At 39.2% G+C, this 127,468-nt stretch overlaps 4 protein-coding genes and 1 long non-coding RNA gene across 8 annotated transcripts; 3 read left to right on the forward strand and 2 right to left on the reverse strand.

Annotated features, from left to right (window-relative positions):
• Positions 1 to 4,131: 4,131 nt before the first annotated feature.
• xxylt1 (xyloside xylosyltransferase 1) lies at positions 4,132 to 37,466 on the reverse strand. Its single transcript, XM_044201116.1, has 5 exons — positions 36,893 to 37,466; positions 35,587 to 36,227; positions 28,725 to 28,872; positions 20,543 to 20,675; positions 4,132 to 7,966 (listed from the first exon to the last, which is right to left on the reverse strand). Exons 2-5 carry the CDS (start codon positions 36,121 to 36,123, stop codon positions 7,570 to 7,572), a joined length of 1,215 nt encoding a protein of 404 aa, XP_044057051.1. The 5' UTR covers positions 36,124 to 36,227; positions 36,893 to 37,466; the 3' UTR covers positions 4,132 to 7,569.
• A 1,236-nt stretch (positions 37,467 to 38,702) lies between these two features.
• Positions 38,703 to 47,966, forward strand: LOC122878377 (serine/arginine-rich splicing factor 11-like). Of its 3 annotated transcripts, none has more exons than XM_044201111.1 (12): positions 38,703 to 39,065; positions 40,567 to 40,700; positions 43,451 to 43,560; positions 44,879 to 44,968; positions 45,175 to 45,221; positions 45,303 to 45,436; positions 45,718 to 45,799; positions 45,957 to 46,070; positions 46,388 to 46,477; positions 46,639 to 46,710; positions 46,803 to 46,980; positions 47,173 to 47,966. In XM_044201111.1, the coding sequence occupies exons 1-12, from the start codon at positions 38,944 to 38,946 to the stop codon at positions 47,380 to 47,382; spliced, it is 1,383 nt and encodes a 460-aa protein (XP_044057046.1). In that variant the 5' UTR covers positions 38,703 to 38,943; the 3' UTR covers positions 47,383 to 47,966. The 3 variants fall into 3 exon arrangements, with proteins under 3 accessions (XP_044057046.1, XP_044057047.1, XP_044057048.1); XM_044201112.1 differs by lacking the exon at positions 38,703 to 39,065 and adding an exon at positions 40,932 to 43,189 and having other exon boundaries at positions 40,562 to 40,700; XM_044201113.1 differs by lacking the exon at positions 38,703 to 39,065 and adding an exon at positions 43,070 to 43,189 and having other exon boundaries at positions 40,571 to 40,700.
• Positions 47,967 to 48,433: 467 nt separating this feature from the next.
• Positions 48,434 to 78,214, reverse strand: LOC122878376 (ankyrin repeat domain-containing protein 13C). Its single transcript, XM_044201110.1, has 13 exons — positions 77,497 to 78,214; positions 75,342 to 75,383; positions 68,948 to 69,052; positions 63,043 to 63,128; positions 61,583 to 61,628; positions 60,427 to 60,493; positions 58,830 to 58,974; positions 56,990 to 57,121; positions 55,816 to 55,977; positions 52,038 to 52,117; positions 51,438 to 51,536; positions 50,851 to 50,951; positions 48,434 to 50,670 (listed from the first exon to the last, which is right to left on the reverse strand). The coding sequence occupies exons 1-13, from the start codon at positions 77,873 to 77,875 to the stop codon at positions 50,540 to 50,542; spliced, it is 1,575 nt and encodes a 524-aa protein (XP_044057045.1). The 5' UTR covers positions 77,876 to 78,214; the 3' UTR covers positions 48,434 to 50,539.
• Positions 78,215 to 81,316: 3,102 nt separating this feature from the next.
• Positions 81,317 to 92,896, forward strand: LOC122878378 (cystathionine gamma-lyase-like). 2 transcript variants are annotated; one of them, XM_044201115.1, is made up of 13 exons: positions 81,356 to 81,625; positions 82,961 to 83,022; positions 83,772 to 83,853; positions 84,031 to 84,126; positions 84,259 to 84,368; positions 84,486 to 84,620; positions 84,756 to 84,813; positions 85,334 to 85,411; positions 85,956 to 86,108; positions 86,688 to 86,809; positions 87,526 to 87,578; positions 87,992 to 88,130; positions 91,860 to 92,896. In XM_044201115.1, the coding sequence occupies exons 1-13, from the start codon at positions 81,550 to 81,552 to the stop codon at positions 91,875 to 91,877; spliced, it is 1,182 nt and encodes a 393-aa protein (XP_044057050.1). In that variant the 5' UTR covers positions 81,356 to 81,549; the 3' UTR covers positions 91,878 to 92,896. The 2 variants fall into 2 exon arrangements, with proteins under 2 accessions (XP_044057049.1, XP_044057050.1); XM_044201114.1 differs by lacking the exon at positions 82,961 to 83,022 and having other exon boundaries at positions 81,317 to 81,625.
• Positions 86,116 to 86,523, forward strand: LOC122878380. Its single transcript, XR_006378465.1, has 2 exons — positions 86,116 to 86,379; positions 86,471 to 86,523. It is a non-coding gene; the product is annotated as an uncharacterized LOC122878380 (long non-coding RNA).
• Positions 92,897 to 127,468: the final 34,572 nt, after the last annotated feature.

The following is a 127,468-nucleotide window of genomic DNA, read 5'->3' on the forward strand; positions in this document are numbered from 1 at the left end:
ATATTAAGGCTTAAAGTTATGCAAAATTTTAAGGACGTGGCCCCTTTGAGTGACAGGTGGGTGCCCTATCAGGTAGCCAGCCGGTGGTTTCAGCAACCAGGCTTTATTCGGCCCACCTCAGCTCCATCTATTTGCCCATTTTTGGATTAGCCGAAGTCAGTGTCTGCCAAGATGGCGACAGCCGGACCCACTGGATCCGCCCACTTTGAGCTTCACAACGCTCTTCAGAAACCCATGGGTGACATCACGGACATTACGTCCATGTTTTCATATGCTGCATTTGAGACAACTCGGAACTTGAAAATTTCCGACCTCCTGCTAGAAAATGTACAATGGAATGCCACTTAAAGTCGGAGTTCCTACTTGTGAACTCGGGGCAAATTCATCTACCCCGACTTCATGAAGAAGCAGTTGTCTGATGTCACATAACAATGACAGCACCAGTGGAAGCTCACTTTAGGCTACATTTCAATCAATAGGGGAGGGGGGGTATGATGTATTTGTAGACTACAGTATTGTATTCGGCTAGTGAATGGAATATGAAGATAAGTTTCCGAGTATGAAAGTGCCGTAAAATGTATAATGGCATTTGTTCATGCGTTGTTGTTTCCTCCTCTCATTCATTTATCTATGCAAGGAGGCTGCACTGCTGAGAGTTCAATGTTTGATGTTGTGCATCTGGAATGCTTTCAGGTTGGAAGTTGGAAATTTCAACTGGGAAATTCTGACCTCAGACATCGTCTGGAACGCAGCATAAGACAGCTTTGTAATTATTGGAAGGTACCTTTCAGCTAGGTTAGCTGTTCTCCTGCTTCCTGTCTTTGAGCAAAGCTAGGCTAAACATGACTGTACTGAATACACATAACTGATGTTCAGTCAATCTTTTAATCAAACCCTGGGCAAAGCAGCAACCAAGAATATTTTTAGAAATGTCCCTGGACTTATTTTCAGTTCCAAAAATATATATAGACAGTAAGAGAGAAGAAAGTAGAGTGCATAACAAACACTAACCCAAACAGAGAAGTGAGCGATGTGTACTGATAGATGAAGGCCTCTCATTGTTCAGCCTTTTATTGGGCAGACTGCCCACTATCTGGGGAAGTGGGTGGTGGTGGGAGAGGAGAGAGACAGAGAGAGAAAGTGAGTGAGAGAGAGGGAGAGGCTGGAGGAGCACTCAGGAATATACTGGCCTACATTTTGTCCAGTGGAGCACTGTGTCAGCTACACACACGCATACAGGTACAAATTCATTTGTAAACCACAGGCACATATTAAAGGTGGGTTATGCGATTCTAATCCAATACACCTCTTTTTGTCAAATTCAGCGAATATCTCCTCACGGTCCGCAAGCTGTCTGTTCTGTGTGTAGCCCTGGCTCTGTAAATGGAACAAACAAAGTGGCTCAGACCGAGCCACACAACACTATTCCAGCCATGATTTGTGTCAGGTAACGTTAAATGACTTGCCCACGGACATTCAGCTTACTTTCTAGTTTGCAAAGATATGCTGTTGTTGTGATGTTAGCTATAGTAGCAGGAGAGTTGTGAGTATCGCTGTCTGGAGCTGGTGTGATGGCTCTGGGAAACCGTCTCATCTTCTCTGGCTGTTAGCTTTGCAGCAGCAACTGTAGCGACAGTTTGCAAACCCACAACCTAGCTAATGTTAGTTATATTACTTGCTGTGTTGTTGTTCCCTCTATATCATGGAATTTGCCAAGGCATTGGATTTCTCCAGAATTGCATACCTCACCTTTAAAGTATGTCCACTGAAAAAAAAAGAGGGAAGTTCCTCACAGAGATCATGTAGAGCTCCTGTCAGCTAAATGTGTTTGAGAAGCATAGAAGGCAATATATTTTAGATTTGACATAGTCTAAATGTTAAAATTGGACTGACTGTCAGCAAAGTGTAGAATTTCAATTAGTGTCCTCTTTCTGCCAAAGCAGTTTTCAGCATAAGCAAGCAGTTTGATGTTTGATGTTGTCATTGTACGTTATCATGTTTTATCTTTAATCAAAAACTGTTGGTGTGAAGATGGGAATTAAATAAGCTGCTATTATACTAATACAAACATATGTCAGGAGCAGTTTCTCTCTTTGTAATGCATCAGGCTGTTATTCTGTCTGATGATACAAGAGGCAAAACAAATGGTACACTGCCAAAATAAAAAATACTTTTTTAGTTTTTTCTCTGAGTACAGCTATGACGGCACTGAGCCAGGGCTCTTCTAAATGCCCTTTCATCGCCACACAAGCCAAATAAAAAATTTAAGGGACAGTAACAAATTTGAGTAGTGCTATTCCCAATTGACTGAAGTGTAAATTATTTGCAATCGTCATAACTGTAATTGTACTAAAATTTAGTGGAACAGTTTTTTTGAAATGGTCAGTATTTTGTCCAACATTGTTTTGTATTGTATTGGACTTAACATTTTTTAAATGCCTTGACTAGATTGTGAAACATCTGTTTTTTGTCACCAAAAAATACTGCCGTCATTACTATAAAATGCAACATGGCTAGTAGATTAGCCAAGTTCAGGAGTGTCAAATTGTAAGACAGAACAGTCACAGCCAACAAGAACAAGAAGGCAGATATCTTTTTCATTACAAGATAAAGAAAGTTCAAGAAAGTTAATGTTGTGTCCATACTGTCTGCTAGCAGTGCCAAAATATAAATATGTTAAAAGCAAGACACTTTCAGAAAATTGAACATGCATTGAAAAAGAAATTTATAGTGACATGTATTTCCAGCTACTCATTGGTAGAGGCACTGAGTGCATAGTTCCTGTCCAAGAGTGTGCACCTCCCAGTGATTCACAGGCAAAAACCAATAGGTCACCTGTTTAAACACAGTTTTTGACTTGTTGCCATACGGACAAGCGTAGGTTCCTACATGTGTCCATATGCTCTTCACTCTGTGTGCATGTCTGTAGGAATATCATCATGTGATGTTTCTGTTGGCTATGAATGTGGTGCTGATTTAGTGAGTCATCTATGATTAGCGGTTACAGCACCAATAGATTCTGCAGAGCATTTGTCTGCTCTCCACTGTCAATCTGTAGGAAACAGAGCTGCACAGAAACACTAAGTGTCACTAAACTCTAGACTGAACAGTTTGTTTCTTTAAGACATTAATGCTGCTGCTGTATCAAATCCATACCAGCCTGCGGGTTCTACTGCTCGCCCTGAAGGTAAATATGCTCAAAGTGTTTGTCGATGAATCCAGGCTGAGGGATTTTAGAAATCACAGCACACTAATCAGCTACATAGCCCAGGGTTATTATGCCCAACCTAATATAATTTCATCAACGTAGGAGCTGTAATACAAGGCCAGGCACTGGAAGTTCAAAGTGTAAAAAGCCAGTGCAGTCTGTTTTAGCAATATGGGATGAACAGTTCAAACATTGTTGCTTGTTTACCCGTGCTAAAATAATATAATATCCAAGCAATCACGGATAATTGTGAAAATGGGCATTTGGGCTTATGTATGTATGTAATTTCATGATGACTAAAAAACAAATGTATGACATGTATGACTCTGAAACTGTCCACAATTTCGGTAGGTGCTGTTTTATTCATTCTGCAGAGGCACAGTATCTGCTGTCAGATAAAAAGTTTTCATGTGCAAGAAAACATCATTCAAAAGAATTTAAATGTTACACAGACATGTGAACCATCAAAGTCCCAGACTTAAAAAAAAAAAAAAAGAGCAATACCTGATTTAATTGCAGACAAAGAAAATATCATTATATTCCAGCATATGTTGACAGAAGATACATTTTAGTTTCAGGTGTAAATTGGATTATTTTAATGTCAGCACATTCAGGGGTCAAGGCTGACTGATGTTTTTCTGTCTATGGAGTGTTAGCTGCCTGTTTTTGCAAATTTGAGTGACAGAAATAGGTCATGTCTAGTTTGTAGCAGACAAACAGGAACACAGTCACAGGTTTGTATAATGAGAAATGTGAGGGCACACCATTAACATACATTTGTTTTTACCATCTCATTCCAACCCTTAAGTGACTAAAAATGTTCCCTTTTTCATGAGGAGTGTTATCAGCTCTCCCTCCCTCATGCGAGCTGTTAAATAACTGAAACAAGAACAAATCATAAAACAATAACACCATAAAAAAGATGAAATGTATCATATAATTTATTTAGGAATGCTGAACACAGTTCTGAAATAATGCAGAGACAAACAGTTGAACAAAATGTATGCATGTAAATGAATGCATGTAAAGCTGCTTTCACATTTGCTTTTGGCATGTCATTGAAAGAAACATGTCTACTTGAGTCTAACACTGAACACAGCATCTTTCTAATCTGTCAAGTGAGATATGGAACATTTATTGTACACTTATTTGCAAACATGTTAGCCCTTTAAAATTATCATTGCACATTCAACTTACTGATACAGAACAGTCATTTACCCCTTTGAAGCAACAAACTAGGAAGTGTTTGCTGTTGGTGGGTGAACATGGGTTACTACCTTTTTATAACATTTATCAAGTTAAACCAGATTATTCTCACTATACACCATCTTGAATCTCCAGCTATTTACAAAATCCCATGTTATACACTAGGAGTGTTTGAAGGGGGTAAAAGTAACACATAAAACACCATGCTTTATATTACAGGTCCATAATTTACTAATAATTTACACTTCCAATTAATTATACCTATTAATATATTACCTATTATTATACCTGGACATGCAAAATGGGACATTTGTCTACAGGCAGGAATACAATTCAACATATATAAAGAATAAAGTTTCCAATGATAAATGAACAATGAATGAATATTTACTTTGATTTTTAAAAAAAGAAAGAAAAGAGAGTAGTTCTTTCGAGGAATTTTCTCTTTTTCCTATTATTATTAACAAATTTCACAGATATTTCCAGGAAACTTCACAGCAACTATTATTAGGATAGCAGTGGCAGATTACAGACCCGTAATATAAATTGGTATCAAACTGATGGCACATATGTGGATATATACAGTTGACAAAACACAAAAAAGGGATTTATTTTACAGGATGATACCAATGGATTTGCATGTTTTAGCCCATAATCTACCATTTTGCAATATGCCAACCAGAGCAACAAGTACATTTTTAGATAGATTTTCTCTCTTCCACGCAGTTAATGGTTTCAGTTCTTTTAAGATATTTAAGCTAGATAATCCATCACATTGAACAATGTGAACAAACAAAGGCTGAACAAGGCTGCAAATTGTGAGCAGTGGTAACTCACTCTACCTGTGTAAAAGGACGCTCTCATCAAAATTTTAGAGTTGGCTGTTGAACAGCAACATTTTTAAATTGAAGGAATGATCAAATTCATCCTTTTTGCAGTGTCCATGTCTGCATATTGTTTTTACTTCTGGATTTGATTTTTCAACAAAGTTAACAGATGCAATGTTCTTCAGCAGGTAATTATCCCTTCAGAGACATTGAGGTGTCTTTGAAAGCACCACTATGAAGAATTTTGAAATGTCCCACTTGCAAATGAAATGCTACATAATCAGGGTGAAATTTTCAGGGTGGGAAATTAACTTTTTAAAATGTAAATATCTACCAGCCACTGACAGATAAAGAAAGAAAATTCCTGCCTAAAGAGTAGGAAATCAATCAAAAACGACATTTATAGTTAATGGGCCAAAATGTACAAAACCATTGATAGGGTCTTTAAAAACAAGGAACACATAATAATACAAGTAAGTAAGTAAAATAAATCTAATCATCGTCTAGTCAACATAACCCTTGATGATAAAGCATGTGTTTTGAAGTTGTAAAGTGCAATCAGGAACTGAGAATGGAAGTAATTTTTCAGTGTTTGGGGCGCCTTTGGTAGCTCACCTAGTAGAGCGTGCACTAAGGCTGAGTCATTACTACAGCCCCCACCCAAAACCCCCAACCCCACCCGTCTCTCTCCCCTTTCCTGTCTCTTCACCTGTTCCTATCCAATAAAGACAAAAAATAATAATAAAATAAAATTCAGTGTTTACTGTGATTCAATGGTTCTTTTTCTTGCTAACAATGTGTTTTAGAGCTATTGAGACAAAAAAAGTGTTGTTGTGAAAGAGGCAGAAAAATATTGATCAGCTTCTGTGTGAATTCAAGGAAAGCGTACTAATTTGGCATAATGTTTATTCTCAAGTGTCTTCAGTAGCCTTTCCCCGAATCCATTGATGGTGCATGGCATTCAGCTGCTTCACTCTCACGACTGATGAATATTGAGTGTGACATTTCTTTGAATCAGAGTGTCAGTGTAGTGAGCACAGCAAGAAAACTCAAAAGTGGGTCAGTGTCTGCAGTCACGTTTCCGGCCGCTTCACTCCTTCTGAAACGTGTGTGCTTGGCCTCAGCTAAAACGCAAATACTGGGCAACGAACAGCAGCTATCAGTGCTATCACTGTTAACCATTATCTCCCCAACGCCTCCTCCACTGTCTGATGTGATTTTTTTCCCGTCTTCCTACCTGCAGAAAGATGTGTTTGAAAGGAACTGTGGCAGTGTGCTGTGCCCTGCACCCACGTGGATCTGGAAAGATGGAGTCCACTGGTGGTAAACAAACCCCTTCTGTTCTTCTACAAGCCACAGAGAAGTGGGGGAAGTAAATGGCACCAGATTATTGTGGTGTTGCAGGGAGTTAAGGCGACGCAGGGTGAACTTGGGCCACTGATGGGAAACTTGAGGTGCTGGAGACAGAGTGAGCAGAGGAAGGGGAAGTTTTGTTTATGGATGCCAATTAACATTTGCTGACCCTATACTATTCATTGTAGACAACATTTGTTAGCAATATGAATTCCTAGTGAATTGTTAACTCAAAAATACTGTCGCTTACACCACTGTGTAATGGATAGTGGTCTTTTAGATTCTCCTCAAAACAAATACCAAAACGTAATGAAATCAATTAATATATAAGCAAATGAAAAGAATAATTACTTGACAGCGACAATGAATGCTGCATTAGGCTGCATTCATTCTGACATTAGTACCCTCATTTGAATGAGGCCAGAACTGATGTAGCAGGGTGCCACGCAGAGGACACCTGCAAAAAAGTTTAACTTTTGCCGCAACACAACGTGATGTCATCCAGCAAGGTGCTGTGTTGGCCAAGCAAATACAGGCAAGAACACGTTCCTGTACCTTGTAACGTCTACAGTGTATTTCTACTGTTCAGCCTTCAAATTAATAGATCTGTTACTCAAACTGAACTTCATAGACCATATTTCTTCTTTTCATCATCTCGGTACCTGAAGAAACACAGCCCCACTATTGCAGCTCCTCGCATTACTGTAACGCAAGGCTGTTTTTGGCCTGAATGCCAGAATTAATTCTAAAATGACACAGATGAACACCATATTTGTAGCAGCTTTGCATGGGCAGGTCCTCCAGTAGCCTCTTGACCAGCAGGGGCAGGAGTCTGTGACTACATAGGCAGTACAGTGGTCAACTGCCTTAAAAGTCACTATCCTCCCTCCCAAAAAGCAGGAAAAATATTTCCCTTAAACTATATTGTAGATGTCATCAGACTCTTTCAGTTCCAGCATCAGTCCAGTACATGCATCAGTCATCTGGTATAGGGGAGTTACAGTTCCCATGGTAGATATAGACGGGTCCACCACAACGATAATACAACTGAAACACGTCTCCGTATCCATGGTCCCTCCACCAGGTGCACAGCTGCCGGTTCCAACCACAGGCCAGGGAATAAAACAGTTCAGGATGCTCCATGCCGATCATGGTGAAGAAGTCCTGGTCACCCAGGTGGCCCCTGAAGCGATACTGGTCTGCTAGTTGGGCCACATTGCTAGGCTCCAACAGTTGGTTGTAGAGAGCTGAGGCCCTCATAGCACCGAGGTCCAATAACATCACACCGCTGTTGAATCCTGGGAGGCCGTCAGGAGGAGGCTCACCTACTCTGGTCTGAGGGTTCTCCTTACGATACTGCCAGAAGGTGTGTCTGAGGAAAGAAGGAAAGAGGTTTACATGACATTGTCAGTGGGCAATGCAATATTTTGAATTTCAGTTTTGTGATGCATTTGGTTTGTAACTGTTTTGTGCCATCCTATTTTGTACAACCCTGCTCTGTTGGTGAATTAACTGCTCCACAAAAGAGGCATGGTTTTCTGTCAGTTGTGAGACAGGAGCCAAGATACAAATATGTCTCTTGAATAAACTATTTACTTATTGTGCGGTTAGCAATTGAGCTAGCTAGCTTTCTAACTGGCAGGTTAGCTCGCCGGGCACAGTAGCTTGCCAGCTAGCCCTTACCAAGCTTCCAGCACCACCAATTCTGCAAGGACACTTGAGTGAATTTTGCTTTGCCCCTTTATGGTGTCACTGGGCACTGGCTGATCTGATTGCCAAAGTAATTTTTCTATAGGGTTTACTGATGACCACCAAACCCAAGCAGAAAGGTAGCATGTGGCACAAATATTTCATAAAGAGACTCATTCAAGTGGTTAAAAAAAATATACTTCAACATAGAAAAATCAGGAACATGTCTTTCACATCTACCTGTAAAACACAATCACTTTTCGTGTTGGTGATTAAAAAGAGTATCTTTCTGAATCTGAACTCATCCCTCTGCAGGGTCTGGAACTTGTACACCAGTGGTGAAATGCCTCACTCATTTATGTATGTTTGGGCTGTTGTACATTTAGAAAAATGAGGGTCAACTCCGTTTCAGTCCACGTTTGCTGAACAAATAGCACTGTGGCCAAAAACAGGATGAGAGCTGGTCCAGGAGTGTCAGAGCATGTTGGAGTGCCAGAGGCTTGCGCCAACTCAGCACCCTGTCCTGCCAACACACCAACTCTGAAGTAGCTAAATGACAGACAGAGCTTCATTCAAAAAGCATTTGTATGCACAGATGTGTGTGCACACAAGACCTTTTGTGGGATTTGTTAATATTATCTTAGTTTACCTTGGAAAGAAAAGTTTTAGTTTAGTGTAATAGATAGAGCTTGCTTTATATTATGTAATGCACAGAGTAATAAGGGGTCACTATTTTTGGCACGCTTGACTAACACGCGTGCAAAGAAGAGTCCTGCTGTATTTGCAGTTTGCAGGCTGCGTAAGTTACATCCCTGACATAATAGTTAATTATTACGATATTAGTATTTACTTTATTCGTCCAACACTTTTGCCACATCTAAAATACTGAAATGCAAAGAGATGATGCGATGGCATTAACAGAATATATGGAAGGTGTCTGTTTAAAACATTCAGTTTCTAAACTGGGACAAGATGTTCAAAGTACACTGAGCTACAGGGGAGGAGCTACACTTGTCAGAACTAGAGTTGTGAGAAGCCCAAAGAGGGAAGTGAGAATTGGGGTAAGGGCCAGTTCAACTGACCTAAGGTGGGACAGTCCTTCTGCATCAGAAAAAGCACTGAGTGTTTGTTTGCCTATTCAACCCCTGATGTATGAGTATGTATGAGTTATTTATCTTATTTCTCAAGAGGAACAGACAAAACCCATATGGTACAAATAAGAAATGCAGGGAAAAAACAGGGTCCTGTCTACATCTGTCATTTTCTTACTGCAGTACTTTCATGTTTCTTCTATCAAGTCTATGGAGACCACTGGTTTCTATGCTGTGGGGGTAATGTTTTTATTTTTTCGGGGGTGATGGGTTTGCTTCAAGAAAGTACAAAATGTCCTTTTCTGTATACTGACTAACAGCCGGTGCAGTGATGTTTCATTCCTACTGTACACAAGGATAAATGGGAATGGACCCTTTCTTACACGCATGTGTACATGCACACACTCTCAGAATTAAGATTATTCCTAGTATTGGCCAAGCCTGAGGAAACCTACTGTAGATTAAATATTAATGGAGAAATGTGTTGGCTTAAAACACATGGGGATGGAGGACAGACAAAGCTGTTGCAGGGCAGTCAGTTTTGTCAAAAAATACAGTCATGTTAATAAATTGGTGAAATTGAGTTCTGCCTGCTCCCATGGCGCAGATGAATGCACGTGGGAAAATTGTGTAGAATAATTGTGCTTCATATTGTAGTCTCTCTCTCTCGCTCTGTGTGTGTGTGGGAGCAGCAGATTCTTTGAATCACGCTTTGATATTATTACTGACCTATATTCAACAGCTGTAGCTCGTCCACACAGTTTTATACAGTCTGTTGGTTTGGTTGCTGGGGACTTGTGGCCCCTGTGGAGCATTTATCATTTTTAAGACATACACTGGGTCTACGTGCCCGGAGACACATTCAGGGTGAGCACAGTCAGTAAGGGAACATTTACAAAGACTTTTCCATTCTGCTGTTTTGACATAAAGTGGAACAAACTGCATTTGTTCAAGTATCATGATGGCCATAATGTGACTGACAGCACACTGGTTATGAGACATGACACACTGTAAAGCTAGCATTAACAGAGGCATTTGCAACAGGTTTTTGTAGTTAAAAATTAAGAGCTGTGACACAATTGACCTTAATTAACATTATATATTGCTACTTATATAGAATTTTTACAAATAATGCTGCAGCTAGGCTTTTAATAAACCTGATTATTAACATTTTATTTTCTTTCTGGCTGCCCAAGGACAGAAGGAAAGTTTAGTTTCAGTAAATTGGTTACGAGTACAGCAAAGATTTCAAAATAAAATCTGTATACCGATGGGTATCAAACAATTCAGTACTAGTGTATATATTTTTTAACATAACAAACAAACATGTTTGATAAGAATCCCTTAAATTTGCAACTTTGTTTTGAAAGGTGCTATATAAATAAAGTTATTATTATTATTATTATTAATAAATTAGATATAACGTGGTAATTAGTGAGTTTTAGAGGTGCTGCTAGGCGGATTTTGTTACTGCTGGACAGTGCCAGGCCAGGCTGTTTCCGTGTTTCCAGTCTTTGTACTAAGCTAAGCTAACTGGCTGACAAATATTTAGTATCAATCTTCTCACATAAACTCTCAGCAAGAAAGCAAATGTGTATTTCCAAAAATGTCACACTTTGTTTCTTTAATAAAAAAATAAAATACATTATGTAATGGTGACACTGTTTCTAAATGACCTAAAACATGTCTGTGGCATTTCTGTTCAGATAAACTTGCATTTTTTTAAATTATACTTTTTATGATGTCAATAAAATGCATCAGCAGCATAAAATATGCATGAAACTATTTCCAGTCAACTTCTTACTTAAATAACATCAGGAACTATTTACAGAAGAAGTGCAGGCTTGGTGCACAAAGGCATGTGTTTACAATTACTTGCTAAACTACACCCCTCTCTCATATCAAATACTTCTGTGTTGTTATAGTCATACTCATTTCGAGGCACAAAAAACCTGGAAAGAGTTTGACCAACATTACATTATAACTTGCGTGCTTACATAAAACACATGGGATAACTTCAATATATAAAGTTTGTGCATCATTTTTCTTAAATTCAAATTAATAAACTGCACAACAAACATGTTTTTCTGATGTAGCTACTCTTGCTTCAGTACTTAATGAAACTGGTCACTTTGGCCTTTGAGAAGTTGTGAGAGTACAGCATGCAGCTCTGTTCTCTGTCACAATGACTTCAGTTTTTTTCTGTTCCTTTGTACCAGTACACTCAAACCAGACTCAGTCAAACTAGACATATAACCTCTTAGCTTAGATCAGTGCTACTACAAGTCTCTTCTCCTGCTCTGATAGTTTACAGCTCCATCGTCTCCTGCCTCAGATTCTCACTGCCAGCCTTTCAAGCGAAGTGTCTCTCTCTCACTTGTGAAAGAATGAAAAGCATTAACAGGTGACGAGGACACTCTGTGCTGATATCCCATCCAAATGTTTCCTCCACTTTCTTCAGGGCAAGAAACAGCCTGCTCTCTGAAAGCTGCGTAAAACACTCGCTGACAGAGGGGAGTCTGGTTCTGGGGTACATAAACGAAATATCTGGTCCTTTTCATCGCAGAGTAGTTTGGCAACATGTAGAAGGTATATTACAGAAAATTCCAGCATTGATGGGAAAGAGGAGCGTTCAAATAAGAATGCCTACAGTGCTGCTACAGATTTAAAATCCAGGTTTACCGAATCAGACAGACAAGTACGTCACAGTGAGAGTGCTACACAGCCACCAGACTGTAAAACATAGGACATACGTGATCATCACAAAATGAAATATTTCACATTCAACATTTGATTCCATCTTAGAGCAAAAACCGTGAATCCGTGGGATGTATCACACAATAGAGACTCAATACACAAAGCATAAAGAGATCGACTCGCTTCTTGCTAATGTCTCTCATTGTGCGTTTGTGGCTTTGACTGTGACACTTATGCAAGTCGGTCTTGTCTCTTGGGTTTTAAAACATTACAAATGTAGCTGCAGGGAAAAGACATGGGGCATTTTTTCCAATAATGAACTTTTCAGTGACAGGATGTGCTCTGAATGCAGCTGGTGGGAGGATGCTTTTTCCTGCATAATGCTCCATCCATTAGCACCAAAACAGAGTGGGAGCTGAGAGCCCTCTCCACTCAACAAGGGAAAACACTACAGGTGAGAGAATTTACGCAATGCATTGCTAATACAAAGTTTCAAAATTAAAATATTACAAGGTCCATTGACCACTGGCTAATGGCTAACAAGCTGGTAGCAGATTTGTTTCTCTGTGTAACCATTCTGGTTTGTTTTGGGGTGCAGTGCAGCAGCAATGAAATTCCAGCAGACTCTCGTATTGCTCTGAATAAAAGACAACCCTGATTATAAGTTATGTTTTCCCCAGATACTATTAGTCCAAGGATAACATAGACCTCATTCATGAAGTCTTCTCTCTCATTAAGTGAAACATGAACTATGTCTATTAAAGCATAACGTAAATTCCACATTTGTCTGGCTCAGGCTCTTAGAAGCAGCCAAAATAGTTTTCTTTGGCTGTTATTATGTCTTTTATGATTGTCTTTTTGAGCTCACCGTCATGAAATTCCAGCACACCTACAATTTTTACCTGCTTGATAAATGATTCAGTTCCTGGCCCTCTTTTACAGTAAAGGATGTTGGGAGATGCTTTCACTCGTTTATTTTCTTCTTATGTAACTGTGTAGTCCTCAAACATAATACAACCCCCACTTTTTACAAACATAATTTTTAGAAAAAAAATCAAAGCACGTTAGTAAAGTATGCCAAAAGCCTATTCGGGCCAATACTGTGAATGTCGCTCAACCTCCCAGTCAATACTACACATTTCATTTTTCATGGAACACTTGGATTTGTATCCAGTTGTATCCAATTGCACCTGACATGACTAGTCGCCACAGTTTCAGCAAAAACCCACCAAAAAAAGATGTGTTATTCTTTTAACTATTACAGCCAATCTGTAGACCACTACTGACTCGGCGGATAGCAATATCCTTGAGCGCCTCAGTGACGTAAATCCCTGACTGCAAAATTTCTTTTAAAAAAAAGAGAGAAGAAAAATCTGTTGCTGGACCTGGAATGTGCTTCAAAACACTGAACTTGAAAATTCAATTATGCTGGTGGAATGACTTGTCCTTCATGGTACTGCATATTCTGGACTTTCACACAAAGACATCCCCACACACGTTCATACACACCCATACTTGTCTACAAAGACAGACAACCAGTTGTGACTGTTTGTGTGAAAGGTTTTCAACCAGTAAGGCTGGGCATGCTAAGAGGCACGATCTCCTGCTATGTTGCCGTGTGTTTTAAATTAGTGCGTCCGGGCCCACGGGAACAACATTAACAGCGGATTCCCAGGGTTAGTAACCCATTGAGCCAGTACAGTGGCAGGGCAGAGATACAGATCTGTTTGGAGATGCTGGTGCCAACTGGAGTCTGGCAGGAAAACTACAACTCCATTTATAAAACTACTTACGCAGAAACCTGACATCACCAACATTTACAGTTATGCAGACTATGCTTTACTGTCTCACATGTATACACAAATACTACCTTTCTACAGATGACACTTATTTTCCAACTTTGTATACCATGACAACCATGTCATCCAACAAATCAGGGGGAGAAGAAATATATATATTATAGTGTATATATTACTACGGATGTCCTAAACACGTTTTTTTATTGGCCCCAATCCCTGATTAGAATCCTTTAACACTGGGTATCTGCTGATTCAGAGTCTGATCCGATACTTACATTTAGCTAAATGTTGATTAAATATGTATCTGACACACTGAAATGATAGCTGCAGACTCCTAAATTTGGCACACCATATTTTTCACAAGCTTTGTGATCCAAATACTGGAGGTCCCGGTTAAACTCTAAATTTGATGAAGTTAAATTGATATGATATTAAGGAAAGTTTAACAGGAAGTATACGACTCCTGAAATGATTTGGCTGTACAGAGAGTCAGACAGCAGCTGCTCATGGCTGGTTAGATGTCTGTCGCTCACTCTGGTCGGTGTCTCACTGCCTCTCCTTGTGGCTGCTGGATGAGACGTAAAGCCAGAATATTTCAGTGAATTAAGGGTTTATGAGATGTTGGTGCTCTAGTGCGACATTTAGTGGCAGTGAATGTTGCTGATAGCTCCTTTAATTAGCGACAGACAGTTGATATGATCTGCTGCCGGCAACATTTGTCATTTTAACTGGAAAGCAACATTCAATCCTGGCTGAAAATGAGACGCTGCTACCTTACTGTTTCCTACACTGCTACATTAACTCGTAGCTAATCTGTGTATTTTGCCAATCTGGGTGTCAGAACCAAGAGACAACCTCCGGGGCTGAAAAATGAAGCCAACGTGGAAGTGCCAAAAACTGCAGTTCCTCGAATGGCCACTTGAGGCTTGCTCCAAAAGTGAATTAATCCCCATAGACCCCGATGTTAAAATGCCCGACTTTACAGCAGAAATAAACATGTTTACAGCCTGGTACAAAAAACAGTTTTGGTCTCTATAACTAATAATTTTTTATTTAATTCACCTGTTAAAATTATATTAAAGCTTAAAATTATGCATAATTAAGGGCATGGCCGCTTTGAGTGACAGGTGGGTGCCATCACAGGTGGCTTGCCACTTGGTGGTTTCAGCAACCAGGCTTCATTCGGCCCGTCTCAGCTCCATCTCTTTGCCCATTTTTGGATTAGCCGGAGTCGGGCACTGCCAAGATGGCAACGGCTGGGAAATTCTGACCTCAGACATCGTCTGGAACGCAGCATAAGACAGCTTTGTAATTATTGGAAGGTACCTTTCAGCTAGGCTAGCTGTTCTCCTGCTTCCTGTCTTTGAGCAAAGCTAGGCTAAACATGACTGTACTGAATACACATAACTGATGTTCAGTCAATCTTTTAATCAAACCCTGGGCAAAGCAGCAACCAAGAATATTTCTCGAAATGTCCCTGGACTTATTTTCAGTTCCAAAAATATATATAGACAGTAAGAGAGAAGAAAGTAGAGTGCATAACAAACACTAACCCAAACAGAGAAGTGAGCGATGTGTACTGATGGATGAAGGCCTCTCATTGTTCAGCCTTTTATTGGGCAGACTGCCCACTATCTGGGGAAGTGGGTGGTGGTGGGAGAGGAGAGAGACAGAGAGAGAAAGTGAGTGAGAGAGAGGGAGAGGCTGGAGGAGCACTCAGGAATATACTGGCCTACATTTTGTCCAGTGGAGCACTGTGTCAGGTACACACACGCATACAGGTACAAATTCATTTGTAAACCACAGGCACATATTAAAGGTGGGTTATGCGATTTTAATCCAATACACCTCTTTTTGTCAAATTCAGCGAATATCTCCTCACGGTCCGCTAGCTGTCTGTTCTGTGTGTGCGCAGCTTCACAAACATCTGATTAATATGGTGGCAAAATTATATGAGGAAAATTTACACACACATTTAAATGTGCAGAAGATACTGAAAGATAAGGATGCCTATGAGTCGGAAACTATGAAAGAACAAACAAAGCTGAGTTATCTTAATATGCCTTCTAGCCAAAATCAAATGTTCTGATTCAGTGTTTCATTCACAGACTTTAAAACCCCAGAGGAAACCACCTTGCTGTATGTTTATCCCAGTAAGCAGCTGCTACAAGAAACCGCCACCTCACCTTGCCTCATGTAGTCCTACACACAAACACACACACACACACGTCCTGTTTTGATGCTGTGCCTGGGTGGAAAACAGTGAAGTAGTCTAAACGAACCAGGCATGTTTGTTTTACTATCTTGGAGAGGGACGGAAAAATCAGCTGAGGAACAAAGAGCTTAAAGGCAGGAGTCCCTTGTTTGCGTGCACACACACACACACACACACACACACACACACACACACACACACACACACACACACACACACAGTTCATTCCCAGTATTAAGTATGAAATATGGATGAATAACAGCTGGTGTTATTATTGAGTGGATTGTGTGTATCTTCATTATCTTATTCCGATGGCTCTGATCAAAAGTCAATATGAGAAAGAAAAACTGGCTGATGGGACAAGTGAAGTGGGATGGACAGTAAAGAAAATTGATCTGTACCCATTCACAAAACACAAAACTTCTTTCTCAATAACTTTCCAGACTGATATGAATAGACCGGAGTGTGCCAACAGAAGCACAAGTTTATCTGTAGGAACTTTTTTTCTCCATTCAAGAAAACATGCCAAACTTCTCAATGTCTGACAACTTTTGCATCAGTGTTTAAAGTTGTCTTGACACAAGCAGCCGTAAAAGAACATTGCCTAAATAAAATTTTGAAAAAACACACTAAAAATGACAAAGACTAAGAATCCAACTAAGCATTTGATGCTAACTTTCGATACTTGTGACTCTTCCACGCACATCCTTCCAGTGTGTGCACATTGCTAAGGTATGAGCTGTTTGAGGATGAAAACAATGGTCTGAGAAGTCAGCCTATTCTTCCTTTTGAACTGGTGTGCAGGGTTGAGGATGAGAGGAGGGAGGAGTTAAGTCTCAAGCTCTGCAGTGCCACCACGGGGCGCCATAACCTAAAGTCAAAGTGGGTTCAATAAGTTTACTTGATTGATGTCAAGTTCCCAATGAAGTCGACTTGTAGGCCAAATAATACAGCCAGTTAGAGAAGGTTATGTGGATCCTATCAGTGTGTTTGTCAGCACATTGTTTATTTACTCCAGACAGGCTGACAAAGAGTCAGGAGACACATCTGAATCACGGATTCAAGGATGAGAACAAAACATTTCCTGACAAGAGGTATTTCTCTGCTTAGCTTCTACAAAATCCTCAGTTATTTATCTGGCATGAAGGACTTAAAATAGCTTATTCATGAAAACATCACATCATACTCTTAGCAGGGTCCAAAATTAACTTTTTGGTCAAAAAGTTAAACTGAAAAAATTTACCGGCCAAAATATGTTTCAACCGGCCATAAAACTGCATAAGATATGTCATTAAAACAATGTAATTACTAATTGCCCATCCATTAACCTTTTAAAAAGGGAACTATAATAATGGAAATTTCAGATGCTGTTGTAAGGAGACTCAACTTTTATTTTAAAATGTTAATTGAGATTACTGTATCATCTCACACACACACACACACACACACACAGTCATTGTAGTAGGTAATGTCGCAGTTGCTGACGTCTTGACACAGCTAATGTGGGCTATTGAGTTTGTGGTCTTTAATCAATTATGTTTTCATCCACTGAGTTACGAAGCGTAACCGTGGTGATGGTGGACAGCGAAGGTCAATCAAAGAATAGCAACAATACAATTACTGACAGCCATACGTTGCATGCCAACACCAGTGTGCAGAGTCGATGCAAAACAAAACGGTCAATCAACTTATGTGTTGTAGTGATGACAGTTTGTAGTAAAGTAGGTCTATTTCAGCAACCCGCCAATGGTGGCTGACCTAATTTATTTTATTCACCAATGATTTGTACTTGCATTTGGCAAGTGCTAATTTTGGACCGTGACTATCAGTGTTGCACTATCTTGCAACTGTGACTTTACAGCTGCTATCATGGATCACTATCTTGCAGCACTGGCTCTAGCTGCCAGGTAAAAGGATGGTTCTGAGCAGTTTGTGGTTTGTGGCTGGTTGATTTTATACAATGGTAATATATTCCTTTGCAAATGACACCACAATTTCTAGTTTCATTCAAAGTCCAGACAGCTGCATCATGCAAGCAGCACATTAGCAATACTTCTGCTATTCAGTCAGTGTTCAAAGGACTTCCATTCAATTACATTTTCTGTCGCACAGTCATTAGATTCTGCCTGGAAATGATTATGATTCAGGTGTGAAAGAGCTGAAGCATCATACTATACAGATTTAGGAATGTGGTGTTACTGCTTAAACAGAGTGGCATTTCCATTAAAAAAAAAAATCCTTATTGGTGTGGGTTATAAAATATCAGTTATTTTACATAAAAAAATCTAAAAATGTAAAACAGGGGTAAAGACATGAATAGGCCTAGTATATTCCACTTGAGAACTACAAAAAATGAATCAACCTCCCAACTTTGTATTTGAGAAGGATATGATAATTTACATCCCTGTTATTATCCCAGTTTTGATGTTAGAATTTACCATTATTGAAACACATCTTTCAGGTTTTCCAGATATTGAGTGGTAACAAAAACTTTGCATTTCATTTATCATGATAATCCTGGACTGACAATCATTACATGGATCATCAGAAAGGCACTAATTGTTTCTGATAAATGCTGCATAATAACTTTTTAATTTTTGCTTGTAGCTGGGAAATGACAGACTGGTAACACTGCTGAGGTTCTTGTGAATCAGAGTCTGTATGAGAGACTTCTGATGTTCTTTCTCACCTAGAAGCTGTGAGAGAAAATAACTGTGAATGTGCAAGTGAGGCCCATGAAAACTAAACTCCATCTGGGGTCAACAACAGTGAGTGAGATTAGTATGGTGGCTTTTAACCCATTAGTGAGAAGGAGATGGGGACAATAAGGATATTGCTAATGTGGCTGCTCTCAACAATTCCATGCATAAATACAGCATAGAAAAATAAACTTGACACCAAGAGATATTTTTTATCATTTTAGAAATGTTGAAGCTAAACAATTTGATGCCGTTTCCAACTTTTTAAAGCAAGATTAGGCATGGACCAGCACATAGGGAAGACACTCTGAGTGACCAAAACAAGAAGACAATGCTGTAATCAGTTTACATTTTAGTCTGTCTGACCATGTTGTAAGCAAAATGATCAAATCTATGAATTAAATCAAGAAATATCTGTCCAAAGAATATGAAAACACGACACGAAGTCTGTGCATTGGACACATTTCAGTCTGTACTCACAACGTATTGAGGTTTGATACTCAGCCCTAGTCACAAGTGAACTTGGACACTTGGACAAATTGTAATTTACATTTTCAAAAATCACCTCTATTAATGTATAACAGCCAAATGTTGGACTCCTGTGACTCACTCCGCAGTCCAAAACTTAACTGTGTCCACAGACTTTTGGTTGGACACATTTTTTTTTAATCACAAATGATGTCTTCCTGTTTAAAGGCAAAGCCCCAAAGTCAGGACTTTTCTCTTGACAGATGCAGGCCCTGCAGATCCAATCTTAGCCAGAAAACGTCTCGACAGTGAGTGGACACTTCAAAGCTGAGGCACCAAAATGAATGCAGAGACCTCGGTCCAGTTATTCATGTGCATTTCAACACAAGTAATAGATTTCAAAGCACTGTATCATCTGGCACTTAAATATTGCACACACAGACTTTTAGTGTTTTTGTATGGCCCTGACAAATTCACTAATAGCTGATGTGTTGTGCCCATAGAGTGTATAAAAGAAGTGGACATAGTCACCCATTGGTTTGTGGACTACCGTTTTAAAGCCTCAAATTTGGCTTTTAGACCGTCACTGTCTTGGTTTTTTGCAACCAGTAACCGGAGGTGACCGGGAGTTATCAGCTAACACTAGCACTAGCTAGGTTAGCAAGGTGCATCTGTAATTCAAGTTAACTGTGAATTGGGATGCTAATTTTGGCTAGTGAAAAACAGGATTATAACAAAATGTACTTACCTCAAAAAATGAATAGCCAACTTCTAGAGTGTCTTTTAGTACAACAGAACGCTGAACAAGACATTTGTAGGTGACCAAAATGTTACAATTAACTTGCATGAACTGAAAAAAGGGTCTTAGACAAAAACACCGACAGCACCCAATATCAAGTTCATGGCTATGTCAATGTACACAGTGCAGTGGATACGCATCACCTCTATCCTGATTGACAGGTCGTCATGGTAGCGACTTGTCAATCAAAAGACAGCCCCGCCCTAAAGCATACCCTGCTTTATCGTCTATTTTACTCTAAATGTGACCATAATTTACAAAATGAACATCATGCTGTATTGAAGAAAACTTGAAACTAACGGTTGAGACCATAAACTCATTAGGAAAGCGTTTACTGAAGTAATAAATCAAGTGAGAATTCAAGTGAAAAATCTACAATCAGACATCTTTTTGCAATCAGTAATCAGAAAGAATGCAGGTTTAAGGCACTGCCGCATTGGCTTTACTTTTCAGACCTGGAGGTTGCAGCTTGGTTGTGCCACACTGCCTACCTGTAGACTGGCTGCATCTCTCTAGTGATGCCTATTACTGCTCCAGGAGGAAACTGGTCAAATTCTTGGAAGAGGTCCCTGATGTTGGTCCTATATTTCAGGTCCAGGTCAAGCTGCACTATGCGTGTCAGACCTGAAAGAAGAGCACAACACGTTGATTATGCAGCACCAAACTTTAGAAAAACATTAAAGATTATTCTAAATGTGTAAACTACTAAAAGAATGGTGGCTGTTTGACAAAGAACAAGCGACCTCTGTCCACCCCATGTGAATTGATGATGAATAATAACTTCTTTTTAACCAAGTTAAAGAAATGAGTTCTCCATTTTTAAAATTAGGGTGAATTTCTCTGACCACTCGCATATCATCCAGTGACTGACTGCCTGCCTAATCACTTCTAAGAGTCCTTTCAGGAATACACAGAGGAAAAAAGAGCAGACTCTGACAAGACTCTTGAAAAACAATTAAATGGTTGCTCTCTAGTGGCGTTTTGACCTTTTCTTTCTGTAATGTCACCATTTACCTAAAAAAACCAAAATTGCATAAAAATGTCAAATTGTGGGGAGAAATGTATAGAAAGTTGAGCATGACTATAAAAAAAGTGCACATTTGGCAGTTGTGAATGTACATCTTGTTTGTAGATGAAATCGGCAGTATCCAGGATATTCAGGCCCTCATCTGTTCATTGTTTCAACTTCCTATGTTTTGCTGGTTGGCATGGTGATGAAAGGATGGGAAATGCTCAGGAATGGTGTGCCAGCAGCACAACATGATTATTGGACTGATGAAAACACTTGTCAGCTTAAGACATGCTGTCAAAGAGGACAGCCTCTTGTTTGAGGGCAGTAAATATTTATTGACAACGCAAAAGGCTGGTTTGACAGCAACTGTGGAAGTTGGTACAACTGGTGCTAAAGGACTTAAAAGATGAGGGTACTTAAAAATAATGAGCTGAATGGGTTTGTGTATGCATCATGGACGTTCAGAGCTCAATTCAACATGAATTCAGATCTGTTTCACTTCTTCAAAGACTTGTTGAGATCGAGCAGCCAGCAAGTGTAAAACTTTTAAGATAATTCTGGCAGCACAAAATGTGCACTATTATATAGGGGAAAATGTGATTTTGTTTTTCTATTTCTGTTGCATCATCCATCCAGTATGTAAAATATTTATTAGAAGGAAAATAAAGAGGCTTCACTGTTAGTAAGTTGGCATTTGGACCATAATCAACTTAAAACTTAATAGTCAAAAATGTTTCAAAGTAATTTAGATGTAATATGTTGTCACTCATGTTACAGTTATTGTGAAAGTTGCAGGTTTTATACATAATTGAATGACTCAAAAGGGGCCAAACATCACAAACGAACAACCTAATTTGGGGAATAAAAATCACAACTTTGGCCTCAACAAAGCCAACTGAAATGCTAAACAATAAAGGGTGTACATGTCACTATGAGGAGATCATAGCTGGACTACAAGTTTGTGTTGCAACGATATTTGAGTGGCGGTTTCTGTTGAAACAAGTGACAGAAAAAGAAGACTCAGCAACACAGCACTGACCTGTTTTCTGTGCTCTCTAAACAAGGAAGCTGCCATCACAATGCCTTCATGTACTGTGGCAACATAGCGGGGCTCGGAAGAGTAATCTCCGAGTGGTCGGCGCTGTTTGTTTGCACTAACAGGGCTCAACTAGTGGGAGTAGAACAGGAAGAGGGCGTTAAGTTGTTACAACACTGATGTGGTGGGTTTGATGTTAGATCAATGACTCAACACAAAGTCCTGTGAAGGTGAAAGTAGGGCTATGTGGTTTTATTACAGCATATTAGGATTATGATTTCACTATAAATGTGATTTAAATGTATTACGAGACTGTTGCTGCTTGCTCCACTTTCTCATGACACCTTTGGGATTTATTTTTGGGTAAATACTTGCCATTTGGTATTACATTTCATAAATCTAGTGTTTTCACCACTGCCTTAAAGCCATCACTCTCAACAGTATGAATGGGCAGCATTTTTAAGTTAAGGGTAGAAAGGGCTGGAATGGGGCAGAAAGATCAAGGCAATAGTTGTTTTTTTTTGTGAAATGGAACTTCCTTCACGACATACCATACGATTTTCAATATGCAATAATATTTGTTGCTTTGCATCTATGACACTGTGTCCTTGTTCTGATTCATTTACTTTATTTATAAAGATTAAACATGACAATTAACTTTAGTTTTTGTTGTTATTTGATAAGTGCTAATAAATAAAATAATTTGTTTAGGGGCAAGTAAAAATTGACATAGGGCAAGTAGATTTCTGAACCACTTAACGTTGAATCCTGTTTTTGGAGGTGAAAATACAGTTAAGGCTCATTGTTTTCCGTTTTTTGGCGATTTCCAATGAAAAATACATGGATTTTTTCACTGACTGTTTAAATTGACTTTCACTCAGACATTTTTAATGATGGCAGACCTCTGCTGAATTCTAGGTCTTGCAAGGATGAAGAACATAGACAATATGAAGTAAAAGAAACTGAATGTACTTAGATAAACAGGCAGAATCTACTGAAGTGAAGACAGTGGAATGAACTGAATAAGAGTCCACATAAATCACTGTTTTATTTAAATAATCCCTCAAATATAATGTTGTTTGGAGAAGAATGAGCCCATGAAATGGATTTTTGGTTTTTATTTTTTTTTTATTTTACAACTGCTATTGAATGTAATGAGGGGATTAAAATCAATCGTGCGCGGGTGTTACAAATTTACTGCAGGAATAATGTCGTTAGGGTGGCTTAGAGCTCGCCTGAGGCTCTGGTTAGGTGAGACAGTCCTGTTTGACTAAACCTCAACTCAGCCACAGCAACAAAACAACAAAGACACTGTTGTCTAACATCAAATATTTTTCAGGAAGAAAGTGGGTCAACCTCATTAAGTCCTAATGTCAGTCTAGATGTGAGCACTTACAGCCTGTTAGTAATTGTTTTCTGCTTTTACGAACATTCACTGGAAAACACCCTGGATTTTTTGAAAGAGGAGATCACTTAATTCATTTTCACCCTCATTATGTTCACATGCATCCAAAGGTTGACGTGTTTCCTGTTGCAAGAAAAAACTGGGTCCTCTAGTCCAGAAAAAACTGGGTCCTCTAGTCCAGTGTTTTTCAACCACTGTGCCGCGGTACACTAGTGTGCCGTGAGAGATCGTCAGGTGTGCCGTGGAAAATGATTCAATTTCACCTAATTGGTCTAAAAAACATTTTTTGAAAACTAATGAATTATTGTCTGCAAATAATATGCCATTGTCGAGTGTCTGTGCTGTCTAGTGACTGGCAGAGTAACCATGTCATACTCTTCCATATCAGTAGGTGGCAGCAGGTAGCTAATTGTCTTGTATTTTGAGACAAGAGAATTAGTGATGCCTGGATGCGACAGGTGGCAGTGACATTGTGGCTAGCGAGACTACGGTGACAGTGATGGAGAAGTTTTACAAAAGGAAAAATGTAAACTCCGAACAGGGCCCTGGACAAAATTCGGACCCAGTTGAAGGCCCTAGTATGAATGGAGGTCAAAAGAAAGCAAAGACGGTGACCTCGAGGCAATACAGCGAAAGCTAGATTTCATTTGGATTTACTTTCACCGGGGATGCAATGACACCGACTCCGTTGTGCTTGGTGTGTGGTGAAAAGCTAGCCAACAGTGCTATGGTCCCAAGTAAGCTTAAACGCCATCTCCTGCCAGAATATCAGCTCTGTGTTCATCCAAACAGGCCCAGGTTTCACACTGAGTAGGTAGAAATATGAAAGATCATAAAAGACTTTTTTCTTTGTGTTTATTTGATTCCTATTCAAGACATTTTGATAAGAATGACTGTATATTGTTAATATAGGCTACAGAGTTTCATTTTTTAACATTTTCGGTTGGTGGTATGCCTTGTGATTTTTTTCAATGAAAAAATTTACCTTGGCTCAAAAAAGGTTGAAAAACACTGCTCTAGTCACAAGCACTGGTAAGAAAATGCTTCTAGAAACATACAGTGAAAACAAAAAAACACAAAGAAGCTTCAGATCATGAGTTTATCATTAAATAAAAATCAATAGTTACAGAGTTTGTTATTATCCACATTGTATTTTTAAATTCATTAAATCTATTTTTAATTTTTCATATAGGAGTAGATTATTCATTTATATATATTTTTCAAATAATAGACAATAGTAGATTTTTTAAATAACAAGACAAGGCAATACTAGTTTTGCTGCAAGCAAACCATGTTTAGACTTAAATCAAATTGCTGAATGTTACTCTTTTCCAGTATGATGCTGTTGCTTTAACTCACAACTATTGACCATTAAAAATATTTTATTTTAATATATTTTAATATTTTCTGTGGACACTTTGCTACCAGTTCATTAACCACCACGAAACAAATAACAATTCATTTAAAAATGTACTCAAAATGTTAGAATTGGTATTAATTGGTTTTTGGTCTTGTTTTTGGAAACTTTGATTCAAAGTAAGTAATTTCCATCAGATATTAATTTTTTTAGGTTTCATTGCGGATTCAAGGGGTGCCTATTTGAATCTGTTGCACATGTGCATTTCAATCAGAAAGGGACACTGACTCGTTGAGACTGCACTGCATTTGTTGTATATAGTACATCCGTATTGCTATGAATGTTGGGTAGTCCCCCTTTCAATGTGCGGTGAAGTCTGTCCTCGAATGGATTTTATAGTAGTACAAATCAAAGTTTGCTGTGTGGACCTGATCAAGTGTATAACTGGGCAGCTGGAGCTGCCGCAGACTTCACCATAATGTGCCTGTTATGCCCACTGGTCCACTAGTGAGAGGAAGTCAGGACACATGTTTTAGTGCTTCCAGGTACCATCTTTCTTACTTAGCAATTCACACATTAGCGGTCCCACTTCTACCTAATGTGGAAAATAGAGGTCAAGGTTGTAGGAAAGACTCAAGTCCCAGCATGTTGAGACCTCTAGAGGGGATACAAAACATGGAACACCTCTCCACGAACAAAAAACAGTGTTTCTTAGGAACCTAATCATTAATTACAACAGGTTTCCATTGTGCCATTTTATTTACATCCTCCAAGGACAGGTGGTGTCAAAATAGAGTCCATGATCTATAAGCTTTAAACACTGTTACATTTACTGTATATTTAAATGTCTTCCCTTAGGCTACACTGAACAAACGCTATAAGACAAACAAGTTTGCAAACTTTAACTGGATAAATAGTAAATAGTTCACATTATGGCTGCACGATATTGGGAAAAAAAATGACATTGCGATATCTTTTTTTTTCAAGATATATATGAATTTATATTATTCATCTACAAATATACAATTTACAATCATAATTTTCATCATTTGGGTACTTTAAAAGTCTATCCTCTTCTAACAAAACAAAACCCCCCTCCTACTTCTACCACACTTGGTTCAGCCCTCTGCCACCCCTCCAGAAGAGGTGGAGAGGTATTTGGGGAAAACATGTTTCTTAATAAACTTTACAAATGGACTTGTGTGTCGCAGTTGTGTTATTTGCATGCAATATACAATTTCTAATGATGTTCAAATGTATGCTTAACTCTCAAACTCAAGCAACAAACACATTCAGATATGCTGGCAAGATGTAAGTACAGATAGATCTGGATACTGCATGTTTTGTGTGTGTGTTAAGCGTTTCTTATATTAGGGCACAGTACAACCCCATTACAGTAACTTTATAACTTTCAACCAGCAGCAGGTCGAGGTGCCTGCCGCTTATAACGGGAATACATGCACGCCTTGCATCACTGAACACCTGCCTCTAACATCCAGGCGACATTATCTGTGACAGTAGCCGCATCGCATGCATGTTACAGGCAGGTGATACGCAGACTCTGCGCACAGCGATCAGTTCGCTATGTGCTCTGGTTAAGGGTTGCACAAATATCAATATCAGTATGAGCCTCACAAATCCAGTACTGGTCATGGTTTATATGTCTCTAATAAACTTTTCTTTCACGTGATTTCATTTTCCTACATATAAATCTTACAGGTGTGCATTAGATAACACTTAGTTCGTTTCAACCGTCTATAAAATGCTGACACTGAAAGCTTTTCCTAATAAACCATAATAAATAAATAGAGCATATGATAGATTGCAATGAGTATCATATACTGAACATTTGTTTTTATTGTGACACTACTGTTACTATAAGCAAAATATTGTGGTGGTATTGTACAAGAAATCACCGTATGATCTCCACCTCTATTTGGCTTATATAAAAATATTGTTGAGTACAAAATAGACTGTTTTAATGACAGAAATGTCCATTTCTGAGTCTAGACTCACAGGTCTAATAAAAATAAAATACAGACCTCACAAACATTCTAACTTCCCATTTATACTGAGCAAACACTTTCCTATTCAGGCTGCGTAGCTGGCTTAACACTGAGCCCAAAGTGCTGACAATTTCTTCTACATCTTCCTTCTCTTTTGACAACCAAATTAAACTCGCTGAAATCACAACATCTCCCACTTCACAAGTTATAGGATGTTAAATTTCCAGCCCTCCCACTTGCAGCTGCTATTTATTTTTGTGTTTCACTGTGTCATTAATCATAAATGATGTTCTGTGTCTGCTCGCTGAAAGAAGAGAGTTTTAGAAAAGTAGTTAAATCAAAGATGGATTGTGTGAAGAAAATAACACTGGTGTAGGTTTGTGCACCATGTACCCCCACTCTCTCTGTTAAGACAACCACATGCCCTTTACAGATAAAAGCATTCTTTAAATAGAAATGTGTGACTACTTGGACACACAGAGCAGACAGGTGACACATGGTTGATCAATAAGGACACAACATGACACACCATCAGACACACACCCCTAGTTTATACAAGGGGCTGCTCTAACAAAATGCACCCAATGCTACATTGGCAATATGTTTCAAATCTAGTCAAAACAACTTTGTACTCCACAAACAAAATTACTTTTCAGAACTGACAGCGGAGTGGCGACCACACACTCAAACATATCCCCCCAAGCACAATCTTTTATTTATAATCCTGTTTTGCCTTAAGACATTCATCTTTTTCTTCACTGTTTTCCTCTTCTGCTCTCTAATTGATATCAGGTTTTAAATGTGTGCGTCTGGTGACTATTGACTCAAAGCCCAATGGTTTGGTTCATTTGTGGAGTGATGCCCCACGCTGCACATCCGCTGAAGTGAGCCACAACAGTGCACAAAAGAGGAGATCGCTGCCATCGGTCAGCACCAACACAGGGGGCACTAAGGTGGGCAGCAGCAACATAACACATCCTTCCTTCCTCACGCCCCAGGGCTTCTGCAGCATGCCACGTGTCTCTCAGATACCTGCCCATACTGACTTTTCCAGCTGTGCACCAGCAGTGCCAGGATACAGAAGTGAGCATCTAAGTGAATTTAAAACATGGTCTGCTAGAGAGTCAAAGCATAATACTAAGTTTAAAGCTATATAAAGTAAGATACAGTATTTATGTAAAAAAAATAAATAATATGCTTTATTTAGATGTAATGCATAGGCCCTTTTCAGCCAGCAGGTAATTTAAGTAATTTAATAACTGAAACACTGAAGATTTTTCCCAAATTATGGTGTCTGCTATGTACAATTTCCTCCCCACAGAAAGTGACATTTTGAAACTTTAAGGCACAATTCTTGATCCAAATTTGAAGGATAGCTCTAATAACAAATTTTAAAATACAGCATTGGAACCTGCTATCACTTTCATGTTGAATGACAGAATTTCAATACATGGAAAGATGCTAAACGTTAATCAAATCTATGTTTTTTTATGTTTTCTGTTAAAGATGTGTTTACATCAATAATGCCTGTACATATTTCAATTATGATCTGTTAAAACACACCCAAAAAGCTATACATCTATTTGACATCTATGGGACATTGTTTCTAGAAAGATGTTTTTCTGTAAATGTCAATTCTTAATGCTTAGAGCTCCATTCAACTCTCTCTCTGCAAATAAAACTAAAGCAATCTGCATGGATAGTTACCACTAGGTGTAAGAGAGAAAATATACATCAGTGATTAAAATTACAGCAAGTCACCAACAACCTATTAGAGGTAATCTAATCAGACACTCATGGATCAGTTCTAAATCTGTAGTTATTTAATGGACTAAGAAATGCATGTGCTTTTCTTACTTTCAGGCATGATGTGATGCATGGCAACAGACAGGAAGAAGATGGCGTCGCTGTAGTAAGCCCCGGAGCCAGCGCTGAAGTGCTTCTGCATGGCCTCGACAATAGGGAACAGCTTCTGTGTGAGAGCCACCACGTCATGGAACAACACCTGCAAGGCAGATCAACACAGTGGTGTCACGTTAGTACAACAATGTCCAAACTGCAGTAGAGCTGGGAAATATACAGAACTAGTAAAGACATAATTTTAAGAGACTATTGGTACATATTGTCTGAGATTTTTCTTATTGTAATATGGCTTAACATTGTGTCTTCCTCATCTTAAAGGCTACGTTCCAGTTTGGATTTTATCAAAATCTAAAACTTTTATAATTTTTTACCTGTGGGTAATTATCTTTTTAAGCACAAATATGCATTCCCAAAACATGACTACATTATATTGAATTGCATCTACATTATATTAAGGTATTTGGTCAAAAGTATCACAATATTTTAATCTGTCAGAATGGACCAGCCTTTTACTGCAGGGGGCTGCGCTTTGTGATAAGAATCAGAGGTGTATGGGACATCTTTCTAAACAAAATCACTTTGAAGAATATGTGGCCAACACATGAATTAGTGTCTCAGACACTCAAACTGAGCAAATCATAGTCACTATAATGTTGCATTATGAAATTAAATTACAATTTGTCATTTGAATGACAATGTGGCATTTCCAGCTTTAAACACAGACTCCTTTTCGTGTGTCCTTTAAAATCAGAACAAACCACTGATGACAAGTCTTACACATAGGAAAGGAAGGTTCTGTTCAAAAGTGGGCAGATTTGACCATAAACATAAAGTGAGAGAAGAATCCGGCGCTTGCAGTCCACTACCGACAGCTACTTGCCTTGTGCAACCTCTCAAATAAACCTTTTACTGTTAACAATTAGTAGTGAGAACCATGGTGTCTTAAGAAAAAGAAAAATAGATATGAGGGTAAACAACAAATTTTTGTTTTTTTGACTACAGATGATGCTTCATATACACAGTAGTACTGATCTACAACCCAATTTCGTCTTTTTGTGTCCAAGTTTCCTGCGTCTCTGTGCTGCTCCTCTGAGCTTTAAATCCCACGACAGCTGCAAGGCTGCAGTTTCTGCTTTGATCACGTACAGTAGATATCTCTACAGATTACTCAAAGAGGATTTTCTTTTAAATATAGTAAGCAGACCGTATTTCCTGAGGAGAATCCGGCCTTTTCTGGTGAAGCCTGGCATTAGTAAGTGTGTATGTTAGAGGCTTCAGATAAAACCTGGACAACATGGCTGCCATATTATGAATCAGGCCTGGCAGATTAAGGTAAACCATCGGCCGTTTGTGGAAATCAGTGTCCTGGACTGCTGTCGGTAATATGATGTAATGCCAAATAAATCACTGCTGTGGGTAAAATACGTAACATTGCCTGTCCTTTAAATAAGCACTGGGACTGCAAAGGGCACATTTACATTTTATGGATTTATTAGGTTTCCATAACTCCTCCAACATAACCTACTGTGGTAATACGAGCTGCTTCACAGTGCTAATATCAGAATCTATGTTCAGTGTTTCATATGAAAGTACCACAGGGGGCATCTCATTTCTACTTTCCACGTTTCTCTATGCAGAATCAAACTTTCAACCAAAAGCTAATGCTCTCTGTGTTTTCATCATGACAAAGCTACTGTCAATCCCAACCAATTAAAGCCAAGAGACAAACCACAGGGAGACAAGTAAGTAAAATTAAGGGAAAGCATGCTCAAAGTTGTTACATGATGTCTTTTGCTGCAATGAATATGACCTTGGTAAAACAGGATTAACAATAACTATGAACAGAGAAAATAGTTGAGGACAGACAAACCTAATTCCATCTTTTATAGCATGTATATTTCTGGAAGATTCTTGTATATTTTATGAATTATTTTGTATGGCTTGCCATTAACAATTCATGAAGGAAACTCAGCTAAACCATAATTTTACTACTTTCCCCAGCTGGCCACAATAAATAATGCAACAAGGTCTTAACTTTTGATTTCAGTTTTATTGTTGAGGTGGATGATTACCTAAAAACAGGGCATCAGCAAATACAGAGACTAGGTATGAAGACTGACACAGGGAAAGCTCATCAGTGCACAGTAAAGGCTTACGTTGGAGTATTTCTAAGGCCTAAAAGATCGACTGACCACACAAGTCCATCGGTTTGACTAATATACTGTGTGCTGTACTGTACTTTTTTTAGGCATACAGTTTATTTGGGCAGCCCACCCAACTCCAACTGCCACAACCCAAAAAACAGATTTCTTTTTGTGTTTATATTTTCCATTTAAAAGTGCAAATTAAACACAGTTGATGGCAGACGGCTATTTTGTCATGTTAGCAGATGATTGCACAAGAAGACCAACAGTCATAGTTTTATCTGTGCCATGTAAAGAATTACTTTAAGATGTTTTTTGAAATAGATTAATTTTAGAAAGCACTAAATGTAGCCATTTTCTTCGATAAAGGGACCAGAACCAGAGGAGTTTAACGACTAACCAGCCTGGGAAACCGAGATGCTTGAACACACAATTGAAGCTCCGCTGTTTTAAAGTAGCAGCAAAGTTTAGTCTAAGTACTAGTTACTATTTTATACTAAAGGACCTGTAGTGTGTGAGGGACAAGTTAAGGACCCACCCTTTACTTGAGCACAAATGAATTCTCAACAACTGAGAAGCAGTTTGACGTATTCTGAAATGTTGCAATTAAGTTAGAATATTTTGCTCACAGACTGTTGCTTTTAATGTGCTTAAGAGATCACTTTGTATTTCAACAGGAACGCTCCTCCCCACCCTGCTCCAACCCAGATTTTTGGACACATTGACAAGCGGCAAGTAGCCAAACAGCTTCATTTATCCAGTGATAAAACAAATACTGTTCTGTTCCGTTATCTATACTTCTGATACTTTTGGCATTCAGTGTATTTGGCCAAGTAATATTATTTGTTCACAAACAAAACTAGCTGCACAAAGTTAACTTTAGAGGCTCGACATGTTTGGCAGTCATTGGCAAGTTGTACTGTTTTTTGAAGGGACGCTAGTACTGAGCAAAATTTCCGTTATTGACTTTTGTGGCCAGACTTGCTTGCCACGACTTCTACTGAACAGAGGATGAGAGGGGGAAATTGAGATGTTTAAGCCTGTATACTCTTAAATACCGAATGAAAAATATTACCAGGAAAAGCTTTTTATGTACATAACTTAAAAAACAACAGTATCCTTTTATTTAGACAATTATTTCCCTATCAATAACATGTATTGTCTTTGTGTGGGCAGGTTTTTAAATAAAAATCCACAAAAATCATGCACACATCTTTTAAACTAATCAAGGTTGCAGGAACAAAACAAAAGTTTACAAAGTACAGTGAGAACACCTGTCCACCACAGACATTAAGTGTGGTTCTGGATCCACATACATGGTCCTAAGGCCCCCCAAAGGCCTTTATAACAACGTGATTCTATTTTTTTTTTTAAATTGACAGTTGTTTTTGTATTTACTGGAGTCTACTAAATTACCTGTTATGTTATAGCAGGTCCCTGTTGTCAGTTACATAATATTTTAAAATATACACTCCTTAAAAAATTATATGAAAGTGAAACATTTCATGAAGTGATGGCTCGAGTGCAGAAAGACTGCAGTATGTTGTGTCATAAGGACTGTGTGAACGCTGGTCAGCAGTAATGAGTACAGCCCCTGGGCAGTGTGACTCAGGGCAGGCTGTTTGTTGCGAATGTCAAGTGGGTCAGTGAATTTACCACAGCTGGTGAAGTGATGGCTGCTAAAATTCTTGCATAACCACTGTCTCTAAACCTCATACTCCTTTAAGATAAATTATTAAAAGGAATGACACTCAAGATGAGCAGACAAGGATGCCAACATGCTCATATACACGGCCTCTGTCGGCCCCTGGGGAAGTCCCCGTCCCATCTGTAACTTTGGCAGGACTTCTCTCTCTGTGTGCCTGTTTGTATGCACATCAGGAGAGACAGAGGAGGCAGAGGCTGTACTTGTGTCAGAACAATATTTCATTTAATTATCTCAAACCATGATGTTTAAAAAGCACTGGTCTGGGTTGACACCATGAGAATGATAAAACCACTGGGCATACAGCCTGCCGGTTCAATCCAGGCACAGTTTGAACTTAGGGAGCATGTAACTTTGATTTAAAAAAGCACAAAGTTGTGTAAGAGATTTGTAAAAACATGTTTCCCTGGGCCACTATGTACTAACTAGAGCCTGACTGATACATCAGCATTGATATTTTCAGTCACTTTTAGCTTATCACAGATACAGATACAGATGCAGTATACTGGCATCAGCGCACATGTCAGCTGATAAGTAGAAAATACTGCAGTACAGACGGCTAAAGATATGTCTTTTTAATTAGGGTTTTTGGGGCATTTATTGCCTTTACTTGAGAGTGGACAGTAGACAGATCACAGGAAACCAGGGGACAGACAGGTGTGGAACGAGAACGGCATGCAACAAAGGTCCCTGGCCAGAGTCGACCCGGGGACATTACCCCCAGCCAAAGATATGCTGGAGATAATTTAGAAGCAGTTGCCTTTTCATAATTTTTTTTATAAAACATTTTATTTTTCAACTGTAAAAATGTGCTGCTCAATACATATGTTGGTCACAATTCTTTAATAACCATTCTTATTAAAATTATAGCCCAACCGCTACTGAATTTGAGGCAGATACTGATCAATATTTTGATAATAAAAATATCAGCAGATTGCATTTTTTTAAAACAGAAACGCATAACATAAACAAACAAACAATCTTGATAGGGATCCCTTAGATTTGTTTTTTGTGATCAAGCTACATACTGAGTGGACATTTTACAGTTGAAAAATCAACATGTCAGTGCTCTCTGGTGGACAAACTACATAACAGAGACACTGTTTCTAAACTACCTAAAGCCTAGTTTGGCATTTCTGTACAGCAATTTCTTGTTACTTATCGGCTTACATATTCACCAATACCTGTATACCCAATATATGTATTTGCAATAAGCCAATATCTGCCTCGCAGATTTATCAGACTAGCTCAAAGTGAAATGTTCCAGTTTTAGTCAGGCTCTGTGATGTGCACTTGAGAGCACACTCTACCAATAACTAACAGCACCATAGCCTTAGGTAGATCCTCTTCTAAACTTGAAATATTTCACAATATCTACACTGAGCTCAGTCTGAGTAGAGAGACTGAAATGAACAGGAAGCAATCTGACCAACAGGCTCAAAAAGTGCCAAGATGCCAAGCTGAGCAAACCAAAGCAGGCATGGGATCAGCCTAAGCTAATACAGAGCTGTAACATCCACACCAGATGTTGTGGATGATAAGACATTCCTGGGGGAAAATGCCTAGCTGGTGAGGAAGATTTGGAAAGGGATAAGTCATTTGTAACAAGTTTATGATCTTGTGTTCTGTGAGGAATACAAAAGAGGAGAAACGGGGCAGCACATTTCATGCAACAGAAAGAGCAACACAGAGGGGACATAATCCTCTGTTTTGGCGGAGAGAACACAGTAGGTTAGGGATATCCCCATTAGTGAGGGATCAGTTTGGCAAGCCAACACTGCCCCCATGTGTTTCAACTTTAAACAGCACGATGTCTGAGTTTGTATGCTTCAAACGAAGTGCTTGTCAGATTGTTGAACAGCGTCTGAAACCCCATCATCCTCACACCACCTGGCCAAGTGTATGGAGGCGTGAAAAAAAGTCAGGACTTCAACTTCTCTCATAAGCGCTCTAAAAAAACTATTTCTGTCGCTTTTAGTGTGAACAAACGAGTGTAACACTATGAATGCCTTCCAGCAGAGACTGTCCAAAAGTGTGTGCCGTTATCCTTATTTGTATGACTATTGGGTCTCACCCCTGTCTGTGACGTCAGGCTTTTCACCTCGCCTTCGAGAACACTTTTGTCTTCAGGCGAAGTCAGACGACGTGTCGCACAACTAGTTTGTTTCAAGAATACACTGAAACACTGAAATATTAAAATTTGTTTTCTATACATTAAAAATAAAAAGCTAATTGTTTTTAAAGATGTCGTTATTTCTGTCTAACCCATTTAGAGCTGCCTCCATCTCAAAAAATAAAATACACTACATAAATACCACGCTCAAATAAAAATAAGAACTTGAGGACTCTCTAATTGCTGGATCATGAGAATTTTGGGAGCTAAAAATTGGGTCACATGCCAAAAAAAGTAAAAGTAAAAAAAATAAAAAATTTAAAAAAAAAAAGTGTTAACCAAATGTAACATTATTTTGACCACACCCACCCAATGTTGGCAAAATACAGTCAGTAAAAATGGTGTGTTTAGGTGCTAAAATGTCTCTCCTAGTCAGAAGTTAACTTGTGAATGCCCTTTTACATTTGATTTAATGTGTTGAATGTTGAACTAACAAAACTAAATAAATCTGCATCCTCTGAGAAACGCTGACTCTGCTACTGGTCCGTCAGACAGCGTTGTGCAGTTAAAATACAAGACAGATGCAACAATAAACCAAATAGTCTAATAGACGTGCCTCTTGGGTGCTGGTAAAGTACAAAGATCTTAATACTAATACTAGTTTCCTTTTATCTGCCCTCACTTAGCTCAATAAATACATACTTTATAATGTAAAAAAAACTAGCCCACTATCTCAATAGCATTACTCAAGTGATTTCAGTGCACATCAAATGCAACTTTATTAGAAATGAAACCATCATTAAGTGAAACATTGTGAGGATTTCTTCTTCTCATCTTGAAATCAATAGATAACAGAGCTATGGTGTGGTGCAAACACATTTTAAGACTGCCTACCTCATACTTAAACGTTGCATCAAGGAGAAATTCCTGCAACATCTTCTCTCCCAGTTCTTTGCTGGCCTGGTCGCTCACAAAATGAAGAACCAACACCTCTCCTTCCAGGAAGTTTCCGTGCTTAACCATAGACAACATGGCCACCCTGAACTTGTCCTGCAGGCTCCGGCTCTTGTCCACCTTGGTGAACATCATGAGTGCGTGGTAGCGTTGGTCAGCAGCGTCACCGTCCCTTTTCCTGGACATGAATCCCTCGCTCTCTCCACCTACATCTCGCTCTTCCTCTCCTTGCTCCTCAGACCCAGCTGGGTGTGAGAGCCCAGTGTCCACAGTTAGGTCTGCATCGTTTCTGTTGGTGTTGTGGCTGGCCTGGGTGTGCTTGATCCTCTTTGTGGTGCTGGAGAAGTTCTGCCTCTCTGAGCCAAAGTAGTAAAAAGCTACAACAGCAAGTGCAGCAGCCAGGAGAAGCACAAACTGATAGGACCTGAAAGTACTGATCCTACCCATGATTCTGGCTACCAGTCTTAGGATGCCCATATCTCCCTGTTGGTGTCATGAGAATGGGGGTGTACATGGGAAAACATTCACCATTTTGTGTCCTTCCAGTTCATAGTTATTTTTTATAAGTTGCCAACATTTTCCTGTAAGAGAAAGAATGCTCATTTTAGTCCTTCTGGCATGTTACCTATACACCGACTTTAAAATAATTACAAGTATTTATTCAGTCACTGAATTTTAGCAAAAAAAGATTTAGTGTTGAAAACATTCCTTGTATTTTTTGTTAAACTGAAAAGAAAACTTCAAAACATCCTTTTTAAATGCTCCCCATACCAAACGGTTTGACATCCACAGCTTTATTACAATCCAAACTTCACTTTGAATAATTTCCTGTACTGGCCAACTCAGGTATAAACAAAACAGCCAATTTAATTGATATCATTTCAGCTGTGGGTAATCACCGCTTCTTCTCTCTTCCTACTATTACACTATCCCAATACATGCTTTTTTAACTAAGCAGTTTAAAGATGGAAATGGGGTGCTCCTTTTATGGTTGTTGTTTTTTATTCTATTCTAGTCATATTTTACATATTGTTTTTTAAGCATTGCCAATTACACTTTTGCCTCTCTATATATCATACATAATACTGGTTTCCCAGAGCTCTGCGGGCAGTGTTTTCATACATTTCGCGCCAGTGTTGCCCCGTACACACTGACGCCTACAAAGCTAAACTCCTGTTGTTACCATGCACATGCAAAAAATATAATTCACCTTAACAGAAAAAAGGGCAGAAGTGCATCTACTTGCCTGTCTCATGTCGCTGATCTCTGCAGTTCCATCCTGACAGCTTGTTCGGGGATTATACCGTCCTGAGTTACTGGATCCTCACGTTTTCGAAGCAATACAACATTAGCTAACGTTACACCGACATTTAACGACACCGTTTACGTTCATGGGAAGCCATACAATCAAAATATCTGCAGTAACAAACACTACAGCAACCTGTTGACATGCCAACTGGCAACGAGGATGCTAAGTTAGCAAGTAACGACTTAGCGCCTAGATGTGGGTCGTTGAGTTGCCCTCTAACGCTGTTTGTTTAACCCGAGCACAAAGCCAAGCACGGTTTGATTGTCTAAAATTACCGATGTATCTTTTCCATACATCTGTCGTTTTTAAACTATTACGGTGTTTGCATGGCTTTGTGATTTCGAAAGGAAAAACGGCACAAAAAAAGACCTTTTGGAGAAAGCACTAGCTAGCAGCCTAGCAACAAAATACTGTGACACAACCTTAACCACACCCACTTTGGGTACAGCCGTATTCCGAGCCATGCTGCCTTCAGGTACAGTTGGACAAAATGTCAGTTGTGATTTTGACATATGAAAGACTCAGAAATTATGAGACTTGGCTGTAAAGGAATTTAATGTTCATTTATTAATTTCTTTATTTTTAATTAACGATATTTCCCCCCCCGTTTGTGTTCATTTAAGATTCTACAGTTTGAATCACACTTTTAAATCGTGTCTGATAGATTCTACTCAGTATTTAGAATTACCAAAAACTTCATTTTGTATCCCAAACATTGTCTGAAAATAAATAGCTGTTCAGGTTGTTTCTTCTAACTGTTATAGTTAAAAACAGAAAAAACAATAACATAAACAATTGATCATATACTGCACATGATGCAGTATCATAGGTGGAAGTCAACTAAGTACATTTACTCAAATATTATACTTTATTTGACAGCTATAGTTATAGTATTTTACTAGAGCTAGACCGATAAACAGGCCGATATATCAGCCGATACTAGCTTATTGAAAATATATCAGTATTGGTGTATATGTCTGCCGCTAAGTAACAAGAAATTGCAGTAACGTTGTTCCCATAGACTGTAAAAAACAATAAATAATTCTTGGCTATTTATGCGCCATCCAGGCGAAAATTAGCGTGTCTACCCGGGTGTCATGTTTCTATCACTGCCAATCGGAGCTGGAGCCGATAAATAGCCGTGACTACTGCAAAGTAATTTGACCCGGGAATGAATGCTGATTGTACCCTTTCCCACTGAAGACAAAAGCCAGATGTTAGTGGGGGGTTTTGTCCAACGTGAAAGGGGCTAAAGTCACGATTCATAGAAAATCTAAGGGATTTGTATCAAAATTGTTTTTAATGTTATGTGTTTATGCAAAAAAAAAAAATAATCTGCTGACATTTCGTTATTGGATGTTTTAAACTCACAAATATTGACATCAGTATCAGCCTAAAAAAAAACAATATCAGTCAGGTTATAGATTTTACATATAAAACACAATATTATCTTTCGGGGGTGCCTGACTGTGTGGCAGCCCCATCACTCTAACACCTCTCCCCAACAACTGCATGTCTGTGAGTGTGTAAATAACAATGGAGTGAAAAAAAGTGTCATTTCCCCCAAGGGGATTAATAAACTGGTTATTCTTCTCCTAAGATATGATGCTAAGAGTATTTGTAAATGGGGATATTACTACTTTTACTTCGCTAAAGGATCTCATTACTTCTTTTCTCTTCTCCACTTGAATGGGACAATGCGTGTTTGCTGGGGTAAAATTCATAAGTACGAGCTTACAAACTGCACGTGAAAGCAGCATCGTTGCCTCACGACATTTTCGGCAGCGGCATTGTTGCGCTCTGCTCGCGGCCGTCGTGTGCTTGTCCGCAGCAAACGTTAAACACCGTTTATCTACAGGAAAGATGCTAGCTTTTGCATTCGCCTGATGTTGTTTTCCTCGTAAACGATACCTAGCTCGACTTTTTTTGTTTTAAATTCAGGCACGTTGCTAGCATAAAGCGAGCTAGCTTGATTAGCTCTCGCGAACATGAATTCCAACACGCACGTCATTCAGGTGACAAATGTCTCCCCGAGCACAACATCCGAACAAATGAGGACTCTGTTTGGATTCCTCGGAAACATAGAAGAGCTCAAACTGTTTCCACCTGAGTGAGTATCCTGAACTATTAACCTAATAGGTAAAACGTTGTCTTACCTAGCTTACGCGGCTCACGCTAGGCTCCTCTTGAGGCCTGTAGGGTCGAGTAGGCCTCACTGCACAACATGCGAATGCTAGTGTTTGCCCGCGCCTTAAGTGAATGCAGCAGCAGTCAGTCCCCCCTAACGTTACCGCATGACCAACATATATTGATATTTTTTCCTTTTCTCGTGTGTTTACGTGAGTGATTTAGCACAGATTAAAATTCCCTCTTTTTTCATAGACGCCGGGATGTAATTCAAGTTTCCGAAACAGTTAATCGACTAATCGTTTGACAGAACATTAATCGGTTAAACTTTGGTAATCTGCTAATTGACTCCGTTAAAAAGAATAAATACTAGGTCTTCAACTAAAGATTGTTTATCGTCTGTTAATCTGTCAATAATTTTTGACGAATTGTTTGGCCCATCACAAGCTCCAAGGTGAGGTCTTTGAATTACTTGTTTTGTCTGACAAACCGTCAAAACCCCAAAGATTTAAGTTCACAATGATAGAAAACACAAATAAAGCAGGAAACCCTCACGTTTGAGTAATTGAAAATTATGTAACCTTAAGCACATAATTTTTCATTTGATAAATTACTGTTACACGATTATAATTGCTTATCAAAATTGATGCCAACTTGTCAGTTACTTGACTAATTGTTTCAGCTCTGTAAAACATTAAACATTAGCCTGTTTAAGCATCTTTGCCCTTTTCTGTTTCACATGACTGTAAATTGAAAAATTTGTGCATTTTCTCTTATCCCCAACATTTTACAGACCTAAACAATTAACTGAGTAATTGGAAAAGTAATTGTCAGACAAATCAAGAATATCAAACACTTGCAGTCCTGGATATAAGGGCTACAGCATTTTCTTAATGTGTAAATGCTAATTTAAACAAAGTGGGGAAAACAAATTATCTTAACGTTAATATTGTTTTGTCAGTGACTTCCTGTTTGCAATCCCTTGGGTTCCCTATATCCACTTAGGATGCTTATGAGCTACTGCAATACATACTTTACAGTATTTCAACATTGACCATAATAGGAAATAATTTTTCTCTGCTTTGTATTTTCCTCTATCGATTTACACCTGGCTTCTCGGCAGGTAGGACATGTCAAGGACTGTGACAACAACATAGTAACAATTTAAACATAATTTCACTTACAAGGCAACCAGTGGGGAAAAAGATAAAGGTTCACAGCATCAGTGATCTTGTTTCTCAACAGATTGTCGATGAAGAGTTGTGCTAACACTGCAACACTCTATAAATTAATATTTCTAAGATACCTTGTTGGTCTAAGCAGAGGATGTAGAGATCAGTGAGTGGACAAGTATGTATAGCCCACAATCCATTATTAACTTAGTTGTCCCTGAGGACACACAACTCATTCAAGTCAGTTTGAAGAAGGTATGTTGGGTCTCCTTGTTTGTATTCTTTGCGCAACATATCTGTATCTTTTTCCAGTGACTCTCCCTTGCCTGTGACTTCACGTGTGTGTTTTGTAAAGTTCCTTGAGTCTGAGTCGGTGGGAGTTTCCCAACACCTGACGAACACCGTCTTCGTGGACAGAGCCTTGATCGTGGTCCCTTTTGCTGAAGGTGGGTGTCTGTTTAATTCCTGTCTCACTCACATGGCTATCTCTGAACAAACATCACAATGTGTAGGTTGTTTTAATAGAATTACAAACACTACCTGACCAAGCAAAATTAGCTATGCTTTTCAGTGCTTGGCATTTCTACGTATGTAAAAGGGAAATGTACATTTGTGTCCATGTCTCACAATCTAGCTGTAAACTTCTCTCTCTGTTATTTGTGTTGTGGTTTTCATAGTGGACAAGTCATTTGCAGAGAGCCCCTTCCTTGCTGGCTGAAAGTGGTCCTCTGCTGCCATCAGGAGATTAGAAAAAATAATGGCACCAGGCTCGCAAGCCCCCTTCTCTCTCTTGTTCAGCAGTAAAATATTAACTCTTTATTTTTTTTCTCTCTGTTAAAGGCATCGTTTCTTTAAAAAATAAATGCCACACAACTCTAAAGCAAAATGAGGGGGTGGGGGAGAGGGTGCAGGGCAATCTCAATTCTTCACATGTTCAAAGGATTTGAATATTTTTTTAATTTTTTAAATAAAATGTATGTCGAATAGTAGGCATGCACCAAACTAGGGATGCCCCGAGCAGATGTGCTGGATCGGTATAGAGGCCGATCAGGACATTTTCTAATTAATTGGTATCGACTTCAATCTTGAACAACTTCTGATCCTCTGTTTATATTTTAACCTTTTGCCCGCTGGGTATGCCAGTTGCCAAAATGTCCCATTGTGCTTGAACCAATAAACATCAACAATGAGAGCAACATCAACGCTGACAGCATGCATCAGTGAGAAACGCCACTTTAGGTTTTTTGTTTTTGTTTTTTAAAACTATTGCTTTTCCTCTATCAGCAACATTTTGCAGGTGTTATACACCTCTAAAAGATCTGCAATTGAAAACTGCATTTAAACTTGGGTATACTGTGTAATTTATGTTACGTAGCATACATGTAGTTGATTTCCTGCCACAACAGATCCACACTGACACTCCTTTGTCCATTGATATTATGTGCAACACTGTAGGAAACCAACCCTGCACATACACACTGGTGTTTTCAGTTACTGGCTGATTAGACCTAATTTTAGGTTTTCAAGTTGTTTGCTTAGGTCACCAAACTCCAGGTGTAAGTAACCCCGCCCTAACAGATGCAACAAAACTTAGCACTAGGGTGAGGGACATGTCAATCAAGCACAGTCTTACAGGTCCACACAGTCCCGAGGAGAGGTCTAATCAGCCAAATAACTTTGCACTACAAAGGAAAATGTAAATACTGGATCGGGACTTGGTATTGGCTGAATCCTAATATTAAATGGCTCAGATCGGGGGGGGCGGGAGATAATGTTCGGGACATCCCTACACCAAGCACAAAGCATGCAGGATAGATTAACTAATCAGCTGTGCATGCTAGAATAGATTTTGAAGGTGTGTGCCATCATCTACAGTTACTTTCAGCAGATGTGGTGTAAGTTAATTAGCGCATAATTTGGTTATTAATAATGATAAGCACACAAACTGCCTTTGGCATTTACTTGCTTCATGTGCCAAAGCCTTGTATTATTTTACACTGTGCATCTGTATTTCCAAATTTTCACTAACACACAAGAGATAGAAGTAATTTTAAGCCTCTGCTTGATGTTGCAGTAAAAATGCTTTTTTATTGACCCTCTCCACACATGACTCTGAAAGAGTTGAGTGACTCTCACGTTTAACAGTGGTGTTTCTTTTGTTGTTGTGTTTTACAGTTCTTTTTCCTGGTTCAGCCAGCCCTATATACCAGGCCCTGCTGAAAATGCCACCAACAGTTTTGTCTTCTGCAGCCTTATCCTGTTTCTCAAGTGTCCTTTCTGTTGTGTGTGCGTGTGTGTGTGTGCGTGTGTGTATGTCTCTCTCTCTCTCTCTCTCCCCTTTTTTTTTTACAATGTCAAATGTCAGATTAAAAAATAGCCTGTTTTCAGATTGCACAACCATGGATGATCATCCCCATAAGATTTTCCCTTTGATTTTACTGTTTGGTTTTTCTTCAGCTTTGGGCACTTTTTTCATGATTTTATCACAGCTTTTGCTGGCAGTAGCCCATAACTGTTTAGTGCCGTTTGTTTGACATTGTTTAGTGTTTTTTTTTTTTTTTTTTTTTTTAGTGACATACTGTTGGCTAATACCTAGCAGTACTGTAGCTTGTTAGCAGTACTTTATCTGGTTGCCAAGTAAGTTTTGTTGTGGTGGAATTGTACAAAGTAACCACCAACAAAAGCCCAGAAAAGGTAATATGACTGAACCTTTTCTGTTGTTGTAATGGTAAGTGATGTTGAAATGTACCCTTGTGTCTACACCCAAATCATGAACTTTGTTCTCTGTATCTCAATGTTTTTGTGTGCTTTATAGCGAAGCAGCCGGCGCGAGTCGCTTGTTCATAAAACATCTAATGAAAGTTGAGAGCACATCCCACGGGACAACTGGCTGTGCTTGCTTACGTTTGGTTCATGACTTAAAAAACAAGTACAGGTGATAAAATCTTGGCAGTGTTGACCACAGTGTGTTATTGTGACTTTTAAATTCATAGCTGCTAATCCTACAATCATACTTTCACAAAAAAAATCAGGGATCAAGATTTACAGACAAGACAAAAAGTGGATTTTTTTTATTATTTTTTTATTTTTTTACTACAGAGTAGTTAGACTGAGGTGGCTTGTCTGCAAGTCTTGTCTGAGTGTTTATCGATGTCTTTCTTGGAGCACGTACTGAAATGTTGTTGTTCTTCTCCAGGAGTCATTCCTGATGAATCTAAAGCTATGTCGCTGCTGGCTCCAGCCAATGCCGTGGCAGGAATGATGCCTGGGGGAGGCCTTCTTCCAACACCCAATCCTCTGGCAACAGTGAGTATTGACATTAAGTTTGAAAACTTATATTGTGATCATGATCTTTGCAAGTGCAAATTTTGGGTTTCTCTTTTTCTATTGCTATATGAGTCTCTTTGATCTTAAACATAACTAATTGTAAGTCAAATTATAGTTTATGTAAATAAAAAATAATAATTTTAAATGTCCACTTGCATTACTCCAATTTTCCAAAACATGCCATATGTTATTAGATTCCTACCCACCAGGCAGCACTGTGAATATCGGCCTTATTTGTAAGAGCCTGTAAACTCTTGGTGGCGTGTTCCAACACCCAAAGTTTAAGAATTGCATTTGATTTATTATTATGAGTTGAAGAATGGAAAGGGAACTAGATGCAGAAGGAAATTGAGAAAAATCCAGTTATTTATATTGTTTTTGTGTAAAAATCAACAGGAATGCAACCAGGGTTTTTCCTGGCTCAGAATGGGCCTTTGGGGGTCCGTGTACAGTTAGGGCTGGGCCATATGGCTTATAAATAATCTCTATTTTTAGGCTAATATGCCTCGATATACGATATATCTCGATAAATGAAATTGGGACTTTTTATTTTTATTTCTCACCTAGCTACTGGAAATACTTTGGTTTAGGCGAGGGGTGCAATAAAACGGCTTTTATTTTCTGAGAAATCACAGGAAGTCCTTTATTCAATCTAATTTTATTTATATAGCGCCAATTCATAACAGAAGTTATCTCATTGTGCGTTTCCTATAGAGCAGGTCTAGACCGTACTCTTGATAATATTAATTACAGAGACCTAACAAATCCCACCATGAGCAAGCATTTGGCGACAGTGGCAAGAAAAAACTTCCTATCCATTTAGCGCTAGCTTGACAGCGGAGCGTTCAGGCCCAGTCAAAACAATGCAGTTGTAGCATGTGCGCTAAAATATAGCGACTCTGGATGAGAGAGGAGGTGACTGCTGGAAGTCCTATTTAAGTTAATGTTCTGCTTGTTAAACAGTTGTTTAATCAAAAATGTATCAAATACATTTGGAGATAATTAGAATTGCTTTTTTTTTTTTCTTAATTTTTTCTCTCAAATCTTATCATTTTGGCGCTGGCTAAAACCTCTTTGGGGGGGTGCCAAAAATATCCCTATGCAGGAAAACCCCTGGTAACATGCAGAGAGGGTGGTTTAGTGGTTATTTAGTAACACTGATGTAAATAGGCACAATAATTTGGAACACACTGCAGATAATTAAGACATGATGCTGGATGCTAAATAAAATGTTTGGTGGCTAGTGCTGTTAATTAGCTCTGCAGAGTATCTTGAGTGTTTGTGTTCGTTATTTCAGATGGGAGGGACACCATTTGGAGGTCTTGGAGCTCCCAACATGGAGCAAATGGCTGCCATGGGAATGTCGGGACCTAACATGAACCCCCAGGTGAGCACTTGATCCATCACATTCATAGTTGCAGCATGATTTGTTGGGTCTCTGTAAATATTATAAAGAGTACAGTCTAGACCTGCTCTATAAGAAAAGTGCAATGTAATAACTTCTGTTATGAATTGGTGCTATATAAATAAAATTGAATTGAATGTTACAACAAACCTTTCTCGTGTTTAAAATCCTCCTCGTGTCTTTTTCAGGCTCTTTCTGCAGACTTCCTGAAGCTCATGCAGTCCATGGACCCCAAGTAAGAAACTGTACACACTCTCATCCAGGATATGCAAAACATTCTTTTGAGAAAGATCTAAATAATTGATGGCACTTGCAGGTTGAATCCATTAGCGGCCGGACTGAACCTGAATCCAGGGCTGAAGAATGACGCCTCCAATAAGGAGATTGAAGAGGCCATGAAGAGAGTCAGAGAGGCCCAGTCTCTAATTTCTGCAGCCATTGAACCAGGAAGTGAGTGCTCTGTTTCCTCATGTCCCCTTTGCAGAATACTCTTAGCAGGACTGTGTCAATGCCTCTTTAGGATTCTGAACTTTAATGTAGACTGCTTGTTTTATTTAGCAGTTTATAGTACATTATAGCGAGTGAAAACGCTAATGTACTGTTTAAATAAAACATTGTGCTGGAATTTAGTTCGGCTGTGGAATATTTGTTCCATTTTGTGAGCAAAAGGTCTCTGCTACCTGGTAGGTACTTAATTTGATCTGTTTTTTTTTTTTTTTTTTTTTTTGCAGATAAGAAAGATGACAAGCGCAAACATTCCCGCTCCCGTTCGCGCTCACGGCGCAGGCGCTCCAGATCTCGCTCAAGACACAGGTAAAGATACCTGCATGATGCATTCTGTCCCTGGACTGGCAATATCAGATGTGAACGAGATAATGGGCTGTGGTGTCTACACATAAGACATGAACAGCATATTTCATTTCTGGCAATAATATGTTGTTTTAAATGTGCCGCTTCTTAATTTTGGCAGACGTTCGAAGAGCAGGTCTCGGCGGAGGTCCCATTCCAGGAGTAGGAGGAGGTCCAAGAGTCCACGGAGGAGGAGGTCCCACTCCCGGGAGAGAAACCGCCGCAGTAGATCTAGGTCAGTATCTCCACTACAGGACCAAAATAGCTACCATTCGTTATATTGAAATGACCACGTGTTGACCACTGCTGCAGAAATGTAGCCGTAGTTGTAATCTTGATTTCATTATTGTTTTTTTTTTTATTTTTTATTGTTAAACCTGGTACTTTCTGAATACACAATACTTTGCAAAAACTTGCAAGAGTTGCCAGTACATCCAGTTTTGTACCGTTGGCACTGAACAGCTCCACTTTAGAGACTAAAGCAAAGTCTGCTGTTTCCTGCAATGTGCTGCAGTTTGCTAAAGTTGCTGACCTTGCTCGTGTCTTCATCAGGGACAGGAGAAAGGAGGAAAAGTCTAAGAAAAGGTCAAAGACTCCCCCCAAGAGCTACAGCAGTGCGAGGCGGTCACGGAGCATTAGTCGGTAAGTGGTCAGAGCACAGTGTTCTAGTGAAATACAGGCACACATGCCAGTCACAACAAGTGTACTTCCTTTCAATTAATGTGATGCTCTGCTATATTCACAACAACAAATAACTCTTTTTTTTTTTTTTTTTTTTTAATGGTTTTATTACTGTGTCCCAGGAGGCACCGGCGAAGCCGCAGTGCATCTCGGTCCCCAAGGAGGAGGTTGTCCAGGTCTCCCTCGCTCAGACGGTGAGTTGTTGTGCACATTGTACATGCAAGTCATTTAAGATATAATTTTGGAGTACAACAACTTAAAAAAATTATCCATTTGTCATGTTCAGTCACAAGAAAGAGAAAAAGAAGGACAAGGAACGTGAGAAGGACCGGGATAGAGAGAGGAGGGAGGACAGGGACCGGATCAGAGATGAAAGAGAACGCTCCAGCAGTAAGAAGAAGAAGAGCAAAGACAAGGAACGAGATCGGGACCGCAAGTCCGATAGTGAGAAAGGAGACGTTAAGGTATGTTTAGAGCCTGGAATTTCATATCGAAATTATTGCCATTTAATTGAACATCAGGCGGCTACATTTCATGTGATTTTACTGAAATGCACATTGAGAATGAAGAGCATCTCCCAACAATGAGCTAATGCTAGAATTTTGTCAGCTTCTGAATTCCCTTTTTTAACACTCTCACTTAAATTGTCTTGACAGGTGACACGGGATTACGATGAAGAGGAACAAGGTTATGACAGTGAAAAAGGAGAGGAGGAGGAGGAGGATGATGAGAGGAAGAGTGACTCAGACTCTGCTTCATCCCCCAAAGGCCAGGAGGACATGGAGAGATCTGAGGGCCAAACCCCCAAAAAGTCCAAACTGAATGGAGACGATCACCATCAGGAAGACATGGAGATGAGCGACTAAGAACATCCCGAACCAGACCGTGTTATCTTTCCACTGTACTCTTTTTATATTTTTAATACAGGCCACAACATGTCTGTGCCTGATTTCTCAAAGTACAAAAAAAGATGTTGTCTTAACTGTAGAATTATTGGGAAGGGGGTGTAGAAGGAAAGCAGTCAAATAATTTTTGTAAAGACAAGAAAACAAGGACTAAAATATGAATAACGAGATGGTTTTAAATTGTCAATGCTATAGTTTTTCAAGATCCAGTTGTTGTTTTTTTTGTTGCGTTTGTGTTCAAACTTTGTCTTCCTGACAGTAGAATACACAGCATTTTCCGCTAAAATGTAAATATTTTACTAGTCGGGATTGAGTCCTTAACTTGTTCAGACTGTTAGTCACCCACCACCAAATTCATGTTAAGTTTTTTGTTAGCTGAACCATTCTGCTTTAACTGTACTACACCCAGTCGTATTTCAGCTGACCCTTCCTATTTACACCCCTTTGTAAGTGTACACTGTAGATTGAAATGTGTTGTTGCAATGAATTACTTTGTCTGCCAAGGTTTTCCAAAGGAAACTAATAAAATTGGGTCAAACTGTCAACTTATTATGTCACTAAGAAAATGTGGAAGCGCAAGTTAAATATTGGGAAATACGGTTCCTGTAACTTCCTGGAGTCTACGCTGGTTGCCTGGCAACTGCAAAGAGTGGGAAAAAATATGCAACACAACCGCCCATATAATGGTAAATTGTCTATTTTACATTCTGGTTTTTGTACGGATTAAACAACCACGATATAACGCTAATTTGTTAGCGGTGCTGGTAAACAGATTTCTATTACCGGAGGACAGAGCTAGATTAGCGTTAGCTGTTTCCAATCGTTGTGCTAAGCTAACTGGCGGCTAGCTGTAGCTTCATTTTAACGGACAGATATGATTAAAAACAAGCTATAACGTTAAGTCTTATCTACCGCTAACTCCACCAGAAAGTGTCGACCTCTTCTGTTAAATTAAAAGGCTTTCTTCCGTTACAGGAGGTTATGTGCGTAAAAACATGGAGTCCAAACTCAGTTGGATATGTGGAACTTTTATTTTAGTTAGTACATTTTATATGAAAATAGTGTCGCAGACTCTTACAACTGTTTTTGCTGTACAACGGACATGTAAATGAATGAATTTTTTACGTAAAACATGGAAAACTTAAGCAGCTGAAAACAAGAAGAAGCATGAAATCAAATATAAAGCGTTATATTAGTGAGGATGCACACTTCCAGTAACGTTAGCTGCATTGGCCTCTACGGAGGAATATAAAAAATGAAATGTACTGTTTGATTTGGTTATACCGATACTGAATATGGATATATATAAGCAAATTGTTCTAACACTTTGAGCCAACACATCTGTGTAGCACACCTTCATTTTAAACTGCAGCAGCAGGCAACTTAAACATGAGCACAACACCTGTTTGTATCAACATGATTAAAAGCTCATGAACCATAGCAGCAGCTAGAAACACTCTTTCAGAGTTTAACTTTTCCAGCCTCCAGTCAACACTCCCAGGACTTGTACGCAATTCATTTCCCGAGGAACCTTGGTGTTTTGTACTTTTCACCCTGTGGAAATGATTGATTCCACAGGGTTCCACACATCTGGAGGAGGTTCATACGGTTTATCAGATATAGTGGGAAGGGAAATAATGACAGGATAATTCAGAGATTATTTTTTTCTTTAAAACATTACAAGTATGTACAAAAATAGCAACTGCCACCTTGTTACAAACCAATAAACTCAAATTAACTCATGTGACGCTACATAAAAAAAAAAAATCCACAACTCTTCCTCTTGCAGAGGACATCTTAAACTCATCAGCACAAAGAATAAGAAAAGAGGACGTAAAAGACAAAAGCAACAACTCTCAAAACTTGTATTTACATACTGTGCAGGGGAAAAGCCTGGTTCTTATGTGTAAAAATGACATGAATGTTGTAGTCATTCATTGATTCCCTAATGTCTACTTACTTTACAATCCCCGTTTTTCTTCCTTTAGCAGGATTGTACGGTTTGTTACATAGTTTACAAAAGGTGTAGTATGAAACAAAAGGCTTGAACATCATAACTTACACTTGCTGACAAACACTCAAACAAACGAAGAGAAAACTTTGTGGTACCATAAAAATTGCAGCATTTCTAGCGTTGCCTCCATGAAACTATAATATTTCAAATGTAGGATTAAGGGTTGAGTATCACAAAATGAGTGTCTAAACTCAGCTGAAAGTCGAATGGCTGTAGTGGATCTAAATAGTGCCCAAAAGTTCAGTGATGCTACTCCATGCCCATGAAAATCAATGTTACACACACACACACACACGCACACACAATTTAATAATTTGTAGAGTTAAAGTGGAATTCTGCAAAAACTGATTTTTAGGTTTTTAACCTACAAAAGAAGCCACTTCACCTGTCACAGGTGTGCATTTGGTTAAATACAATTTTATGTGTCATTGACCCCAAATCTAATTTTACAAAACTGAAATGATTTCCGCACCTTGAGAATTTTTAAAAATCTACCTAAGTAGGAAAAAGAACCTAAAAAGTAATTTTTGGGAATTCCTCCCCAATGTGTCACACAGTAATATCAGTGCTTTACTACGAGTCAGTTAAAAACATTCCCTTTATAAACATTACTTACATACTTAAATACATAGCATCAACTGAACTGGTTGTCTGTCTTCTGCTTATACCCCGTATACAGAAACTCACCTGCTCTGCTGTCACTCGTTTGAACTTTCACTGATGAGAGGTTCAGACTCTCGGCTCCAAGTTACTTGCACTTCCTGCCTCGGCTGCTGGATTAAACCAAATCTGAAGGTGAGAGTAAGAACCTGCAACACTACGCTTCAAAAAAACACTTTGTTAATACGAGGAGACGTCGACCTCTCTGCCGCAGTGGGGCTCCATCATCAGCTGATGACGCCATTTTTGTCATGTATGTCAAACTCTGGTCGTCTTGTTGCCGTCTGTATTCAGGGTTGGGATGGGCGCTGGAATCCACAAACTGTCAAGAAATGATTACCGCTGGTTTTTTCCCTCCAAGTTTTCCTTTTGTAATTCAAAAAGTATGTTTTGTAGCACATGGTTGCCTCGTTGCACATTTGTTTCCTGTTCCAGCTTGAGAGGTTAAAGGTCAGGGAAGCGGCTAGGGTCTTCTTTATAGTCGTTGGGAATGGTAAAAATGGACTCATCAAACTCATCATAGCGAAACTCCTGAAATGTCACGGTGGCTGTGATCGTAGGAAAGACAGGGATGTCTGCAGGGAGACGAACAGAATTACAAATTATGTTTGCAAATCTTAGATGCATGCTTTGAAATTTTACACCAGTATGCAGATTTCTTTCCATGTTTTAAATGAGGAGGAGAAAATATCAAATGAAAAAATCCCTTTCTATCTAATTTACACAGTATGCTTCTTTGAATTACATCTGCTTACCGAGTTTGACAGGAAAGCCAGGGGGGAGCTTCATCTGAACAAACTCCCTGAGTTTATTAAAGTGCTTGAAGGGTGCAATCACCTCCAGAACGTTCAGTAACCTGAGGGAGAACGAAACCAAAACCAACAAATGGTTACAGGTTACAAATAAACTTATGGCTGAAATACACACAAATATAAGACTAATTTTACTGGTAAATATAAATCATAAATTCTTAGATATTGGCATATTTCGTTAGACTTGTTAGATTATATTTTAATTTATAATTTGCTACTTATATCAACTGTTCTAAGCTCCACAGGACTGAACTGTAACACGTTGCTGATACACAATCACTCAGTAATTAGAAAGTTAAAATAAAAACATTTCAAAGCTTTTAAAAACAGAAAAACAGAATCAAAGCCAGAAGTCTTAGTAAATACAAAGGAAATAAATTCAAACAAAAACATCTTTATGTCATTTGCTCAAACGAGTCATTTCCCTTTCTATCACCACTATGCACATGTCAGGAGAAAATAACAGGAGGGAAGTTTGGCTCCCTGCTTTTTAGTAACAGTCTGGATGCCAAGTTAAGGAGAAGACTCACGATTCAATGCCCAGAGGGAAGTCTTGACTCATGGCTATCGTGGCTTTGAAGTTTTTCTTGCTCTCTTTGCAGACCAGCTCTCTTCCTAGATGAGGTGCTCTGAGGGGAGAGAGAAACAACAACCAGTCAGACTGTAATCTCACGATGAAGGCAGCTCACTGAGGAAGAGTTTACAGCTTGTTATTATGCAGAAATCTTCCATATGTATTATAGTTTTAACTCACTCTGCTTTCTGTCATTCATGTCTTCTAAAACAGTAACTGAACACGACCCTTATCAGTTAAAGGAAACAACTGGTCCTTGACAAGTGCAGATTAACATTTTGTGACATAGAAACTCAGATTTTTGCATGTGGAGAAGACAATGTAGTCTACAATCTGCATGGAAATTACACAAATTACAATGATACTGTAGTAATATATTTGCTATAGAAATGTTATTTATGTGAAGTCTAATTTTCCATTCTTTAGGAGAGGGAAGCTAAAATAATAGTGCTTCATCTGAAAGGACACTTAGTTCCTTCATTCACAAATATAATATGTCTATGAATTAACATTAATGGTCTGGCTTCCCCTGTAAAAGTCTAAAAACGACACCTACTTTCCATTGTCAGCAGCGATGTATTCTTCCCAGGATATAGTGTTGGGTGAAGGGGGAGTCAGAGATTGCCTCCTCGTCGGCTGAAGAGCAGAAAGAAAAAAAAACCCAACACTTTAAAGGGCAGATCAAAAGACTAAACTATGGCAGGGTCACACATAAAAAAACACAAAAATGGAAAACAAAGTTCCAAAGTGACAATGATGGCAGACAAAACAAAATGATAACCCATTAAACTGAGAATAGTCTAACATCAAGTTTAACTATCTGTGTTCTTGAAATCTGTGAGCTGCCAACTTCTGATCAACAGCCAATCTGACAAAATTCATACAAAGACCTCATTTAAGAAAGTGGGATCTCTTTAATATTATTTTAACACTTTATTCTATCAAACTTTCTTAATTTACTCCCACAGAGCAATGCCATGCACAGGCCACTAGAGGGCCCCAGTGCATCATTAACCCACAGTAACCTCTGGTTGGCCTGTTAAGCCTCTCACACACACACACAGTATAACTGAATTATTATAGTTTAGTACACCACTAAACATCTGTAGAGACACAGGAAATGCTTCCAGACAGGATCAGTGTTAAACATCTTAAACTATCATGGACGAATGTATTGAATGTATAAGCCAAAGGATGCAGTGCATACAGTACACCAGGATGCACACAGCAGGATACTGAGAGATCATGATAAGTAAAAACGGGGCCAGCGAACGTACGTTTGCTTCCACTTGTTAAAAAAAATGTGATTACTGGAAGGAGTTTCCCCCTCATATCAAATAATCTAAGCCTCCTGAGGAAAATGATCTCGACTTCCTGAATAAACTGTAAGAGTTCTCCTTCAGCGTCAGTTTATTTTAAGATCAGACAATCTGTTCTTCCTGACCCTGAATTAGAACTTGGATGAGCTCCATCCTGTTTCTCCTAAAATTGACTTTCTCCTAAAATGAACTTGCTGTTCTTGCCAACGTTCACACCAGCTGACCTCTCTTTTGTAAACTGTGCTTTAATAAGGCAACTAGGGCAGAATAATGTGGGAAAATGTTGTGGATGACGAGACACCTGTTTGTGCCAAGAGACAGATCTATGTAGTGTGAATTGAAAAATGGAGACAATGTTTTCCTGCATTCCCACTGACACTGCCGTCATCACAGAAATGTTTTGGTGTTTTCACTGCGGGCCGCGGCCTTGCTAAGTGCTCGCTCTCTCACACCGCGTGTATCACGTGTTGTTGTGATGAGGACAGAGTACACACAGCCTGCGGAGGCCCTGATCTGCTGGTATGCTGGTCCCACCCCTCCATCATTCCATGGCACCAGGGGTTTTAGCCTTCATCCATGTGATCAATAGTGTCAAGCCCTGTTTGAAAGCCCCCCACGCTTCCCTGTGTCCACAGGCGCAGAGCTGACCTGCTCTCCCTCGCTGTGGTAAAAAAAAAAAAAAAAGCTACGTCACAGCAGCTGCTTATTTTCACCCTCACCCACTTCCATGCATCATTTCCACTGGGGTGGAAGGAGAAACTATTTCCACATCGACACCCACTAAAACACAGCCTTTTCACTTTAAATACAAGTGGGCACTGATTCAAATGAGTGTAAAGAGACTGACAAACAACAGAGGACACTGTGATGAGACAAAGCACAAGCACAGAACAAGAACGAGTCGACAAAAAACAACCGAGCAGTTAAAAGGCACCCATTGAGTGTTGAAAGGCATTGTCTTCACTGTGTGACTGGCTTTATGCTCAGTGTTTAGACAAGGGCTTGCTAAGCAAAGTCTGGAACATACTGTAGTGAAGGGTGGGTGGGAGAGTCATCCCTGTGAATAAGGTGCAGCTTTGTAGCTTTCACCACTAGGTGGCATTGCTGAGACTCTAATCCATGCATATTGGAAGAGGAGCGGTGGTGGACCTGTCTCACAAACAGTGATCAGGGGCAGCTGTTCATTCTGTTTTCATGTCCGAAAAAAATAAAACATCAAAGAAACAACAGCGGGGAGTCAGACAGGAATTTTTCAATAAACCATGCAAAGTTGACGGCCAGAGTCTGGCAGGAAGTCCATGCTGTTTCTACAAGATTTATCTTTGTATAGATACAGCAATGAGAACTGTGAGGTTTATTTTGTTTGAGACTCATACCCCAAGGTTCCAGCGGGACAGGACAGTTTCAGGACTGGACTGGTGGTTACGCTGCAGGTATAAGTAAACAGGATGTTCATTGACAGAGCAGTGCTCCAACTGGTTCTCATTTTTACTAAAAAGTTCCTAGCAGTGAGTCACAGAGTAACTTTAAAAGTGTGCAGCTGCACTCTATTAGCCATCCTTTCTTTTATGTTTTATGCTAAGAAAACCTCCAAGACTTGTTTCTTTTTGATCCAGGATGTCTGTGACTGTCACAGCAAAAGGTCCAACAGAAGGGAATTAAAAACAGTGCAGGTTTAACAGGTTTTCTGGCTCACCATGTAACTTGAGAATCTATAAGAAAATAAACTGGAATCAAACCTGTAGAACTCAGCAGTGATTGTCAGTGCAAATAGGCGCATATAGGTGTTGTTTGCACCGCAGGAACTTTGCTGGGGGACCAAGAACCTTTTGAGGAACTCAGGAACTAAACCTGCATTTCCACCAGAGGAACCAGGGACTAAATTGAGTTCCTGTAAGGTGAAAAAAAGTCCTTGTAGTTCTTGCCAGATGTCACTGACTGACGAGGGGCTGATGTTTATTATTGTTCATTCGTTAGAAAAGTAACGCTTTGTTGTTGGCTTCCTAACTGCTTTGACAAAGCAAGTTAATGTGTGCGAGAGTGAAGAGAGAGCTAACAAACTGAGAGCATGAGAGAGAGAGAGAGAGAGAGAGAGAGAGGGAGGGAGCTGCGGTCAAGTGAGGTAGAGAGTGAATGAGAGAGGGAGCGGTGATGAGAGAAGAAAGCGAGTGAACAAGAGATATTAAACCTTATTTGCTGACAGTTTCATGGCAGTAACGTTCTAAAACACTCAGCAGATCGTCTACAGTGGTCTTCTGGATTTCCTCCTCTGCATGTCTCCTTTTCATTTATTCATTAAATAAACCCAATCAAACATCAGAGACATGCTACAGTAAATACAAAGAACAACAGAATCACTCTGTTATTGTTTTCTCTGTGTGTAAATGTTTAAAATACTGCTGTCGATCTAATTTATCTAATTTTCACAGTTCTTCAGATGCTGTGGAAACGCAAACAGGAATACAGAAAAGAGACTTTCAGATCCTAGTTTAGTCCCTATGGTTCCACAGTTCCTGGAACTTTTTGGTCAAAAAGGACTAATAATATCCAATCCATGAAACACTTAAAAACAAGTCAAGGTGGTCCAAATTTTAGAATACAATAAGTCAGAGTGATCAGAAATCTTTAAATCTACAGTATCCTGATATGTTGACCCTGGGCACTCTCTAAAAGTATAGAATTTATGTAGAGTCAGCTACATTACAGCACTATGGGAATCAGTAAGGATTCAGGGTCTTTTTTTAAGGATGTCAAGTTGGATGTTAGCCATATTGGCTCCCATGTAATGTCATGTTATCAATGCGCAGGTTTCAAGCACCAATCTATGATAGGATGTTTGTGATGTGATGCTCCATGGGGACCCATAAGCGCAATAAACACATCATGGGTGATGATGGTGGGGGCGTTATGGACTGAGGCTGTACATTTGATTTAATAGCCTTCTCTCTGCTCTCTCTCCATCACCTTGCTGAAATGACAAGTGACAATCCACCATATATTCGGTGCCCGACTCACCTCAAAGTTCTGCTCTATGAGATTCCCTCCTTTGCTCAGGCTCTCCATGATGGCTTTGTTCCTCAAGATGTCCTCCTCGCTCAGATGCTCACGTCTCTTCCTGGACTCGAGCACCAGGCCGTTCACAGAGTAGAAATCTGCCAGAAAGTTTCCCACGCGCTCCTGGAGGTAGAAGAAAGAGTTAGATAAGTCCCCCCCCCCGCTGATTCACCAATTTCCCTTTTAAACACATGTCAAAAGTTCGAGAGGATAGAAAGCAATACCAACATAACTCATTCACCGCCTTCATGCCCCCTTGCCTTGTCTGTGTTGATTTTAACACTAAGCCTATCACCTGTGGTTCCTTCCTGGGGTTATCACTAGTGCTCCTTTGATTTATTTACTGTCTTTCCTGCCTGGTATATGTATGCAGTGCAGGAAATATCATCAGGAAAGTGGACGACGTCTACAGCAATGAAGAGCAGAACTGTAGTTTCAAAACAAGAGCGATATCTCACGGGGTGAGATAACAAAAGACAGAGAAACAACATTTACAGGTCAAGCTAATAACACATAACGGCGACAGAATTTATTTGCCCAAAAAGATGGAGGAAAAAAGGGAAGAGTGTTTAGTTCAGTCCAGACCTGTCAAACTATTGCTAATTTATCTCCAATATTTTATTTTGCCGGCATTATTGCTTTCACAGTAAAGTAAAAGTAAAAAGTAAGAGTGCAGGGATCCATATCTTTCTCTTTCTGTGGCTTTTTATGAGAGCTCACCCAGAGAACTGTCAGAGCACTTCCCATACTTAATATTTGATCCCTTTTAGTTTGTCCACATTGTTTTTCACGTCAGAGAAGTTGTAAAGGGGTCAACAGTCTGGGTTCCTTTTGAGTAAACCAGCTGAAAACCATCATATATTGCAAGTGATGTTATGATACACACAAACTGTAAAATACATTCTGATATACATCTGTGTACTGACCCCTGTGTATTGTTTACCTTCCATTTCCTGCCTTCTCCAGAGAATTTATCAAATTCCCAACTTTCTGTCTGGGTCAAGCTACTAAAGATTTCCAGAAATTCCACATCCAGGTGAAACCCTGTGACCCACAGCTGACTTTGGAAACGCTGTGGTGGTGGGAGTAATGATATCATGACAACAACAACCACAATACAACAGCTAACACCAACCGTCTTGTCTTCTCTGAACAGCCAGCCAGTCTGCGCTCTGGAGAAGGTGATGGACTTGGTGGAGAGCGTGGCGGAGTACACGTCGCTGCTCATCAGAATGTCCACTTCCTCCTCGGTCTCCATCTCTGACTCCTGAACATACAGGACAGTTACACAGACACCAACACAGGCATGGATGCTCAGTATGAGGTGTAAAGCAGCAGCGTTCATTTCCATGAGGAATGCTAACATTAATAACAAGCCATTTGAACACCCTAAATAACATGGCAGTAGATGATGCATGTAAATCAGGTTTTTAACATGTGATGACAGCACAGACTGAATTTTAGTGTTGCTGCAATGTTGATATGTAGAAACTTGGATTGCAAATCAACACAGAGGAGTTTTCTGTTTTACATTACAGGTTTTTTCCCCAATAACACTACCAGTAGCACCAGGACCAGTGATTTTAGTATTTTTACAGCTAATATAATCTGTGTATATTCAAAATTTAGCAAATCATAGCTGAGCAGACGAACGTGTAGCATTTGTGTGATACTCATGTCCCACCATTACTATAAGAAAGAACTACCTGTTACTACCAGTTATAATCTTTTCCTCTGCGAGCGATGGGAACATGTCTGTTGGTTCCTTTGGTCAAGAGCAAGTTATCTCAACAAACATTTTGTATGAATATTCATTCTCCCCAGAGGCTGATTGTTAATGACATTGGTAACGTGACTTTTCATCTAGTTTCTTGGACAGTGTCTCCCACCCACTCCATGACGTGCTGGTCAAGCAAAGGAGCACCTTCAGCGGAAGACTTATCCCACCAAAAAGCACCACAGAGCGCCACAGGAAGTCATTCCTGCCTGTGGCCATCAAACTATTTAACTCCTCCCTCTAAGGGTTAGTCTGTTTGACCCTAGGTCTTGACCCTAGGTCACTAAACTGGACATTGATCATTACATCTCCGCCATAATTAATAATAATTGTGCAATATTCTGTGTACTACTCCCGTGCAATATTAGTTTTCCCATGTTAGTTTTTCTTATTTATTGTTATTGATATTATATACCTCTATTACTCTCGACAGTACATGCACCTCCGCTTTTTACTATTACTTATTACATATTTGGTGACACTGTATTTTATACTGTACTTTCATCATCAACTGGTAAACCTACTTGGTACTCGACACTTAGTTTATCTTATACTTATACCGACCTGATACTTAATTTATTTTCTGACCTGTTTTATAGTGTTTATAGTGTATCATATCGTTTTCTAGTACTTCTCCTGTGTGTACTGACGTAAAGGCTAACTACTGTAACAAAGAGTTTCCCTACGGGGATCAATAAAGTATTTCTGATTCTGATTCTGATTCACCCTATGGAACACTGCCATACCATTTACTGAAATTTTTTTTTAGCCCCACTACTGACAAAGCTGTGGGAACAGCAAAACTGTCAGTATGTTGTTGTTTTTTTTAAACCAAAAGTTCAGTAATGTGGTGGGGCTAAAACGATTAAACAATTAGTCCATTTACAGAGAATGAATGCAACTATTTTTATAATCAATTAATCGTTTGAGTCATTTTTCAAGCAAAAATAACAAACATTTACCGGTTCCAGCTTCTTAAATGCGAGCATTAGCTGCTTTTCTTTTTCTTAGCTGACAGCCAATTGAACATTTTTGAGCTTTAAACTGTTAGTTGGACAAAGCAAGATATTTGAATATGGCTGAATATGAAGTATACAATACAATTTTTGTCTATTTTCTGATATGAACATTGCAAACTTCAGGGGCTGCAAGTGAAGCTTTGGTCTTTCAGTCTCATATCAGCATGCGTCTCACACACCTCATGGTGTATCCGCTGGTAGACTTTCTGTTCGTTGTCCAGCACAACAAAAGACTCGGAGGGGATGGCATTGCCGTTGAAGATGAAACTCAGGTCACCGCGCTGACACTTCATGTCTGTGAAGTCTATCAGGGTAGTGTCGAGTCTATACATACACACACACACGCACACACACACACACGCACACACACACACACACACACACACACACACACACACACACACACACACACACACACACACACACACACACACACAGAGTAGGTTTAGTGTGGGAACTTTAGACAGATCAAAGGAGAAGACAAACAAGGAAAAGGAAACAGAGGACGACAGCAAAAGAGCTGAACCGAGTTTAACTTTGGCCACATGCAAGACTCTAGCAAACACAGTGTCAAAACTGTAAGCAGGAAAAAAAACTCTGATGGATGTCACACCTTTGCTCTCAAAGTTTAGAGACAATGTGTATGGTAATCACTGCCATGGGAGACCAACAACACATTTCAAGAATCTTTTTTTTTACTCTTTTTTTTTTTTTTTTTTTACTCAAAGTGGGTAGTCCTGGAATGAGGCATGACAGCAAAGAGAATAACTGATCTGCTTGTGAAGACCAGACACAGAGTGGTAGGTGATATGGGTAGGTATGACAGGCCTGACACACTGTAGCACCAGAATGTAAATGAACTTGCTGTGACAGTTTTTTTCTTTCACTCTCTCTGTCTCTTTCTCTCTCTGCAACTCCGGGATAATAAGAGGGCATTTTGAATACCAAATGAGACAGCCAGGAGCAGTTTCAGAGAATAATGACAAGCTCCACATCAAGGGGTATCTCATACAGAAGAGCACACAGAGACACATACACACTCTTTTATGTTCAGAGTTCATTCTTCAAACAGATTTAGAGGATATGTTATAATACCCAAATATAGAAGCATCTGCGTATGTGCTGGATAAAGGGTTGCCCTGGTTTGTTGCACATGTAACCCAGTAGCTAAAATCCATGTGTTGATGTGTGTGCATTAGCCCTAGCTGTGAGAGCTGAACCTCAAGGCTGTTGAATGCTGCCTCGTGTTAGCTTTTTGCCCACAAGGCCATGAAACACAGCAACGTGGATTCCCGCTGTAGATTCATTGTTGTGAATGCGTGTCAGCATGCGTCAGAGTGTGACTAATTTCTGCTGATGCCCTTTGTGAGTGAGCTAGGCAGCACGTTAGACACTACTGTAACTCTCCTTCAATGACGCTCTGATTTAAATGAAAAAAAAACAAAACACAGAAGTAAAAGATCTGCGCGCACAGCTCCCTCATACTGCCAGGCACTGATTTCACACTCTAGTTAACCAAACTAGGTTGAGAGGAGAAAACTGGAGGTGGAGAGAGAGGAGAACGAGGAGAGGTTATGTGCAGCACAAGATGACAGATAGATTAGTGAGCGTTGAAAGTAACTAAGATGCTTGATAAAAGGTTTTCTCAAGGGATTACTGTTTAATTTGATGTGGTTTTCATAAGGTGGTGTTACAAGGCAGCTGTAGAATTGCTTTTCTTTGTCTTCAAACATCACACATTTTATCTAAATACATTATATTTGTGACAGGACTTGCCTGATGTTGAGGCCCTGCTTGTAGATCTTACACGCATCTGAAGGCAGGATTCTGGAGAGCAAAGGCACTGCAAGATGAAAAGAGTAAGGACATGTGAAGCAACGTCTAAATTTAGAAAGCTCACTCAATAATGAAGACCACCATCGACTTTAAAGCCTCAGTAGCATATAGCTCTACAGAATAGAGGGCCATATAATGTGTAGTTCTGTAGCTAAATATTTAACAGCTCACAGTCCTCACAAGTTAAGAAACCGAAAAACAGAAACTTCACTTGCTGTTCTATCGTTGCACAAAGAGGTATTTTAACAGTCCAAAATAGTTCTGTGAAGGACTGCAGAGAAAAAAACAAGTGGCTCCTACAAATCCAGCAGAGCACCACATGTAGACTAAACAGGCCTGAAGGGCACAAAGCCAGAAATCCCTCTGACAGTCTCAGATCCACGAGACCTTGTTGGTTTAAATCAGACTCATCTCTGAGCACATAAATCTTTATAAATGTTACAAGTATCGTCACCAAATCAAAGCCTTAAGTTTTACACAATTTCCATTTACAAATACACTGTTATGCAACCAGTTTACATTTAGTTACTATCATGTGTCCATTACATAATCTTGCCCACCTTGTCAATAATTCACAAAGACACAGTGAGTACACAAAATTCAGTCCTGGCTCCCACTCTGGAGCCAGACTTGTGCCGGCTAAGCAAATGCTGCTACACCAGTGGATACATCTCATCTACTGTCACACAGTATATTTCATCTGCTTTCTGCAACCGTTTACCAGGTGAAATTATGTGTAAATTTGGTGCAACTGGAGAATAAATTCTGCTCTGGTATTAGCAGATATTCCTGACATAGTCATATAAGGAGGGACACTGACATTAGAGGATGGTGTGTCAGTTCATGTCCAGCAGGAGGAGTAATTTTCAGCCTGCAGCCACTGGTGACTCCAGCAGTCAATGTCCCTTATGGCACAGATAAACACTCACTAACCAGACAGACATTGACAGATTGCATCACATTTTCCTGTCTGTAACAAATCCTTCTGTTGGTGTTTTAGACTACACCATTACTGAGGACACTTTTCCATTTCCAGAGTGGATAATGTCTGTCAACCTCACTATCGTAAGTCAGCAGAAGGTGTTGCTTGACTCACCCCAACTTTGGAAGTCCCAGTGAAGCTCCAAGTAAAAGTCTCCAAGCTGCAAATGAACACAAAGAAATCTCAATCACAAGTAAAACTACATGAGAGGAAAAGGTATAAAAAAAAGCTATATATTTGTTGCTGGCTTTTATGTGCATGCAGCAAAATCAGTGAAAAGTGAGAAACTAGACCAATTTTACAAACAATAAACAAGACATCTTTGCAGAATAGAAATCAAAATGGTGTACCAAAGCCTTTCATCTTACATGGACCTGAGTAAATATACGCCTTTATGTCCATCCATAACAAATCACACCTGACTGACACAAATCAATACAGCCTAATTATCCTGTGAGGACAAGAACGGGATGAACTGATCTCATCAGCACCACTGGTGGTCTCAGTCTGGCATTCGGTGATGACGTCAGGCTGGCAGAAGATCATCATTTCCCAGAGCTATATAATCTCTGAGAGACGATGACGCAGAAAAATCTCATCTCTGGCATCTCTGCCTCATTATCCAGGAAGGATCACATCCTGTCACGTCAAACACAGGCTCGGCTGAGTGTCAAGCAACTTGAACAGACATCCACATCTGGCGCTTACATTAAGACTGACGGTGGAAATCCACTTAAACAAGCCTATACTTTAGTGACCTCTTTAAATGCAGTTAAAAACACACAGGGTTTTACATAGCTTGCCTCTTTTGCTCTTGTATTTGCCCATCTGCTTACTTGCTCCCTGACTCTCTTGTGGGGGCAGCGTTGCTGCACAGCTGACCTGGAAGCTAAAGTCGCTAGATGATTACGCCCACACGCCTGGCCTCCATAACTTCATGTTAGGCAGCAACAGCATTAGAGAAAGGCTCCTTGTTACTTGCTCTGAAAAGCATATATGTCTGTCTGTACATGACTAGATGTTTTCAGCGTGTGTGTATGTGTGACATCATGTCAGGCAAACAGCCACAACAGACCCTGAAGGATAATTATGGCTCTGAACAGCATGTCTATTAGTAGTTACATGTTTACAGTGAGTGAGTCTACATGCGACGTCATACCAGGCAGCCACAAAAGCACTGTGAGGTTTTATTTTGCCTTAAACAACACGACTTTATAAGGTGTGTGTGTGTGTGTGTGTGTGTCTGTGTATCCCTCCTGGCTTTGTATTTTTGTGATTACAGTAATTTGTAAATGACAAACTTGACAGATGTCTGGGAGGGATGTTTGTGTATTTGTAGGTGTGTATTTTGTATATCTGACCCTGTGTGTATGCGCTTCACTGCATGCAACGAGAGGAGAGTAGAACAGAGGAAGAATCAAGACAAGAAAAGACAAGGAAAAAAAGGGACACAAAGATGGGAGCAGAAAGAAAAGTAAGAAGATCTGATGAGCAGAAAACAGAAACAGCTACAAGAAGTCAGGAGCAGCACTGTTAGAGGGAACAGAGCAGAAAACCGAGTAAGGACTGCTCACTTCTTTCAGGGCTTTCAGCAGCTTGGGCCTCTTGTCCTCCACACTCTCCCTGGACTGTTGCTTCAGCTTCCTCAGCAGCGCTGTGACTGAAAGACACAGAAACAACAATAGAAAGAGAGATGAAGTGAGACCAAAAGCACCAACAATGAGGTAGCTTTTTGCTGCTGAAGAGCTTTTTCCACTTTCAAAATTATGAAAAAGTTTATTGGAAAAATGTTCCCATAACAGCTGGCTGTGAATTTTTTTCAAATAACCTTTTACTTTGCTGAATCTGATCCCACCACTTAACTTGCTCCAAGAAGAAGATTTTGTGATTATATTCAAAAACTAATTTCTCCACCATGTCGTTTTGGCAAACCTTCTCTACATGGCATGAAAGCCAGCTTCAACTTAATCATGATTAGTTGGCTGAGGAAAAAATATATTTTTTTAATATGGGGCTTTTTGGAAACATTTAACCTGTCTCACTTTTAGAGAGAGCTGCTCTTGTCCATAAGGAGCTTTTTTGAGAGCATCTGCCTTCTGCATGCATTGCAGTCCCTCATTTTAATGCAAAGAAGAAGGTGGTGAACACATCAGAAGACAGCAGCTGTTGTTGCTGTACTATCCCTTCATCCACCTAATAAGTCAAAATGTGACTAAAACAGAGACTAAAACCTCTTTTCAAGGTGTCAAATTAACGCTGCATTAATGTAGCACTGTACGGGAAAGTCATCTTTCAGATTTTGTGGTCCTGTGTCATTGTGAGGGTTAAGTTTGTAACAGGTGGCTTTTTAATGTACAGGAGTACATATTGCCTGTGTGAATGTACTGTAAGTCACCGCCACTATGTTAGGAACAGACTCACTATGCAAATCCTGTCAACAATGAGACATCGCTGAAGGCAAAGATCACGCAGTTTACAGTGACGATGGCTTTTGGTTCAGAGATCTGCTTACTTCCTGGGGCCAGATGGGACACTCGCGGCACCATCGCGCCAATCCCTGCACGCCGCCTGCAGGGATCAAAACGTTCCAGGACGTTCAAAGGGAATGAGCCTGGCAGATATGGAGCTGCCTGCTAATGAGCTGCTCTTTTAACCTCCTTAATGACCTGGGGGACAGACATACTCACAGTAGACTTTTAACCATGACGGGTCAGATTAACGAGCATGCACAGCTCTTTAGCCCATTGGCTGCAGGAGACTTGCTTGTTTATGCAAAAGGAAGGAAGATCCACACCCAACTAGCTGGCATTTATTTAAATGTTATTTGCTGTTTATAAGGGGAGTGGGAGCATCAGTTGCTCACTGACATAATTGTTGTGCTTTGATGAAGCCAGGAGGGGATTAAATGATGACATGATTGTGCCACTTATTAACTAATGAAAACAGTAATAGAAAAAGAAAATGTTGGTTTGTGACACCCAGACTGCCCTACATTTTAATAGGACTAAAAGCAATAGTGGACACATGGCATAATCATTAGCCTAACTAGCTCCTGTGCTCCATGTGGTGAGTAAACACAAACATGTTGTTCATATTGTCTTACTGGTGCTCCCCACGAGGCAGCACAGAGGGGGCGGAGGGCTCGATGGTAAAACAAGGCCAAATGAGAGCACAGGCATGCATGCACGCACACTGATACACATGACCACACACGCGCCAATTCACACAGACACAAGTACAGGATGAAGGTGTCTTTGTGGCCCGGCTGCCTAATGAGTCTGGACAAGGTCTGGATGGGACTCCTCCTGATCCTCGCCGCCTCTCAGCAGGAGAAGGAAAGGACTACAATCCCACCATCTGCCCACAGACCAATGCCGACTGCTTTAACACTAAACCAAACTGACTCTCCGTGCTGGCGCTAATACACCCAGATACTGATTAGGGCACTATCCTGGCATTAATGAGGTGAATGATCTCAGTAATTTCACCTCTACACATTAATGAAAAGAGACAGAGTCAGGACATGTTTGCATTTACATCACCACAAACTGCTACTGTTTAACAATTAGGATCTAACTGGACAATTGCTGCTGGCAGGTCTCCAGCAAAATGAGAACAGTCAATATTGACACAGGTACGCTGTGGAGAGTGAGGCAGGCAGGCAGCAGCAAACAGGCCAATCTGAATATAATTTCAAACATTTAAACTTACTGAGGCTTGGTCACTTAATTTTACAAGACATCTAAAAAGACTCAAAAGGGCCACATTAACTAAAGATAACACACCACATGCAGGACGGAGAGCTCTTAATGTTTAATTAAAAATGACAAGCTGCTTTCAGAAAGTATGCATAAATGTAGTTCAGGCATTATCATTTTGTTTTAATATTTTGTTTTGATATTATTTTGTGAGAGGTGTTACTGTGTTTTAAATTCAATATGATTTCACTTTGCTATGAAATCAGTATTCCGCTGTAGGTCTAATACTATAGATGTAGAGGGCTCCGGTACAGGCTAGGCACCAACATACAGTGAATTTACAATATTACAGATCTTCCAAATATTGGCTGTTTACTAGCTAAATTGGCTGTAAAAGCAGAACAACTGATTAGACATGAACAAAATCAAACCTTGGCCAGTGGGTGGTGATAATTTCCTACAGTTACGACACACCTGTCCTAAACCCAATGCTCTTCCAGGAAAAAATAAATAAGAAAATGAAATTTTGAAAATGATATCACAGCCCGTTCTTTGAAGAGACAAAAATTTAATCTATTTTCATCACTTGATCTTGTATATTTATAATATGGTCCAATGTTCTTCAAATTGAGAATAAAGCAAGAAACAATGAAAGCAAGCAAGCAGTTCCCCGTCTTCTAAACACCAGCATGACTTTGGCAGCGTTTAAATGAGCTGACAACACAGTTGTGTGAGTGGAAGGCAACTGAGGACAGAAATAGCTCTTATTGAACAAAACAAATGACAAAATCTATTTCTGAGCCACATTTTGCCTCCTTGTTAGAGTGGAAAGCCATAAGTGACAAATACATCACATCACAACAAATGTACCCATATCAGTGGAAATCAGTCACAAACATTGGCTAAAAATAACACAGCATGAGCACAGATTGTTTTTTATGAATCCCATTCAAGAAAACGTTTGCTTAGAAAAGCAATCTGACAATAACTATGGAAAGCTGCAGACCTCCAGGCCTGGACATTTGCCTTACTGTAAATCAAACAAACAAAGTTCCTAGGTCTGGCTGACACTGACTCAGCTCATACTGAATAATTGCTAGGCAGAGCTCTGCTAGGCTAAGCCTGTAAAGGACTCGACATTTATTGCGCTGAATACGCAAAACAGTCTCAGTTTCCTTCTGCACCTGGATCCAGGAGAAGCAGGTATGGTCCTGGTGAATTTGCTCTTTCCCAGAACTCCATTCAGTAGAGGTCTTTGAATCACTCTTTGTTTGGCCCCTCACCTGGTGCACATTTGCCTTATGGTGTCCAGAACCAAAGCTGCTGTTATAATGAAAAGAATAACTCCTGCCTTTTGAAAAGAGAGCATTTAGCGGGCATTCAGACCAAAGTCAGCCCTGCGTTAAAACAGTGTGGGGAGTTCCATACTTTTTACTTAAAATAAAACCCTTAGATACTCTTGCATTATTATATAATCATATAACACTGCATTACGTTTTTTGTTATGAAGTGCTATAAATTACTTTTACAACTGCTTTCTCTCAACCTGCCTAATCTTCTACATAACTTCAGTCAGAGATTTTCTGTAGTTGCCAGAATATCTTAATAATATTCAGACACCAGGCACAACCTTGCTGCATTCAGCATGTAAGAGCAATGGTGGATGGAGACTGCAGCAGCTGCAAAAGAGAATGCCCTTAACTCAAAACACAATATGCCATGTAGCTGCATTACACGGTGGTCTGTACAAGCTAGACGGTGTGAGTTAAAGTAAAATGATGTTACAGAGTTCATTAGAGGCTTCAACCAATACAGATACTTATAAACCTGGTAAGGTACGGTAAGTGGCATCAGAGTTAATTAGAGGATGCAGTCAATGGAGACAATTTAAGCTGCCTCCCTGTATGATTGCTCAGTGTTGGTGCCAAGCAGCTGCACTAATAAGCCACAACTCTTTCATTCTGACAGACTGCCGCGCTTAACATGAGTTTGAGAAAATGTAACATTATTCTGCATTTTAACTTCATTGTAGCTGTGTTGCAAATGTCTCAATGTAATATTGCAGCATCAATGCTTAGCCAGTTACCTGCAGGAATAAGGATACACACAACTTTTTTTTAACTTATCATCTTAAATATAAAGTTCCAACCCCATGTATCTGTAATACTCATAATAATCAGTTCAAAACACTTCAACACCTCAGCCTGGCTGTAGTTTTGTAGCAGTATTGTAGTGTTGTAATTCTGTTTGACACGTTCTTATTCAGTATCTCACCACTGATACAGAGCTCCACCACACAGACGGAAACCTCAGGCCTTCCTCTTCCCATGACCAGATTATCAAGAACTTTAAATAGATGATGGAAAAAATGCACCTATCAAGTAAAAATGGACTTTGAGATATCAAAAAGCTATACAGCCTTACAACAGTCTAACAGAAAAAGGGGGATAACTGACTGATGAGGTATGAATGAAGCATTTTGGGAAATATAAAACTAAAATAAACCTATAAAACTAACATGATTTCACTTACATGTCAGTGATGTTTTTGTACAAGCTCATGCTTACTAGTAATAGTGGATATATCCATTTGAAAGGAAAATATTATTCTTAATTTTCTTAAAAAACATTTTAAATCAAAGTTTGAGCCACTATGAGCTGTGGGTAGAAAATGGGCGAGGCAGGGGCTTGAGCAGCATCAGCCTATGAAGAGAGAGAGAAACACCTAATGAATTGCCTTTCATCGGAGCACAAAAGCCAGAGGGCCTTGAGGAATGTCCTCTCTCTCTGAGGAACAAAGGAGGCAGGCCGGCGTCATGGCCTCACTTGGAGGCAGCAGCGTGGAAGAATGTGCAGAGGTAACTGTTGATTTGCATCTGTTGATCAGACCTTTTCTCTCCTCGATCACTGTTTTCACACGGGAAACCCAAATTGAAACCCTAATGAAGCCACATTGCTTTCAGTAAACAATCTGGCTGACCAGCATCATCTCAGTATAGCCTCATTTCCACTTCATGGTACCAGGTACTTTTCTCAGTTTCGTTTTCCACTGGAGATAGTACCCCCTCAATGTAGGCGGGATTCTTAGCTGATCGTCATAACGCTATAACTCGCTATTGATGGTAGCTTGGCTGAAGTGCATGTCATGATGACAGAGATTTTAGATGCTGATCTTCCCCTGTCTCCTACTGTATGCATTTTGGGTAAAAAGCCTGATAATATAACCAGTCCCATGATTACACGCCTTTGGGCATTAGGTTGCCTTTCAGTTAAGAGATTGATACTTCTCAACTGGAAGGAGTGAAAGCCAGCTTGTTTCTTAAGGGAGTCATGACTGGAGGATTACCTAGATTTGCTTAACATGGAGAGAGCAGGCAGTTTACTGAAAGATTTTGATAAGGGTCTGAGTGGGCACTGGGACATTGTCAGGAGAACCTCGAGCTGAGGGTTGCATGCATATAGTTACATGCATGTATTTGTAGGGGTGTATGTACGTGTACATGGGATGTATGTATGTTTGTGAACGTATTTATATACGGATGTGGATGTATTTGAGCATATGCTCACGTTGCCTCTACATTCAAAATTCAAATATAATTAAAAAAATTGTAACTATAAAAAAAAAGAAAAGAAAAAAAGATGGTAGCTTGGCTATTTAAAAATGGTGAGTTTGTGTAGGATGTACCATGCAGTGGAAATGAGGCATATGTAGCAGTGGTGGTTTCAAGGTCGGTTTCAGTGCATCACCAAACAGTGCCAGTCAGCCAGTCACAGATACTTACTCATTTGTCGGTCTCCGTAGCTGATGGCCTCAGCAAGTGGGCTCCATCCCTGAGCGTTTTTCACCTTCACTGGTGCATTGTGGGCCAGCAGCAGGTGGGCACACTCTGTAAGAGGGACAGGAAGACGGTCAGATAGGTAGATAATTACTCAAATTATAACAACTTCATTTAAATGATTAGTAGATTAGATGAGTTTTACTAGTAGCATCAGAATTAAGACAAACAAGATACACAACATATACAGTATGCAAACAAAAGACCAGCAGCACACACAACATCTTTACATAAATATGTGCCTTCCAAACAAGACTCAGTAGGTGCTCCCATAACAAAGGTCTGTTTGGTTTTAGTCTAGATTTTTTGGAATAATCACAGGTTTGCTCAGGGGTGGAGGGTTGGAGGGAGGCTTATTCGGAGTTAAGATACCTGGAATATAGTTGCAGTCAACTTATGTGTGCTTTAAACAAACAGGTAACCAGTGAAGCAACATCTGAAGTGGCTTTTTTCTCTGAAATGCTGGCTGCTGGAGATACTTTTTAATTCAGGCAAAAACAAGAGAGGTAATAAAAATTCTAAATGCAGCCCAATTATTTTTGACAACAGCAAAACAAGACTCGGCACCTAATCATCAAAAGCTGTCTCAGAGACGACTCCTAGGTAACCAGGAAGCTTGGTTTTCTTTTAACTAGAGAGAAAAAAATACACAGGACATGCATGTTTAAAAACAAAAGATTTACTTTATCCTGACAGGACTTTAATAAGTGGAGACTAAGACTAACATCCCACATTTGGGCTGCTTCTTGCCATCACCTTTGATGTTGCTATGGTGACATACACATTTAAAACAAGCCCAAGAAACTAATATTAACTCCGTGGCAACACCGTGCCCAGTTCTCAGTTTGTGTTTAAGAGAGGAACCAAACAAAAATTAAGTCCAGGACACTTTTACTAGCTTTACTTTTTTTATGTGCTGTCTGTACCTGCACAAATGATCTGATCACACTTTTACCACTTTGCAGTAAATTTTGATAAAAAATGTTGACTGACCACTACAAACATGTGTGACATGGACAGAAGACGTATCCTGTAGCATCAAATCAATGATATAAAAATATTCCTGGTTTTATAGAGGGACAGATGGTGTGTAGGATTGAGTTGACAGCTGATCCATTCACCAAAGAGCCATAAGGGACCTACAGTTACACAAGCCTCAGCATCCTACTGTAGAGAATATAATGCTTTAAAATGAGGAAGGATTCTCAGGGATAAAAGGTCAAACTTCACAAAAAGACATCCACTGGTACTGTGCAGAGTAACCCTCAGAGCTGTGCTTGTATTCCAACAATGGGAAAACGGCCAAAGAGCATCATCCCTTTTCTATGGCAAGATCAGCAGTAAGTGCAGCACAGAATCCCTTCCCTCCCTGGCAGCCTGTCAACAAACTACAGCAAGACAAAAATGAGGCCTGTTGTTCCGGCTCAGCTGTCAGCTTTGTCGTGACATCATTCATTATAATGTTGCCGTCTGTGCAGCTCTGTCTCAGCACTGGGCAGAAGCAGTCACAGTCCTGTGAGCAGCAAACCACTCACATGCAAAGCAGAGGCTAACTGCTAACAGTCTGCTGTTGAGAGGATATGTGCTGTGGGGCAGGAAATTGGACTTTATTACAGCTGTTTGGCCAGCCTTTTCAATAATTGTTGACAAAAGCCGCAGAGATGCTCTCAATACAGCCTCTTTCATTGCAAACCTTTGAGTCAACGCTATTAGTCATGCAAACAAATTCAAACTGGTTACTGCCCTCATGTTCAGACTTGTTTCTCTGCTAAACATCAGTATGAATACTATTAAAAAACCTGCCTCAAGTGGCATACTCACAAAACCAACCTGGTGTCAAGAACCAGATATAATAATTTATGCTCTCTTTTCAAAAGGCAAAACACGTAGCAACATTGTCACATAATCTAAAATACCATATCACCCCTCTGATCTACATACTCACTACTGTTTTATTAATGAGAAAGAGGCCAGGGTCTCATACATTCTTTATGACAAAGAGGAACAGCCTACATTTTGAAACTCTTCCTAATTAAACACATTATCCACACATCAAAGAGGAACGCAGCTATAGAGTGTAGTTACAGAGAAATAAAAAGGCGTGTTGTGACAGCACCCAAAGCATTTAGGCTAAATTCTTTACAGAAACAATTATAAGCAACACCATTGCTCTAATGTACAGCTTTGCTTCAAGGTGGAAGCGTGGCAAAGAAAATATAAATTAACAAAGACAGGCCGATGGGAAGTCATTGTGTTCACACCAGGGGAGCAGCTGAGGTTCAAAGACGTGGCTCATGACTAGTCTGAATTCGTTTTCTTCTTTAAATTTCTGCCCGATTCTGCTGGACGCGATCTGCATGTTAAGTGCTGAATATTGTCCAAATGGTCACCACTTCAGAAAGATTGACTAATATCAGCCATATTGCATGCTTTGATTAAATAAAGAAGCTGTGTTGACACCAGAAAGGGTGGATGTAACTGCAAAGTGCCTCACAAAGAGCCTTATTTCAGCAAACAAAAAAAGCAAACCTCTGTGTTTATGCATTAGTCCGATCCGTGCCTGGGCTCGGAGACGGAGCAGCTAATAACATGTTATTAGCTGCTCCGTCTCCGAGCCCAGGTTGATGTTGAGAAAATACTGGCGGCCAAGTGCTCGAGTGCTTGCTTTCTGATGTAAGCCTTGCATTCCCTCAGGCCTTTGACCTATTATGACTTAGTAAAGATTCCAATTTTAAGTAGCAGAGCTATTATTTAAGGGCTGCAACTAACAATTAATTAATTTATTGATTAATCTGCAGATTCATTTCTAGATTAATCATTTTGTCAGAAAATGGTGACATTCATTACGTGTTTTGTCCGACCAACAAAAATATTCAGTTTATTAACTATATATGGCAAAGAAAAGCTGCAAATTGTAGGAGGCGTAGGAGTTAGGGCGCCAACTAGGAACCGCAACGTCCCTGGTTCACGTCCACTTGGGAACCTGTGTTGCATGTCATTCCCTATCTTTCACTCCCTTTATTTCCTGACATCTCTCTACTGCCAGCTAACCAAAAAAGGCATGTTCCCCCCAAATAATCATTTAAAAAAGCTGTTTTCCGTCTTTCGACTAATCGATTAATTGACTCTTTTCAGCTCTATATCATCTAATGCAGTTAAAATATAATGTAATATAAATATGGTTATTTTGAATTGGGGTGTCTTTGCATTGTCCTTGTAGGAAGCTGGGAAAGTATAATCAAACAACTGCAGGTCATTAATTTGAATCAAATCAAAAAGAGCTGCCTGGATTCATTAACATGCCTATAACTCATTAGCAAGGGTTTGCTGTCCGACTCGATCCGATACGCAGCCATGGAAGTATTGATAAAAGGAAGTCTCCCTGTGGGTTTCTGGGTTGACTGCATGTGCAGCAGCTGTACGGAGGTCCTGCTCGAGTCACGTACAACTCTAACAGAGGAATGAAGGAGGTAGAGCAGGATGGGGAAATAAAGTGCTAATCTAATGCTTCACTATGTGCATTGGCTACAGACGCCGCACTTGTCAATATGCTCTGTGAGCTGTTAAAACCCCCACCATCACCACCCATTGGGATCCAGGCTGAGTACATCTATAAAATGGCTTTTTCGCTCACTTCCTCGCCATCGACCACTCACTGCACCGAATCAAACAGGAATTGAAGAACCACATTGTCACAGTCTCTGAGGCAAATCTGACGCTCCCCAAACCAATGTTATGTTTTTTCTCCAGACAAAATTATGTAATAATGTACATAATGAAACTCAAGTCTCCTCTCGATTTAAGGGCCCACTCTTTTTTTAGTGACGACCTGATAAAATGAGCCTATGTGCCATTTCAGAGGAAGACTAACCCTCCTAGACTCGCACATTGGCTCCAAACACTCACTTGTTTGTTATCTTGTATCTCTAAAATCAATTTGAAATATACTGTGATTTTATCTCTGTGGGAATACATATCACAACCACTGGACAAAAGGAAACTGCCTTTATCTTCTACCTCTGACCGCGGTGTCATCTTAAAACTGTGTGTGAAATTCAGTATTTAGTGTACTTCAGGTTTCAATTTCCAGAGAGTTTCATTTCCATAGAATGTGTTCAGGACACATTGCAAATCAGATAGTGACATGAAAAGTATTTATTGAACAGAAATATCTGCCTTTGCACATTCATTCACATCATTGATTTAGGAGTTGTTTTTATTTTTACTCATTTGGTTTATCCACTTTTCCTCAACTTGACATGTCGTCTTCTACCTCTGTTATGGTTTTCCTACATTCCTAGAGCTGAAACGACTAGTCAACTCATTGATTAGTTGATTAAAAAGGGCAACTATTTTGATAATCGATTTATCATTCAAGTCATTTTTAAAACCAAAAATGCCAAAACATCTCTGGTTACAGCTTCTCCATTATGGAAATGTACTGCGTTTGCTTGTTTTATATGTAAGTTGTATGCATTTGGGTTGTGGAGTGTTGGTCAGACAAAACAAAACATTTTGAAAACGTCAGCTTGAGCTACGAGAAATTCTAATGGGTATTATTCAGTATTTTAAAACATTTTATATACTGACCGATTAATAGAAAAAATAATAGGCAGATTAATCGATGATGAAAAAACTGTCTCTTAAATAGAAGCAGAGACAGCATAATACATTTTCTGATAAAGGACAAAAGAAGTGTGAATAAAGAATTATGCCTTGATGTGCTGTGCCCAGTTGTTATAATTATAAGAGAGCTGGTGAACTCACAAGAAAAAAGTAGATGTGCACACTGCTGTGCAGATGTTTCTTTTTGGACAAATGTTAATTTAGCCTTGCACCTATAGTCATATGCATATAACAATACTCCTTTTTCAGTATTTCATTCATTAACAATGGCAGAGCCACAAATATGAACTGAATTATGCTCGATTTTTGGCTGTTAGTGACAAAAATGGTCTTTCTTCTTCTTCCACGAGGTCTATTTCACCTGTACAACAGTTAAAACTCAAATTTAAGGGACTATAGACATGCATCACTGTCATTACTAGTCTGGTAAATAATAAGCACACACACACTCAGCTATACACAAAGAGAGCCTTGTCCTCTCCATCCCAACAGACCAGCCACACCCAGACTATGATCTCATGCTGTATCCTTCAGCCTGTCTGGCCTCTAGCATCCCTGGAGGACAGGGTAGCAGCTCAGGCAAGAGATAGGCAAGCTCATTAGCACAATCAATTCCATAGCGTCCCATCCGCCACTACACTCACACTACACGGCACTCCGCTGGCTGTCATTCCAGCGACAGGAATTGAACTTTGTGAATGTGAAATCAATTGAAACCCCATGCTCCAATGACAGACACTAAGCAAATGGGAACCTGCAGTACGAGTAACCCTATGCTTGAATTGTTCACTGAGAGCCTGCTGCTGCAAAAAAAAAGGGGGATTCATTTTTCAATAGCATGTTCTAAAGTCTCCTTGTGGAATTAAATGTAAGTATCGCCTCACAGAGGGGCAGTGCGTTAATATTTCATGCACATGCTTTCAGTCAGGCCAGTGCAATTCAGCTAAAAACAAAATCATGTAAAGGTTTCTACAAAGCCTTGAAACATCATGGCACATTCATCATATAAGCCAAACTGACTATTCCAGGACATGTGACATAACCAGAAACCATCTGTGTGAAACACGCCAACAATCTGCATCATTTTGAACCATTTTTCACAGCTGAGTCAAACCCTACTAAAAACTAGATAATAACTAAGTGACCTATTCAGCGTAAGAGACGCCAGCAGAAAACTAATAACGGCACACTAAGCAAATATTATGGACATTGAAAATGACATCTCTTATCCCAACTAATTATCCCCTTTGCCAGCTTCAAACTATTAGTCTTTGAGCCAGCAGTGCAACACCAATCAGAACAAGAGACTTTAGCCACTGAGAGGATCCTATTTCTTGCAGTGTCATCATTATCTAATCCCCACTGATTAAATATGTTCTAATATTCTCTATAAATGTATTAAATAGAAGATAAGACATGTCCATAAGAAAGGAAGAAAATAGTTTTCTTGCTTAATCCCGTTTTTGACCGGGTGACAATCCATAAACATAATCTCTTTATTCATGCATGAGGATCTTGTCGTCTGGGATTTGTGTGGTGATCTGTGACAAATGTCTGCTGGTGCTTAGCCAGTCAAATGCACACACAAACACAGGAAAAGAAACAAACACACAAATAAACACGACATACAGACCCGCAGAGAGATTAATTTAGAAAAACCACAGAGAGAGACAAAAATAAACTTCTTGGAGGTGCGTCATTAAACATTACTCACCTTTGTGCCCCATCATGACAGCGAGATGCAACGGTGTGTTTCCTGAAGAAGAGAAAAAAACCCCAGAATTTGTCAGCTGCTCTTTGATAATCAGAATAAGAGGCGAGAGTCTGTGACAAGCACTGTGCCTCTAGGGCTGTCACACTCAGGGTGAATTAAATGTTTAAATTGGGAGGCAGATTCCACTAAATTCCAAATGATATGCTAAGTATATGCCTATTGTGTGTTCTCCTACCATGACAGGCAGTATTATAGTCTATTAACCTACTGCAACCCCAAAATAAGCTGCATTTAACTGACAGGGACATGGCTTGTTAACAGACATAGAGTAAACTCTGAATGGTAAGAAATTCATTCAGGGAAAATAACATTTACGGTCAGCTGTGGAGAAGCACAGGTTTTCTTCCCAGGATGTGAAATGTGCCTCATAAGCACTGGAAAATCCCTCCAGAGGAAGCCAAACTGCCCCGTCAGCTCCTTCAGGCTTCTCTTCCAGGAGAAGAGCGGTGGGCAAGCATCCAGAGTAAAGAGGGCCTGCCTTGTAGGAGCCCTGATGTTGTGATAAACTGCATAGGTAGGGCAGTGGCACGACTGAAGTCATTTTCTGGGCACACAAAGATGTTACAGGCCTGTGGTTACAGACACCAACAACCACGTCTCCAGTTCAAGTGTCCTTGGGTAAGACAGAACATCTACCTGCTCAGCTGCTGTAAAAGGCGCTGAAAAGATCAGTTCACCTGAATCGCAGTTCAGTTTCTTCTGCTGAAGTTTTTAGATATCCGTCTCTGAGATGTTTGCTGCCAACCCAATTCAATGGAGGTAAATGGAATTGTATTTGCATTACTCAAAGCATTGAAAAGTTTACATTTTAAAAACTCAGCAATGTGCCGTTCCAAAAAAAGTGTCAAGTAATCAATTACACAAGTCATCAATTTTGATAATAAATGAACTGTTTTAAGTCAATCATCAAGCAAAAACTGCCAAAAATAAATGGTTCCATCTTCTCAAATGTCAGGACATATTCTCTGAGATGTTACAGACATCGATTAATCAATAAAATAATAACTGTCAGATTAATCAGTAATAAAAATAATTGTTAGTTGCACCCCTATTACACTGGACAACCTTAAAACACTGGAGCATAATACAATAATCTCTGAATGGTTTGATACAACTACTGGTAATGTTTTTTGTGATGTGGATGAAATGACCAATCAATAATCACATAATTTAACATCATTATAACCATTAACTGCAAATTATACTTGCTATGCATGTGGCCAATGAATAGAACGAATAAAAAAGCGTTATTTCTTTGTTCTTATCCTAATGGCATTGTGTGACAGTCGGGCTTCGGACTGTATCCAGTGGAAACTGATGTGTGAGTGAACACACAAACTGCTGCCACGGAGCCATACAAACCCTCAACAAGACGGGCGAAAGCTTTGAAAGAAATACAGGCTCAAGTTCCAAAACAGAGGCAAATGCCCTGTGCGACACCTTGTTGCATCTCACCATGTCAGAGCTCTAATTTGAAGACAGACCACATTCCAGCGCTGACAGTGAGCACTAGTAACAAGCCATCGTTTGTCTAGGCACATGAACCGGAACAAAACCATCTTGTCCCTTTGTCAGTTCATGGAGGGTTTTATTGGAAATTTTGGGGTTATCTGAGCGGACTTTGCCCTGCAGAAGAGGTGCTATCAGTCTCCCAAAGTCTTGCAAATATTCCCTAAATACATTGGACTCTTGGGTATGGACAGATTTCTATTAAGCATTTAACCAAAGATTGCTTATCTGAGAAGGTTTTTGTGACTAGTTCTGATTAATTAGAAATTTCAGTGCTGTAGGCTTGGGGAGGCATTAAAGCTTCTGATAAAATCAATCTTTCTTACACAATTTTTTTGTTCCGTTAACTTGAAGACACTGGATTTGAAGACATTGTAGGGTATTGGAATCAAACTATTCCTCATTTTGGGAATCAGTTATCCAGGCCTTGGTAGGGAGAAGCCTCGCCTACTTCCAGTGCTGCTGGAGACTGATGGCCTATCAGCTAACTAAAACAAAGCTTCACTGGACCTTGGAATTGGTGGATCGTGATGGGTTTTGGGGATCCTGCCTTCAGGGCTACGAGATAAGCAGCTGGTAGACTCACCATGGACGTCTTTCTGGGCGATATTCTGCGTCCGTATGAGCGAAGACAGGCGTCGGACATCTCCTTTAAACACACATTCATGCACCGGAAAGTCCTGCCCGGTTTGGATAATGGGGTTTTTGTTGTTGTCATCGATGACATCCGATGTTGACAGTGTGTTGGTGTTAGCATTAATCTGCGACTGTTGGTTCTGCTGCTGCTGTGTGGATGAAGACTTGATTAACTTGTGATTACTGAAGATTTTACTCGCTCTGCTCTTGTTGTTCGTCTTGGAGGCGGTGAACGTCCCGGTTGCAGCCTCCTCGTCCGGCTCCAGTAAATCCTCGTCCTTGCTCGGCCTCTGGTCCTTGCGCAGGGAGCGGATCTTCTCTCCGGTCATTTTCTAAACAGTCGACGCTAACGGAGCAGAGGGTGTCGTCGCTGACGATGACCCTCCCGGCGAACTGATGCGATCCGCCAGTTGGGAGTCTTCACGCAAACACTGTAAATTGCACAACATGAAAACACTTAACCCTCCACCGGACAGGCAAAAACGGCCGTTTGTTCTAAGACGAACAAGTAGCAGCTCCCGTTCACCGGTTTACTATGAAAACAAACAGTTCGCTCTCCTCCTAACGTCCAAAACTGTCGTTAGTTGCTGCACAGCATAAGCGGCTCCAGTTGACTAGTACGGAAGATTCGTATGTCTTCCGCCTCGTAATATCGCGAGAGTTCAGGAAGGTTACTAACGGTCACTAGCTAATACTTATTTCTTCAATACATTTCTATCCAATACACGACACACAGTGGTGGAAAGTAACGAAGTATATTTACTCAAGGACTGTACTTAACTACAACTATAGTTACTATAGTAGTAACTTGCTATAGTTGCTATAGTAACGATAGCACTTTTCTTAACAATGTTACAAAGTGCTTTACAACAAGGAAATAAAACCAGACAAGGCAGATAAAATGAGAATAAGTCCAAAGAACATGAGCAAGGAGGAAGTAAAAACAATAGAATGAATAAGTTCAAATAAATACGAATATGTAGTAAAAACAATAAAGGACATATCAAACATTTCCAAAAGCTTTCACAAAGAGAAAGGTTTTAAGAAGAGATTCAAAAGAGGCTAGAGACTTCGTGTGTCTAAGTTCAGTAGGTAAAGAGTTTGTTAGTGCGGGGGCTCTAATAGCTTAAACCCTTTGTCACAAACTGAGACCTGGGAGTATCCATCCAACCATCCAACAGTATAGAAAAACAGATCAAACTAGCTCCACTTCAACCAGCTACGACATTAAAATTCTGCTTCAAAAATAATAATACATTTGGTCCCTTTCAGGGTGCAATAATGTAACACTCTGAAAGGGGCCATTCTGCATAATGAATACTTTTACTTGTCACAATCAGCTTTATTGGCCAAGTATGTGTGCACAAACAAGGAATTTGAATCCAGTTTTTTGTTGCTGTCAAACTTACACACAGTTCCAAGAACAATTTTCAGGAAGATAGATAGAAATATAGACACAGCTAAAAACAAGGACAACAAAGCTGAACAAAGATAGGTCAAATAAACATGTAATTGTACTCTACATACAGTAGGTGAAAATAATCCTTTTACATGTTTCTGATAATACTTCTGTACTTTTCAGTCAAATTCTGAATGCAGTTATTTTACTTTACTTTGTGGTATTGCAACTTTTATTTAAATGAAGGATCTGAATACTTCTTCCACTACTGACTGTTTATAGACAGGCTATGGGTAGACAATGGTGGAAGAAGTATTACTACAGTAAAAGTACATAAGTATCATCAATAAAATATACTTAAAACTAAAAGTACTTGTTATGCAGAAAATGCATCTGTGAGTTTTATATATCACATTATTGAATTGTTAATACTAATGCATTAATGTGTAAGTAGCATTTCAGTGTTTAACTGGTTGGAGTGCAGCTTATTTTAACTATTTCATATACTGAGGTGAGGGTTTTTATTCTTATCATTCACTTAAATGAAATGAATATCACGCTGTAAAAATACTCCATTACCAGTAAAATTCCTGGATTTATGACAAAACTTAAAAGTACAAGTACAGTACAAGTATTATTATCAAAATGTACTTAAAGTATCAAAATGTGAATTCCAGTTATACAATAAATGTGGTGGAGTAAAAAGTAGAATAAATCCCTCTGAAAGTAGAAGTGCAAAGTAGCATAAAATGACAATACTAAAGTAAAGTACTTAAAAACTACATCTAAGTACACTACTTGAGTAAATGTACTTAGCTACTTTCAACTACTGTTATCAGTATACTGTATACTTTATTGTACTGTACCGGACTACTAGTACTATTACTTCAACTACAACTAACAATCTTAAAGTCTTGTGGATTCAAACCCTATTAGAAGACGCCTACTGATGTGAATATCTTTTCTCTCAGACATTCACTTTTAAGAGCAGAACGTACAATACATTGCACCAGCGCCTGAGGAAAATATGAGAAAGAAGGATAAAAGTTATAAAATTGATCATAAGTGACACCAGCAGCAGCCCCAGACACACAGATGGTTAATTATTTCCAGTCCTCTTGTTGACTTCAGTGTATAGTCAGACAACATAAATAAACATTATGGCCTTCTAATATCCTCCAGTTTATCATTTTGTTCTCAATTAAACTTATATGTAATAAAACATCTCCATTCATTATATATTATATTATATATATTATGTAACTACAACTATAAAGTATATATTGTTTTTCTTCTGCTTATTATTATATCTTAATCAATGCATGCTTAATCTAGCACCATTGTACAGTGCACAATATTATGTACTTGCACAACAAATGCACAGTGCATTACTGTGGATCATTGTAGGCTGTATATTCAGTATTAGGCTTGAAGCAGGCCCCTGTTTTTATTTCACCCTCTATACAAACTTTTACTTTGGTTGATTGTTGATTATTTATGGATTTTGTATTTGTTTTCTTACCCACATCACTGAATGATCTCTTCTTATCTGTTTCATGATTTATGTGGTTTGGCTTTGCTATCTATCTGTTTATCAGTTCAATATGCTTTATTGGCGTGTAACAAAGACAATATTGCCAAAGCATAAAGTAATAATGAGAATAAAAAGAAAAAGGTACAATTCATAAAATCAAGAAACTTATTATTTTTTATTTATCTATCTTGGTTGTATTTTTCAGGGACACACTGTAGGACGGACTCAGTGACACCTGTAGTACTCAAACCAGTTACGTTTTAACTGGAGCATCAACCTGGTGAAGCAGACCAGACTTGTGGTGATATCACTGGGTCAGTGCAGAGCACTTCCCCCCCCTATGGCTCGAGAATGGAAACACAGCTACAGGTATCTGCTGTGAGTGCCACGAGGAACACAAATGCACGGCATTCAATGTATCATTTCACAACTACATCTGCTATGGTGTTAGTTTATATAGAAATAATGTGAATTACAAGGAAGTCTAGATGCTGCTCCTTCTTTTTAGTTAATTGGACTTTACAGAGCTACATTTATTATAATTTTAACATTGTTTTCACGGCGTTTCTAAAAAAAAATCTGAGTGCTAAATTCAGTAGAACCAAACCGGTTAAGTAAATCTGTAATACAATGAGACAAAAACTGTAAAAAGGTGTAACCTCCCTGACTCAAGTTATAGCAAACGTTACATCAGTGCGCACACAACACACACACACACACACACACACACACACACACACACACACACACACACACGACGAACGCAAACAACGTGCATGGTCACATGAGTGGGACGCCCCTGCTGAACAACCAATCAGTGCTTCCGCGTGTTGATGAGCGCTGATTGGCTCGCGGGGGAGAAGCGCATCGTACATCGACATTAAATGGTTTTCCCCTTTGCATCGGTAATGCATACTCATCCTAAAATCACTTTGGTTCACGGCTGGGGAGCGCATTGTCATGGAGCAAAATCACAAACAAGACGAGCAGAGCGACGTGTTCGCCGTCTTCAGCCCGGCGTTTAAATCGTTCGCCACAGAGGCAATTCACGTCGGTCAGGAGCCGGAGCAATGGAAATCGATGGCTGTAGTGCCGCCGATTTCTCTTTCTACCACGTTCAAGCAGAGCGAACCAGGAAACCACGCCGTAAGTAGCCCGATATGCCTTGGTTATTTAAGGCGGGGGTGAAGAGGAGAACGATTCGGTGGTAGGCACGTGCGTGAAGCAGACGCTGTTCAGCGTCACGCACGAGGACTTAAGTGAGCTATAAATTAATATTGAGTTACTGGGTTTTGTTTTAAGATATTTGACACATAGAAACGCGTTGTGAGTAAAGATAAACTCTCATTAGACTGTAGACTATATTTTATGTTGTATCAGAATATACTTTCAAGACATAATCAGTACTGTCTGAATCGCTCTGTTGCCCTGTGGATGGATGAATAGATGGATGGATAGATATAGGACTTTATTAAAGCAGCCAAATCACACATGAATCACTAAACAAAACAACATAAAGACACACAAAGTAAATCTATACACAGCGATTGTGCCTGGTAATATTCTGTATGTGGTCAGAAGTGGAAGTTGACCACACCAGTGTCCTGACGTGATATAGCAAGGTGTTTCATTGGAATTGCATAGATGATTATTGGGAATAACTATACAGAGACTATCTATCTATTTAGCTATATATCAATACAGATAAGTTATGTACAGGTATGTAAAATATAGAAATGTATGTACAGTATGTTATGAGCAAAATAAACAATAATGTGTTTTATTTTTTACTTTTTCTGTCTATCCTGTGTGAGTGAGTGACTGTACACGTGTCATACCCCTGTACTAACTGTTGAATGTAAAACAAATGACCACATTCATGGGTGTTCCTCTGCTTCCTCAGTCAAAAGTGAATCTATCTTACATCATCCCTCCCCAGTCTTAAGAGAGACTGCGTAACACCCCCAGTGAAACCAGCCTTACTACCTTATTTTGGCTGTCGTTTAAATAGTACAGTTTGCTGCAAGCAAAGTTGACTTTTACAACTGCCATTTGTCTTTGTCAATGATTATACTGTAGGTTAGTCATGGTCTGGTTTACAGATTACAAGTTTGGAAGTAGGCCTACCATTGTTACAATCTCATGCACACATCACATAAAAAGAATGAGAGCAGAGGTCATTTAGAGTTTCTCATGTCTATTTTTCATTTAAAAGACACAATGCATTTAAGAGGGGAATGAATGGTCTTTAATGTTTCCCAGTTTTAAGACTAATCTCAAGGCATTAACAGCTAAAACAGCATCCTCAATGAAATGTTCAAACTAAAAGAAATAACCCAGACCCACCACTCACGCTGATCTACTGACCTCTTCCATTTCACATGGATTAGAAAGTTTAGAATACCTATTTTATCTTTTCTTTCAAACCAGAGTGAACTTGTCAGTTTAGAACAGTTACTACTATCTACTGCATATTTACAGATGGCCTTATTCGCAGAGAGACGACTACACAAACCCTCTGTTCAAGGCCATTCGAGCTCCAAGTATGACTGAAGGCAACAGCCTCCATTGTTCATATAATTTATCCAAATATATGTTTTGTTTTACTGTTATGTGTGTTGGAAAGTGTATAGCCTTCTTCATTTGTACTCCATGACAAACCTCCTTCAGAAGTGCTAAGTACTTCCACTTTTATAGAATCCAAAAACTGCTTTAAATTGTTTAAACTCTCTCTCTATATGTTTCTCATATAAACAGCAAAAATTATGAATGCTCCAGCGTGTACACAAACTTCTAGTTTAGGAAATATTTTCTACATTCATTTAAACCAGAACAATGTTTTAGTGTTCTCCCACCAATGAGCTCATATAACAGTTGTCTCTATGCAGCAGTGAAGCTGTAAATTACTGGGTGGGGTCTTTTCTCACCTTGTACCCTGTGATTTTAAACAGACATGCATGTGTAATCTCTTAACTCACAATAAATGGTTTGTAAATGGTGTAACGTAAACCCTGTCGTTATCTGTTCGTGAGAGTGGCAAGCCAATACAAGTGTTGTGCTGTTAAACCTTGCCACCCAGCTGAGTTTTTAAAGGTGATAAAGAAGTTATGATGCATTAAGACATTTTCATTGTTCTAGTCCTGCTGGGCATGAAACCTCAAATTTATTAATGCACACTAGTGTTTGGGCAACCTGTCTGCCTGACTGCTTCCTCTTATTATTTGAACTCAGTATATTATTGTAAATGTTGAGTTTGGTGACTGAAATGTCTTATAATTGTGTTTTTATGTAGGGGTTTGAATACAGCCGGAGTGGAAACCCTACAAGAAACTGTCTTGAGAAGGCTGTGGCTGCTTTGGATGGAGCAAAGTATTGTAAGTTAGACTATTATAACAAGCGCTCACATAATCATGGCAGGCATACTGCAACAGAGGCAGGAAGTATTTAACAACATTGTATTTAACAAAGGAGATAATCAATCTTAATGGATGAAATGTATGCAAACTGCAGCCTCTGTTTCCTCTGACGACTTTTGTGCTTTTCCACTGCAGGCATTGCTCTTGCCTCCGGGCTGGCAGCCACAGTCACCATCACTCACATGCTCAAGGCAGGTGATGGGATCGTCTGCATGGATGACGTCTACGGAGGTAAGAAACCTGTAACTTGGACAAGTGTGTCGGGGGAAATAAAATGATGCAACATTACTCACTTGGTTTTGTACTGTGAGTTTTTTGGGTTTTTTTGGAAATGTTAATTTAGTTTCACTTCTCAATTGCAAGGCACAAATCGCTACTTTCAAAGAATTGCCACTGAAGTTGGTCTGGAGGTGTCTTTTGCTGACTGTACAAAACCAGAGAGGCTGAAGGCTGCTCTGAAGGCCAACACTAAAGTAGGTCAAAGGATGATATTATAGGAATAAAGTGCTCTTGGTGTTGTTGTGTTCTTGCTGTGGACTCTCTTTAATCAGATTTTACAGTGAAATGACATCCCGCTTTTCTTTGTTTAGCTGGTGTGGATTGAAACGCCCACTAACCCCATGATGAAGGTTGTTGACATTAAGGCCTGTTCTGAGTTGGTCCACGAACACAACAAAGAAATAGTGGTGGTTGTGGACAACACCTTCATGTCCGCCTATTTCCAGGTGAGAGTGCCAGATGTGCGCTTCACGCTCTTTTGACTTTTGAAACGGCAGTTTAATAGTTTCCTGCAATCAAATTCCAGTTCACGTGGAAATAAGTCACTCATTAACTCATGTGTTTGTCTTGTACGCTCTTAGCGCCCCTTGGCTTTAGGAGCTGATATCTGCATGTATTCAGCCACCAAATACATGAACGGTAGGTTATGTACATTTTCCCATTTTACTAACATAAGATTTCTTTAAAATTTGATACAATCTAAACCAAAAAGTCGGTAGGTTTACAAAAATACATCAGAGTAATGGGGTCACTGTTGGGGGGGAAACAGGTGAGAACCGTTTGTCAGTTTTTGTGACGAATGAAGAGGATCTGCAGTCTGTAATTTTCACCAGCAAGCACCTCATTATCAGGTTCAGGCTAAGCTAAAACCTGCACGTGATCTAATCTACCCAGTCTAATCATACCGTACAACATTTTGGTTGCTATATTCTTAAAATAAAATAACCTTCTTCTCGAAATATTATGAACGTAATTTTCAAATTCTCAGATTTCTTTTTTTCTCAAGTGGCTCTAATGCTCTGTTGTACAAAAACACACACACACACACACACACACACACACACACACAAACCAATGAAAGATTTTGTGCTCCAATATCAACACTTGTAATTTGGACTTTCTTTTTATTCATGTCTTTTGATTAATATTATTATGACAGGTCACAGTGATGTGGTAATGGGTCTGGTCTCAATGAACCGGGACGATCTGTATGAGCGGCTGAAGTTCCTGCAAAATGGTGAGTAGAAAGAGCAACAAACTACTCTTGTGTTTGTTAGGTACATAACACATTCTGACAAAATGCCATTTCATGTTTCGTCAGTCAGTAGCTGCCTTTACAGACTTCAGATATACTGTTCAGTAGAGTAGTGCTGAAACAATAAGTCAGTTGACAGAAAGTCACTAAATATCTTGATAGTGGATTTAAGTCATTTATCAAGCAAAAAGCCAAACGTTTGCTGGATCCAGTGTTACCAGTTACGTACCTGAAATGAGGTGATTTAAGGACACAGATCTCAGAGAGGGAACAGTTCTAGTGTGACATATTCACCTAATGTCTGGCTCTGCCACGCTCAGTATTTGGTGGACTGGTTATTTCAACCTGACCTACATTCACTCATTAAACAACCAAAACATTTTCCTGAGGCCAATGTTCAGAACCAATTTAAAACCTTTTCAGAAGGAAGTATTTGTTTATGCTTTTGTTGTTTGCCTGATCTGGGTTTTGGGAGGCTTTGTAACCTCTTTGTTTTTTTCCCCCATGTGATTTTGCCTCGGTTCAGCACTGGGCGGTGTACCGTCTCCCTTTGACTGCTTCCTGTGCAACCGAGGACTGAAGACGCTACACCTGCGGATGGAGCGGCACTTCAAGAACGCCATGGCTGCCGCCAAGTTTCTGGAGGCCGATTCCAGGGTGGAGCGCGTAATCTTCCCAGGTGCCAAAGAGAGGCCTTTCACTGATTTATTACAATCTTTTCATATAATAGAATAAATTGATATATTAGTATTTGATGTACAGAAGTCTGTACAGTAACAGTAATGTCACACTTTTCCAGTGTTTTACCACTTGACCTCTGTACAAAAAGTTGCCTTTTTATTTTAAATGTGGTTGTGTCGTTCTGTGCAAAGCCTTACGTCCAAACAAAGAGGGCTCATGAGCAAAAGTTTCATCTTCTCACCAGTAGCATGCTGCAGAAAAAGCACAAGGTTGAAACAGACCTTTTCCTTCTTTCATCTTGTTACATCCTGCGGTTTGTTTGTTTTGTTTTTTAATTTTTTTTTATCATTGCTTCCAAAGACATCTGCAGCTCCACCTCAAATCTACACCTGCAGCTATTTGAATAGCACTGAACCAAATGAGCAAACACTCCAGGGTTAGAATAAACTTGTCATAGCATGTTTGAAGTAACTGTGCCTTTTTACATACTTTCAAAGAACTAGAAACATTCTGTACTCACCACCTGTTTTTTTTTTTTTTTTTTTTTTTTTTTCATGTTTTCCCTCTCTCGATGCAGGCCTGCCCTCTCACCCCCAGCACGAAGTGATGAAGAGACAATGCACTGGATGTCCGGGGATGATCACCTTCTACATTAAAGGGAAACTCGAGAATGCCACCACCTTCCTCAGTAACCTCAAAGTAATTTGGCAGGAAACTTTTTTTTATTTGATCTGGACTGTTTAGTTTTGTGTTTTGCAAGTGTTGTGAGGCTGGAGGGGCTTTTGCAGAATGACTGGAGCCGATTCCCAGACTGACAAGACACTTGAAAAACTACTTCAATACCACAACTATGAGTGCTTTAGTGAAACACTAAAGTCCTACTTGCAGGCATTTCCTGGTGGGGGCTTTTGACGTTTTAATCTGTCCAGTAGAACAGCTGCTGTCCAGAGGTGAAACGAAAATTAAAATGTTTTACCCAAGAAAAATATGATGCGGACATGATGTTGCAGTAATGCATTCTGAAAATTTTAGGATTGACGTAAAACTGAAGTTGCACTCAAAAATGTTTTTGAGTAAATCCCACTTGAAATTTGTATCCTCAACAAACAGACAGCTCATTATGTTAGTTTCATGCTGTTTAGTTTAAACAGCTTTTTATTTAATGTAATAAAGCCTCAGCATTGATAAGTGGCTCATATTGTCACAAGAGGACCAGATTATATTTTGCTGTATATGATAGATATACTCCGAATACTCACTGTTTATGTTTGAAAATGATCCAAACCACAAAATGTAAACAAAGAATATGACCATGGTTTGGGTAGTTTCTGTAGGTTTCTTATCATTATTTGTGCACATTATTTATGTCCTGCACTATGTTTCAATACATGTCTTCTGCTGTCTTCTTATTTCAGATGTTTGCAGTAGCTGAGAGTCTTGGTGGTTACGAAAGTTTAGCAGAACATCCGTAAGTATCCCTGCAGAATTTTACTCTGAACAGAGTTATTATACGTACATTATTTTGGTACAGTGTTGACTTTTGACATTCAAAAAGACTGTGATTAGAAAAACAAGGGGCCTGTAAAACATGACAGAAATTAACATTACAGAAATAGTAGTACAGTTAAATAATCCAAATTATAACTTGAACGTGCAAGTAAAACTGAAACTTTCAGTAACTGTAATCTATGATGTAATGTAACAAATAGCACCACAAGGGGGCAGTGGAGATCAAGAAAAGAAATCCCTATCAGTCTCTCACAGATTTTAATTGAGATACTTTATTTCCATGAAAGTCTGCTCTAATCTCTATTAAAACAGCAGGATGTTTTTCTGTATATGGCTCATATGTAAGTGGCACTGTCCTCCATCATAATTTAGGGCGATTATGACTCATGCGTCAGTGCCAGAAAAAGAGAGGAATGTCCTGGGGATCAGTGACACACTGATCCGGCTCTCTGTGGGACTGGAAGATGAGGCCGATATCATTGAAGACCTGGATCAAGCTCTGACTGCTGCTGTAAGTAACATCCAACACTGGAGTACCAGATAGTCCTTCAAACCAGTACGGTTTCTTATCAACCAAAATCAAGTGGTAAAATGGTGACACCAAGTTTGTGGGAGACTGGAATTGTTTTCAGCTCTCTCAGTAAGTGTTGGGAACCAAAATGTCCCCTCCTGTTTCCAAAGAAGGAATCAACAGGCCTGAGAAAGTTATGCTTTTCTGCTGAACACTAATTAGTTTGTCAGAAATTGTCAGGGAGTTTTGATCTCCACAGAATAACCTACAGAACAACCAAGATGACTCAGGTGCGTTTTGGTGCCTTGTTCTTTAAAATCAGATCTGGTCAGAGCCTGGACATAACTCAGTCAAATCTGAACACACAGACATGATACACATATTTTTAGATTCATTGTGACTTACACTTCCGTAGGCGACCTTTGTGATGATTATTATTATTATTATAAACATCCATAAGTCCGCTTAGAAATCATAGCACTAGTATCAGTAGAATCAAAGATGCTCTTTATAACTGCAGAATCTGCCTGAGAATCATCATGTTTTCTTCAGTATCAAAGTAATCCAGTGATAGTTCAGTTGAGTTAGAGTTTTAATGGTGCCAATTTGCCAAAATGTAAACATATATAACTATAGACTAAATATACAGCCTACAGCACAACTTGCTGTCTCCATAGCAATATTATACTTCCTCTTTACACCCTCCAAAGGATTATGGATACTGTAGTTCCAAACCTTAATGCGTGATTATCTATCAAATAGGAGTAAGACAAATAGTAACAATGAGAGTGAAAAAACATAACAAACAAACAAACACAATGAGGGACTACACCGTCAAACAAACACAAAAACCCCCCATTTATATCAACTTTTTTATGTACTATGCACAGTCTTGATTTTGTCTGAGGGGGGAACCCACAGTGTCAGACTTTGAAAACCCCTGCCCTATACAAATTAACTTCTAGAAAATAATTGTTTTCCTGCAAGTTGCACTATTTGTAAATGTTGAAAATATTGAAAATGTCCATGATTCATTCTTTATTGTCCTCTACTTGTTTTCACAGTCTGTAGAAAAGTAACATTCAAAACAAGATATAAATAAACAAGAAACATTACAAGAACACAAGTTTATTACAGTGTGTCCAGGCTATTTAAAGCACGTATAGCTAAGGACACAAAACTCCTCCCAAAGCGTGTGTTTTTGCAGACTGGTTGTCTGTGTCTGCGGCCAGAGGGGAGGAGGGTGAAGCATGGGTGGAGGGGGTGGCAGGGGTCGTGTGCTATGGTCAGTGCTTTGCAAGTGGTGGCAGTGTCACTGAGGGCCGGCAGGTTGGGAGTGGCGAGACCATTTGATCATACTGTGTTTGTAAATGAAAAACCCTGCCATCTAGCTTTGTGGTCATGGACTGCATTTTAACATGGAAATGTCTGTGTTCTCGACACTAAATGGGAGAGTTGCCTAACAGAAAATCTCACAAAAATGATTGGTATTAAGTACTCCACAATCTTTCTACTCCACCACAGCTCGCTTTATGGTTTGAATGCTGTGAAAGAGATCCAGACGCCACACGTGTGACTGACTAATGATTAATCAGAGAATAAATGCAACCATGCCTCTGTGTACTGGTGCATTCAAGTTTCCAGGTAAATTATTTTTAGGAATCTTCCTAAAAATCAGAGTGGATTATTTTAATTTATAACATCTAAGAAACTGTTCCTTCTTAGAGTCGAAACCAGGCAAGCTGCCACTTGTTTACTTTCAAGGCACATTTCCAAGCACACAAAAAACTACACATTTGACCTGTATAGTGCAGAATAAGGCACACCAGTCAAAATGAAGACAAATCCGGCCTGGAGAAGAAGTGGAAATTGTCTTGGGAACATTTAGGGAGAGCCAGGCCAGGAAGCGTTGCAGACCAGGATTGAGTTAGGTATGCAGGGGTTGCATGCTGTGCACTTTGTAGAGGGCTGTGGTGAATCCACCCATCCCATAAACCGCCTCTCCCTGCGGCACGACAAAATTCATAATGCACTGTGAGGTTTCTGTATGCTAAATCTGAGGATAGCCCTGGGCTAAGAGTTGACCCTGGGATAACTTAGCCCCTTTTCACAAACACAATGTTAACCCACGGATTCACACTGCACTTCTACTAGCCCTGGGTTAAATGCCCGTTGAAACACGTGACTCATGTTTACATTCTGCTTACTTTAGCCCTGTTTCACATTGGCATCTTTTAGCCCCTAGTTTAGTCGATTCTCGGGGGATAACCCCGCAACCTCAGGGCTAACCCTGCTCCGGAGCCCTAGGCTAAAGTCAGGGTTAGCCCACTTTGGATTGTGCCAGTGTGAAAGCTTTCTTAGAAGAAGATGGTTCTAAGAAAGCTTTAAGCCCTAGGCTGAGTGCAGTGTGAAAAGCCCTATATTTTTGCTGCAGTCTGGGGTAAGTCCCTCTCAATGCAGTCCACTGGGAATATTCCTCCATTTGCACTTGCTCAGCAAATTCCAGACAGTTATATATTATTTATATATAATCTCACAAAGTCACTCTCCTTTGTATTACCCCATTAAAGTATGACAAATGTTTATAGATTCTCACAAACATGCTCATATCTCATAAATACTTGAAGTTGATTTATTAGCTGCATGCTTTTTCTCAGTATTTTTGCTGTGGAAAAAATTCTAACTATTTCCACTTAGGAGACCAACAGATGGCTCATCAGAAGTACTGCGATGTTCCCAGAAGCCACTTTCAAGTTCACTGCCCAGTTTCAGCTTTTCTCACCTCTGTGCACCGTTGCCCCTCAGATCTGGCATCTGCATTTTTTATCACATCTCTCTGCTCGAACGGCTGGTGTCGACATCTGAGGTTTTATTACACCTCTGTAATGCGGCTGAGGTTTTAGCAAACACACAGTATTTTGATTGAATCATTGTTTTTCTTTCCAGTGTGGAAGGTTTATGGATGTGTATTTCGTATTATGCATACATGTGTTGAGAAAACGTGAAGACCCAAGTTGGTTGAGATTTTATCACATTAAAACTGTATTAACTGAACTCTAGTGTGCTGGTTTTGAATGATTCACTACTAATTCACTCCCACCTGCCGACTGCTTTACCATCAGTAGGGAATTTGAGTTTCCTAAAAACCCTTTTTGCCACCTCATGCAACCGTATCGTGCATGACGGCCTGCACCTCCTCTCCTCAGGATTCAGATAATGTCTCTGAATCTCTCTGCTGCCCATCTGTAGCAAATGGAAACTAAATGGAGACAAATATCTCTAATGACTGTCTGTAGTCCCGGGAAAAGGCACCGCTGATGGGTGAAGCGTTTAATTGGATGGGGCATCAGGTCAGATTGTGGTAGGCGGTTAAATTTCCGGTCAAGTGTCCTCATCCTAGGGTTAGTTTTGAATCACAAACTTGGCTGTTGGTTAATCATTTGGAACTCTCCAATGGGTTGATGCCATTTATAGTGTTGTTGCTGTAAAATACTGGGTCTGTGGCGTTTTATTGACCGGCTTTCTCTGTGGTGGGCTCTCTGTTAATCTGCTTTTGACTTGCCTTTATCGCAGACATTTTGGCATCCCGTGTCAGCTCATCAAGCAAAGAGAGGAGGAATGACTGCATGGATTGTGCTCCTTTTTGTTTGTTCCAAAACTGGCTTACTGTACTGTACTGTGTGGATAATACAGAGTATTGATTTCATGGGTCAATTTTTTCTTTTCCAGCATCCAAAGAAGAAGTGAAATGTCTTCAGGGCGTCCCCGAGGCTCGGGCTGAAGGCCGGAGGTACCGAAAGTAAATCATCGCAAATCAACATTTGGTACCTCAGTTCAGCGCACAAACTGCAGAGATTCACCTATCAGGGAACAACTTAAAGAATACAAATCTTGCTATCTGTGAACAATTAACACAAATGTTACATGCAAATCTTTTTGATGCCTATTTTAACATCAGTTGTAATCTTATTTATCTTATGCAGATTTTGCTTTATTTGTATGTGTTTCGTTTTAATTTAGTTTTGTTTGGAAGGCTTTAATGGGGCATAGTCCTTTTTAGTCAAAATTGATATGAACAGTATGAGTTTCTACAAGAAAAACACCCAACACAGTAATTTCTGTGTAATCCTGCTATAAAAACCTGTGTACTTCAGGTTGCATTTATTACAGTTAGTAGATCTGCAGATGTAATCTGTATTAATAATTTCCTGATTCTAAGTGGCATAAAAGTTAATGAATTCTAATTAGTCAGACTAACTAGACTCATACAGGCAAAGCTAATGTCCAAAAGTCAGAAAAAATGTTTCTATATTTTTCTCTTCACTGTCAACATCTGCTCAAAGATTTTAGAGGCACTGCAGAACCATGTAAATCCATGAATGAAGAACAAACAATATCTCCATTCAAAAATGATAAATAGAAATGTGCGTATTTGGTGGCAGAAGCACAAGAAAACTAGATACCAGTTTTGTTTGACTAGCAGAATTTCTCAGCAATGACAAGTGTTTTGTTTTTTTAGTAACAAGTAAAGGCTGTTACAGGAGTATTTATCAGAATACCTTTATGTATGTTCTTGAACTCAAGTCAAAGCATTTGGGCCGATGGCAAAAGCAAAATGGACTCACATGGTTTTTATCTGTGCAGAGAAAAAGGTCTCATTCGGGCACTCCCTCTTTCTGCTCAAGCATACGCTTCATTTGGGACAGACCACTCGGGCTCAATGTCATTTATGTAACTGACAAATCCATTAAAATCAGTTTGCAGTATGTGTCTCTCACTTCCTCTCAACTGTACAAACACGAGCAGTGTAATTGTGAGTTCAGCTTCAGTAACCGTAGCAAGTCGATACACAACATTCAATTTAGCCTGGATAGTGGCAGGCTGCACACTGGGGTTTTAGCTGATGGATCAAATGAGCTAGTTGGCATCCTAATGACCACACCATCAATAACATTTCCACAAGGAGACTGAAGTTTTCGGTTCTCTGTAGAAGACCGGTTATCTTTTAAAGGTTTTGGTTCACTGGGACTTTAATTTCTTGTTACCTCCTACCCTGTAATGGGTTTTACACCTCTGAGGAATCAGCCATTAATATTTTGTGTAAGCCTTAATACCTCTCAAATCTCTGCTAAAGGCTGATGTGATAATTTAGCAACCACAAACACTGCCTCAGAGGACTTTATGAAACCTGGCACGTTCAGTTAGATTGTATAGATTCTGGGGAAGTGGTGCTCTAAATGGAAACAGGATTGGGGGAGGCTCTGCATTAAAAGTAGAGGTGCTACTGAGGCGTTATATATACATATTCAGCTCCCAACACTCGCAGCCTTGACTCGTGGTGGATCTTGTCACAGTGTGTGGTTAGACTTTCCTACAAAACATTGTCATTCAGTGCAGGTTTTCAGTGTCTGTCAGCTCCCTTCAGTCAGCCAGGGCCTTTTTTTGGAGAACACATCTCCATCAGATGAGTCTCAAACATGGATAAAAGTCTTTGACAACACAATGAAGTGGAAGCATGAGAGGTTATGATGTGGCTTTGTGGGCTTTCAGTGTTTATTTTACCAATATGACTATGGAATTACATTCACTGCTAAATAAAGTGTGCTATCACCAGTTTAAACAAACTATGTGGAAAGAGTCTTCAATATAAACAAAGTGGCTGTTGTGACTCCTAATGTGTGGTTTTAATCTGTTTCATCACAGTTGCGAGGGGGGGCCATCTGCACTTCATCACATCTGAAGTCATAGATGACATTCAAGTATGCAAATCTGTAGATATGGGTTTAGAGTTCAGCAACTTGCTGTGTCAGTGACTGCGACCTCAAACATGGCAGCAAGCAGCAGCAGTTTGAAACATTGAGTTGGGTTCCCAGAAATCCTGTGAAGTGACATAAACTGCAAACAACACGGTCATGTCTGGACAGTGTGAACTACAATATATTACCAAAAGATTCCAAAGAGATGAGAGAGGTGAGTCCTGCTTTCTCTGGATAAAGTGCTGACTTAGTTACTGCTATTAAGAAGAAGGTTTAGAGACACCAGGAAGTCACTGCTCCCAGCCAAAGAGCACATAACGCCACGTAAAACCACAACTTCCCTTTTTACACATCAGTTTTTTGTATGAATTAATTAATTTAACATCTGTCTGCAAGACTCCAAAAGGAATCCCTAACTAGTTCACTTCCTAATTGCATTTCATTTTCACATGTTTGAAAAAGGAGTGATGCTCTACTAAGCACTTCAGCAACACACTATTAAGCTGTAGCCTACATCTTCTCCAGCATTGATGCGCAATAGAGTGCTGTGTGCGTGCGTACCTGCTGTTGCAAACCGAATCATCAGTCGAGAAGCCCTCGAATCGACTCACATTTTGTCAGTTTAATAACAGCACTTTTAATTTTTTAAACAAATCTTGTCTCAAAATTACCTGAACTATAAAACTACAGTAACTGTGATGGAAATAAAAAGGGGGGAGGGAAACTAAAGGCAGCGTGAATGGTTTCTGTTTGCTGGACTGACTCTGAATATCATGATTCGGGTACAGCCCTAATTATCATTGTTTTGTTAATTTATTTAAACAAAATAAGCTTTAACTGATATTTTGATATCTGTCCTGTCATGATTTTAACGTGCCAAAAATATGCCAAAATTATAATGCTGCACTACCAAGTAGGTAGTGATTACTGGGCAATAAACATTAATTTAGTGGTCAAAAGACATTTAGATGTTAAAATTAAACTTAATGTAAAGTTAAAAAGTAATTGCTCTTGGTGGGAATTGTTGGGTCTCTGTAAATAATATTATAAAGAGTACGGTCTAGACCTGCTCTATAACTTCTATTATGAACTGGAACTAAATTTGGTGAAAAGTTAAAATTTTTTAGTTGCTTGGGTTACTTAAATCCATTGTGTCAACAGCATTTGAACAAATGTATTTCAATGTGTAGTTAGAACCTGCTTGATAGTAATTTGAATGCTGTTATAGCAATGGTTATAAGTGACTAAAGTATCTAAAAACTTCACTTTTCAACCAAATTTAGTCCAGTCTAGAAAACTCGATCTGTTGATGAAGATCATGTGATTCGATCAAAAGCTCCAGAACAGCTATTACATGGACATTGTGGAGCGATTGTTTTCTCACATTTAGTCCAGTTTTAACCTAGATGTCTAGATGTCTTTTGACCTGTAAAACACCAAATTCATGCTTACTGGTTGAGCTCAATTGGTACGTTGCTTTGATGGTGATTCTGTCTCTCAAAAAGAGTTTATTTTTGTAACTTGTCTCTAGACCACATGCCCAACCAGAACAATAAAACATCTAATCCTGAGGTTTAGTTAAGTAAATCTGTATCTGATCAGGGAGTAGACCATTTGGCCTGATGACATAACGAGCAATCCCTGAACCCATTAACTCTCTCCCACATTAACCAGTTTGTTTGCAGGGAGGAGAGACCTGAGATTAAACAGCAACAGTATGTCATGTGTGTACTGTGTTTTATTGTCCATGTAAATTACTGTGGGTAAGCGAGAAGGTAAATAAACATGTTTTGTAGTTGATTGGTCTGGTTGTGTATTTTCAGTGTTACAAATGCCAAAATATGCATATTGTCCTTTAATGTATTAGCCCTTAAAATTAAAGCATACAGAAGTAGTAGATTGAATGAGACAACCAAATGAACCAAACAAAAAAAGACTCCAGTGTAGCTGACCTTCAGAGTATTACACTTCATGCACAGTGTCATGTTATATGGCTTAGTTGAAATAGACGTCCACATTTATGTTCATTTTTATAGCATGTGCGCCATGCTTTGTTCGTTATAAATGGTCCTGCAGCCCTGAATGTCATTTCTTGCCAGCTCTCACACTGAGATACTGTAAACACAGAGTTTAATCTCACACTTGACGTGGTTTGTAGGAAAGTTAAAAAGGACAGGAAATTGTCCATAATTTTCTAGAATAATTCTTTTGGTATTGTACAAGAGGGTGATTTAGCTCTTCATTCCTTTTTGTGGATTTGAGAGTCCAATAATAAGTGAACAACAGTGGACAATAAAGAGGCCTTACTGAAGTCCAATCTACAGTGTCAGGTGTACAGAAAACGATAATTACATGTCACTCAACCACGCTGAAAAGGGAAAAAAACATAATTAGTCCTGTATTGATTTTACATGTCAATTTTGCTGCTGTTCTGGGAAAACTAGAAACAGGAAGGACAGCAGCGGTTGTTGATCTTGTAAGTGGATAGTTATGTCAACCTATTTATACCCACAACTGAACTGCAACGAGGTCAGTGACCAGAAAATATACATTTTTGGAAATTTGTACTGTTTCTCTGTAATATGACTCACAGTCAGTAGATGTTGTCTGCTGAAACACTGCTGCCATTAAATATAATGATGTTAAGGCTGGAAGCGAAAAACCATTACCTGCAGGGCAGAAGATATGATCAAATGTCATCAAATGGCTGAAATAAATGTTTTAATGCCAAATCTTAAAAAACATACTGACTCATCACTAGCTCTCACCAGCATTTTATCTTCAAGATAAAATTCAGATGATATGGCCACTGAACAAACTGATAGATTTACTGAACATCTACTATTAGATTAGGTTAGCAGAGGTGTAAATAAAGGTAGAGCACCTGCTTTGCCCACATGACAGCCAGCCTTAATTGTCTGCATCCTTGTTACAGTAGATATTGATCAGGGCTGCAGCACAGACCAGTGGCTTTAAAATTAAAAAGGTCAGGCTGGCAGGACACAGATCTACCAGAACAATGAAATTGTGCTTACATTTGCACCATTTGGCGGACACTTCTATCCATATTGAGTACAGAGTTCATAAATCTTTGGAATGAGCCATCTCAGCGAATTTTAAAGCCATACAGCAGGGCAGACAACTCAAGGAAAGTTGCCTTGTTCCATTTTCAAAAATTTCAAAGTCAGGCTTAGAAAATATCAGATACGTACATATTTTGACACATGGCTCCACTCCTTAATATACTTAGACACAGAGAACAAATTGACAGACTTCAGCATGTAGCTATTATATACAGGCAAGAGCTGGACAACAGACTATACAGTATATAAGCAGATCAACTTGTTACTATGTACTGTACATACAGGGTTGCGGTACAGGAAGAGCAAGAGTGTAGGTAGCGCAAAGAATTACGGAATATAATAAGTTTAAATAAGTGGTTTTATGTGCATGTATTGAGAGTATGACAATGAAAAGATATCATATTTATCATATATTGCACAGTATTTGTTACACTATAATATATTGTACAGTAAAAACTAGGAGGAAAATTAACTTCCATGGGCTCTTGAATTTTGAAAACATCAGCGTACGTCGTCATTGAACAACTCATTAACTTAATACCACTTAATACGTCGTAAGAGGCTTTTTCAAACGGATTCACACACCATGAACACAGTAAACAAAACTCCATTTGAAGGTACCATACACATTCATCTGACCATACGTTATAAAACTGGAAAGACTGCATGATCTCTGAGAAATGCAATGCAGAAACACCACAGCGGCAAAGATATCACCATACAAAAAATAAGAAGACAACAATGTTGCAAATAAAAGACTAACAAAACAAAAAGAAAAGAAAAGGTGAAAATCCCTTGTAGGACAAGAGAGTGTGTGTTTGTGTGCATGGGTGCCCATTTACGTACAGATAAGTTAGTGCTTGTATGCTTCATGTCTCTGTATGTGAACACTGGTGAGGGTGCACTGTAGCTATACTGTATCTGATGTGGAGGCTCACCATGTCACGCAAAGGTCAATACATATGTTCTTTACTTGGGGTTAAAATCTGTAGCAGCGCAGCATGACAAGCTGTCTTCTGCACACATACATGAAAATAGATAAAGCAGTAAATTGCCTCTTGTTTCTCTTTTTTTCCCAACCCTTCATCGGCTGAGATGTATTGGACCTATGCATTTTTCCAAAGGAGACATCGATACGCTATATGTTTGTGCTGCCTCCTCAGAGAGAACAAGTTCGAACAGGAGTCCAGATTAGAGAGTAGAATAAAATAACTCCTGAGTAATGAACAGTGTTGTGCATGGAGGAGATGGATGCATCTGCAGGTTGAGCCGGAGGAAATCTTTTCCCTGCTCCTGACCGTGTCGAGATGAGGTATCATATCAATTATTCACACTCTGAGGTGTGTTGTGTTGTTGTGAGGACAGATAGAGAAGATTCTTTTCTGATCTGTCTCAATCTGATGTTTCATTTGTTTCCCAGAAGTCTTTGTCTTTGCTGTTGGAAATTCATCATCCGGAAAGTAAAAAAAACGAACCGTCCCATCTGGATCAGTAAGAGTTGCAGCACAGCCCTCGGTCCTCACAGATGAGTCTGACCCTGAGTCATTCAAACTGTCGTGACTCACAGCCAACAAAGCTGCACATATACTAGATACTGAGACCACTAACACAAACATTATGATTAATGTTTTGTTGAACCAGATGACAGCTCTGAGTGTCTTTAAAAAGACAATTTGCAAACATGGCTGACAGCTTAAAATGGTTTATAATTGTCGGAAAAGATAACTACGATATGAAGTGCGTCATGAAATTATATAAATACAAGCAACGTCGTGTCAGTCACGTACATATAAAGCACAAAAATACAATCAATATACCGTAATATGACACGTGCACTAGAATTTCTTTGTATTTTTGGTGACTGCATTTCACACAATGTAACTCTTAAAAACTAGAAAGAAATTAGGTGAATGAGAAACTCCTCTCCTCTTCAACTAGATTTTAGAGGTTTCACTCAACATTTATACATTTATTTAGACAAACTTCTACGAGATTGGACTTGATGTAGGATCTCTCTAGTTTTCTAAACCTTCAAAGCAAAGAAAGAGCTTTTTACTCATCGGCCTTGTACCTACTGTACCAGATCATCAAAGGACTTTTTGTTCTGTTTCTAACATTTCTCTGATACACACTCGTACTCAAGAGACATATTCACTCTTTTGGTGACAGTGTTCTGCCGATATAAAGGAGCCTGATGCTGAGCTGTAATGCGAAAAATATCTGTGCCAAGGACATGAGAGCCTTGACTTTCCTCTAACGATTTTGAGTAAATAATGAAAACCCAAAAGATGCAATTTGTACCATTTCTGAGCAGCAACAAAATCCCAGAGGCCTTGATTTCTGGAAGAGGATGCATGTAGGACACAAACACATTGATGGACATCCTCTTGAGGGAGCCCATCACAGCATCTGCATCTGCACATCAAAAGCTAGCAGGGGACGTTATCTGTGTGTGTGGTTGTCACCTGCTGTTTACCTAAGCCGTTGTGCCATCTATCACTGATGCTGCTGATATATGCTTTATTCCTGCTGAAAGCATTATGAAAATGTTGATAACATCTGTGATAGATGATTGGAGCAATAAAACTGGTAAACTCAGGCATGTTGAATCATAGTGTGTACACTAAAAAACGTAATTACAACACTTGATCACAAAATAATCCAATCTGTGATGCAATCTCAATCGACATTTGATGATATCCAACAGTGCATGAGCATCTGAAGGTGTTTTTCCTTAATTTCTCAGATATTATAAAGTAAAGCTAAACTGGTGCACTGTGAAAGAAACTGGCAACATTTGGGCAAGTCTGCAGAATAGATTCAACATACAAGGGTTTGTCACAAGCTCATACAAGCATATGTCATACATGTACAGTGAAATGCAGGGCATACTCTTTGAGGCTGTGCTAAAAATGCTAGTATCAGATGAAGAATAATGATAAGAATAAGAGTAAAAACGAAAATAAGAAAAAGGATAAAAAATTAAAGATAAAAACATATAAATATATGTAATGTAAGTATTAAAATACTTAAGTGTATTTTGGCCCGGCTGTAAAGCAAACCACAATAAAAAAATATAAGTAAAACTATAGTGTGTATTTGGAGACGGATGTGTAGATAAAATGAGAAGTTTGAGCAACCATGACCATAATTTAGCAATTATTTTCATACAATGTTAAAGTCCTCTCTTTACTCGCAGGCACATGTTGAATAGTCTGTACTGAACATGTGCAGTATACAGATACAGCACAGGATGACATGCACACAGACCACTCCTCTACTTGTTCATCTCAATCTGCATCTGCAGCCTCTCCTTCCTTCTTTGTTAGCTCATTAGCACCAATCCTGGGATGAAACTGTACTTTCAGTATTACATGAAAAATGGCATGTTTGCAAGTACTTTTGGTAAATTTGTAAAAGGAAAAAAGGTAAACAAATGATAAACGACTAGTTGCGAAGGTACAGACAGGTGACACATTGGAGGACAAAACGGTACCACCTAAAAACCTAATGGTTGAACAAACATAATGAATGCAGATGCTTCCATAAAGAGCACAAGAGGTCGCTGAGTTGTTTGCTGAGTATGAAAATAATGTGAATCACATGCTATGGCCATCACAGTCAACAGATCTCAACCCAACTGAACACCCATGGGAGATTTTGGACTGTGACTAACTTGTGTTCCAGGCCACTGGATAACTTAGCTTGATATTTGTACTCCTACATCGTCTGTCCTGCCTGGACAGTTATTGATTGATTTTTCTGCCTCAGATGAGTTTAAAAAGTTGTTTATTACATTTTCAAGCAGGGCAAAATTCCACATTAGCATTGAAGGCTTCCATGTGAAAAGGCCAGGTCTAATAACATCCTTGTTTTTTGACATTTCACTGATTCACTTTTCTTCAGACAACAACACTGTACAGTTTTCAGGACATTTTAGCACAAGGCATTGTAGTAGACAATGATTAAAATAAACTAGATGTTAAAAGTGTTAAGAGTGTATGATTATACTGTATATTCCTGAAGTATCATCTTGATGTTTCCTTTTAAAGCTGATGCACATTTTGGAGCAAAGATTTTAAATCTCTGGAAAGTCAAACCAACATAGAATGACCCTCTTCATAGCTCTGCTAACTAACATTGACACCTTCTGCCTCAGACTTCACCACTTTGGTCGAATAAGCTTCACTCATTTTAAGTGAGAACAGCAGAGGACTGCTGCTGTTTCTGAGGTTCAGACATTGTATACTGCTGGTCTTTGGCCAGTGATTACAGCAATCTTTACAAATAAATGTGAATCCATAATATAGCCTGATCGATAGAGGAATTCGGAGGCTGATTTCGATATTGATATTATAGTTTAAAAAATCCGATGGTGATATATTGGCCAGTATTAATTTTCTTTACGCAACACATACCATAAATAAACATTTTTGATAAAGTTCCTTTAAATTTGTTGCCACCAAGAAATGTATCAGGCAGGACATTTTACAAACTTGTTACTACTTTCTAGTGGTTTCAAAACAAATCTTTGGCTTTTCTGTACTTCATATATACTGTATATATATATATATATATATATATATATATACGTATATATACACACACATAAATGTTCCTTGGGACAGCTCTAAGAGTAAAAAATGCAGAAATAATTTTTTTTAAGACTATAAGCAGAACATATTTTTATTCAAGATATTTAACTTTGCACACTCAATCATAATTGTCATAGTTTTGCTTTAGCACTTCACTACAGCAAAAGTCCAAAATTCATCTTCTGTCTTTTTATTGATTTTCTTCACCAGTGATTTTCAAAATCTGAAAATTAAAAATTGGACCTATGTGACGTTTGCTTGGAAAGACACAGTATAGTCCAGATTAAATGAAACATCTTTGTTGGCAGATGATCAGTGCATTTGATACCATCGACACAACCTGCTGTCACTTCTGTCATTACAATGTGGCCCCTTGTCCTCGATGGACATAAAACCATTTGGCAACGCCCGGCTGACTTGCACTGTGACAAACAGCAAAGCCAAATATACTGCAACGCTAAGAGAGCTGTAAACACAGAAATCAGATCTAAGAGGAAAAAAAACATGAATTGAATATTAAAGACATGGTGTAGGTTGATATTGATATTATCATGATGGGACTTTTCTTAGATCTCCCCTCACAAGAATGATAAACGTTTTATGTGATGCCTTCTCCACATTAAACTGGTGATTTTTTAAAGATCTTGATTGGTTTGAGTTACACAAAGAGCTCTTTACTTTATAAAGATGGAAGACACATCCCATTAATGCTGAATTTGCATTCTCGACAACATTTGACAACACCAATTTACTTTGCCATTAAGAATGCTGCTTATTCTCCCGGACCATGCATGAGTGGAGCAGAGAAGTGAGTTTGTTATGGGCCAGTCGATGCATATTTAGAGATGATTTGTTTCACAAATGATTCCACTAACCTGCTTTCATGCCCTCAGGCCTGTCACATTTCCTTCAGCTGGTGAGTGATGCTACAAATTTATTGTGGCCTGATGTCCTCTAAAGTCTCCTTTGATGAGTTAATACTCCATAAAATGTATATGTGTAAAGACACACATCAACATAATTTAAGCCTAAGCAAATTCAAATGCTTGATGTTTGAGTAAGGAACAGTGAGGCATGAAAAACATCAAAGAGAATAACATTAAATCACAACTCAAAATCAATCCAGAAGTGCTTGGCAAAAAAACAAAAAAAAAAAACAGGCCTCAATATAATGTGGAGACACCTTTCATGAGTCAGAGAGTAACTAGACCTTGGACATGTGAGCACAGATCCAAAAAGCACAACAATACAGGTGACAAATAATCAGAATCAGAAATACTTTATTGATCCCTGAGGGGAAACTCTTTCGTTACAGCTGCTCACTAATACGTGAATGCACACAGGAATAGAAGTACTAAGCAAATCAAAATATACAGCTAAGAATAAATTAATTACAAAGTGGATATAAGCATAAAAGCTAAAATAAGTGTAAGTAAGTGGATTTACAGGTTGATAAGTATGGTACGGTATAATACAATGTAATAATATAGGTAATAAGTAATAGTGCAATAATGAGCACTGTCAAGTTAAGTGTAGCAGATTAACCAGATTATTAGACAGGGGATATTGCACAGCAGTAATATAAGTATGAATAAATATCAATAAATAGGGAGTATTAAAGTGAAAACAGAGTATGTTGCTCAATATTTCAAATATTGCAGTGATGTTAGAGGGAGGAGTTAAAGAGTTTGATGGCCACAGGCAGGAATGACTTCCTGTGGTGCTCTGTGGTGCATTTTGGGGGGATGAGTCTTTCGCTGAAGGTACTCCTTTGTTTGACAGCACAAAATGGAGTGGGTGGGAGAAACTGTCCGAGATGGCATGTAGTTTGGCCAGCATCCTCCTCTCTGACACCACCGCCAGAGAGTCCAACTCCACCCCCACAATGTCACTGGCCTTACGGATCAGTTTGTTGAGCCTGTTAGCGTCCGCTACCCTCAACCTGCTGCCCCAGCATGCAACAGCATACAGGATAGCACTGGCTACCACAGACTCATAAAACATCCTCAGCATTGTCCGGCAGATGTTGAAGGACCTCAGCCTCCTCAGAAAATAGAGGCGGCTCTGGCCCTTCCTGTAAACAGCTTGAGTGTTCTTAGCCCAGTCCAGTTTATTGTCCATGTGTACTCCAGGTACTTGTAATCCTCTACAATGTCCACACTGACCCCCTGGATGGAAACAGGGGTCACTGGTGCCTTGGCCCTCCGTAGATCTACAACCAGCTCCTTAGACTTTGTCGCATTGAGCTGCAGATGGTTCTGCTCACACCATGAGACAAAGTTACCCACCACAGCCCTGTACTCAGTCATCACCATCGCTGATACATCCCACCACAGCAGAGTCATCAGAAAACTTCTGAAGGCGGCAGGACTCTGTGTGGTGGTTGAAGTCTGTGGTGTAGATGGTGAAGAGGAAGGGAGAGAGGACAGTCCCCAGAGGGGCCCCAGTGTTGCTGACCACGCTGTCCGACACACAGTGCTGCAGACACACAAGCTGTGGTCTGCCAGTCAGGTAGTCCACAATCCAGGACACAAGGGGGGCATCTCACCCAGCAGGGCTGGCCGGATGATGTTGAAAGCACTGGAGAAGTAAAAAAACATGATCCTCACCGTAAGCAGGCTTGTCCAGGTGGGTGTAGATGCAGTTCAGCAGGAAGATGATGGCGTCCTCAACTCCCAGCCGGGGCTGGTAGGCGAACTAAAGGGGGTCAAGGAGGGGTCTGACCATGGGCCACAGCTGTTCCAGCACCAGTCTCTCCAGGGTCTTCATTATGTGCCTCTGGGATGCAGCGTCTTCGGCACAGGAACGAGGCAAGATGTCTTCCACAGAATAGGGACCTTTTGAAGACTCAGGCTCAGGTTGAAGACATGCTGAAGGACTCCACATAGCTGGGGGGCACAGGCTTTTAGCACCCTGTATGCATCCTTAACGTTAGCATACAGCAGGTCCAGTGTCCACTCCTCTCTAGTAGGCCAACTCACATACTGGGTGAAATTAGTCAGTGTTGTTGAAACACTGACATGGTTGAAGTCACCCGAGATTAATTTGAGTGCACTCGGGTGTTGAGTCTGGAGTTGTGCTATGGCGGTGTGAATGGCGTTGCACGCCGATGCTGGGTTAGCAGAGGGGGGGGATGTAAACAGCCACAACAATGGCATGTGAAAATTCACGTGGCAGATAATATGGCCAGAGTCCCACAGCTCACCCAAAAACAGTTCAATGTCAGGGCTACAGATACTCTGCTTGATAGTAACGTGACCAGGGTTACACCATCTGTTGTTGACCAGAACAGCAAGCCCGCTGCCTTTCCGCTTACCGCTCCCGGTGTGATCCCTGTCGGCCTGAACAGTCTGAAAGCCGTCGATGGAAACATTATGATCCGGGATATCCTGCTGTGTCTCTGAGAAGCACATCAAACTACACTCACGGAACTCCGTCTGACTTCAGGCTAACGCCGTTAGCTCGTACATTTTATTCGCCAGTGATCTCACATTGCCCATGACGAGAGAAGGCAGACAAGGCTTAAATCTTTTGTTCCTAACGTAGACACTGACTGACTGCATCTGCTGATCCTAACAAATGGATTGACAGCAGTGGATATCATTGGAAAAAAATCTGCATGGAGCATAAAGTTATATTCTATTCAAAGATTTTTGTCTAAATTTTGTGTTAACAGCATGAATCCCAACATGATGCTGCACCAGAGAAGAGAGTTCCAAGACGTTGCAAATGAGGGAGAACTCATAGGCGCAGTTGAGTGGTGGGATTTCTATGAGATCACTAAGAGAGAGACAGGGGGAGACAGAGAGAGATGACGCGGCTGTCCCAGCAGCTCAGTGGAGCAGGTGGAGGTGTGGATGGTGTTAATGCTTGCTTAAAATCCCATCTTCGCTGTTTACACCTGCTCTTCAGAGATGGAGAATTTTGCCCACAAAACTGACCACCACAAAATTGTGTGACCTTAGTAAATCACCTCTGTTAATATGTCTCCTCCAATTATTCGCAAAATCCTCCCTGAAACCTGCTGTACTCAGATCTCTCTTACAAAAGAGATCTTGATCGCAATGAGATTGTGTTTTGGGGCAGAATGCATCACAAAAGCTGCAATAAATTTGGCCCTTTGTTCAGAGGAAGAAAGCGATGTTTGATATTTTGTCTCTAATGTCCTTCAGGTACAAAACATCACATAGATCAGGTGGATAAACATAGGCCTTCTCTCTCCAGTTAACTAATTTCACACTATGTTCTCACTGCTTCTGGGAATTTAAAGTTATTCCTAGAAATTTTGCTCATATTGGACAGTTCTCGTGATTTACATCCAATACCAACACTGTGCACCAATGCAGACCATAATGTGTACTCTATGCAGCGATGTGTGGAGTGTGTCTGACTTTCAAGCAGGAGATTAGAGTTCATGTCCCCTGACAGACCTGTCATTTTTGCAACGTTCGCTTTTCCATGCGCAGATATTGTAGAGAGAAAGACTTTGGCATTGGATGTAAAAAATGTTTTTATTAAATGTAATCCAGGATTTGTCCAATATTGATGTTCTTGTCTGGCAATAGAGGTGTTCCATTGTGCAAATTTGACTTGTGTAGCTTTGGGCTCAAATTCCAAAACTTTAATATCTAACTTGAACTTTTGGAAACTGTGACAGAGATGTGAAGGTGCCAGACTCTGGCTTGAGCTGCTGAGAACTGAGTCAGCAACATAAACCATCTGAGTTATATGGTCCTTTACTGAAACAGACAATCTAACAGAAACATGTTCTAGTTTCATTTTAAAGCTGGCTCATATCCCCTCAATGTAATCCCAGCAGTGTACTGCAATGTGTTTAATCAATTCTGACAGAAGTCGAGGTAATTTTGCACACCAGCAGGCACTTTCTGATCATAAGACATATTTCTGTCACAAGATTCATCAAAACACATTTCTTAAAAAAAGCTGCACAGGTGATTATTTTTATTTTTATTGAAGGTGTCACATTGTCTCAGAGTCATATTGAAGGAAGAAAGCCAACCTAAGATAATGAATGAACATGCCATAATTGATTATGTCATTATCATGTCACCTTCTCCTCAGATCAATGGACATAAAATCGATTGGCAACGATCGGCTGACTTGCATCATGACAAAAAGCAAAGCCAAATATACTGCAACGCTAAGAGAGCTGTAAACAGAAATCAGATCTAAGAGAAAATTAAAAAGCAGAGTCTGTAATCCAAGAGATTACGCTTCAGAATCAGAATCAGAAATACTTTATTGATCCCTGAGGGGAAACTCTCTATTACAGCTGCTCAGTATCATGTCAGTGCACACAGGAATAGAAGTACTAAGCAAATCAAATATAATACACTATAATACAGGTAAGATAAATTAAGTACAAAGTGGATATAAGTATAAAAGCTAAAATAACTTATATCCACTTTGTACTTAATTTATCTTACCTGTATTATAATGTATTATATTTGATTTGCTTGCTTCTATTCCTGTGTGCATTTAAGTGATAGTGAGCTGAATAAATCATTTTAATTTAATGATTGGATTGATGTAGTTTCAGTTTAGTATTTAAGACGAAAACACTAATAACTGATGTTTGAGATAATAATGTTTACAGATACAGAAGTAAGCACGTACCTCAATATTTTGCCATTAAATAAACCAATTGAATATTAAAGACATGGTGTAGGTTGATATCGATATCATCATGATGGGACTTTTCATAGACCTCTCCTCACCAGAACGATAAACGTTTTATGTGATGCCTTCTCCACATTAACATTTTTAAGATCGGTTTGAGTTACACAAAGAGAGATGAAAAAGAGCCACTTTATAAAGATGGAAGACACACCCCATTAATGCTGAATTTGCATTCTTGACAACACCAATTTACTATGCCATTAAGAGTGCTGCTTATTCTCCTGGACCATGCACGAGTGGAGCAGAGAGGAGAGTTTGTTATGGGCCAGTCGAAGCATATTTAGAGATGATTTCTTTCACAAATTATTCCACTACAGTATAAGAGTGTAATAAATTGCAGACTCGTCCTGCTTTTCCTTTGTGTTATAGGTCAAAATAATACTCTCTATGTTGTAATAATCATAAAACACAGGGTGCATTAAGTCAAATTGTGCAGTAAATTCTTGTTAAGGACTCACTTTAGCACAAGTCCAAATGTACAATAAATCAGATTTATATTTGGCCTTCTAGCCACTTGTTTTCTCTTTTAGTTTTCAATCAATTATTTCATGTCCTTTCAGAGTCATTGATCTAATTTAAACTTTATTAAAAGGTTTAGGAGCCAAGAGTGGATACATATTTAGGAGCCATAAGGAGTGGATAAAGGTTTAGGAGCCAAGAGTGGATACATATTGCAGTAAATAAACACTGTCGCTATTCCTAGAAATACAGGGTTTAGTTAGCGCTTGTTTGCAGGCGACATGAGGACAAAAACCAGCCACCTACTGTACCTCAGATTGGCAGACTCTGTGACCCCCAGTGGCTTTACTGCAGATGTTTTACAACATCTCTGTACAAGTATGCATTGAGAAAGCTGAAAACAAAAACAGCTCGAAGATGTTATGCCATACAAAAAGAGAGGCCTGCCAAATCATAACATAAAATGTTTTTTGTTGAGACTACGAGTTATTTGTGTGTTGACTCAACTCTATGGTAACTTTTTAAGTTGTACTTTGTGGCAGTGTATTTTGGAATGTATTGTACTGAAAGGTGTTTCTAATATTTTGTCCACCTCATTGCTGTATATGAAGAGACAGTATATTAGAATTTTTTATTCCCATTAAAGAATTACTTGAAATACTGTTATGCTATATTACTGCAGCAGGGAACATCCCAGAGAGTAGATTACACACTGCTCTATTCACATCTGGAATAAATTGTTTAAGTGATTCCTGACATAATGGGTAAAGTCAATTTTTTTTTCTGAATAAATCAGACGCCCTGAATAAAAGCTAAGGATAAGAAGAGATAATATGATGAAGCTTAGAGCTCTTGTTATCAACAGAAAAAATGTATCTTCTTCTCTATTCACTACTTCCTCTATGTTATTACATTTGAGTCAGAGTCTCTCATATTTCCCTCCTTCACTCTGTTTTAAATCACTTCAAGAGACAGTCTCCTCCTGTTGTCTCCTCGGTCTTAGTCACCCAAGAGCCAATCGCTAATCAGTGTGCTCTTTCAGCTCAATTACCTGCACCTGCAACACAGTCCCACCCACTCAGGAGGACAACATCCAACCATCGCCACCACCAGCATCAGGATCACATCAGAGTAAGATCATCAGATTTGTAGGTGATGTTCCTGACAGTTAATGAGTTAACTGAGCTTCCAATTAAAGCTATGGTCATTAATTAAGGTGAAAAGTCGTTTTTATCTATATTTTATAATGTGAAGAGTTTTCACATTTAGCTCACTTTTTCTCTGAAAAACTGTAGTTGTTTGTCTCAGTTTATTCGGTTTTAACTCTGTGATTACATCTGGCAAGCAGCTCTGCCTCTGAGAAATGTTTAACTAGAACTCCAGTCTGTTATCCAGCGGGACCATCTGTTGACCTATCATTTCATTCCTTATTACCTGTGTTACCTGTGTGTCCTTATTACCAAAGTTGCTTTTTAAACTTATCATAAATATTATACACAGTTTTATCAACTGATTTGTGGTAATAGTAAACTGATTTCTACTATAAAAGAAAACAAAGCAGCATTAAATGATCCTATAAGTACAATTTCATCATTAAGGTTTTGTGAACAGTGGTGAACAGCTAGAAGTTTAAAAAGATTGTCAGAAATATGTCTAATTTTCACATGACAATACAGTACTGTAAATCCAATATTGGTGCACAAAAGGAAACAATCCAGCCAAGAGGTGGCTAATTTCACTGTCAAAATTCTGTTAACACTATAAACAGTTATTATTAGCTACTTGTTTGTCGCAGGAAACAGTGATTTCCACTATAAAAGAAAACAAACAAACAAAACACCATTACATGATCCTCAATGTACAAACACATTACCTTGAAATTGCTGTGAGCAAACATAAACAGCTTCAGTAATTTAGTTTAGATTTTATACTCCTTAGAAAATATTTTTAAACATTTTTGATTTTATTTCAGAAATATGTCTCATTTTCATGCTCCATTTATTAAAGGTTTTCATTATTGGTGCATTTACCAAAACACATTTATTTCCAAAGCTACTGGTGAAACGGAAATGTGTGCAGATTTCCAAACTGTTCAGGCCAGAGGCGGTCATTATATCAACAGCATACTGTAAAACATCCTAAAGCCAAGTGAAAAACTAAACCACTGCCAGTGTAAACTTATCAGCAACTCAGTTTGTTCTAACAGCTGTAATGAACACTGTTAAGATCAATGAAGAGAGATACCATATAAAACATGTTTGCTCACTGACTTGCAGTTAATAGAAATCCGTCCTCTATAAAAAACTGCAATATTAGCAGGGACCTTTTACTGAGCAAAAAACACCCATTATCCCCATCAGTTAAGCCAATAAAACTCCAGCTGCATTCATCTGAGAGTCCTGCCTTGACTGATTGTTACCATCTGGTAGAAAGTGCAGACCAGATCAGGCTCAAGAACATTGATATGGATGACTTTATGAACACATCTGTGTAGCGAACAGTAAAATATTCAAGGTTTCGCCTTTGGCTAATTTGTTTAAACAGCTCAAGCTTCCCCAGGCTGCAGTAACTCCATCTGTTGCGGGCCAGGCTTTTTCTGAGGGAAAAGCACTAATCACCACAACATTCACAGTCATTAGAGTCAGGCTTGATTATGGATCTGCAGCATGTGCTATGGCCCAGCATGACTTTCACTGAGCAGTTAGTAAACCTGAACCCTGAACGTGGGGGTTTATGTTACTACAGTATACAGTTAACAAAGAGTGGGAGCCATGCAAACATATGTAGTATTGGTTACTTAAAGACGAGGGTCACCAAGGACACAGGTGGAGGTTTGGTTCAAGAACTTGAACCCTGTGAAACTGTCAAAATGGATGGATCAATGGATAAGATGTTAGTCTATATGACCCATTAAACTGGACATTGATCATTAACATCACTGCAATACTTGACATAATTGTGCAATATTCTGTGTTAATACTGCTGTTTTCAGTTTAAAATTCCCTATTTATTGATATTTAGTCATACTTCTATTACTACTGTGCAATGTCCACCGTCTCATTATAATCTCAGTTCTCAGTTTTAAAAAAAGGATAAAAAAATCGATGCCTGAGGTATCTTTACATGCCAGCCATCTCTAGTGAGGTCTTTGTTCTCATTTACATTTACAGAAGAAAAGCCTCATGCATCATTTGGAAAAGATTCAGTCTTCAATTTAAATTCAGTCAAGTGTAAAGCGTTGAATACCAATGCTATAAGCTAAAGTTTCTCTGTAAAACTTTTTTCTGTTTCTTTATAACTATTGTGCAACCCATAAGAACACTTAATTGAATGCATACATACTACTAGTACTACTATTACTACCACTCAATACACCATGCACCCATACATATACTGTATATATTATCTAAAGTATTTACACACATGTAAATATGTGATCAGGGCTGCAATTAATTATTATTTTCATTATTGATTAATCTGCTGACTATTTTCTCTATTAACCAATTAATTGTTTAGTCTATAAAATGTCAGAAAATGTGGAAAAAGGTCCATCACAATTTCCCAGAGTCCAAGATGACGCCTTCAAATGTCTTGTTTTGTCCGACCAGCAGTCCAAAACCCAAAGTTATTCAGTTTCCAATTACAGTGCCTATAAAAAGTATTCACCCCCCAAGCACGTTTTATTGTTTTACAACATTGAAATCCATAAGGGCGTGACCTTGTGAAGTTGTTTTGTGGGGACAATATCTAAGGAACAGGAAAAGCAGTTCATAAGGCAAATGCTTTTAAATTAGGTTGAAAGAAAGCCAGGCCTTGTGCAGGGAACAGATTTGTTCCCAAGTATCAGCAAGTTTTTAGTAGAAAATTAAAGGAATTTATCACAGTCTCAGAGGGAATGGTTGGGAGAGAGCTAGATGGAGTATAAACAGCTTTGTTAATGGTATTAAACAGAACTCTAGTATTGTAGGGAGCCTGGAGAAACTGTACACAATTACACCTAACTACAATCACATGTCAAAGCAAACCCCTCATAGTCTCATAGCCTTTCATTTCTATTAGAGGTGATCCAATTCACATTCACCTTTCAAAGCAGCCCTTTATCATACAGTACATTCTGCAATTATCTGATTCAGCTGGCATGTGCAAGCTAAGGCAATTAGTTTCCATTTGGTCCAGTATAGGCTCATTGCAATTCAGTTCAGTCTTGGGTCAGGAGCATGAGACCTTTTAGTGAGTTATTGTAAACTGAGATAGAAAACGAGATGCTATGGACAATCAGGGAAGAGAAGATTCTTTAAGGTATATTTTGAGTTGTTGTAGTTTTGGACTAGTGATGGATGAATGTACCATGTATAAATCAAAATGCTTCTCTGCGTAGTGGAGGCTAAAATCTTCTCTATTGTGTTCACATGCCACTGAAATCCTATTATATAAAATCTATTGTACAAGGTGTAATTATAGTGTTTCTTATTTATTTATTTTTCCTATTTATTTATTTATGTTGTTTAGACTCGCTTAGTATTGATTTTGGCTTTCATGCAACTACAGTGACAGGCTCTGCTGAGGCTGGAGCAGCAGTGGTCCACCACTAATGGTAAGACAATAACCAAAGCCAATGGCCTCCATGCACCAAGCCAGCCTTCTGTTTTAATGTAATTGGTTTATGTTTTACTGAAACACATGAGTCACTAACAGCCTTATACCTAACGCCCTGTAATCAAAAACCCTGCCCTCTGTTCAGCATGGCGGTCAACTTTGATGTGCCAAATCCATTTCATTACAACTTGGGTGCATAGTTTCTATACCAACATTTATTGATTTATCGCTGTAGCTGCTCCATTAAATTCCAATTCCATCTGAAAAGCCAGCACAAATCCCTGTTTGCTTGGACAAGATGCAAAGTGTTTAGTATTTCAAAGACTGAACTGTGTCCTTATAACATTTGTTGCCAGGGTAACCAAAGATGCTACGCAGGGCTCAAGTCCAACAAAGTACAAACATCCTCCATTAAGGCCGCAGTCAGGTAAGCTTAGGATGGTATCTACTGACTGTGTAGATGAATGTCAGTAAACAGTACTACAATGGTACTGCTTATCTTACTGCAGAAAAAAGGAAACATTTACACAATCAAATTTTCCTGCTCTGGGAAATATCAGTAATCTTGAAACTATCAAATGTTCGCCGTTGACAGACTTTTCCAAACTGCTGAAGGAGCCACAGAGGCTGTAGCTTGATCTGAAGATAAGGAATCCCTTTTTCACAAACAATGATCCATTCAGTGAAATCGCATAAAGAACATGCTGCAAATGAGGGGAAATAGCATTAACTCAGGGTTGTAGCTGCTTTGTCAAAAGCACCCTGGGTGTGCAGAGAAGATTATTCTCTGTGAGGATTTCCATAGAAACCACAGCACGACAAAGTACTTCTAGTGGTTTACCCAAACCGATTAGCTAACAAGAATTAAGCTTGAGCCAGGGCCCTGCTGACTGTGGACCATGACTTCTCCCCTTGTGAGTCAATTAGAAAGCAGCAAGTCACTTTGTGACATCAGGGCATTTGTGGCATGCGGACATTTTCGTGTCCAATGAAAGGTTTGGACTCATAAAAACTGATGTAAGGCAATAAAATTGTTTGATTACTTTATTGAACCATCTGCCCAGAGAGATCAAAATCCTTCTGTGACTATGAGAGTATAAAATACTCTGTGAGTATAAAATACAATTATTGCACAGTTGTTTAGTTTTAACTTTTTCAACCAGTCCCACATATGTACCTCAAAGGTTAGAGAAGTGTGTCGGCTACCGGACAATTAATGATTTCAATCCCCATGCTGGCTTGAAAAGTGGATGAGTAATATTTTCTCACTGCTAGTCAGGAAATTTTTGTCAGGCTGAAGCCAGCTTGTTCTGGGCAGCTCTGACTGGTGTGTAGCTGTGTGTAGCTGTTTAAATATGAAGCACTGCTTTTCTGAGAAAGAACATACACGGTCTGCACACAGTGTCTCATGGAAAAATAATGATTATATGATCCTTTGTTGATCCCTGGAACAGACATTTATTTTTATTTATTCTTTATTCCTCCCCTCAGATATCAGCCACAACTGATATGTGTGTTTCTGTCAAGGATGCTGCTCCAGGAGCAGGTTGCACCAGCTGTTCAAATTTTGCCTAATTATAATGTTAAGTGATTACTAAGTGGAGAATTGCACATCACAAAATTAAAACGGGTTGCACCGCACAAATACAGCATTCTTACATAGGGATTAGTTGTTACTAAATAATTAACAACCCAGTAACTGCCGCAGGTATAACTGTTGCATAGCTGACTGAACCAACTAACAAAGCTAATGTTAACTTAATCTTCAAGATTAAAGGGTGAAGTAAGTGATAGAATATGGTCGACATGTCTGACCTGACACTTTATCACAACGCTCTTTAATAACAAAGTCAACTGGGAAGATTTAAAATTGCATTTCACAAAAATAACACTGCATAGCTCAAATTTTCAAGTCTATGCCAATAACGTTAGACTAAGTGACCAAATAAGATCGGCCCCATAAAACTGTTACTTTTAGCTATGCTAGCAGCATGGCTCTAGGGATAGAAATGTCAGCATGTTGGTCAGTCATTTGGGCAGTCCACCACTTTGGTCCGGACTGAAATATCTCTATCCATCTGATGGATTGCCATACAGACATGTACAGTCATGGGCCCCAGAGGATGGATCCTACTAAGTTTGGCAATCCCCTGACTCTTACTCTAACGCCATAAGCAGGTTCACATTCATTCAAATTTGGTATAGACTTTTATGTTCCGCCGAGGATTAATTGTAATCACTTTGGTGATCCCTTCATTTTTCCTCTAGCGCCATCATCAAGGCCAAGATTTTTATTTGTCCAATACTTTAGTTTCAGCTGCTGAGAGAGCTGATTCCCTTTAATAACATAGATGAAAAGAAATATTAGTTAAATCAACAATGCCACAAATACTACATAAGGAGGAGGCTGGAGTGGTGCCAATGATTGTGAAGCATATATGAAACAGTGTGATTTCAGTGCTCTGCCTGAACTAACACTATGCTTCATTGCTAGCCAATTTTTTTTTAATGATGCATGAGTTAATCACTAGTTTGAAATGAGCTAGTACTTGCTGAAACACAAACCTAGTGATGGATTTATGAATAGCTGGTACAACCCAATCCAGGAGGGAATTGGGTAACACTGGGACTTGAACTTGGATGTTGTAAAATAACTTGTAGTCTCTTCCAAAACCAAAAATGGAGATTACAGCAATTGTTATTGAATGACAAATTGATGACAAACCATTTCCTCCTCTGAAAGCTGATCTGTTGCATGAGTGATGAGTGATCATGTTTATACAGCTGTTTTCTCTGACCTGTCACTGTCCATCTGCACTGTCACAAACATCGGACTATCTTGTTGCATTTCGATTTACACAGCCTGTTCATGTTATTCTTCCTCAGGGCTGTTGTTCTTAAGTGCAGGTTCAGAGAACATTAGATTTCTGATTTTTCTTTCCACATTTCATACCGGCTTCAGTGTGCTGTCAGGAGAAGACATTGTTTGAACAACTGCCAACATTCTTCCATGACAAGGAGGGGAGGAAACTAGTTCAACAATCCTCCAACAAGAGGATCGGGGTTAAAGGCGAACATCTGCCCTCTTGAAGTGAGCTCCCAGAGCAAGACAACTGCACTCCTACTAGCTCCAGGAAATAAGCGAGTAAGCTATCACAGCATTTTCTTACATTACATTTTGTCACTTTATTTTTGATACGGCTGCCAAGTTTTTCTGTAGGTTCACTCAATACTGAATTAAGATGTCTAATCATACTTTTCACTGACATTTTTCATCTCATTAGACTAAAGCATAATGATAAGTTTTGTGAAAAACAATAAACATTCAGTCTATATTTACATTATATTTATTCATTCTTTCAGTTTGGCAAAGTAAAGAAATCTGCCTGCATTTATCAGTTTATATTCTGTGAGTGAATGTTGGTAATATATGTTTTTTCATAACAAATGTTGATGTGTAATCATCATCAAAGTGTGTTGTTAATTAAGTAGCAACATGAGATGTGACCTGTGGAGATGGACCAGAGGAAAACTGCATTGAAATGACAAACAGTATAAATTGTAAAGCTTCTAGTTCCAGGAAAATGTTATCAGTATAATTACCTTTATTGGAGTTATTTCACTTATACAATGCCTGACATTTTCATGTTGGGGGCTTAGTCAGAGTAATTAGGTTTTCTTGTCACATGTTCTTCTGTAGTCTAGAACTGTGTCTTAGTCAGTTTTGTTTAGTTAAGTTCTTTGATTTGACACCACCTTTGCGTCCTTTTTTACCTTCTACTTGTGTTTATATATATCATTCTATCACTATTGTACATATGTATAACCAGAGCAAAAGAAAGCCTAAGGAATATGCTAAAAGAAACACCAGTGTAAAATAAAACCACTGCATTAGTTTACAGAAGTCCTGTTTCTATATTTTCTCTAACTGGACAACCAAGTTAGGTAGACATGTGTTCCTCCCTCCTTCCCCTGGAGAGTCACAGGGGTTGTAACACAGTTATGAGTTACTCAAAGGTCACTTAAGCAGTGGTTGTTGAAGTGAGAGCAGTTTTGATTCAGTTTTTAAATCATGAGGGATAAGAGGAAATACTGTAAATGTTGTGTCCAGTGTGTGACGCTAACTTAAAAAGCTGTCTTAGAGCTGAACCACAGGTATTACTTATATGTCTGGTTTGTGTCACTTCTGACCCTCACTGACAGCTTCTTGGCTCTTTGGCTTCACTCATTGACCACCAGCACACACTGAGCATGAAGAGATAACAAGCTGCAGGGCACTTCATTGGCCTGGACTTCTCAAAGGGCCATTGACCTGACAACATGGTGGACTGTGACTGTGAGGTTTTTCTACTCCATTTCTCTATGTTCTCTGAATATCTCACCTGCTCTGGGGTGAGACATGAAAGGATTAAAGGAATTTATGCAGCCATCCAGAGAAGCGAGGGAATTTTCCTTTCCTTTTATAGTCTGTCAGACATGAAAAAGTAGTAAAATAAAAATAAAAAGGCTCTTGGTAGAGTGCAAACCTCTGCCAATCCTCTACAATTCTTAAACCTTCAGAGCAGCAGCCTCAAAACAGCTGCTTTATTTATCATTATTGTAGTTATAGCTGGAGAAATCGAAACTATTCCGTTCAGCTTAACAACATCTGCTAGACTGATCTTTTGGTTATAGTAGAATTAAAAAGCCAGTAAAATTGGCAGACAGAAATAGCAGACATATTCGCAACAGAATAAATGAAAACAAGACTCAGATGGCTCTGAGAAGTTGTACTTGGCACAGCGGTGCTTTGAGCTAAAACAATTCATCCTCTGGGGACAATGAATGTGTTTACCAAATGTCACAGAAATCCATCCAATAGTTGTTGAGATATTTCAATAAAACCTCAAATGGTGGTGCAAGAGGAAATGTTGGGGGATCACCAAAGTCAGTAGGACTAATGCTCCAGGGACCTTCATCCAATAGTTGTTGAGATATTTCAGACTGGACGTGATAGGCTGACAGACAGACTAACATTGCCAACTCTGGAGCCATGCCACTAGCATAGCTAAAAAAAACATGAGCAAAATAACTTTTAAAAGAGAACTACATAAGCTTGTCTAAAAATAGCCTATTTCAAGTTACACTAATTATGCTAGCGTGAGATGAAATCATGAGGGACAAGAGGAAAGAATCTGTGTTATTTCTCCTGGGTCATACATCAGTCCATCATCTCCATCCCACTCATGACGAATTTGTACTTATGATAATTATGGTAGATCCAGATGGTTATGAGGAAGGGGAGACTCCAAGGAGACTGTGGTAGCTAAGATGGCTCGGTGCCATTTGGGTCCATCATCCTCAAGGACTTAATGCACACTAAAAATGCCTTGTCATCTATTTCACTATAACATCTAGCTAATGGATTCCAAGCCTTCTGATCATCCAGACATGTACCACAGGGCCCCACAGAGAGATTATTCAATATGTGTTTTAGAGCTTTTAAATTATAAGGAGTATTTGGATGAGAGGTTCTTTCACTGAGTCATGGTGTAGGGTTGGGCTGATGGCCCTCTATCATTGTAGCATCATGATTTAACCCCCCCTTTGGCGAGTAAAATCTTGTTACTGAAAGTGCAATAAAAGCTTTGTGAGTAAAAGTAGTTTATCACTATGAATTGCACTTAAAATACGTTTTATAAACATATGATCTGCTTAATGAGGTAGCTTAAGCATAGTGTTAGCCATTCCTGCGACAGCTTCCAGACCGTGGTCGGGAAGCATATGGAAGACTTTGTTTTTGTAACCCCCTTCATTTTACCCAGCAGCTGGCAAGACATGGGAACATCTTGAGTATTGAGGAGCTGCAGCGTTTGTTCTTGGGCAAACTGTAACCTACACTGTACATTTACTGCCACTAGACAACTTCACTGTTAACCTTTCCCTCTGCTCCGGTCGCCAACACCTGTCTGCTCTGAGCCATAAATGTATAAAGAGAACTGGACACAGTGTGGGAGGTGGGGCCCCATTCATTTCTATGAAAGCTGCTCAGTGGTGCATGAAGCCAAAAAAGTTCGACTGCCTGGTATAAAATTACCTGTATCTTCTGCATCGTGCGGCCTAAAGAGACCAAGCGCACCAGAGACTTCACTGGCCAAGCCGGCTAACCTCCGGTTCAGTCCTCCGCTAAATTGAATGGTGATAAAATGGTTTAATTGTGCGGCTCTTCTACACTTTCCAAATGTTATCGGACCAAATGGATCAAATTCTGATAGTAAAACGAGTCATTTCGCATTGGTTATGGCGCTAAAAAAATGGATCCACTGTTTTACTGACACTTATTTAACAATGTAAGTCTATGGAAAAAAGTATTTTTGGGTCAGTGTGCATCATATGACGAACCCGGAAGTTGTAATTCCACGGTTTGGCTGCTATGTCAAATTGGCTTCAAAGCCCAAAGCACTTCTTGGGAGCTTGCTCTGAGCGCAGCCACCGTCTCTCTCTCTTGCTCGCCCACACACTCACTACGCACTGCCCTATTCCTTAAAGAAGCCACGCTACTCTTATAACAATAGAGGACAACAGTGACCGCCCACTTTTTTAATGGCTCCAGTCCCAGAAGTGAATTTTACCATCATATACCATCGTTTCACAATCTCATAGCTTGTGGTAAGTCTACCTTGGATGGTTACGACATTATGGCTAATAATCAAAATGGGGAGGATGGGCAAATGTGCAAAAAATAGAAATAGTAATTAATATCCAACATACATTTAAAAAGTATAAAAGATATAAATTAAAAAATGACAGTACCTTTGTAGGAGTAGCCCATACAGGTAGACATCGCTCAACCCTAGTGTAGACTAGCTGAGAAGAGTGTTATGGTTGATTAAAATAAAACAATTTAGTAGTTTATCCTGGCTACATTGCAAAATTTGAGATTGCCACAGTTTGCTGTGTTTCTATCAATACTGAATATTAACCCACAGATTTTACAGCAAGTGCTGACTTCTAATCAATTCTGTTTATTTTGCCATTCAGTAAACCTTAAGATGTGGGTGCTCTGGATAGACTTTTTCTTTAACTTTGACTTTACTTTTTTTCGCATTTGGCATTCTAGACAAGTAAGCTACTGTTGAAGAGAAATCAGAAATTTGCACAGTTTATTGTTTAGATATCTTAACAAACACAATATTCCTTCAGAGAAGACATAGAAAAAACACACTGTAGTTTAAAATTCGAGTCACAAGTCAAGCCAGGTTGCTCTCTTTATTTCATGGTACCATACCAAGCAGCAGCTGCATCCTTTCAAAAATCTGCCCCATATAACCTTGACCTGCATGTCCTGAATTCTATATTTTATCCGAATGCCCTGACTACATAAATCACTGTAAACTGGATAATGGCTGAAAATCTACAGTACATTAATATTCCTTCAAATGGGGAACAACGTTCCTGCAGCACACGACTGTAAAAGAATCCCACTGTATCTTAATGTATGCTTCACTTACTCCCTCACAAATGGTAAGAATGCAGCTAAATCAGGGGTGCACTAAAGGAAAAAAGCTTTTTGTTAGTCAGGTGAATACAATAAATTAATACTGCTTCACCAGAGGATTGTCTTTTGTCTACAACATGACAATGCAAGCCAGTAAAGTTTCATTCTGTCCTCCCTTTGATTAATTACTTTTCCCCAGCAGTAAAGCACCTCCGAGAGGCACACAAACTGCTGTATGTGGTGCACAATTATTGTTGTTCAGCTGTGAAAAGCTCCTGGACTCCTTCTCTTGTGTCAATACACTGCATCGTCTGTTTGAACTAAAAGGGAATGTTTATGATATGATTCTTTTATATGAAATGAAGTCTGCAACTGCAATCTGATTGAAAACTCTACTGTTTCCAGGAAAAAAGAAGAAGGTATGTATAATAGGGAACGTACAACATAGAACAGAATAGGACTTTGTCTCCCACAGACTATTAGTCCATAATAGTGGTTGTAATCAGGGATGGTCTTGTTAGTAGATAAGGGATAATAGATATTGGCCACATCTTTGATGCAAATAACCAATTGCTGTTGTGTTTCTGCATTTTCCAGAGATCATCTGTCAATCAAACAGTGTGGGCAGTACAGTGGCATTTATTATTCTTTAGTTTCTGCATAAACTGTAGAAACATTTTCTTCTACTAATTATTCCATATTCCCAGAAAAGACCCATGTCTGTACTGTACAATAACTTTTATGTTATATCAACAACTGACTACAAATGAGTACAGAAGTAAAACATACAAGTGTATAAATTGCAAAGTAATTATTTCCCATGGATAAAACCTCAGCTCACTGAGAAAAAAAGACTAAATGAAAACTGGTTCCAGTTTTTCATCTCCATCAGCTACACTCCAGTGCTGTAGAAGACAAAGCACATCACCTCTGTCACACACTCCCTTAAATCTTATCTTTCTGCTGCTGGTACTGACAGCCCTTAACAGTGTGATTTAGTGGATCAGTGTTGCTTGATTTAACTGCTATAAAAAAATTATATCTGCATAATAGAGCTCTTCAGCCACAATCTGGCATCTGGCTTGATTGCTGTGTTTTGGCAGAATTTAACACTATACTTCAGATTCATGCATGAATAACAGGCGTTGTAAACCACTAGTTTCTTAAATAACTTGGATACACAAAGACATTGATTATAGGACAACTGGAAAGTATGAAGCTGAACATAAACACAGTAAAACCTCAGAAAACCAGTAAAGGAAAAGTTTCTTTATGAAATCCCAAAAAGTATTTCAGGCCAATTAAAGTGAAAGAGAGGGCAATAACTGTATTTTATTAACCTCTGGCAATCCATTAGGCTAAATCTATTTCAGTAATCTATCTTAGGTGTTTTAAGTTGTCATTAATGACGGAGACGCTTATTAATATTTTAATACTTTTTAATCTGCATGATGCGTTTTATTTAAGGAGCACTGCAATAAATTATTCCAGTAGGAATTACACACTCTCATGCTTTTCTTGTGGAGTATAAGGGGGTGGACAAAATACCAGAAATACAGAGGTCCGTTACTTGAGATGCAAGGCATTAAAATAACCTTTTTTCTAAAAGGTCTCAGTATGCTTAAAACGAACCAGGTTGTATGACATGTTGTCCGACCATGTCTAAAGGCAAAAGTGTTAATAGCTGTTCCACATGCCCACACTCAAAAGCGAGGTAAAAACACTTCTGTCATAAAGAGGGGCTAGAATTGTAGAGAGTGTCCTCCCAAGAAGAACGACAGCATCAGTCGTTTCAGCGACTGCCCCAGAATGACATGTTTACGTGACAAAGCCCTTTAGCAGTTGTGGTAATTATGACAGACACAAAGGAGGAAGTCAGGTGACGTTGTTATAGAGCGGTGAAGTCCATGAATGGAGGAGGTGAATAGATGGGTCAACTTTACATTGGACTGTTCATTTCCTGTTTCAAACCAACAGCAACATTTTTTTTTTAAACCTTAACCACGTGTTTATTATTGTAGCCATGGCAATGAAGGTCCCCTAACCTTAACTGAGTACTTATTTTAACCCAAACTATGACTTTCTTCTTTTGTAAGGCTTGTTGGAATCATACAAATAGGGCACACACTTAACAATCTCTCCTCAAAGCATTCATGGTGTTGCACTCATTTGTACAAACGAAAGGTGGGAAGTAGTTGAGTGAATAAACCTCTGCACACCTGACCAATCCCTGCATGAATTGTCTGTTTTGGAAAGTTAAAAAAATTGGTTTCCTTCTATCCATGTTAAACAATCCAACAAGCACCTTTTTAAAATCATACTGAGGCCTTTACAATGATACATTTTTGTTGAGACTGTGTCCGGAGGTGTTGATTCAACTCTTTGGTAATTTCTGAGGCTGTAGCTTGGGGTGTTATTCAACTGGATTGTATTATATTGTATATATTCAATATACTATGAATACCAGATCTTGCAACATGGTCCCTCACTAACATTGTATTAACATCCCACCTGGTTGAGCAGTTCTGCAGTTTCAAATCAGGGACCACAGACTGGAAAATATGTTCTGGAGGCCAGGAACCTCAGCACATTTTTAAATAACCGCTGAGTCATTGGTTTTGATCAATAATCCGTCAACCCTCGACAGATATATTGTGTCTTTTTTGCTATGTGGTAATAAAAGTGTTCCTTACTGTCTCAATTGTCAAATAGGTGTCCTCCTTCCTTCCTTAATGTATTTCATCTTTTACAGGACACCGTCTTGTGCTTCTTATAGCCTTCCTTTCTGACAATGTTAAGTAGCACACAAAAACTTGATTGAAAGTGCCGGTAAAAGAGAAGTGAGTCATCATACTTGGGTACTGGCCTCAGTTTAGCCTTCAAATGTCAATGTACTTCCACTGTTATTCAGTTTGGCTGCTTGCAGGATAATACCAAGTGATCAGGAGGGATTTCGCCAAATACTTTCCTTGACATTTCAGTGTTTTTGAACTGGCACCTGTTACCTGCATAGTCAAGGCAGCTCTCAAATAAACTAAACTCACATTTAAAATTCAATCATATAATCCGCCTTTAGAATGAGTCAGCATATTCTGCTAGCCTTACTTTAATAACAGCAGAGGTAATTTCAGGAATAAATGCTCCTGGGAGCCATTATACCCTCTTGGCATGGGTAAATGTAATGAGACAAGTGGGCTTTCAACTTTGCTGGAGACTGCCAGACAGACAGATAACTTTCAAGCTCAAGATTAGATTGTTATATCTTGTACGATGAGGAATGAAGATGCAAGGTTGGCATGTCTCAAGGGGGAAAATCCCCATTTTAAAATACAACCAGGCACCCATGGTCTGTGAGACAGATAACACGATGCACAGCTTTTGTTGGACAGGAGTCGAGACAGAAACCATCAGGAGAAAATTGTCTCTTTTCCTTTTTGGAAATTTGTTGTATTGTTATGAGCTAATGTCGATGTTGACTGTTGGCCAGCATATGAACATGTGAGCAACAACCACAAAAACCAGAAGGACAAACTTAGAGACGAGAAAGATGAGCTCCACCCTCAGCCTCCACCCTCAGCCTCCCTGACTTGCTCTGAGCATTTCAGATGCTCCATTATATTAACTGCTGTCACCTGCCTGTATTTATTCATTTTTAAATGTTATGGTGTCACTGTGTATATTAACTATTGCTAAGTGAATTTATTTTTTTTTCTTAGAAATACATAAATCAATTTGAAGACCTTTCAGTCAAAATATCACTAGATCAATAAATCCTCCGAAAGGAACGTTATTTAGTAATTAGCATGATGGTGTTTAAAAGTAATTTCTAATGCTCCAGAAAATGACATCAAAATAGACATGATGAATAGGTTGGTCAGAGCACAGCTGCTGCTTTTATTTTGATATGTCTGTGAGGCAGAAACATTCATCAAGACAATCCATTTTCCACCCCTGAAATAACAGACGAGTAATATATTTATCTATGAAGAAAATTCAATTTTAACAGCAGCAGAAAACTTTGGACACAATAAACAACATAACACACTGGTAAACATTTATATATATACAAAACTGTATGTGAAGACAGTTTACCTAAACACATTTACAAAGACAGCTTTGTAGGACAATTGCAGTGCAGCATTCAGTTTTTATGCACCATACATCTGGAACAAACTCCCAGAAAACTGCAGGTCTGCTGCAACTGTGTTCTTTTAAACCAAGGCTGAAGACTGCCGCTGCCTTCTATTAAATCAAATTTGAGGTTTTTGATTCATTTCTTACACTGCACTGTAACTTTTACTCTCCTGTTTTATCATATTTTTATTTTCTATTTACCTTTTTTTAATTGTATTGACATGTCTTGTAATATTGCCTTATGTTGCATTTACATTTTGTCTTGATGCCTTTTATGTTTTATGTAAACTTTGTGCACTTTGAATTGCCTTGTTATTGAAACGTGCTATACAAATAAACTTGCCTCTTCAGCCTTGATCATGAGATGAGATGCATGAGGATCTGAGTGGTTTATCCCCTCAGCTACACATTTTCATGGGGGGGAATCCTGGCATGTATATACAAGCACACGAATGGACAAGACACAGTGAGACCTTACCACACTAAAGCCTAAAGATGACAACACGGCCTCTGTTAGATTAAACTGATAGACTAAAAAAAACAAAAAAAACAAAAAAAACCTTCAATTTCTCAGTGTAAGAAAGGTGGTCACTAGCGCACATGGCAGCTTTGTATACATTTGGTCTGATGATAAAGTTAAAACGCCATTTTACAATCATTGAGCATTAACTTCCCTCATGGTGACCAGTGCAAAGTCTTGTCAGAAGAGTCTGTTTATCACAGACTGCATATAGCCTAAATGTCTCCGTTGATTAATTAAACTAATGCCGTGATTTTCTTCTTCTTGTTCAGCCTTCAATAACTTTAAATAAATAACCACTATCAGGTTTGTGGGAATCAAACACTGAGATACAGAAGAATGAAACTCGCTACTTCATTTAGTACAAACTAGTTTATTCTTCGGAGTGGAGAAAGTACAATACAAATATGGAATACGGATTTAGAATACAGGACAACAACATTTCTCCCGGCATCAGCTTTTAAACCTTTCATACTAAGCTCTTCCTGATGGGATGGGATGTTTCTGGTTGGTCAACAATTCAGTCACTCAAACACAGAACTTTCTCAATGGTATTATGATGAGGCATGGATTGTCATTACTCTGTTGCTAAGTGGAAAACCTATCTGCTGAAACTTTCCCCTACTTTCTGGCACCAGGGCAACTCCCAGTATCGAGGCTCTCATCCTCTTTCTCAAAAAAACAACTGATTATGTAAGCCTTCTAGTATGTTCAGGGCAGAGTGACCTTTCTCTTTTCAATGTTCGTGTGCTCGACTATACTTACTTTCTGATCATCAGGGCTTCATATTTTCTTGTGATTAAACTTAACACACGTAGGTTATGCAAGTAATATGTTTGCTATAATTAAAATAAACACATCTAGGTTCATGCATTGATTATTAACATTAACACAATTTCCTTCAACACTAAACAAAATCAAGAAGTCGAGTTTCTTAATTTGCAGTGCCCTTCCCAAAATGTAACTTGCCAGCAGTTTGTAGGGGGTGGAGTTGGACAGAGCTGAGGGACAGCTGGAGGAGCCCCCTGTCAGATATTCAAAGTTACAGACAAACGGAAAAAATACTGGAGGGAGCAGAACTTAAGGGCTGTTTAATATTACATTATAGGTGACTATATGATATTCTTGTTCTAAATGTAAAACACATATTTAGTAAGTTACTGGTGGATTAACACTACAGACTGATTTAGGATTTTTATACCATTCATTAATACAGTTTGCCCCACTCCCCAATAAATAAATAAATGGTATGTCATCGGCATCAGCAATCGATGATGGCTGAATTGATCGTCAATCAGAACAAGCCTAAGCAGGGTGTCACTGATACATCACTGGTTAGTTTTCCTCAGTAAATCTCTTAAATGCTTTATAGCATTACATCATTTGTTTTGAAGTGTTGAAGTTTTCTCAAACAAGACATTGATCCTCTGAACTGCTCGCACAATAAGCTACTATGTAAGTGCAGTCCAGGGTTTCCCCCAGAAAAGTTGTTAGGTCTGGTGGCAAGTAGCCTATCTTTTGATGGGGGCCTGTGGCTCCAGTGTCGTTTTTGACGGGGACAGCGACACACTGATGGTAGCATTAAGGTAGGGCGCTATAGTTTCTGTGATAACAGAATCACGGACGGAATCACGGAATTGAGAATTTTAAAAAGCTGTAACACAGATTCCATGCAATAATGTTGTGTCTCAATTTGTGTTCTTATATTTGCTATTTTGGGTACATAAGTGCGTCCACACTGACAACGATGGCAAAATGCAGTGCACTGTGAGTACCCAGATGGTGTACTGATAAAAGTTGGAACGCTGGACACTTCTCACCCTCAATGGTTGGCATCTTGGCTACGTAGCGGAAGGGGAGGGACGCTGCAGTGGTTGCAGTTGCTCCGGTGAACACCACACTATACTGTTGTTGGATTGAAGCCATAGGTATGTTTATTGGGTTAATTTGGTGGTAATGCTCTGTCTGGTTGCAATTCACCATTAAAAAGAAAAAGAAGTGGTCAATTGTTGATCGTCATTTCCGGTAAGTGCACAGCCATGTTCGATTTGAGACAACACTACCCTGTCGAAATTCATGCACTACGCAAGTAAGTACATACTGTACACAGTACTACATGGAAGTGTACCAATGGAAGTATCCTATTTGAGAGACAGCATAAAGGTCTTTTCAGATGGGGAGTGACACTCCGCCTGCGTATTCGTTTGGGTCGCACTGCGCTCCTCATGTGAATAAAAGGGCAGACAAGCGCTCTGCGAGTAAATTCCAGGTGCTCTATGCATGGTAACCAGGGAAACGGCTGCTGTGCACTACTGTATACTGAATTACTAGGCGCATCAATCGCTCCCCGTCTGAAAATACCTTAAGTCAGTCCTAAAGGCTGACTGGAGATTTGAAAATATCGAAGTAATGTGTTGTTATAAATAAGTCATTTATTCAACACATTTAAAAAAAAATCAACAACTATAGCAGAGTCTTACAAAGAATCTGACAATGTACAGTTTGTGTTCTGTCTTTTGTACAACAACAAAAGAAATTAAATTAAATTAAATAACATCAAAGTTTTCTATAAAGCACTCTACAAAAAACTTGAAAAAAGTCCTGATTGGCTATTGATTCTTACAGCCTTGGAATGCTGGGCACATTTACATTCAAATAAATAATATCAAAGTTTTTGCACTCTACAAAATACTTATTACTACTATAATACTAATACGTATTCAAGTCCTGATTGGCTACTGCGCTAGATCAACGGAACTTTGGTGCATACCATTTGCTTTGAATTGTGTCCTCTCCTTCATGAGCAATGGAGTCAAAAAAAGACTGGGTAGGTAAAAGCAAGCAAAATGGTATTGCTACCATGTTGCATTAAACTAAACTCCGTGTTTGCTTTTGCCTGAAGTAACATTATCGATAACTCGGCCGTTCTTGTTGTAACAGCATTACCGTGGACGGGGTGCTCATTGTGCTCACTCTATGCACAATGAGGGTAAAGAACACTGATCTCAGATCTGCTGT

This window comes from Siniperca chuatsi, linkage group LG6 (genome assembly GCF_020085105.1).
Source record: "Siniperca chuatsi isolate FFG_IHB_CAS linkage group LG6, ASM2008510v1, whole genome shotgun sequence".
Classification (NCBI taxonomy): domain Eukaryota; kingdom Metazoa; phylum Chordata; class Actinopteri; order Centrarchiformes; family Sinipercidae; genus Siniperca; species Siniperca chuatsi.

Excerpts from the sequence above, each read along its gene's own strand:
- xxylt1 (XM_044201116.1), bottom strand. The coding sequence starts at position 36,123 with ATGGGCATCCTAAGACTGGTAGCCAGAATCATGGGTAGGATCAGTACT. Across the intron at positions 28,873-35,586 it reads ATGCAACGTTTAAGTATGAG|GTGTTGTTCCATGACGTGGT; the intron begins GTAGGCAGTCTT and ends TCTGCCTTGCAG. Across the intron at positions 7,967-20,542 it reads GAGATGCAGCCAGTCTACAG|ACACACCTTCTGGCAGTATC; the intron begins GTAGGCAGTGTG and ends TTCTTTCCTCAG.
- LOC122878377 (XM_044201111.1), top strand. The coding sequence starts at position 38,944 with ATGAATTCCAACACGCACGTCATTCAGGTGACAAATGTCTCCCCGAGC. Across the intron at positions 40,701-43,450 it reads CGTGGTCCCTTTTGCTGAAG|GAGTCATTCCTGATGAATCT; the intron begins GTGGGTGTCTGT and ends GTTCTTCTCCAG. Across the intron at positions 45,437-45,717 it reads TGCAGCCATTGAACCAGGAA|ATAAGAAAGATGACAAGCGC; the intron begins GTGAGTGCTCTG and ends TTTTTTTTGCAG.
- LOC122878376 (XM_044201110.1), bottom strand. The coding sequence starts at position 77,875 with ATGACCGGAGAGAAGATCCGCTCCCTGCGCAAGGACCAGAGGCCGAGC. Across the intron at positions 50,952-51,437 it reads TTCCCTCTGGGCATTGAATC|GTTACTGAACGTTCTGGAGG; the intron begins GTGAGTCTTCTC and ends GTTCTCCCTCAG. Across the intron at positions 50,671-50,850 it reads TGGCTTTCCTGTCAAACTCG|ACATCCCTGTCTTTCCTACG; the intron begins GTAAGCAGATGT and ends GTCTCCCTGCAG.
- LOC122878378 (XM_044201114.1), top strand. The coding sequence starts at position 81,440 with ATGGAGCAAAATCACAAACAAGACGAGCAGAGCGACGTGTTCGCCGTC. Across the intron at positions 84,127-84,258 it reads CATGGATGACGTCTACGGAG|GCACAAATCGCTACTTTCAA; the intron begins GTAAGAAACCTG and ends CTCAATTGCAAG. Across the intron at positions 87,579-87,991 it reads GAAAGTTTAGCAGAACATCC|GGCGATTATGACTCATGCGT; the intron begins GTAAGTATCCCT and ends ATCATAATTTAG.